The following is a 144,179-nucleotide window of genomic DNA, read 5'->3' on the forward strand; positions in this document are numbered from 1 at the left end:
TGTTTGTTGATCTTGTATCCTGCCACTCTGCCAAACTCCTCTATTGCTTCCAGCAGGCTTATTTTTTCATTGTTTGCCCTCTCCTTATCTCTTTCCTGTTCTCTCACACTCCACTGCTGACCTCCAGACCACTACCCTTAGACTAGGTCAAATACGCCTGTGCCACACCCAGCTAGGTGAACTCCACCCTGTGGACCTAGCCCAAGGCTTGGGTGTGCCCTGCCAACCTCAACCAGGGGATACTCCTTCCAACTTCTTACCAGGGAATTCCTTCCTGGTGCCTAGGGGCCTATGGCAGCTTGGCCAACACTCTTAAATGTTCAAAGCTTCTGCAGGAACCTCTGCCCAACCTCTGCAACACCAAAGCAGGCATCCCACCAGCCTTCAGGGGCACTTGCCTGAGAGGGAACCCACAGGAAGATAAGTTGGTAGGATACTTCCATAGTGAAATTAGCTGTAGGCAGTTCGAAGAAGCATTCCTACAAATATGAACATAATGGAATGCATAGAAGAAGCAGACATTGAGCTGCCACACAAAGAAATTTTCAAAATGCTTCTTAGAGTCATACAGGATATGAAGGAAACAATGCAGAAAAAGGATGAAATGATAGAGGAGATAAAGTCCACACTCCAAAGGGAAACACAAGAGCTTAGGGAGGAGATAACAAAAACCAGCAGAAGACACATGGAACTCGAGAATCGACTGGAGAAAGCAGAGAACCACACCAGTGACTCGGAGGACACCCATGCAGACTAACAAAGGTGAACAAAAAATCTAATAAGATCATTAGAGAAGCTGAAGAAAACCTAAGAGCTATGTTTGAATCTATGAAGTGGCAAATTATTAGGATTATTACGTTACCGGAAGAAGACACAAGAAATTATTCATCTGCAACAATAGTGAGAGAATTCTTGGAGGAAAACTTCCCCAGCTTAATGAATGAAAACCAGGCAAACATTCAGGAGGCTGAAGAACACCAGCTAGACTGATTCCAAGGAAGAAGTCACCAAGGCACTTAATAGTTAAACTATCCAACTTTGAGGAAAAGGGGAAAATCATGAGAGAAGCTAGGGAAAAACAAACAATAACATATAAATGTTCCCAAATAAGAATATGCTCAGACCTATCAGCAGAAACTATGAAGAAGAGGAGAGAGCAGAGTAACATATTCCAAAAATTGAAGGAAAATAACGCAAACCCACTACCCAGCCAAATTATCTATCAAGATAGATGGAGAAGTAAGAGTCTTCCCAGACAAGGAAAAACTCAAAGAATACATTAGAAGAAACCCAGCCCTACAAAATATCCTTGCTGACACAATATGGGCAGAAGAACAACACGGACCAAGCATAAATAAGAGACGTCACATAGAACAACCTCACTCAGAAGGCAACAAAGAGAAAACAGACGCCAAGATAACGTTGGCTTAAGGATGGAAAGAAGTCAAGAATGATACACACACACACGCACACACACACAACACACTAATGAGAAAGGAAGGTAGGAAAATACCCAACACAAAAGGTATAAGATGACATTACAGAGTCTGCAGATGGAGATAATAACCCTGAATATCAATGACCTGAAGGCAGAGATTAAAAGACTGAGACTAGCAGACTGGCTTAGAAAACACAACCAATTTATCTGCTGCCTACAGGAGACACATCTCAGGGCTACAGGCAAAATAGGGCTGAGAATCAAAGGCTGGAGAAAGGCATACCAAACAAACAGCAGTTCAAAACAAGCAGGGATTGCAATTCCAATATCGGATAAAATTGATCTCAAAGTGCAAACCATAAAAAGAGATGAGGGACACTATATAATGCTCAAGGGAATGGTAGACAAAGAACCTGTAAGCATTGTAAGCATATATGTCCCAAATGAGAGACCTGCTGAATCCGTCAACCAAACACTTCAAAAAATGAAAAAAGAAATCACAGCCTCAAAAATTATAGTGGGTGACTTCAAATTTCAATAGCAAGAATAGGGGATGAAAGAGGGGACATTACAGCAGACCTTAATGAAATAAAAAAGAAAATTACACGGTACTATGAAGGATTGTACTTCAAAGAATTCAACAACTTGGAAGACATGGACATTCTTGAAAAAAAGAATCCCTCCCTAGAATATCCTTGATGTATATCAATAATCCCAACAGACCCATAGCATAGCAATAGAAGAAATAAACAAGGTTATTAAGGGATTACCAACAAAAATATCCCTTGGACCAGATAGATTCACTGGAGAATTCTACCAAGCTTTTAGGGAAGAACTAACACCAATCCTACACAAACTCTTCCAGAGCATAGAAAAAGATGGCAAACCCCTGAACTCCTCCTAAGAAGCTAGTATAACTCTGATAACAAAACAAGACAAGGATCTCACAAAACTTGAGAACTACAGAACAATCTCCCTAATGAACATCGATGCAAAAATCCTTAACAAAATACTAGCCAACAGAATACAAAAGTATATAAAATAAATAATTCACCATGACCAAGTGGGATTCATACCAGGGATGCAGGGATGGTTTGACATATGGAAGACCATTAGTATTATCCATCACATTGACATGAAAAACTATAAGAACCACATAATAATATCAATAGATGCCAAAAAAAATTTCAACACCACCCAACACCAATTCCTGTTTAAAACACTTGAGAAGATAGGAATGGAAGGAAAATTCCTCAAGACAATACAAGCTATATACGAAAAACCAACAGCCAACAATGGAGTAAAGACTAACACAATCCCACTGACAAAAGGGACCAGACAAGGATGCTCCTTTTCCCCACTCTTATTTAATATTGTGCTGGAGATTTTAACTAAAAGCATAAGGCAAAGGAAAGACCTCAAAGGTATTCTTCTGGGGAAGGAAGAGGTGAAACTATAATTAATTGTAGATGACATGATTTCATATATGGAAAATCCCAAAAGCTGCACAGGGGGAGTACTGAAAGTAATAGAGGAGTTTGGCAGAGTGGCAGGATACAAGATCAACAAGTATAAGTTCATTGGACTGTTCTCACATCGGATAAGACCACAGAAGAGCTCAAAAAGGTGGTACCCTTCACAATAGCCAAACACAAATAGAAATATCTAGGGATACACCTCGCTAAAAGAACACAAGATCTATATGTGGCAAAGTACAGAACACAACTACAAGAAGCCTAGAGTGACCTCCCATGCTCGTGGATTGGAAGACTCAAAATAGTCAAGATGTCAGTTCTGCCAAAGGCACTATACAAGTTTAATGCAATTCCAATACAATTACCCTCATCTTCCTTCAAAGAAATGGAAAAACTGATTATGGAGAGGGAAGAAGCCCAGAATTAGCAGAGAACTGGTCAAGAAGAAGGACACAGTGGGAGGGCTTGCTTTACCTGACTTTAGCACCTACTATTCAGCCACAGTTGACAAAACCACATGGTATCGGTCCAATGACAATACTTAGACCAATGGAAAAGAACTGAAAACCCAGAAATTAAATCATCAGCATACAGACAACTAACCTTTGATAAGGGCCCAAAATTATCCAATGGGAAGCAGATGCCCTCTTTAACAAGTGGTGCTGGAAAAAATGGATATTTATCTGCAGAAAAATGAATCAAGACCCTTATCTCACTCCACGCACAATAATAACTCAAGGTGGTTCACAGACCTTGACGTTAACCCCAAAATATTAGGGTCATCTATGAGGGGATTGGGACCAACTTGAGAACTCTGGCATAGGGAATACACAGGCTTTCCGAAATAGGGAAGGACACAAACACACAGGAGGCACAAATTGACAAATGGGATATACTGAAGCTAAAAAACCCGTGTATATTGAAAGAATTCACCAAGAGAATAAAAAGTGAGTCCACGGACTGGGAAAACATCTTTAGCAATGACACATCAGACAAGGCCTTATTACTAAAATCGACAATACTCTGCTAGCTTCCAAAAAGAACAAACTAATTGTGCACTGAGGAGGTGGGCAAAAGACTTGAACAGAAGTTTCCCAGGGGCAGGAATCTGAATGGCCAACAAACATAAGAGAAAATGTTCCCAGTCTTTAGCCATAAGAGAAATGCAAATTAAACCAACAATGAGGTAACACCTGACACCCTCAAAGATAGCCCAATTAAAAAAATCAGAAAGCAACAAGTGTTGGAGGGGCTGTGGGGAGATAGCAACTCTCATCCACTGCTGGTGGACCTGTAAGTATGTACAGCCACTATGGAAATCGACCTGGCGATATCTAAAACAGATGGAAATCGAGTTACCACACGACCCAGCAATCCCCTTACTGGGCATATACGCAGAAGAGGCAAGAAACAAACCAAGGCCAGACATCTGTGCTCCAATGTTCATTGTGGCACAGTTCACAATTGCAAGGAGTTGGAAACAACCCAAATTTCTATCAACTGACGATTGGATTAAAAAGCTGTGGTACGTATATACAATGGAGTACTACGCATCTCTAAAAAGCAGTGATGAACGTATGAAGCACATTGCTGCATGGGAAGAACTGGAGGAGATCATGCTAAGCGAAGTAAGTCAGGCACAAAAAGACAAGTACAACATGAGTCTGCTGAGGTAAGCTTAAAAAAATGCAAAAGGGGCACAGGGAAAAAGCTATGATATATAAACATTCCTGAGGTGAGGACCAGTTAGTATGGCAGGGACCAGATCAAATACAGGGATACACATAGTGGCCAACTAAAAAGGAAGTGGGGAAAGGAAAAATACTACTAATAAAAAAGAAATGGGTAGCAGGGGCACTGACCCACCCAAGGGGAGGGTATTGTTTACATCTCCACAGGGATAGAGGAACCAGACTTCAACCCAGTGCTCCAAGATGTGAATGCAACATGCCGGCGTGGAGTAGGGAACCAGTGGGGAGGTCTGGGGGGGGCCAGCCCCAATCCCAACTACAACATGGACACCTGCTCCTCCCCCCAGAAGAATTTATTTCGAAGGAAGGCATTGAATCTGCAGCTTCTGGAGAGGGACATATCTGATCAGAGCACATGGGAACAGATGAAGGGGGAGGAAGACAGAGTGAAGCACATCCTGGCCCACCGGGCCTTGAGGACCATGTTCCCAGTTAGAGCAACCAGTCCACAGAGAGGACCACATGGCTTGTCCCAGTATGAGACATGGCATCCCTCACTGACCCATAGCTCTACAGGGGACAACACTGGAGATACAGTGTACGATTTGTGCCCGATCTGACCCCACCACACTGAGGCAAAACACTAAAGGGGTGCAACAGAACAGCAAGGGAATGAAGTGGCGAGGTCCCCAGGGAATGCTGAAAGGACTTTGGGGCCAGGGCGTGGTGCCCCAAAACACTGGACTGGAAGAGATTCCTGAAGGTCAACCAGGAGTCCTTGAACTAATTACAAGCTTTTTTCCCTTGTTGTGTTTTGTTTTGTCATTGGTTTGTTGTTGTTTTGTTGTATATTGTTGCTTGGTTTTGCTCTGTCTTGTTTTTGTGCATGTTGTCTCCATAGGTCTGTCTGGATAGGATAGACTAGATGAACAATCTGGAGGAGAAAACAATGGGACCGACAGTTCCACAGAGACATGGGAGAAGGGGAGGTGAGGGGAAAGGTAGTGGAGTTAATAAACCCAGAGACAAGGGAACAACAAGTGATCCAAGTCGGTGGTGAGGAGGGTGTAGGAGGCTTGGTAGGGCGTGATCAAGGGTAATGTAACCAGGAGGAATTACTGAAACCCAAATGAAGACTGAGCATGACAGTAAGACAAGAAGAAATCAAAGGAAACAGAGGAAAGAGCTAGGAGGCAAAGGGTATTTATAGAGGTCTTAATAAAGGCATGTACATATGCAAATATACTTATAGATGCATATCTGGAAATAGATCTATGTGCATATATTTATAGGTTTAGTATTAAGGTAACAGAAGGACATTGGGCCTCCACTCAAGTATTCCCTCAATGCAGGAATACTTTCTTCTATTAAATTGGCATTCTATGATGCTCACCTTCCTAACACAACTGCTGAAGACAAAGAGGGTGAATGGGTAAATGTGGTGAAGAAAACTGTTGGTACCCGGGTATCAGAAGATATAGCATCTGGGGTCTTAAAAGCCTGAAGGTAAAAGATCAGGCATCTAGCTCAGAAGCAACAAAGCCCACATGGAAGAAGCATAGCAGCCTGTGTGATCACGAGGTGCTGAAGGGATCAGTGAGCAGGATTCAAAGAACAAACATCATATCATTGTGTGCTCACCTCCCTGATATGATCACTGAAGACAAATACATGCATGAGCAAATGTGGCAAAGAGAGCGGATGGTGCCCGGCTATCAAAAGATATAGTGTCTGTTGCCATAAAGGCTTGAAGGTAAACAAGCGGCCACCTAGCTCAGAAGCAACAAAGTCCACATGGAAGAAGCACACCAGCCTGTGCGATCACAAGTTCTCAAAGGGTTCAGGTATTAGGCATCATCCCCCCAAAAGTCATATCATAGTGAATGAGGTGGGGAGTGTGGACTGGAGACCCAAAGCCCATCTGTAGGCCACTGGACATCCTCTTACAGAAGGGTCTCGGGGAGGAGATGAGCCAGTCAGGGTGGGACATAGCAACAATGAAACATGCAACTTTTCTTTAGTTCCTAAATGCTTCCTCCTCCCCCACTACCATAATCCCAATTCTACCTTTCAAATATGGCTAGACCAGAGGATGTACACTGGTACATGTAGGAACTGGAAACACAGGAAAGCCAGGGCGGATGATCCCCTCGGGACCGGTGGTGTGAGAGGTGATATTGGGAGGGTAGATTGGGGGTAGGCTGGAAAGGGGGAATCGATTACAAGGATCTACATGTGACCTCCTCCCTGAGGTACGGACAACAGAAGAGTGGGTGAGGGGAGACAGGGCAAGATCTGACAACAGAAAAATTCATAAAATATCAAGGGTTCATGAGGGAGGGGCCAGAGGGGAGGGAGGGGAAAATGAGCTAATACCAGGGGCTTAGGTGGAGAGCAGATGTTTTGATAATGATGAGGGCAATTAATATGCAAATGTGCTTTACAGAATTGATGCATGTATGGATTGTGTATGAGCCTCTAATAAATGATTTTTATAAAAAGGAAGACTCAGGAAGGAGCTCCGGCCCATACTAGAATAAAGACTGAGCTGCTGAACACGACACCAGCAGTTCAAACACACCGGCTGCTCTGCTGGACAAAGATGAGGCTGACTACTTCCGTAAACATTTAAAGCTTCAGAAATCCCCAAAGGAAGTTTACCCTGAGTTTAGTTTTTGGTTTTCCAGAACCAGAATGGACTAGGATGAAGGAATAGGCTGTCCACTTCTGAAAGATTAGCCACAGAAAACTTTAGGCATAGCAGGAGAATATTGTCTGATAGAGTGCCAGGATGTAGCTCCGCAGGCTGAAGAACAAAAAGACAAACCCCACTGCCAGTGAGTGATTCTAAGTCATTGTGACCCTAACCGGGGTTTCCCAGGGTGAGGATGCTCCTCCCTTTACAGCCCCTGCTCTGCCTGAGGTGGAGCCATGCCTCAAGGAGTCTGTCAGCCCTAAGTCTGCAAGCTCTACAATTTTCCCTCGTGGGACCAGCAGAACGTATATCCCGTGGCAATAAACAGATGCTCTCCTCCCAGCTGCCTTTGAACCTGAAAGCATCTCTGCTGGGAATAGGTATCCTGACCCCAGCCACCATCTGAGCCAACAGTTCCTACTTCCTGTATAGATACTATACTATTACGGGCAGCATTGTATCTCAAGCTAGATCTTGAAATGTTCTTTTTGACAGTGAATGAAAGGCCATTGCTCTGGAACTTGTTATTCCCAGTGCGGCAGTTACACAGTCTCCTAGCCAGCGTGTCCAGTTACTGATGATGCTTGCAGCTGCTGCATCTCATTTTGAATCATGCCACATGAATGAATTAAAGGAAGGTCTCCAGCCATCCTAGCATTCTTGCTGTGAATCCTGCTTGACTGGGGTATTTGAGGTTTTTTATAGACCACTGAATTCTGTTGGCTGTCATTCACTGAAAATGTTTGTATCTAGATTCATGAGGGATAGTGATCCTTTATTTTCTCTCTTTCTCCAGGATGTTCTCTGTTTCCTTGTTCCTTCAAAGAGTGTCTATCTCTCAGCTATCCTCTTTGTTTCAGGGCAGTTGTGAGAGGTGGTAAAGAGGACCCTTAGTGCTCTAATCACGTCTTCCTCAGGCAGGAGCTTGAACCTGACAGTGTCGCAGCCAGGATGCCCACGTCACTATGATTGACATTCTCTTTGTTTCCCTATGTGTGTGTGAGAGAGATTTCGTTTTTAAATATATATGGTAATTTCCATACTGAGCATTCCTTTTTAATGGAACATTCCTCCAAGACTCCCTGTGTTGATTTGGTCTTCCACAACCTCTCCCCGACCCACACTGATGACTCCCCTTTGCTGGGAGAGGTGGGAGATGCTGGGAGCCACCTTCTGATCCACATTAGACTGTCTTTGTTTGTGTTTTTGTTTCATTTGGGGCCTTCCAATGAAACCGTCAGCAGAGAAGGAATATGTGGGACAGGACATGCTTCATGCGTTCACCTGTGAGATCTGTGTACACGGTGACTGAGCTGCTCTATGGAGTCTTCTGAAGTGACCATGCGTGTCCTCAGCCTGTGTCTTCTCCCCCAGGGACCAGACAGTGATGGAGTGAGTATCTCTTATTTGCTGATCAGGTTGTGAGGGAGTTCAGAGATAAGAGACAGAGCGAGAGGATTCATCAATAAGCTTTCTTTTCTGGCAAGGGAACCTAAAGCTATATTCAAATTAAGGGGAGATCAGAGGAAGTGAGGTGAAAGGGATGAGAGTATTTTCTTCAGGGGGAGCTTAGAGAGCCAGAGGGTAAGAGTCCAACAATTCTGGGGGAGAGCGAGAGAAGGAGCCAGAGAGTGTGCAAGGCGGTGTGGGAACTGGGGAGGTGGTGCTGGTGCAGCAGAGGGAAGAGCCTCCAGGGAGGAAGGGGGAGAAAGCCTGAGGGCGGAAGGGAAGGGGCAAGGGGGCAGGATCAGGAAGTCAGAGGAGGGTCAGGGAAGGGGCTGAAAAAGAAGACAGAGACTAAGCAACCTCCCACCCTTATAAGTCTTCAGGAGAGCAATTCATCATTTAGACAGGAAGGGTCCCGCACATTGTCCTGATAGGATGTTTCAAGTCATGTGAGAAATGCAGTCCTTATTTGGGGCGTCTGAATCCTCTAGCGGACCGGGATGACATAAGCCCTCTGACCCACGGAGGCTAGAGGGGCATTGAGAATTTTGTAAACAGAGAAAGAGGCTTTTAAAAATTATTGTAAATATTCTCAATAACTACTTATTAGAGAGTTCAGTGAATTAATGAATGTCATTATTATGATATAATTTGAAAGTTTCTGTCTCTTATTAATTACTGTTCCATTTTCAACAATATTTGAATCCACCTTGTGTCCATATTACCTCTATCATTTCCCCTCACTGGCATTGATAAAAATTCAAGAACTTTTAAGTATTTTCTCTTTTTCATATATTAAGGTTAGATGATTTTTATTGAAAAAAAGAAGAAGAAGAAAGGAGGCTTTTGAAAGTGGCTGGACATGGGGGTTCCCTCTGCCGGATCCAAGACAGGTGAAGAGATACTCATGAAGAAGACCAGGACAGCAGAGAGAGGATCTCTGCTCTTCAGGAGGCCACAGTTGGGCCAGAGCCAGTGTGGGGCTACCAACGGGAAGTTGATGACACAGAGCAGCGCGGTAAGTTCAACAGTGGCAGAACACCTCAGGTACAGCCATGAGGATCACCCCGTTGTGGAGCCCTAGAGACGGGTCTTCACTACAGCCCAGAGGCAGCTTTATTATCCCTATGCTTCAGATAGAAAAATGGAGGCTCAAAATGTTGAAGCCACTTGGTGGTTGTAGTGTGCGCTGCCCCAGGGCACAGATCCAGGTGTGAACACTAGAGCGGAATTAGGTTGACCAGGTTCATCTGATGTGGGAAAATGAGAAATGAGGGACCAAGTGTCATTCAGACAAGAAGCACAGGAGACAGGAAGAAGAAAGTCCAGGTCGCATTGGGATATTGGGGACACTTTTCTCATAAATAGCAGATGGTCAACATTATTAGGTTTGTACTGTCCACACAGGACTCTGACATGATAACATATCATTGAATAGACATGTTTTCCCATGAAAAATTTTTATTGTTTTTGTTTCTTGACAAAAGTAAGTGGCCACTTCTGGTTTCAAATCATTAGAAAAACCACATGGCCAAGCACACATCTGAGTTTCACATGAGCAATGAAAACACTTGGTAGAGGATGGAATCAGCACTTGGGTGCTGATGCATGTGTTTTCCTCCAACCTGGAGTTACACCTCTAACTGAACCGACGGACGCAGCCTGTCTGCTCCGTGACTCAAACGACACAGGGAGGCATTGCCCTAAAACTAGTTGGCTGAAGCAGGCTCCATTTCTTTTAGGAAAAATCAGGCTGACCATTGACATTCACACACACATAGGAAAGCACGCCGCCACCTCAACCACCTCCCTCTGGTATTCCACGGTGACCATAGATCAGTCAGGAGCACCCTCTATGTAACTGCATGTCTCCTTTTGAGACACCCGTGTGCTTAGGAGCAAAGTATTAGAGAACCCACCTTGCTTGGGGCCCAGCCGTGTTTACCCTCAGGCTGGAGACTACAGACTCAGGAGGGGCAGGATTCAGCTCTGCCCGTGACGGGTGGGAGAAGGGTTGGGGTGAAACAGAAGTGGCCCTCTGGGATCCAATTAAAGAGGAGCCAGGTCACATGGGGGCTTTCCTTGGCTGAATGTTCTCGCTGCAGATATTTGTGGTGAAATCTCTGAGGTTGAACCTGACCCGCCCTTTGTGACTGACGCCCTACAAACCCGGAAACTGTGGCGACATGCTGCCTGTCACCACCCAGTCCACACAGCAGAGATGGGAATCGAAACCAGTCACAGTGCTTTGTCCCGATGCCAGTGATCTGAGGAAGCGGTCGGTGGGGACCCTACTAAGCCGCCTTCGCAAGCCATCAGTGGGTTGTATAGCATCGAGCAGGGGGGGTGCATGACAACGAGAAGGGATTGCGGTCATCTTTTGGAGAGAGGGGAGGTCTAGTTGCCCCAAAAGTTCTTGAAGATTTTAATGTTCCTTCTTGCTTCATGTCACAGCTCGGAGAATTCAGAGATTGTCTTTAGAATCCAGAGAGATGATCGACGATGTCACTCTGTATTTGAGAGAACAACCTGGGGGCTTAAGGGTTCCACTGAGACTATGTGGGGATTCACTTCTCTAGGTTAATTTTAACAACAGGCAAACTGGAGCAGTTAGCACCTGCTGTAGCAGTTAAATCCTCCAGACCTGTATAGCTATTTCTCATTCGACACGATGAAAGAGGGATCTTACGTTTTGAAGATGAAAAAGAGCCAGGAAAAGAGAAGTTTCCCCACAAGACCAAAAGGTCTATTAAAACGAAAGTCTTCAGGCAGAAATCGGGAGGGCCTACGCAATGCTCAACCCCCTCTCCCTAACCGAGGGATCACGGGAGCTTTTCAAGGTTTTGGAAGGAAGGGACAGAATGTTTATTTTTAGGTAAAGACTCAATGGCCATGAGTTTTTTGGCTGGATTCCCAGGAAAATGGCACATGTAAGCCCCAAAGACATTTAATGAAAGCATGTACAGTAGTCCTTTTAAGATAAGTTCTCCACCCACTCCCACTTAATTCATTAAAATGTTTTCCTTTATTTAGGGAAAAAAAGACAGATCTCGTCGCAGGGTTTCTGGTACCCATGGTAAACAATTTTTTCTGAGATGCTGCGCCTGCAGGGCTGGGACTGGTTGTCCCTGAAGGTTTGGCTGATGGATGACACCCTCTGTGCACAGACTGTCACATCGACTTTCTGGGCGTCCCAGTGTCACACGCACACCATGACTGTTACCATGTGTATACGCAGCGGCCAATGTCCTCCAAGCCACTGCCTAGACTGCAGCAAGACCCCAACAGGGTCTGAGCCCTGAGCTGGGCCTTGGGAAAGCTGCAGCCCAGCTGCCTGTTTGCTCAGGTTTGGTAGAGTGCTGGGCACAGAGAGAGGTTCCCACCGGAATTACCAGCTGAGCAAGTGAACTGCCATCCTATCTTGTGTGCACGTTTCTCATTTGCTTTTAAGGGTGGGACTCGTGGTTAATGTCCACAATAATTAAACATGCATTTTAGGGTTCAGTTTCAGAGTAACAGCTGGTGTTGACAATTATAATCCTTACAATGAAATCCTCTTAAGAAAATGTATCTAAAACCTGGAGGTAAAGTACACGTGCACACACACACACACACACACACCCCCCAAAACACTAACCTCCCTGCCTTCAAGTCGATGCCAACTCACTGGGGACCTATAAGACAGAATCCCGGGGGTTTCTCAGACTGGAACTGTTTATAGGAGTTGAAAGCCCCATTTTTCGCCCCCAGAGGAATTCGCCTGTGCTTTGGAACAGGTGACCTTGCAGGCTTGCATCCCAGTGTGCAGCCCTTGCCACCGGGGCTCTTAAAGCACAAAAAGGACCCAGCATTCTTAGATCAGGCTTATCTGACAGGTTTCCAAGGAACCACCTGGATTAAATGAGCCTCCTTCACTATTGACCTTCAATTCACATATCCACAACTCTCTCAGGGGACAGGGTAACTTGCACAGAAACGCTAAGATGGAACTGTCTTGTTCTGTAGTGGCGATAGTCGTATGACAGCCGCTTCGTCCTGTGGCCTTCCTTGCACATGCTCGGTGGAGGAGTCAACATCAAGGTTGCCGTGCCCCTGAGCAGGGGAGCACGAATGCTTTTGCATCCGATTTAGCAGGATCTTCTTCCAGCGCGTCTCCCAGTGTCACTGAGTCTACACACGCGTGTTTCCGGCATTCCTCTGGAACCGACTCTGCCATGCACTGATCAGTCCTCACGAGCCGGTGCTTGTTCTGCAGCTGCACAAGGACAAGGCTGTTAGAAATGTTGGCGCTGGTAGCCTGTGAGCGCTGCTCTGCTGAGGAGGACAAAACACATAACAGAAAGATACCCTGTTCTCTGCTCTAGTGGTTCCAAGTCAGGCTGCGAACTGCAAGGTCAGCAGTTTGAAGCTACCTGCTGCTCCTTGGGAGAAAGAACTTTCCACTCCTTCACTGGGCTACAGTCTCAAAAAAAAGTTACAGTCTCAGACTCAGAGACCCACAGGGACAATTCCGCCCTGTGACAGAGGGTCGCAGTAAGTCAGCATCTCCTCAATGGCAGTGAGCTTGGTTTGCTTTCATAAGGACATGAAAAAGGAACCTCACTTTTTTGTCTCGTTGATTTGGTGGTCGTGGGAATGCGCAGTCAGAGTCTGGGATCCTGGAGACATCCCACTCCTTTTTTCTCTAAGCACTCACGCTGTGTTCCGCACGTGTCTGGGCAGCTGAATTTACTCAGGGCACACTGCAGCAGCGCGGCTCTGCGTGTTGTGGAAATCTGCTGTGACAAGAGGACACCTGCATCTCATACCCAGCAGACTGCCTTTGTAGCCACCAGACCTAACTTCTCAGGAGCCCACCGCTAAGGCCTCAGGCCAGGTCAGGCTCAAGGGCCTTGGATTCATTAGCTCCTGTGGATGCAGCTGAACGGAATATGCAGGCCTGCTGAGAAGGCCTGGTGAGGTTTCCTGGAGCAGCCCCACCTTCAAGACCAACTGCTTGCTGACAGCAGCGGGGTGGTTTGCAGAGCAGCTTGATCTGGAAGGGCACCAGGTCTGCTGGCTGTGAAGCTGGGTCTTTCTCAAAAGTGGCCAAAAGTCAGAGCGTGCACCAGGCACGTCCACTGAGAAAGCCCCTCTGGTAACCATGAGTGGGTCCTTGAGCTCCTCCTTAGAAGGAAAGGGATCACGATCCACACTGCCTTGAATTTCGTCCGCAGAGCCCGACGGAGGGAAAGGGGGCTGTCTAGTGCAGAGTTGAGATGATTTCCGCATGGTTGGTATGGTGGCAGAGGTATTAGACCAGGGACTAAAGAGAAGACCTTTATTGGAAGCAGTGTTCCGCCCACCAGGGGGCAGCAGTGCATTGTCCAACTCACCACCGAGGCGAGTAGGTGGTGAGCCAGGGCCTCAGGCTGACCACGGAAAGGGGTTCCCAAGGATCTGATGGTGACTGCAAGCATGGGCTCCCCATAAGGACAAGTCTGAAGCTGGGGCAAGACCAGGCAGTGTTTCCCTCTTCTATCCATCGGGTCCCCAGGAGTCAAACCCAACAGCACCTCACAGCAAGGCTCTTTTTGGCCCCCCTTCCCAGTTCCCGAGATGCCAGAAAGCCTGTGAGCCCCACCGGAGACCAAGCTGGCTTGAGAGGTGCTCCTCGCTGGGTGGGAGAAGGAACCCTCCAGAGCCGCAGAGTCGGAATTGACTCACGGCGGTGAGGCTGAGGGATTTATAATTCACGTGCTCCAGTCAATGCAGCCTAGCAAAAAAGTCCTACTTGATTGGCTCTCAGAGGAGGTCTTAGGAGAAAAACTCCTCCTGCCATGTACCAATCAGTGTCCTCTTTATTGTGTGCTAAAAATAGCCCACAGGGTGGAAACTATCTGGACCACAGCGGCCTGCTTCCACATGTTTAATGAGTAAATGCCACTGAGCTATTTAAAACCAAAAGTCAGATGATCTATTTCCTGGTGCTCATTGATTCCTTTTCAGAATAGACTGAGCCATTGCCTTGATCAACAGAAGGGGCACAAGAAGTTGTCTTGGAAAACATTATTTTCACGTTTGGCCTGTGATTTGTCAACAATTGTCCAAGAAGTATCTTCCCTTGTGGGAATGGAGTGGACCCCCCGCAGTGCCAGGAGAGCACAGTCAAGGGAGAAAGCATAAAAGATGAACCGAATTTTAGACAGCTCAGCAGCAGTGGCAAGAATCTCGGCTGCCAGGGACTGATGCTTCGTTAAGAGTCCGTGTGGGCCCAGGAAGTAACCGAAATAAGACCTCCTAGGTTAATGTGGAACCAACCATACTCCTTCCAGCAGCTCCTGTCCTGTGTGTCCCCTCCCTGGTCTAGAATCACTTTCCTTCCACTAAAGACTGGTTGGGGACCATGTAGTTCATCCTGCCTCGCTGATACCGAGAAATGAACATTTTAAAATTTACTTAGCCAAGGATGTCATAAACCTCTCTGATTTTTGCCTTCGTGCCAATTATGCCCTATCACCTCGCCTTATAGGGGTCTGTACTCCTCTGGAAGCTCTTTGGAATTATGGCAAGGTCATCAGTTCGAAACTCCTCGGAAGAAAGATGGGGCTTTCTCATTCCTTTAACAGCCACAGTTTCAGAAACTCACAGGGGCAGTTCAGCCCTGTCCTCTCAGGTGACTACAAGTCTGCATCTACTTGATGGCACTTTTTTAAAGGACATGATAAAAAGGAATTTCCGTTTTCAGACATTTCTAATTGGGGCCCTGTGGTCCATGAAAAAAATTATGAGACCGCAACTGAGTTCACAAGTTGCTTTTACTTCCAATTGTGTATCTTTTTCCTTCCCTTTCTCTTATGTCAAAAGCCTATAGCATTGTTTAGATTTGTGTATTAATAAGGAAATACACTGTGATTCTATCCATAGTTATGGCTGTGGGCATTTATATTAATTCCCCCCCCCCCAGGTTAATTTTTGCTTTGTAGCACTGTGAAGTATTTAGTGTGCCTCAATCATCATTTCAGCTGTAGGCTCAACTGCCCCACACTTAGCCAAAGCCCATAGACAAGAGAAGACCCACATGTTTCCAATTGTGTTAGGTCAACCAGTCACAACCAAATCTAGAAGCTTGGGGGAAATGAGTTCATTAAGACCCGAGCTTCACATTCAATGATGCTCACCTTCCCGACATGATCGTTGAAGACAAAGTGGGTGCATAAGCAAATGTGGTGAAGAAAGCTGATGGTGCCCAGCTATCAAAATATATAGCATCTGGGGTCTTAAAGACTTGAAGGCAAACAAGCGACCATCTAGCTCAGAAACAACAAAGCCCACATGTAAGAAGGACACCAGTCCATGTGATCACGAGATTCCAAAGGGATCAGGTATCAGGCATCAAAGAACAAAAAATCATATCATTGTGTGCTCACCTTCCTGATATGATCACTGAAGACAAATGGGTGCATAAGCAAATGTGGTGAAGAAAGCTGATGGTGCCCAGTTATTAAAAGATATAACGTCTGGGGTCTTAAAGGCTTGAGGGTAAACAAACGGCCATCTAGCTCAGAAGCAACAAAGCCCACTTGGAAGAAGCACACCAGCCTGTGTGATCACAAGGTGTCAAATGGATCAGGTATCAGGCATCAAAGAACAAAAAATAAAATCATTTTGAATGAAGGGGAGTGCAGAGTGGGGACCCAAGACCTATCTGTAGGCAACTGGACATCCCCTTATTGAAGGTTCACGGGGAGGAGATGAGTCAGTCAGGGTACAGTGCAGTAACAATGAAACATTAGTTCCTAAATGCTTACTACCCCCCACCAAATCATGATTCCCCTTCTACCTTACAAATATGGCTAGACCAGAGGATGTACACTGGTACAGATAGGAACTGGAAACCCAGGAAACCCAGGGCTGATGATTCCTTCAGGACCAGTGATGAGAGTGGCAATACCGGGAGGGTGCAGGGAGAGTGGGGTAGAAAGGGGGAACAGATTACAAGGTTCTACATATAACATCGTACCTGGAGGATGGACAACAGAAAGGTGGGTGAAGGGAGATGTCAGACAGTGCAAGATATGACAAAATAATAATTTATAAATTATCAAGGGTTCATGAGGGAGGGGGAGAAAATGAGTAGCTGATACCAAGGGCTCAAGTAGAAAGCAAATGTTTTGAGAATTATGCTGGCTACAAATGTACAAATGTGCTTGACACAATGGATGGATGGATTATGATAAGAGTTGTATGAGCCCCCAATAAAATGATTAAAAAATTTTAAAAGACCTGAGCTTGAAAGAGGAGGAATATGTAACCCATGAAAACATTTTCACCAAGCACTAACCTAACTTGCTCTATGTTTTTCATTAACCGAACTCATGCCCTTTCTGCCCTGCTTCTCAGCCCAGCCTCTGTGGACCTTTTATAACTCTCTGTCTTGTTCACACTTCCACAGTGTGTGGCTATCCGAGCAATTCTGCCCAGGGGGTGGGGTATCATGCAGGTGTGGGAGAAGATTGCTTGTGTCCCACAAATGTTTAATCTGAGTGTGATGGTTGACATTTTCATCTTGTGACTTGAGTATCAGTTCCAAGCACCTGGAAAAGTCTGCAACTCCCCTAGAGTATGTGCTTCAATGTAAACACAAGTCAACCCCATGTATTCCGACGGCGACTTGGATTCTGTTTCTCGAGCCGGTGTTGACATTGGAATCGCCTTCCAATAAAGCTTCTCTTTTCTGATCGATTTTGGAATGGGTGAATTTGACCCCACTCTTTCAGGGCACGGACCCTTAGCAAGGGTAACGTTTTGGCTAGACAATAAACCACCACCACCATCCCTGCCCTTGAGTCCATTCCGACTCCCAGAGACCCTCCAGGACACCACAGAACTGCCCTTGTAGATTTCTGAGACTGAATATTAATTAGTGAGAGTAGAAAGGCTTCTCTTTCTACCTTGGAGCCATCGGTGGATTTGAACTGCCAACTTGCAGTTAGCAGCCCAATGCATGACCCACAACGCCACCAGGGCGAGGCTGTTGTTATGGTTCTGACTCATAGCAGCCCTTAACTACCATCAAAGAATGAGTGGGTGCATTGTTGTGAAGGGGAAGAGAAAATTCTTGGTACAATTTTCCTGGTTTTCTCTCCCACCGATACAGCTTCTAACTATGTAATGAGGCCCTGTGATTGTCCCGTGTCCTTTGGGGAAAAAATCAGTAAAAGTTTCCCCTTTGGAGTCTCTAAAACACATTTGCCATAATCTTCTAACCTGACCTTGGATTTAATTGGCCCAGTCGATTTCTTCCGTAGCCACTGTTTAGCTTGGACCTATTTTTGAAGGCATTCTATTGAAACCAAGAGTTACATTATTAATCGAACTTGTCTGCGATGATCCACTGACCTCAGAGACTTGTGTCAACTTGGAATAAACCCACGGGTGCATGAACTGGAATCTGAATTGCAATACTTTTTGACTCACTCTTCTCTGGCTACTGTTTATTCTATGTTTACTTGATTACTGTACTAGTGAAAGCTGGGGACCAAGCCATTGGGAGCAGGGAAAGCATTCCTAAAGGTGGCATGGGAGGAGGGGTGGCTTCTGATCTCCTCAAACTTCATGTGTGGGGAGGAGAATCACCATCACCTTCAGCCCAAGTTGATTCCTAAGCATCAAGAAATGAAGTGTGCCTCCACCCTCCAGCTTTGACTGACACCAACCACCCCTGCCCCTCTCTACTTCTCCGATGGGTTCCATAATCCATTGCCATGGCCACCAAGGATCATAGGCAAAACTCACAGTTATGTGTGGGAAATGGCGGGCCTGCAAGGGAGTGTACATGGAAGACCGGCTCTAGTGAAAGAAGACTTCCACGGTTCTGATGAAGATAAAACCCATTACATATTCTGCTGACTGAATGACGTTCCCAGAGTAGCCCTCCATAAAGGTTGTACCACAACAGCTGTCTCCTGTCTGCACCTGGCTGCTCGCTATGAGGCTGGATACTACCTAACTTTAAAAGCAATCAGTCTTTTGTCTGTCCCACCCAACGAGTGGTAATCTCCTTCTGATACTGTTCACTGATTGACTTTTTCCCAAAAGAGCTGAGTGAGGTAGTTATATAACCTGTTGTCAATTTGAGAGGATTATAAAGTGAAGGGGTTGAGTGTAGCCTGTCCATCAAGTCATAGCCAATGAGGCCTCTGTGTGGGCACGGCCTTCTCCTGAGGATTCTGGGAACTCTGGTATTCTTCCTTGGAGATGGGAGACATACTTTCTCAGCTGACTCCCTGTGAGACATCTCTGTGGAGAAGACACATTCAGAGAAGCTGATGGAGCTAGACCTCTGGAGCCAGAGAAGCCACATGGAGACCCCTGCCAGTGCTGAGATGCCTACAACGCCACTGGATCCACAAGACTTCCCACCCACTGGCCTGTGATCTTCCTGCATTTGGCGTCATTGCATGTGTTTCGGTAGAAGAGGACTGTATAAATTGGTATTAGACATATGGGCTAATATCGAACTTGTGGACTTGGTCTGGACTGGGTGGGGATGTTCTCAATATTCAATTACTCTTGTTTATAAACCTTTCTTAGACACATATGTCTATGAATTTGTTTCTCTAATCAACCCAGACTAACACACCAAGGGACATCCAAGGTTAAGCTGCTGCTCCCTCTACTATGTATGTGCCTGCAGGAGGCTTGCAAGGCTCCTGACCATATAAACTGTTGGAAAATATATTTGCTTTCTTGATTCCAACATTGGGATGAGGCCCTGTGTCTTGCTCTCGGTCATTCCCCATTTCCTTGTCTCTTCCACTCCGTCCTATAAGATCCCTGAGTCTGAATAGTCATCGGCAGTGAGGGTTTTTTATTGTTGTTATTTGGAGTTCTACTCTACCAAACCTGGTGTGCTTTTCCAGGGACTGGCCTCTCCTAATACCATGTCCAAAGTCAGTGAGATTAATCTCACCGTATTTGCTTCTAAGCATTCTGGCTGCAGTTCTTTCGAGACAAATATGTTTGTTCTTTTGGTCGTCCATGGCCCTGTGCATATCCTTCCCCAGCACCATCCCTGAAATGCATCCGTATTCATCCATCTTCTTTATTCCATAGTCAACTCTCATGGGAATATGAGGCCACTTTAAATACCATGGCTTGGGTCAGGGCACCTCAATCCTCACAGTGACATCGTTTTTAAAAAAATAAAAATCCTGGAGATCACATCCTTATATACCCTTGGCCTGTGTGGGATTATAAAGAGACTTCCCCAGCTTTGTCTCCCCAAAGACATGTCAAACATTAGAGGCTGTTTGCCAGCAGGTGGTGGGAGGTCAGATGCTTAGAGACATCTTCCATGAAGGCAGTCAGTTGCCAGACTACTGTCTGGTCCCACCACAGGTAGGGACCACTCCCTGCTGTTAAGGACAATGGGCTACTTCTCCCTAAAGGCTTGCAGCCATTAGCCTGGTCCCTGTAGGTGGGTTTACACCCTACTGATAATGGTTTCTATGGAGCTCCAGAACAGGTCAAACCAGCTCAGTGACATCCAAAGTTAGGCTGCCATCCTGAGTCTAGGGTCTGTCCTTCTTGTCACATGTGTGCCCCCAATCCCTCCTCTTGCTTTGCATGCTTACCCCTAGATTGTCCCCCTCTCATTGCTGTATAACCTATAGTGCAATCCCTTCCATATGTCTTTACCTGTAATTAGGGGGCTTGCATGCCCCCCCCAAAGGTATATATATAAGCCTTGGTTAGCTATAAAGATTCCCCTTGGTCTCATCAGTTCTCCCTCTCCCCTCACTCGCCTGTTCCCTTTCCCCTTGTTCTCTTTCCCCCACTCTCTCCTGCCCTCTGGTCTCCCATCTCCAGGTGGACCACCAAGTGAGGCTGTGGTGAGTTTGCTACCATGGAATGTGTCTGACTCTATTATTTCAGTCTCTCTTCTATCTCTCATGCTCTCTATGACTTTAATATTTATGCATCTCAACCATACAATTGCGCTTACTGAACCTGTGATTAGTTGGGGGGGGGGGAGGTGCTGGCCTTTCCCCAACAGGCCAGTGCCTTGTTTTCTCTCCCAGTTGCCCCATCTGAGAACATGGGCTTTCACTCCCAGTCCCTCGTGGAAAAAGCCAAAGCATTTGGGGGAAATAGTTGGTCAAGTGCTAGTCCAGGCCACACTTTGCAGGGGCTGATTTCCATGCCACACATGACAAGGATTGAGCAGCCGCCCCTGGGGAAGTGGTGCAGGAGCTGAAGAATTGAGCAGCTGAAAGCCCCCTTGTCCCTCCTCGACTTTTCTCCTTAGTGAAAAGGTATTTTGAAGCAAGAAAATAAGGGCGTAGTTTCTACTCCTCTCTGTTATAAAAAGAGGTGGATGGCTGGGGAATTATATTTCATCAAACAAAGGATGAGCTTCAGACTTCTGGTAAATCTACCCCAACTCCAAGGTCCAAGCCAATGAGGAGGAACTAGAGAGTGCACAGCACCAAGCTCAGCCCCTAGGCCAGGACTCGGCGGCAGGGATATACATCAGGAGGGCAGCCACACTCCTGGCTCAGTATGTCCTGTGGTCACACTTGGACCACATGGCCCCAGCTCCATCAGGGAGAGCTGAATAGCCTAATGAAGTCACCTGACCCAAGAGCAACCAATCCCCAGTCGAGGCTAAGATGTGATGAGCTGAACCAATCAGAGTCTTTTGTAGGAACTTGAAAACAGTGCACGGGGGGGGTTTAGGCTGTGGGAAAGCTCAGTTGAACAGGTGGCGAAGATAAGTTATGAGGATAGGGGTGGTGGTGGAGATGAGATGAGGGACTTCAAGGATGGTTGGTAACAGAAGTGGTAAGGGTAGGAAGAAACCACAAGGCAGGGAACAGATGTAGAGAGCCAAGAGAAATTAGCAAGGTTTTGGAAGATGGACAAGAGCATAGACTGAGTTTCCTTCATGACTGGGAATCCTTCTTTAAAATTCCACGGAACAGCTACATCCACATATTCCAGTTGGCGAAGTCCCAGGCACCATGCAGGACTGGGTTCTAGACTCAGGATCCTGGCTGTCTGCGGGTCTCTGTTTTTGGAAACCATCCTGATTTATTCTGCCCCATGTGTGTCCCCCACAAGCTGAAGTGGCCAGGGACTTGAGGTAACCGAAGGTGGAATCTGCTTCCTGAAATACAAATGAGCCCCAAGAACACAGCCTTCACCAAGCAAGGGAGAGACATTCACCCAGGGCCAGGACACAAGCTGGTATTGCCTGAAAAAGAGTCCACACAAGTCCTTTTTGCTGCAAACCCCCCCACCAGAAAAGCCTCCCCCCCCCCCGCTGAGCTTTATTTTGTTCTGTGAAAATAAGCTAATTATAAAACAGAAGGAGAGCTGTAACCAAGCCCCAACTCTCTAGCACAAGGAGTTCCCCTGAATGTAGAAAGGTACTGCTGCATCCCTTCGGATCACTGCTTTTGCCGCTTGCTTCTGCAGAACATGACGCCAATGAGGCCCAAGGCTGCCAAGCCCACTCCCGCGATGCCGACCGCCATGACAGTATCTCTGACCTGCAAAGAAAAGAGAGGGGCTCGTACTGTGTCAGGAATCCAAGCCCAGGCTTCCCACTCAACCCCAACCCACGACTCCTTGCTGGCGAGTCAAGTTCATGTCATAAAGATGCTACAGGACAGCGTAGATCTGCCCCGTATGGTTTCCAAGACTACTCTTGACCGAAGCAGGCTGCCACAGCTTGCTAGTTGCCACAGCAACTAGGAGATTCGGATCTCTGGCCTGTTGGGTTAGCAATTGATCCTTCCTCACTGCACCACCAGGGCTCCCTGTACATTCAACAGAGACGCTAAGTCCAAGTTTCCTCTGGGGTGCTTTGTCCTGCCTAGGCACCCCGGGGAGCCAACACACATTGGCAAGGGAGACTGGAGGAGAGAGCTAGAGGGAGAAGGAACCAGAAGATGGAGCCAGCTGGTCTGGAATTCATGCAAACCAAGATTTAAAAAACTACTGAACCTTGTGGGTATTTCAAGCACTTCATTCCCCATAGAATGGCTGTAGAAGGACAGAGAGGCCGCAGCAGGATGGCCAACCGGGAACCCTTGCACCGAGTGTGAAGAGACATGACAAGAAGGAATCCCCAATGAACGGTAACCTACTGGAGAGCCACGACATTCTCAATATTCCATTTCGATTGGTCATTTGAAGTATTCTCAAGTATATGGCTGGGCTGTGTGTGGCATATAAAAAGTCTTTTCCCCAGTTTGGTCTCCCCCAAAGATATGCCAAACATTAAAGGTTATTTGCCAACACATGGTAGGAGGTCAGATGCATTCAGCCTCCAGACTACTGTCTGGTCCCACCACAAGAGGGGCCCACTCCCTACCATTAAGGACAATGGATTACTTCTCACTGAAGGCCATCAGTCTGGTCCCCATCAGTGGAGTTCACACCCTACTGTTAATGGTTTCAATAGAGAGCCAGAGAACAGGCCAAACATGGCAAATTAAGCTGTACTCCCTGAATCTAGATGTCTGGCCGTCTTGTCACATGTGTACTTTCAATACTCCCCTTCCTATTGCATGTATAACCCTAGATCGTCCCCCTCTCATTAGTAGTACCTATAGCACAACCCCTTCCTGTGACCTATGTCGTTATCTGTAATTAGGGGGCTTGTACACCTCCCACAGATTTATAAGCCTGGGTGAGTAATAAATTGCTCTAGCTCGCTCCTGCAATTCCCACCTTCCACGTCTCCACGTGGACCACCAAGCGGGGCCGAGGCGATCGTGCTGCCATGAAATGTGTCTGACTCCATGACTTCAGTCTCTCTTCTATCTCTCGTGCTCTCTATGATGTCACTATAATCTTTACTTATTGTCGTCGTACAGTTGCGCCTACCGGGCCCGTGATGATGTGTTCGGGGCTGTGAATAACAGAGATGTGCCCCAACTTATTAGGATCACTTCACTGCAATGGCCGTGGTCTTAGAAACAGTGGGGTTTGTAAAGGAAGAGTAAACTTTAAGGGAAAGTATCAAACTTCACTAAGAGAGATTTTTCCAAGACTTGGTCAAAAGTAAACACCTGAACAAAACCCAAGTTTATGCTACCATCAGAAAAATTAGATCAGACTTTTCACAGATGCCTGCCTTTGGATTCATTTGGTTACAAAAACACAAATAACGAAGCAAGTGTTTTCTCTGTAAGTACATCAGGATGTGGAAGGGAGGGGGGTTTGATACATGTATTGGTATAAAATGACCCAGAGGAATATTTATTTCATAATAAAGAAGTAAAAATATTTTAAGAAGAATCCTTTAGCATCCAACTCATGATCTAACTTCTCCAAGAAATCAAGAAGGTTTATCTCGAGCAAGCAGTTTCTTTAAAAACACACACACACAAGAAAAGCTGATACCAAGGGCTCAAGTAGAAAGAAATTACTTAGAAAATGAGGATGGTAACCTATGTAAAAATGTGCTTGTTTTAATTGATGTATGGATTATTATAACAACTGTAAGAGCCCCCGGTAAAATTATTTTAACCACACCCACACACATCTTAAGATTAATTATTATCATGATTTGCAGGCCCGATATGTGAGGGAATCCAGCCCCTAACATATCATCACGGGTCCGGTGGGTGCAATGGTACAGCGATAATAAGTAAAGATTATAGTAAAGTCATAGAGAAACAGAGAGGTAGGAGAGAAGGCAAATTAAAGGAGTCAGACACATTCCATGGTAGCATGCTCACCTCAGCCTAGCTTGGTGGTCCACGTGGAGAGAGAAAGATATTTATTGCTAACCAACACTTTTAAAATTGCGGGGGACGTGCAGGCCCCCTAATTACAGGTGAAGACATATGTCATAGGAAAGGGTTGTTCTATAGGTAATAAGGGTTGTTCTATAGGTAATAAGGTAATGGGAGGGGGGTGATCTATGAGTATACACACAATAGGAAGAGGAGGGATTGGGGGTATCCATGTAACAAGATGGGCAGGTCCTAGATTCAGGATGGTGGACTAACTTTGGATGTCACAGGTTTGTCCCTGGTTTAACTATAGAGACCATTATCAGTGGGGTGAACTCCACCTACAAAACTGCAAGCCTTTAGGGAGAGGTAGCCCATTGTCCTTAGCAGCAGGGAGCTGGCCTATCCATGGTGGGACCAGACAGTAGTCCTGCAGCTGACTGCCTTCAGGGAAGTAACTGACAATTATTTACCATTAGTTGCAAGTAAGTCTGACATCTATTTGGAGGAGATGATTTGAGAAACATTTTTCTGTTTGCCACACCGATACATGTTTTACATCAAGCTAGACTTCTGTGGACAGTGACCACGGGAGAAACTCAATATCATAGGTCCAAACAAAGACAGGAATCAACTATATAATAGACCATTGGTTTCTCATCTTCAAGTTCACGTAGATGCTGAAGAGAAGTAAAACAAGCTCAACAAGAGCCAAATTATAACTTGAGGAGTTCTCACTAGAATTTAGAGGCCAAAAAAAGAAAGAAAGAAAAAAGAATTTAGAGGCCATCTCAAGGATAGATTTGACACATTGAAGCCTGATGACCAAAAGCCAGATAAGTTGTGGGATGGCCTGAAGGATATTATACATTACAAAGACATGAAAGGAAGAAAGAAAAGACCAAAATGTGATGAAGACAACGAGTGTGGAAATGTGCTTTACACAGTTGATGTAGGTATGGATTGTGATAGGAGTTGTATGATCCCCCAATAAAATGATTTTTAAAAAGAGGGGGGCTGATACCAAGGGCTCAAGCAGAAAGCAAATGTTTTGAGAATGATGATGGCAACAAATGTGCTAATGTGCTTGATACATGGATGTATATATAGATTGTGATAAGAGTTGTACGAGCCCCCAATAAAATGATTGGGGAAAAAAGAGTTAAAAATAGTCATTAAAAAAAAAACCAAAAACGAAAAGACTGAAATGGATGCCAGAAGAGACCCGGGAGCTTGCTCTTAAACACAGAGTGACTAAGTCGAATGGAGGAAATGATGACGTAAAACCGCTAAACAGATTTCAAAAAGCTGCTTGAGAGGATCAAGTATTATAATGAAATGTGCCAAGATATTTGGTTTGGGTTAGAAAACAAAAGGGAAGAACAGATTCAGGATTTCTCAAGCTGAAAGAACTGGAAGAGAAACTCGATCTCAGGTTGCAACACCGAGGAATTCTGCGGGCAAAATATTGAACAACAAAGAAGCAGCGAAAGAAAACGTAATATATATATATATATATATATATATATATATACATTATACATAAGATGCTATAATATATTATATAATACATATAGTCACTGTGGCAACACAACAAAAGTTGCTGGACATTTAACCACTTCAGGAGGTAGCATATGAGCAAGAACCAATGGTATTGATGGAAGAAATGCAACGCACACCAAAAGTACTGCCAAAACAACAACAACAACCAAAGTAAATAACAAAACAAAAGCAGAGCTCCAGGAATTGATGGAGACGTAATTGAGATGTTTCAACAAGCAGATGCAATGCTGGAAGTTTGGAAGTTTAGGCACCTGGCCAGCCACCTGGAAGAGGCTCATATTTGTGCCCATTCCAAAGAAAGATGACCATAAAAGATGACCATAAGAATGAGGAAACCGCCAAACCACATCAGTGACATCACACCCGAGTCAAAAGTTGCTGAAGATCATTTTAAAATGTCTATCGCACTACATAGGCAGGGAAATACAAGAATTCCAAGTCGGATTCAGGGGAAGACATGGAGCCAGGGATATCATTGCTGATGTCAAGTTGATCTTGAGTGGAATCAGAGAAGGCCAGAAAGAGGTTTATGTGTGTTGTATGCACTACATAAAGGCATCCTACACGTGTGGATCATACAACTCTGGATAACCTTGCGAAGAATAGGAGCTCCAGAACATTTCACAGTGCTCATGTAGAAACTCTCCACAGAGCAAGGCAACACTTGAAAATCAAGAAAGGCGTGTGTCATCTTTTCACGATCTTCATTCAATCTGTGTGGTCAGCAAATAATCTGAGAAACTGGATTATAGACAGAAAAGTACAGCATCCGGTTAGGGAAAGACTCATTCAAGAGCCTGCAATGTGCAGATGACACAGCCTTGCTCGCTGGAAGCAAAGAGGGCTGGAAGCGCGTACTAATAGAAATGACGGAGTGAGGTCTGCAGCACGGGTTAAACCTCCACAGAAAGAGTTTGAAAAGGCATCTTGATAAGCAGAGACAATAATGAAGTTACGTAGGATTTCATTTTACTGGATGCACCGCCGGCTGTGGAAGCAGGGGTCAAGGAATCAGAGTGCACATTGCATCGGGCAACTCTACTGCCAACATGCCTTTGAAGGGCAAAGATGTCACTTTGAAAATGGGGGAGGACCTTCCCCCGACATGGTCTCTTCAATCCCCCTGCATGTGGGTGAAAGCTGGACAAGGAATAAGGAGGACTAAAGAAGAACTTGCACATTTGAATTGTGGTGTCAGCAGCCAAGACTATCCAAGAGACCATTGACTGCCGGAAGAAGGGACCTATGTTTTCGAAGAATCACAACCAGAATGGGCCTTAAAGAAGTGAGGAGGACATGCTCTCGGAAGGACCACTTGCTGGAGAAGGGCATCATGCTTGAGAAGGTTCAAGGTCAGTGAAAAAACTGAGGAATCCCTTCAACAAGATGGATAGATCCAGGGGCTGCAGCATGGGCTCAAACACAGCAATGGTCCTGAGGCTGGCCCCTGGGCAGGCAGACAGTATCTCATGGTTTTGTATGTTTCATTATTTTGACCTATTTCTTTTTTTAAAAAATCATTTTATTGGGGGCTCATACAATTCTTAGCACGATCCATACATCCATCCCTTGGGTTAAGCACCTTTGCACATTTGTTGCCATCATCATTCTCAAAACATTTGCTTTCTTCTTGAGCCCTTAATATCAGCTCCTCATTTTCCCCTTCCCTCCCCCTCCCTCATGAACCCTTGATAATTTTTAAATTATTATTATTTTTGTCATATCTTACATGGTCTGACGTCTCCCTTCACCCACTTTCCTGTTGTCCACCCCCCAGGGAAGAGGTTATATGTAGATCCTTGTAATTGGTTCCCCCTTTCCACCCAAACTTCCCTCCACCCTCCCGGTATCGCCACTCACCACTGCTTCTAAAGAGATCATCTGTCCTGGATTCCCTGTGCTTCCAGTTCCTATCTGTACCGGTGTACATCCTCTGGTCTAGCCAGATTTGTAAGGTAGAATTGGGATCATGATAGTGGGGGGAGGAAGCATTTAAGAACTAGAGGAAAGTTGTATGTTTCATCGTTGATACCCTCACCCTGACTGGCTTGTCTCCTGCATGCGGCCCTTCTGTAAGGGGGTGTTCAGTTGCCTACAGTTGGGTTTTGGGTCTCCACTCTGCACTCACCGTCATTCACAATGATATGATTTTTTTTTAATTTTTGACCTATTTCAGAGGTTCATTATGAATTGGAATCAGCCTGACATCACCTGAAAACAAGAAGACATTCTTGTTTTTTCAGGAACAAATATTCTATTCATAGATTTACGCTTAAAAACAAACAAAACACATCAACCAATGTGATCCAAGAATTATTAACAGTAAAACACAAGATCAGAGGGGGAAGGTTGTATCGGAGCTTAAATCCTGAGCACCCAGTTTGTAGAAGGCTGTGGATGAGAGGGAACGTCCACAATCCATTTACAGAGACCCCACGTGGATGAAGTCTACATGGAACATCCAAGGCCATTAACCAAGGATGTAAAGAGCCTTGCCCTCAGATAGAGTTCACTGAAATGTAAATTGCTACAGGTATAGTTGAGGTAAATCTTAACATCTTACCATTTGTTTATCCTTTTTACCCATTTTCAATTTCTACTTTTTATTACCTCCTACTAGCTATTGGCTTAAGGGTCAGGAAGACATTCTTTAACCTGTACTAGAAAGTACTCCTTGCAAGCACATTTCAGCTCTGTCTGTCATCTTTGTACCAAGTCGAAGCATTTGTAAGCATTTCTATCCAATGGCAACCTTCCTTGGCTACTTTAACCCTCTCTTTTATGACCTCAATCAAAGGCGACCCACTCAAGGATTATACTGTGATTTCTTTGTTTCTTACCCTAGATCCATCCCTGCTTGGAACGCTCTCCTTGGAATCGCCATGTTTCCACTTGAGAGCTGGTGATTTCACGTTCAAATGCCTCTCTAAGCTGAACGACTCCTGAATTCTCCCTGGAGACCCGAGGGATGGTATTCCTACAGTAATGTCCCTTGGAACCCGATAACTGAAGGAAGGCGTTTGTCCGCGACATAATGACACAACAGAAGAAGACACGTTGGCAGCAAAATGTGGACGCAGTGAAATAAGAGAGAAAATAAAAACTGACTTAGCGCACACAAGGAACACTGATATAAAGGCAGCAATGGGAAAAATTCGAGCGTCCACCCTGGCCACACCACAGAACCTGTTTGCTGAACCACTGCTCTGAGAAGGGGGAATCACAGGAAGAAACGCACTGCGTCAGGACTGGAGGAAAAGTCTTTGAAACCCGGGATCTGAATCTTCCAGAAGGATCACCTACACCCGGTGAACCTCTGGGAATGGGGTGGGGGTGGGCAGGGGGTACAGTGAGAGCATTTGAGTTAGGTCTGTGAACTTTCTTCCTCAACACAACAAACATCTGAAAGCTTACTTTCAGGATTTCGGGAGAGGGTAAAACAGAGGAATTGGGGGAGAGGGGGACAAGGAGGTGGTTCTTGAAACGTAGAATTTCATGTCATGATGTGTTTATTCTATCACAAGCAAAGATCCCCTACTCCTCTCCACTCCCGGAACCGAGCCCTCCCTACAGCGGTGCCAGAAGACACTGCTGGGAATCTGAGTAGCCTCAGTGGATACCGCAAAAGACACCAATTCTGGGGCATTCCCAAACAGACAGACCACCAGACAGCTTGCAATGCAAATGCAGAATCAAGAAGTCACTGGCTCCTGCCCGCCCTGTGCCCCCACCCCCCTCACAATTGACTTAATTGAATCCAGAGCACCCGCCCCAGGATACCAGCTACCTGAAGACCTCTGAAATAGAAGACAAAAGCAGCAGGGATGTGGGGAGCTCAGGGAAATCTAGAGAAACATTCAGAACCCAGATGACAACATTTAGATGAAGCGACTGACCGCAGGCTCAACTCCCAGCCAGTCTCTAGCCCTTCCTGTCAAAGGAGGATGCAAAAATACAAGGACAGCCCACTGCCATTGAGCAGCTGGTGGTTTTGAATAAATGACCTTTCGGTTAGCACCCCAATGTGGACCCCCCTAAGTCACTTCACAGAATGTGTGGTTTAGTAAAGAAATAAAACACAATAGATCAAGAAAACAAAACAATCTAATTAAAAAGGAAATAGGCACTGTTTCTAGTGGTGGAGGTTTGGGGGGTTAACTTGCTAGGGTAATTGCATAACATCCGTCGTTACATCATCTGGTGTCAACTTGTGGGGGTGGAGTCTAGCCTGTCAATCAGGTCACAGCTTGATGACCTCAACTGGAGGCACCACGAAGATAAATAGCTCACTGGAGGCCAGGTACACTCACTTAAGGTGAGACACTACTGACCACTCTGAGCCTGATGGAGCAGCGACGCGGATGCAGCCTGAGCCCTGGAGCTGGAGGAGCCACGTGCAGACCCACACCAGCCCTGAGATGCTTCCACTACCACTGGATCTGTGAGGGAGCTAGAGGCAGAAACCAGGGGTTGTCGCTCTACATGCCAAAGTCTCCCTCCCCCATCACAGGAAGTTGGAAGCTGATCAAGACTAGAGGACATGCACAAACTCAGGCCCGTGAGAGAGGAAGCCATTACACTTGGGAGGGCCCCACTCTAGGCCAGGCGAGCTTAATTCAGCCAATGGGGTCAACCAGTACCATAGACCACGCCTCCCCGCAGAGGGCCCTGAAAAAGTCAGAACCCAGAGCCCACCCTCTCTTCCAGCTGCTCTTCAGCCTGGGCTGCGGGTCTCCCTGGCCTCCTGTTTCCACCTGTGGGTGTGCAGGGCCCTGAGAGCACCTATGTAAAACCTGGAACTTCTATCCTTTATACAAACCCACTTGCATCACAAACCACGCTTTGGTGTGAATTCTTACATGTGCGAGGGGAAGCCAAACAAGGAGGTATTTGCATCGAGGAATCTGACATACTCACAAGACTTTCCACCCACTGGCCTGCGATCTTTCTTCCTGCACTCAGCAGCACCGCACGTGCTGCGTGCATCTGAAGAAGAATTTATAGGCTGGTATCGGACATACGGGCTAATGTAGGACTTAGGAACTTGATCTGGACTGGGCTGGGATGTTTTCTCAATATTAAATTGCTCTTGTATATAAAGTTCTTTCTTACACACGAGTCTCCCTGGCTCTGTTTCTCTAGTCCACCCAGACTCACACAATGCTCCTCTTCAGCATGTTCCTTGCTCAGTTATGTCACAGGGTGGGAGGAAGGGTCCGACGATCATGGAGGAGGAACAATCCACCCCTCATTCTTCACAAACGTTCATAGTGGGCAACAGATGCTGATGCAACTGGTCCCTACAACAGTGACTTTGTCACGGCAAAGAACAAAGGCCCGTTTTCTGCGGTCAGCCGTTTGCACAGAGTCAGAGAACATGATCACATTTTTTAAAAGGTGGCCTCCACTAAATCCTTAGGATGTCACTTTGATGGGGGAAATGATCTGACCAACCGGCGGAAGGAAGTCAGTGCTACCTTCAGACAACATTGATCATTTTTAGGCTGCTGGCTCCCAGCCCAGTCACTGTGTGGTATGACTGAAGATGGGCATCACAGAGCTCAATTTAAAGTATTGAAAAAGAGGACAAATGTCCCTCATTTGAAATGCTGAGATATATATGTTTTAAGTGGGCACGTTGTTATTTTATCAGACAGTGTGCATTTAGCGATGTCTGCTACACAGGTCCTCTGAGTTAAGCTCCAGTGTACTGAAGTCTGATTTGGTTCTGGGAAAAGGGAAATTCTTCCTTCACTACGAGCAGTGTTCCAAGTGGATAAAACAGGGCGTTGGGAAGAACTGTGTTGTTCTGGAAGCCACTGAACGAGAATGGTTGTGCAGGAGAGAAGATGGACAGGACCGATATGCATCCAAATGTGGTTTCACTATCAGCCACTTAAAGAGAACCCCCACGATTTTCCCAGATTAATGCCCTGTATGATGTAATGTAGGCAATGTCCACACTGTCATTAGCCCCAGCTCCGGTCTCTACAGTTCTTAATAGAGAATCTAACACAGCCTAGACTTTGTTGAGATAATAGCTTCCAGTTCCTGCCCCCCTCCCTCTCTCTTTCTTTCTTACTTTTTCTTAAAATGTAGCTTCCTAGAAGCACTTCTCTACAAAAGTTTGCTAACTATAGTTTTAGGTTGATCCAAAGTAGAAGATGTTCAGAATCTCGCAGGCTGGTGGACCACAAACTACATCTCATTGCCAACCATTGCTTCCTTTTCTTACTGGAGGGTTAGCGGAGTCAGAGCCGTCTATTGAAGGAATATCTGATCTGTTCTTTCAAAGAACAGAACACCAGTAAAACGAAAGACTGACAATATCCCTTAGCACGAGCTGCATGTCCATTTGAGTTACAAGAAAAGAAGACTGGTTCCTTCGGTGGTTCTTCTAGAGGAAAATCCGGGACATTCACTAATTCCTACTACAGCCACCACTTCAAGATGGGACACCTGCTGAAGTTACATTTCACTTTGATTCCTAGCGTGTGTTGATCATGACATCTAGGTCAAGTGGTTCTCAGCCAGGGATGTGCTTTCCTCTAGGGGGAAATTTGGCCATCTTAGGTCCCTCCTGTGTAGCAGGAAGGGTTAAGCACTAGACGATGAGTCCAAAAGGTGGTAGTTGGAACCCACCCAGAGGGGTCCCAGAAGACAGGCCTCGGGATCCGTTTCTGAGAGGTCACAGCTTTGAAAGGACTGCTAGGCGATGTTACACAAATGGAAGATGCCACTGGGCCAACCGACGGGAAGAGATCCATATCTGTACCCATTGACTCAACAGAGTGCTCAAATTGTGAAACAACATCATTAATATCTCAGGCAAGTAAAATTTTGATGAAGATCAGCCAACAACACTTGTAACAGTACATTGACAGGGAGCTGCCAGAGGGTCAGGCCAGATTCAGAAGACTCTGAACAAGGCATATATATATCATTGCTGATGTCAAATGGATCTTGGCTCAAAGCAGAGGATAGCAGATAGAAGTTGAGTTGTCTTTTATTGACTGTAAAGGCATTTCACTGTGTGGGTCGCCACAAACTGTGGGTAGCTTTGAGAAGAATGGGCATTTCAGAACACTTCATTGTGCTCCTGCAGAACTTGTACGTGGATCAAGAGGCCCTTGCTCATGCTGGAGAGGTCGTGGAGAGAATGGAACTCGTATGCGCCGCTGGCGGACTTATAAATACATAAAACACGATAAACACTAAAACACGATAAACACTGAAAACAAATACATAAAACACTAAAACGATACGGTGATGCCTAAAGCAACTGGAAATTGAAATCCCATCTGATCCAGCAATTCCACTCTTAGGCACAAACCTCAAAGAACAACGAGACACAAGACGAGTGGAGTGGATGTCTGCTCTCCCGTGTGCAGTGCAGCACAGTTCACAATAGCAAGAAACGGGAAGCAGCCCAAACGCTCCACAGTGGAAAAAGAAACTATGGTACCTACACACAACGGAGTTACTATGCACCCCTGAAAAACCTTAGAAGGACCTGGAAAACATTATGCTGAGTGAAGTTGGTCAATGACAAAAGGATAAATATCGTATGAGTCCACCACACTAAGGAGAAACACCAATTAAATATTAGTGGCCAATCCCAATCAAAGGGGTAGAAAGTCTGCCTGTGAGGCATTAACTAACTGCACATTCCCCCCTTTACATGCACTTCATAAGAATCCCCTCTAAAGAGGGCACCTCACATCGACTGAGGTCACTCCTTCAGGAGGGTAAGGGAAAGGGAGGAGACCCTCCACAGGAAGGAGAGGAGAACTTTACTGGAAAATCAAGGCAAGACCCCGGGGGGGGGCATGTACATTTCAGTGGAGGCACTGGGAAGGGGTGCTCAGCCATAATTGTAGGGAACCTTAGGGGAGAATAAACCCAGTTCTATGGTCGTGCGTAAACACGTTGAATACATTTTTCCCCCAACCCTCTGTGAGCCATGCCATGGATTAAGCACTATGATGACCTTCGACCCTGTCCTTATAGGGAATGTGGCATCCCCCAAGGGCCCCACCAGGACTCAATGTGGAAGCCCTCTGAATGAACTGGAACTGACCTTAACATTACCCATAGCCCTTGGATTTAGGACTGAAATTCCCTGGTGGGAGGGAAAACCAAGGATGGCTACTTGAAGAAAGTGGAAATGTCAGTTGTTGGACTTTGGGTGAGAGCCCTGGCTTAGTGGGCATCCAATGAAATTGTCACATTTTTAGTACCTCAATGCTCACCTTGCATTAATAGGACAGTTATTAACCTGGATCGGAAGGATCTACCCTTGAAAGGAATGCTGCAGGAAATTTCCCTCTAGCATCAAGCCCCATGCTCAGTGTAAACAGAGCTCAATCCATTAAGAAGTCAACATACCGCGATGATGATGTTCCTGAGTAGAGCAGCCAGTCCACAGAGAGAACAACATGCTGGCCCTACTATGAGACATTATGCCCCTCAGTGACTAAGGGCGATACAGGGGACAGCACCGGAGACACAGTGTGGGAATTGCACCTGACCTGATCCCACCACACTGAGGCAAATCACTGGTGGAGTGCAGCGGAACAGCAAGGGAATGGAGTGGCAAGGTCCCCAGGGAATGCTGAAAGTGGACTTCAGGGCCAGGGCGTGGTGCCCCAACAGACTGGACTGGAAAACGCTCCTAAGGGCCAGCAAACGATCCCTGAACTAACTACAAGGTTTTCTCTTGTGAAAAAAAAAAAAAAAGTCAACATGGAAAAATAACAAAGCAGCAACTCACGGATCGCAGTTTGAAGTTGGGCTGTACCCACATACACTCCTCAGACCCACAGTACCTTAGTCTATGTCATCAGATAAATGATTGACGCTATCAGTGCAATTTCTGTACCCCAGGGGGTGATTGACAATGTTTGGGCGGGGGGTGGGGATCTTTTTGTCTGTTTGTTGTTGTTCTTGTTGTTTTGTTTTGTCATGATATGACGGCAAAAGTAAACCTGAGCCATTCATAACCCATGGACAAGCAGATGGATTCTGGGTCCCCACTTAATTCTAGGCCCAGTCAATGAACGTTTAGTTCTGACAACGTGGCCCGGCTCATGACTCATCTTCATGATGAGCGAGATGTGTGACAGCAAAGTGTGGTGACGGAAGCAGATGGTGTCCGGCTATCAATTGGAATAGTGTCTGAGGTCTTCAAGGCTTGCATTTAAAAAAGCAGTCATCTAAGTGAGGCGTCAGCTAAGTCCACATGGAAGAAGCGCACCAGCCTGTGTGATCCAAAGACGACAGTAACAGAATCACGTGCTTGCTTCCGCAGCACATACACTAAAATGAGAGCCAAATCCAAATGTGACAAAGGGAAAAGTATCAGAGCTGACATTGTGAACACCCAATTTGTAGAAGACTATGGAGGACAGTGGGAGCCCCAAACCCACCTGCAGAGTATTTAGTCAGATGAAGCCTCAGGCAACAGGTAAGGGGCTTGAACACCTTTCCTATCAGACAGAGATTGCTGTCCACTTGGTGATGTTGGATCACACTATGATGTGATATGACACTTGGTCAGTTGACTTCTCTCTTGCACTAACCTGAGTTTATTCTAGGCTGAAATAGTTCTCACTTTTTCCATGACAGAAATTTCTTCTCTGGCTTTAAAAGAGCATTGCAGGTGGTCTTTTCTTTTTCACTCGTAATTTTAATGTTATTACTATGACTTTTCCCCTCCTGTTTCATTTTGTTTTGTTTTTCCTTGAGTCTGCTAGGTTTCCCAGAAGGAGTGGCTGCATAGAGACAGTCGCTGCTGCAGTGGTTACTGGGGACAGGTGTGGGTGTGGAAGGTGAGGGGGATTAGGGAGCAAGCAAGGAATACAGGAGGGGGAAGGAGCACTGAATGGATTGTGATGATGTATATGCAATTCTTTTTAAAAACAACTGAACTATGGAAGTGTATGCTATGTGAATTTTATATCATAAAACTGTTGTAAAAATACTTTTAGTGGGGGCTCTTACCTCTCTTACCACAATCCATACATTCATCCAGTGTGTCAAGTACATTTGCACATATGCTGCCATCATCATTTTCAAAGCATTCTCTTTACTTGAGCCCCTGATATCCGCTCCCTATTTCTTCCCCCTCCCTCCCCCGCCCATCCTCCCTCACGAACACTAGATAAGTTATAGATGATTATTTTCATATCTTACATTGTCCTCTGTTGCCCCTCACCCACTTTTCAGTTATTTGTCCCCCTGGGAGGGGGTTATAGGTTGATCCCATACAACTGTGTTTTGAAAGAGAAGGAAAAAGAGGCAGCTATGTGTGAACAGAACAGGGGCACGCTGCACGGTTTGCAATGAAGAAAGGTGTGCTTCGGGGCTGTAGCCTCTCTCCACACTCATTCAACCTGGATACCGAGCAAGTCGTCAGAGCAGCTGGGTTGCCTGAAGAGGGATGTGGCCTCGAGATTGAAGGAAGGCTTACTCACAGCCTGCTCGCTGAAGGTACAGAGGTCTTGAAGCCTTTGCTGTTGAAGATCCAGGACTGCAGCCTTCAGTATGGATTAGAAGTCAATGTAAAGAAGACCAGAATGCTCACAACTGGACCAGGAGGTAACATCAGGAGAAATGGTGGATAGGGTGACAGCATCAAGGGTTCAAAGGATCCATTGCATTGGGTAAACCTGGGGCACAAGCCCTCATAAGTGTTGCAGAGCAGGAGTGTACCCAGGCTCACCTGACCCCAGCCATTGCATTTTCAGTTGTGAAAGTTGGACAGTGAAGCGGGAGCAATGCATTTGAATGGTGGTGCTGGCAAAGGACATGGAAAGTCCAATGGACTGCCCAAGGGACAAACGAATCTCTCTTGGAAGCAGCGCAGCCTGAATGTGCCTCAGAGGCAATGGCAACGAGACTTGTCTCATGTTCTTTGGGCATATTGTCCAGAGACACCAATCCCCGGAGAGGCACATGATGCTTGGTAAAGTGGAAGGGAAGCGAAAAAGAGGAAGGCCCTCAAGGGGATGGATGGACACAACGGCTACATCAGAGGGCTCAAGTCTTGGACCAATGGTGAGGATGGTGCAGGACAGGGCAGTGTTCCATTCTGTTGTGCAGAGGGGCACAATGGGCGGGAACAGACTCAACAGAACCTAATAACAATGACAATGATGTGAAATCTTCATCCAGTACTGGCCATGTTGCCCTTTCTTGACCTTTCCCCAGATGTACAGGTGTAATAGGTACTCAGGTTTTCTACTCAGGAGTTTGACACTGATATATAGGTAAAGAGTTGTTGAGTAAGAATAACGCATTTGATGGAAAGAAACAATGCAAGGATATGAATGGAAAGCTAGAGAATATTTCGTGCTAGAGGGGAGTAGGAATGAGTTAACCAACATGCGGCATGTGTGAAAACACAGTTGAGTATCAGCAGCATGCCGGGAACAAGAACGTGATCCTGGTAGGTCGGTGGTGGGGTTGGAGATCACTGCCTCGTCCTCTAACTGGCGCCCAAACAGGCCAGTGGGAGAAGCGACGGGTGAACCAAGACAAAATAATAAGTGAAGACGGGGACAAGTGTCATGGCTTCCAACACTACAATGGAGCACGTGCATTTCTGAGCTGGCCCCGTGCGAACCCTCCAAGATCAGTAATATCACTGGTCCTTTACCAAAGTTTGCATGTTGGAATAACAGTGGCCAAGTCATCCAGATAGCAAGAGACAGAGCCCAGCGTAGGCCCCTCACTGATTGCAGGTGCTCTTGACCATTGCCCAAGAGAGAAAAAACAGTTCTCACACATAGAAATCAATGGCATGGCAGGTTAAACCTCAACCATTCATTGAAAAACAAAGTCACACTGTTTTGCGTGAATAAACATGCTTAAGATCACGTTCAAACGGCGCCTTCACCCTGCCTGTCCTCTTGCCCCAAAGGGGTGAAAGTAAGAGCAAAAGTTACAGAAACGAGTTACTAAGGAGATAAATTCAAAGGAGAGAGGGATAAATAAAATGCTAAATAAAAGCACAAAAATCAAACTAAAGAAAAGGCACAAAGCTATACCCACTGGGTGGACCCTTCATTTCAGCAGGATAAGGACAGGGTTTTATAGAAATATTACAAGGCAGCCTCCACCCACCCTCAGACTGACACCCCAACCCTACCCACAGGAGGCAACACACTGATCTGTGATGACTCACTGTTGGGCACCCCGGATCTACATGTATACCTGCGTCAACAGCTGGTCTAACTCAGCATAGTCACCACCCAAGTCCAAGAGCATCACTTTGTTTTCAGAGTAACAAGCTTAAAGAAGCAACAAGCTTCCCTGTCTCTGTTGATATCACGGCCCTTGTTCTCCAACTCAGGGCTGCAGATGGTCCCCACAAGGAAAGGGAGAGGAGAAAAGGGCTCAGGATGAAGGGAGAAGCCCAGGAGCGGTCGCCATTCATGGAGACATGAGACCAGGGACATTCCACCCCTGCTATTCAGGCCTTGTCCATTCCACTCTCTCTACCTCGGCCCAGCCCATAGCAGAGGCCCAGGCACTGAGAGCTGGGGGAAGGTCTGGTTCCTGTAGATGGGGACACAGGCTGAGGACCCACCTGGTCACTGCGGGCGATTCCGTAGCGCAGCTCATTCACAAAGTGCTCGCAGTTCTCACTGGTCAGTTTGTAGAGCACCTCCTGCCCCACCCGCTCCTCGGCCAGCTGGATGATCTTGTTGGGAGGTAGTGGTGGGTACTTGTCATCGTGCTTGTTATTGACCCGGTACCTGTCCCGCCCGGCCACATCGTACAGCAGTTCCTTCTTCACGATGGCCTTATCCGCCAGGGCAGACATGATACTGGCGGCACCAGCTCCAGCGATTTCACCTGTGGACCCACAAAGAGGAAACAGAGCGATTGGTCCCGGGCTGCGGGGCTGAGCTGACCCAGCACCATCCACAGAGGGAGGAGCAGGATGTGGAAGGGCCCAGGGAAATGGATGAGACCCATGGCTGTGTGTCTTTAGAGACGGAGCAGTGGTCTCTGGGCCCGGGTTTCCTAATTTGAAGGGAGCAGGGTGAAGTCCCGTGATGTGTAGCAATTTTTGTTTTCCATAACCCAGGGGAGCTGGCCTTCGACATCTGTGACATCTGAGTGGTTCTCTTAATTCTGCACGCACAGGCCGAGTGCACATTCATTCAGTTTCTGAGTTGGGAATTGCACTGCACATAAACACGTGACCTTCACTGGTTCCCCCGACCCTACCCAAACCAAACTCACTGCCATCGAGTCAATGCTGACTCATAGCAACCCCTGTGGGCTTATGAGACTGTCACTGTTCAGGGGGGTAGTAAGCCCCGTCTTTCTTCCTCAGAGCTGCAGGTGGTTTAGAACTGCCAACCATGCAGAGCTTCAACCCTACAGTCCCTGGACTGGAAAGACACACAGCTGATTCCTGCAGAGAAGGTGGACAGGAAGGCACAAAGGACTCCCCTGTCCTCCTGGAAGCAAAGGGACCAAGCTCCCCACAGACGCTGGCTGAGCTGTGACATGAGTGAGCGCCAGTGGGGACGAGGGCACAGCCCCACCCGGAAGGAGCGACACAACTCCAGACAGGGGATCTGGGCTCTAACAGCGACAGGACAGCTGAGAGGCCAACACGGCAAGTGTCAACGTCATGGGGACCCTGGTTTGGAAGCTTAGCTGCCTGAGCTGTGACAGAACCGATCCCCGATCTTACAGCCAGCCTGCTGTGGCATCAATGCTACCTTCGTGCCAGGGAACAAAAACAACCAGGATGTGAGAAACCGGAGATGAGGTTTGCTTTCATTGGGGTTAGCAGGAGGTGTGTGTGTGTGTGTGTGTGTGTGTGTGTGTGTGTGTATTTTCTAGCTACAGGAGACACTGTAGATGTTCAACAGGACTGACCCAGTGGAGAGTGAAAGCCAGCAATATCAAATAGCATATTTGAGGAGCAAAAATACTTAGGTTATCCATCCACTTACATGAAACATTTCAGAAAATTCTCCTCCAAGTTAAGGATTTGGGGCCTCATTTTACAGGCAAGGAAATCGCGGCTGGAGGCTAGAACCGGATTCCCAGTCAAGCCTGTCTGCCCAGACACCTGTGTCCTTCCCAACGGCTTCATGTCTAAGAGCTGAACGGGGCGGATACAGAGTCAAAATCCAGCCACCACAGGAGAGCACAGCTTCCCGCCAGCTGCCCAGCCCAGCTCCTCTCCAGAAGCACTCAGGCGCCAGGGGTTCATTGGAAAACCATCGCCACACCATACAGTGGACACTCAAGAACGAGCTGCCAACTGGGGAGCAGAGCAAACCATGAGGGGCACCTGCTACCCACAGGCCTCCCCCACCTCCGTCCAGCACAGCCGGCCTTACTTGGGGGGGCCAGGTGGATCACATATCCATCGCCCACGTAGATGGCCCAGTGTCTGTAGAAAGGGCGGCATATCTCCACCAGGTCTCCAGGCTTGGGCTCTGGCTGCAAAAGCAAGGACAGGGCTGTTAGAGGCGTTTTGGTGACTTTACCCATGTGGTCATCTGGTCACATGCTCTTGAGCCCCAATGTCAGCCTCACCTCTGGAGCAGTAAATCTGTAGCATAGCCCCGCCCACCTGTCGTTGTCAAGGATACATGGCAAGCTAAGCGGTTTCTTCCTTAGCGGGAACACCTGCCTGATGGTTGCTGTTTCTTGTGATCTCATTTCGTGTCCTCTAGCTCCGATCCCAGTGTTCTGTGACGCGTTTGACAGGCATTAGCTCCCTAAATCCACACCACCATCCTGAGGTGGGCTCTGGTAGGCACCCAGTTTGTGGATGGGGACATCAAGGCTCATAGATGAGAAGGAAGTGGCTCAGGAGTGACATGGCCCAGATTGTACTCTAGGCTGGCTGCCCCCCTGCATCTTGACCATCACCCTGACCTTCACATGGATAGCACTGGTTCTTTGACCAGGGCTGCAACCTGAGACCCCCAGCAGGGGCTGCCAGAACCTGGCTCAAGGCCTGGTTGGTAAACGCCATTCGTCTCCGTCAGCGCTGCCCTCCCGGCTACTCGGTCTGATAAGAAGAGGCAGTGAGCAGACATGGGTGAGCATGTGTCTGGGGAACAGGGTGTGTGATGCCAGACTGTGCGTGCATAACAGAGTGGGTGTGTGAGGGTGTGTTGGGAGAGCGCCCGTGTGGAAACGTGTGTGTGAGTAAGCATGTGAAAGGGTAAACACCATGGGCGTGTGTGGGAGGACCTGGGCGTGAGTGCATACGTGAAGTGTGGGCGTGTGGGCTAGCGTGCAGGGCAGCTGAGAGTCCCCACATGTCAGTGGGCATGTGAGAACGTGTGTGTGGGAGCATGCGTACGTGCAAGTATGTGAGTGTGTGTGACAAGGTACATGTGTGAGGACATGAGTGTGCTTGAGAGAGAGGATGTGCATGTGAGTAGGGAAAGTGGATCTGAGGGAAGGAGGCTAACGATCAGTAAAGCCCTGTTAGAGGATCATGGGACCGAGTATGAGGACACGTCCCAGGTCCAAGGTCATTTCCATGCAGCTTCATCAAGGCCCTCATATCAGACATAGTGGGAAATGCCGAGGGGCGGGCCGGGTGTGCAGACTCGGACCTGGCTCATGGATGACGACCTTCTTGGATCCAAGTCATGCTTAGATTGCTTCAGTGAGCACGGAAAACAACCCTTTCCTCCACCAGGAGACACGGCCCACCAGAGGTGTGTGGCCCTGGCCCCTGGGTCCTCTCCCAGGTGCAGGACTCCAGAGTAACAGCCCACACTGCCCTCTGGTTCAGGGAACAGGTGAGGTGCGGCTCTGGACCACTCAGTCTATGCGGGCAGATCCAGGGAGTTTGCCCACATCCCATGGCCAAGTTCTGTGAGCCCAGGGGAGAGACTGAGTGTTCAAGGACAAGGAAGACAGAGGACCGTCCGTCATGCTGCCTCCACATGGGGTCCTCATGAGTCAAAATCGACAGCACGGCTAGGGACCCGTGTGGGATTTCTTTCTTTGTTTGTTTACTTTGGATGTGGAGGTGGGAGGGAGCTAGGCGGTTGGAAAAGACTATTACCACATAACAACACCCTTGAGGCCAGGTCCCTGGCAGTTCCCCTCTATTCCACAGAAGCATTTAAACTGCAAACAAACATCACAGATGACAAGGAGGGAGTGGGGTTGGCGGAGAACTTCTCACAGGGATTTTACAGACAAGCCAGGTTTTCTTGTTGTAGCGAGGTTAGCTTGTCTTCTCAGGGGCCACCCAGATCGGACTGAGACCCTACCGAGCAGCAGACAATGCCCTCAGATGGCAAAGCCCACCTGCTTCCTAGAAGGAAGGGGATGGCGTTCACCAGCTGTGTGCTGCGAGCCAGGAAATCTTCAAGTGTCCCCAGTGGGAAATCTCATCAGTGATCTCGCAAAGAGTCAAGAACCTAAGACAAGCAGGGCGCCACAGAGAAGTGGCAGGCTGGAAAAGAGATCATGTGATTATCATCCTATGTCACTGATAGCAGCCAGTGGGCACCCAGCCCCAAGGAGCTGACGGAGTCCCAGACAGATATTAAGCATAACAAAATCAAAAAATATATATTCTTAACTCACCGCCATCAAGTCAATGCCAATACACAGTGACCCCAGGACACGGTAGCCCCTTTGGATTTCCAACACTGTGAGTCTTTATCAGGGTAGAAAACCCCATCTTTTTCCCAAGGAGCGGCTGGTGGTTTTGAACTGCTAAACTTGAGGATCGCAGCCCAACTTGTAACCGCTACATCAGCAGAGCTCTTAGAAACACAGTAAAAGACTAAGGGGGACCCTTATAACTATCACCCAAACATTAAAAATACAATAATGGTTTAGGTAGACAAAAAATAATCATTTGGGTAATGACAAGACTATGATTTTATAACAGTGAACCACAAAAGCCAAGGGAGCAGCAAATGCATGATGCTAAGTTAAAAACAAACAAACAAACTTGGAAGGCTATTCCATTTATTGGACATTCCAGAATAGGCAAACCCCAGAACAGACCATGGATGTGGCGATTGCCGAAAGGGAGGGCTGAGTTAAAACACTTGGTTATAAACAAAAAGGTCAGAGGTTCCAACTGACCGGCAGCTCCTGGGGAGAAAGAGGAAGCAGTCTGCTTCTGTCCAGACTTACAAATGCCCTGGAAGCCCTGCGGGGCATTCTACTCACTGCTATGGGCCACTAGGATTGGCTGGGCCCAGAAGAGGGGTGGACTATGCAGGGGCATTTAGGATGTTTGGGGGATGGGCATTTGAACTTCTGAGCCAGTTTTATTTCTTAACTGTGGGCCTCACCCACTATGCCGCAACTCTGTGTTTACCAAAACTCGACAGAATTGAACGTGAAAAGGCGTGTCAGCCCTTCCCCTAAAAAGGAAAAGCATTTTGAAGTATAATGGTGACCTCGAGAGCTGAGAAAGAAAAGGTTTTCGTGGTTGCTGCTGTTTGTCAATATTCAGTCACGGTGACCTCCCCGGTCAGAGAAAACAGATGCAGATTTCCAGACACGCCAAAGCTCAAAACACACGATCCCTCAAGAAAGCTTCTTTCTGAAACCGAGGTCAAATGGAATAGGCTCACCTGTGGAGGCCTGTGCCCTGGTTCTAGAAGCAAGGAGCCAGGTGTCTGCCTAGCAGTGTGGGTGGGTCTCTAGATCCTGTTGTGAAAATCCGTTCTGCAACATCAGGCCACTTCCAGCTTCCAGAATACAAAAGAGCCTCGGATGGACCAGCGGTATTCGTCAGCCCCCACCCAAAGATATGTTCATTAAAAGCAACAGCAATAAAAGGCATCACACCAATCAGGTTAAACCCTTGCGGTGGGAGAGGGGAGTAAGGAAAGACAGCCAAGGGCACCATAAAGAGGGTCACGCAGAGGTCAACAAGGCATGGGGGACCAGCGGCAAGGGTCTGAGTGATTCATCCCACGGCGGCACCTCTAGGAAAAGCACTGCTTCATGACACCATGAGCCGGTTCCACGGACTCAAACTCGGGAATCCAAGACATCAAGTTATAAAAATAGAAGGTTAAAAACTATCTCCCAGGGCCAAAATAGGGCCTTTCTTTCTTTTTGCCCCGTCCTGAGGGCAAGACTGGGGACTTTGCACTTTGAAATGGTTTCAAAATAATCAAAAGAAGAACACTTCTTTTGTGACTCATAAAAATGAGACAAAATTCAGATTTCGGGGTCAGTGAAGTTTCGCGGGAACATATCAACCATGCCCGGTTATTTACATGTTGTTTACGGCCGCCTCTGCTGTGTGGTCATGTGTCCCCCAAAGCTGAGAACAGTGACTGTCCCAGTCCCCACCACCCCCTCGGGGTACAAAAGGATGGGGCCCTGGTGGCGCAGTGGCTACAGTTGAGCTGGCAACTGTAAGACCGGCAGTTCGAAACCACCAGCGTCTCCTCCGGAGACAGACGGAGCTTTCTGCTCCCGGACAGACCGAAGAAGGATCAATGCACTGAATGGTGGTGCTGGAGAAGACTGTTGAAAGTACCGTGGACCGCCGAGAGGACGACCCGCCTGTGTCGGACAAAGGACGGCCAGAGTACTCCTTAGAGGCACGATGGCAAGACTTGTCTTGTACACTTTGGACGTGTTGTCAGGAGAGAGCAGTCCCTGGAGAAGCACGTCATGTCTGCTAAGGTGGAAGGGCAGCAGGAAAGGGGAAGGCCCAGCTTGTCACGATAATCTCAGGCACAGGAACAATTGTGAAGATGGCGCAGGACTGGGCAGTGTCTCGTTCTGTTTATAGGGTTGCTATGGGTCAGAACCAACTCTATGGCACCTAACAACAACAACAACAACAAAGAGTTACAGCCTTGGAAACCCACAGGGGCAGCTCTGCTCTGTACTACAGGGTCCCTCTGAGCTGGCATTGACTCTATGCTAGTGAGCTTGGCTTTGACATAAAAGGACCCTTGTGGGAGAAGGAGCCAGCCCCCCACCACTAATCACGAGTTCAATAGACACAATTGTACAGTTGATATATATATATGTATATATATAATATATATATGCAAATTATATATCACCGCATCCCATGGCGAAAATTGTTAAAAAAAAGAGGGATGTCTGGTCACCTTAATATACACACACACACACACGCACACACATATACACACATATATATAATAAAGTCATTGAGAGCATGAGAGATAGAAGAGAGATTGAAATAGTGGAGTCAGACACATTTCATAGTAGCAAGGCTCACCTCAGCCCCGCTTGGTGGTCCACGTGGAGAGAGGGGGAAGGGAAGGAGGACCAGGGGAAAGGGAACAGGGGAGCGAGGACTGGAGAGGAGGGAAGCAGCCAGAGGCCAAGAGAGGCTCCCGAGAGAGAGCTCTTTATTGCTAACCTAGGCCTATATATCTTTGGGGGGTGTGCAAGCCCACTAATTACAGGTAAAGACATACGTCACAGGAAGGGGTCACACTACAGGTTATACAGCAATGAGAGGACAATCTAGGGGTGTACACGCAATAGGAAGAGGAGGGATTGGGGGTGTCCATGTAGCAAGATGGACAGATCCTAGATTCAGGATGGCAGCCTAACTTTGGATGTCACTGAGCCGTTTGGCCTGTTCCCTGGCTCAACTATAGAGCCCATTATCAGTAGGGTGTGAACTCCACCTACAGGGACCAAATGATGACTGCACGCCTTTAGGGAGAAGTAGCCCATTGTCCTCAGCAGCAGGGAGCAGGCCTACCCATGGTGGGAAGTCTGCTGAGGGCCTTCAGGGAAGTAATGACAATTATTTACCATTAGCTGCAAGCAGTGTCCTATTTGGGGGAGAGGACTTGGAAAAATCTTTCTGTTTCCCACAGGCCCTGCTTGAAGGATTCGATGTGGAGACCCCACTAAATGAACTGGGCTTTACCTTAAACTCACCTGTAGCTGAAACCCCCGAATGTGAGAAGCAGATGACTGCTGTCCCATGCTCCGAGGGTACCAGGACTACCAGACATTTACTATGTTCATGCTCTCCTTGCTTGTTGATGACATGTGTTAGCTGGTCGGCATCTTTCTACTTTCATTGAGTGAGAGCTATTGAATGTTTTGCCTTGTCATCCTCCCCCACTGTGCATGTAAATAGTGTCCAGTCACTTAACTGTTTCATCTGTACAAGGCAACAATTCATGCATTTCAATCTGCAAAGCTGGCTTACACAGGCTTAGTATTTTTTCCCTCAACAGCGGTTTACATTCTATACCACTGGTTAAATTAACAATACGATCAATGGAATGACCTTATGCCCCACTGGGATGATTCATAATGTTATCTATCACCAGATGATAATGATATCTAAAGTCAACCAGAGACATATATATATATATATATGTGACCTGTAGGTATATGAATGGATTTGGGGCTCACACTTCATTCTAGCCCTCATCTAAGAACAGTTCATTCTTACATCATGGCGGCGCTTGATGCCCGCCCTCACAAAGAGATCATCGACGATATGGGTGCTGTAGCAAAGCATGGTGAAGAAACCAGATGGCGCCTCGTTATCCAAAAGAGTCCAGGGTTGCCTTAAAACAAGCAGCCATCTAAGTGAAGTGTCGACCAAATCCACATGGAGAAAGCACACAGCCTGTGTGAAGATGCAAGGATCGCAAGTAATAAAATCTAAATCTGAAGTAGGGAAGGGTGTCAGAGCTTAGATTCTGAACACGGGTTTGCAGAAAGCTTGGATGACAGTAGAAGCCCACCGTTCATTTTCAGGGTCTTCACATGCTTTGACCCTGGGTGAATCCCCTCGGACCAGCCTTCCTGTCAGGCAGGGAGCCTGGTAAAGTGGATGAAGGCAGGTGTAGTTAGGTTAAAATGTCACACCGAATCCTTTGAGCTTCTTTTTGACCCATTGTAAAACAGTTTCAGTTTTTTAGTATTTTCACTTTCTTTTCTATTGAGGTTTTCCTTTGGTTTTTTGGGGTTTTTTTGTCACTGCTGTATTTTGTGTGCTTCTTATCTGTGTTTTGGATGACTTTCTGCATATCAAATCTAGGATAGCTAAATCTATAGAGAAAATAGCTGAATCGATCATTAGCCAGATGGCAGGGGAGGCTGAGGGGAATGAGGAACTAACAACAACAAGTATGAGAAAAAAGAAAGGTTCTATAATCGATTGCCGTGATGACTGCGGAATGTTTCTGAACATGATGAAATGACTAAATTGTAGGCCATGTGAAATATATGCCAGCAACACTATTTTCTAAAGGACACGGCCTGATCTAAAAGTAGATGTGTGTGCTGCCAGGGTGTGGAAGGGAAGGTGGGAGTTTCCCACAGTGGCAGTTTGCATGTGTCCTCACCTAGGCTGCAAACATATCCATGAGTGTGGCAGAGGATAAAGCGAGCAAGATGATGAGCACTTCTTAGACATTCCCAAACACCTTGAGAGAACCAGTTGCTGGACCCAGGGGACCAGGACTGTAGCCTCTGGGGCACCAAGGTCAGTGGGCATAAGAGTTCACGGAGAAGGTCTTCCACATCCTACTTGGGTGACCAGCAATTGGCGTCTTCAAAGCTTGTGAGCAGCCATATGAGATGCAGCCATTGGCCTTTCTCCAGCCAAGGAAAGAATGCTGATGGAAGTCTACAGACACATGGAAACAAGAGTCCAATGGGCCAATGGACCTTGAACACATCAGACCCTACAACCCTGAGATGGGAAGAGCTAAATGGTGCCCGGCTCCCACCACCAACTGCTCTGAAAAGGATCACATTAGAAGGTCCTACGCAGGTGGGAGAAAAATGTGGGGGGAAAAAACCCTTAAAATCATAAAAGAGATCAGGCTTATGGGGGAATTTCCAAGCATTGCCCTTAGTCATCACAACACCACCACCAACACCTCAATCCCCCACCCTGGTGTTGGAATATTCCATTGGCCATTTATGATCAAAAGAGTAGCATTTATTGAAGGGTAAATTTGACAGAATTAGGAAAGGGAGCCGGGAACCAAAAGGGCGGGTGTGCAATAGTGTGAATGGTCCCTTGAGGGGATTACAGCAGATACATGGAGACAAAATGCGTATGGACTGTTGAATGTCAGACTATGATCTGCTTGTAAACCTTCACCTGATTCACAATGGAAAAAAGTATAAATAAATAAATAAATAAATAAAAATAATCAAGGAGCAAACAAGTAAGTAAATAAGCGCTCATTGCCATCGAGTCGATGCCGACTCTCAGCGACCCGATAAGACAGGGTGGAGCTGCCCCTGTGGGTTCCTGAGACTGCAACTCTATGGGAGTAGAAAGCCTCATCTTTCTCCCGAGGAGCAGTGGGTGGTTTCAAACTGCTGGCCTTATGGTGAACAGCCCAATCAATACGTTAGCCCAAGAGCAGCTCTCTTCTGTCCTGTAGGGCCACTCTGTGTCAGAATAGTGGCAGTTATAAAGATTCCATCCTAGCTTCACTCAGCCTTGGTTGTATGTAAGGTTAGATGCCACACGGGGCTGCGCTGCCCTTCAGACCTGGTCACGAAGTGCCAGGAAAGCCCGCCTCTGAGCAGGGCTCAGGTGGGACCTCCGGGCAGCAGAGTGTCCATGGCTCTCCTAGGCACCCCGTGCCAATGAGAATGGCAAAGCCGAGACTCTGAGCCACGGGACTTCACAACAAAGAGCCTTTATCCCTCCACAAAAGCAGGGTCACAAAGAGCTGTGTTCCTGGCATTTCCCTTAGCAAGCAAATCGGAGTGCCGTCCTGGCCTCCGAAACTCATCCAGCACAAACAAGCAGCCCAGCCCGTCACCCATCAGGACCCTGACACCACCCAAGGACCCAGGGCCCCCCGGCCGTAACACGGGAACCTCCGGGTGGTGAGCATTCAGATGTCCAATACGCAAGTCGTTCCGCTTGGAATAGTTGAGAAGTCAAACTACACTTGAAAAATGTCCAAACGACAATGCTGGGAAGAAGGCCAGAAGCTTAGGCTTGCTCACTAACCTCTCGGGGAGCCATGGTGGCGAACAGGGTATTTATCAAACCTGTAACGGACTGTGAATCAATGAATGAATGAGCCTGCATCCACACAGCCAGCCAGCAGAGAGGACCAGGTGGGTTTGTATCCACAGATGCGGAAATGATAGCATTTTATTTACATTTAAGATACCTCTTTTATAAATATGTAAGTAACATAGCTGACACACTGTGCAGGATGTGAGGACAACACGTGTGTACAGTAAATGCAGTGGGGATGAGACCCCAGGGACTTGCATTATCTGGGTGTTTGACTTTCGTATAGGTCTGGATTATTTTTATCGTAAAAAACAATTGTTTTAATTTTTAAAACTGCTCATGTCAATCGTCATACAGTTTGTTTCATTGGAAAAGGTGGCTCTTGTCAGTCTCTGGAAAGCCCCTCCTACCTGGACCTTGTACACAGGCCCCCGCGGATGGTGCAGAAGCATCCTTGAACCTGACATGTCACATACAAACCACAGGCGGGGAGGGACACAGCAGCCTCGTTCTCAGAGTGTAGATCAGAGAAAGACAGTGTGCATCTGCTGGCTTTTCTGCAACCGTCGCGTGCTAGCGTGCATGGCTGAACGTCTTTTCGAACAGTTTGCCTTCGCAAACGTTCTTCGTCAGAAGGTTTGCTCCCTGAGCACCTGCAGGCCCACCATCTAGCCCTTCCCATGAGCAGGTCACTGCTGTGGCCCTCGGCCACTGGGCAGTGCAGTGGGTTGTGCTTGTCTCCCCACAAACTAAACTCATTGCCACTGAGTTGATTCTGACTCATGGTGACCCTGTAGGACAGGGTAGACCTTCTTCTGAAGCTGCGATTCTTTATGGGGCAGAAAGCCTCGTCTTTCTCCCTCGGAGCCGCTGTTGGTTTCAAACTGCTGACGTCATGCTTCACCACCCGACCTATCACCAGTACACCACCGACTAACCTAAAAAAGGCGCCCTGGCGGCACCCGAGCTGCAGCACTGCTGCCGCAGGCTCTTGGGGATAATAGAAAGGTCTGAGACCCAGCAGTCCGCTCCCATAAAGATTTCAGCGCTGGACACCCCATGGGGCAGTTCTACTCTGTTCTGCAGGGTCGCTGGGTGATGGCAGCCATTGTGACGACACACAGCCAGCACCACTCACCGGAGGGACAGCAGCTTGAGCCCACTCGGCAGTGCATCTGTGAGACTGACAGCCAGCAAGCCCTTGGGAGCTGCAGTCTGTAACACAGGGGGCTGTGCGGAGGGCGATCCAGCCCCACACTGGGTGTGGATTGGTGTTTGTGCTTACTTTATCACCAGCCTCCAGCGGGTCTTTGCAAACTTATTTATTCACTTAATTTTACAATTCAGTGCTCAGTGAGTTGTAAGTAGCAGACAATACCAAGCCCTGTTCCCACCTGGAAGGTTGAGCTGCTGCCAGACCCTGAGGGCCGGACCATGGGCAGAACCAGGGAGGAAAATGAGAGCCAGTTGCCAGCCGCTTTTCAGTCTCAAGGTTTCAATGAAGCAAAAGGAACGTTCAAGGGCATCCCAGAAGCATCCCATCCACCCACGCCTGGCCCCGTGGCTCTCCTCAGATGCTTTGAGTTACAATAAAATATTGTAGGTATCAAGAAGGACAGAAAGTGGCCGGGTGAGTGTGAACAGCTGTTTTCAAAGCAGAATGAGTTTCAGATTTTTGGAGTAACAGATTGCTTACGCTCCAGAGTCAGAAAACAGCAATAAAACTCACTGCCATCCAGTCGATGCCAACTCACAACCACCTCACAGGACCGGGTGGAACTGCTCCCGTGGGTGTCCGAGACCATCCCTCTTTTCGGGAATAGAAAGCATCCTCTTTCCCCCAGCACCAGGCCAGTGAGGTTCAAGCACTGGTTCTGCTACCTACTAATTACATCACCTTGGCCCAGGTATCCCGCTTCTCCAGGCCTCGGCTCCCTCATCTGTGAAATGGGCATGTTTTAGCACCTGACTCACGGGGTCACCCGGGGCTGCAAAGAGTTCCTAACACATATAAAGCCTTCAGGAAACAGGGCCGGGCAGGTAGGCAGCATTCCGGAAATGGCCATCATTGGTCCTGGGAGGGTTGCTGCTAGTTTCTACTCAGAAAGGCTGCAGATAGTCTGGAACCAGGTGAGAACCTGGACCAGGTTGTGAAACAAAGGAGAAGCCAGCTCTCCTCCCTGTCTCCCCCACTTTGACCACAGCCCGCTCCCCCTCCCCCAAGATCACCCCATGCCATGTGGAAATTCCTAAGATTCCCCAGGCCTGAGTCAGCCTCTGGGGAGGCTGTCCAGAGTTTCTTCCAGCAGACAAGACTGAAGGGCAGGGTTTCCTGGCAGGAGATTACCACGCTCCTGTGCCAAGGTTTGAATAAGAGAAGTGCGACCCGCGTCAACCCCATTTGTCTAAGGCTTCGTGCCCAGACGTGGAGCCTGCCCCCACCCGCCCTGCAGGGTCCCAGCTGACCTCTCTCATACACTCGATGCCCAGGGCGTTTGGGGGCAGTCTCTCTGTGCTCTATGGCTGTGTGACCTTCTGAAATCACTGCACGGCTCTGAGCTGGTCCAGACGACGAGGACCATTCAGATCCACTGCACAGAATTTGGGTGTGTGTGGGAAACAGAAAGATTCTCCCAAGTTCTCTCCCCCAAATATATCCCCAACTTAGCCGCTTGTGAATGACTATGCACAGAGGTATTCTCCCTAAGTAGATCAGGGGTTATTCTCCCTAAGGGTTACCAGCCATGCAGAGCCAGCAGTCACCACACCGTATCCCACAAGTAGGGCCCACTCCCTTCTGATAAGGATAGTAGTTGTCTGTTTGCTTGTAGGAGATGCCAGAGAAGTCAAGCCCGCCCAAGGGTGGCCAAGATGAGGCCGCCATCATGAATCTTGAGTCTGCCCCTCTTGTCACATGTGTACCTCTAGTTCCACCCCTTCCTATCATGTCTACACCCCTAGTTCATCCCCTTCCTGTGATGTGTGTGCCTATTGTACTGCCCCTTCCTGTGATGTGTGGTTACCTGCAATCATGCCCCCCGAAGTACATATCACCCTTGGTTAGCAAAAAACGGGGTGCTTGAGCATCCTGCCGGGTCCCTGCCCCACCTCACCTCGGTAAGATCATGGCCATCCAGGAGGTGAGCATGCTACCATGATATGTGTCTGACTCCACTAATTCAATCTCTCTTCGATCTCTCATGCTCTCTATGACTGTAATGGAATCTTTATGTATCTCAACCGTACAATTGTGCCTACTGAACCCGTGATTGGGGGGGGGGGCACCCCTTCCAACCACAGGTGAGGAATGAATAGCCTAACAAGAGCAGAAGGGAATAAAAGGACGTGTCTTGTGAGGGGTTGAGACGTCCCTGCTGAGGCCAGGGGGTTGGTGTCTGGGAGGACAAGGAGAGGGCCTGGTGGCTCTAGTCCAGAGAGAAGGTCGGCTGACCCATCATTCCTTGGCCTGCTGGGATCCTGGAGCTGACCACAGCCCTTGGGAAACAGATGGCCTCGCCTCTGCAGTCCAAAGGACACAGGACGAACATCCACTCTGCAGGAGTCTCTGCTGACCCTCAGGCCCCTGGCCTCTTCTTTGCTGGAGCTCTCAGCTCCCATGAATCAAATCTCTCCCCTGACACCTCCCCCCCGCCCCCCCCCCCCGGGAATAACAAGTATGATTCCACTTTGTAGTCTCACAGTGGCCCCATGACAGGCAGGAGTCTTGGATGGCCTGAGCTCTCAGCGCTCCTGAGAAGCGGCGCCCAGATTCTAGCACAGTGGGCCCCCATCGAAAGGCCAAGTTCGTTCCACTCTATCAAGAGAGTCACAACAAAGCCCCCACCCTGAGAACGACCCATTCCCTCGGCTGTCTCTGTGTCACTGAGCTCAGGACGCAGAATGCCTGTTGCTGGAGGCTCTCTGCCTCCGGTCTTCAGCCCCATGGCCGGGACTGTTGAGCTAACTCCACCCGAAGGCCTGCTCAGGGTTCATATGAAGCTCACCGATGAGATTTGAGCAGAATGTGAAGGGCCAGGACTGGCCTCGCTCACCATCATGCAACCTTCTGACACAGGTAACGTCCTGAGAAGAGATCTGTGACCCAAAGGGACAGGATACTTCCTCCTGTAGGCCACCCAGTCCCCTGCCCCTCTCAAGTGTAGAGCCCTAGGGACCTGTAGTTCAGATTGCCTTGTGAGCTGAGCAGAGACCCACCCAGCCTGCCAATCAAAGCAGGGGATCATAAAGAAGTCAGTAGGAGGAGTCTAGGGCCAGAGGGCAGGGGAAGGCCCCGAGATTTCCTCTTATTAGTGCTGAAAAACGAGGAGGTTACTCTGAGGACTAAGGTGCACCTGAGCCAAGCCATAGCATTTTCAATTACTTCATATGCGTGTGAAAGTTGAACAGTGATTAAGGAAGACTAAAGAAATATGAATGCCTTTGAACCACGGTGCTGCCGAATGAACAAACAATTCTGTCTTGAAAGAAACAGAGGCAGAATGCTTCTTAGAAGCAAAGATGGAGAGACTTGTCTCGTGTAATTTGGACATGGTATCAGGAGAAACCCGTCCCTGGAAAGAGCATTGTGCTCAGTAGAGGGGCAGTGAAAGAGAGGGTGGGCTTTTATTTCCTCCTCTTTAATACACAGGTTAGAGGCCCTGGTGGCAGGGTGGTTCTGCGTTGGGCTGCAATCCACAAGATCGGCTGTTCAAAACCACCAGCAGCTCCTCAGGAAAAAAGAGGCAGCTTTATAGCCCCAGAAACAGACTCAGAAACTCACAAGGACAGTTCAACTCTGTCCTGTAGGGTGGTTATGAGTCAGAATCGACTCATGGCAGTGAGGTTTTGTTTGTTTGCTTGTGTTTGTTTAGCCTGCCCCATGAAGTTGATTCAGACAACGCCTGGTGAGTTCTACAGTCGGCTTCTAACTCACACAGACTCAAAGTCAGTTCCTCCTGGCCCCAGCGGGTGGTGCGTAGTGTTTCACCTGGGGTACGACCACATGTTCTGTGTTTAAACAGGACTTGGGGCTCCAGGGAAAAACGAAAAGAGCGAGGTTTAAAGACCGGGGTCATTTTCACCAAGGACTTGACCTTCATTTCAAAGCAACAGATGAAATGGAAGTTGGTATTCGCTGTCACCCAGCCACGTGCACTGGCGTTTGCAGGAGGAGACAAACTGGGAGCTCCGCCAAAGAAGACGGAAATGTGTGATTGTCTGGTGAACAGATCTGAGTGGAAGTGCTTCAGATGGAGAGCTGTTCAAAGTCACTACCCACCCACTAAGGTGGCATAGTGATGACACATTCAAAACCACCAGGTGCCAGCAGGAGAGAGCCATGGCTTGCTGCTCCCCCATAAAGGGTCAGTCACAGAAACCCACAAGGCAGCTCTAGTCTGTCCTATGGGTCACTGGGAGTCAGCATCGCCTCGGGGCAGTGAGTGAGGCCCACTAAGGAGTCCTGGGGGTGCAGTGTATTAAGTACTGGTCTGCTCCACTAAAGGGTGGCTCTGATCTTTCTTTCTTTCAATACTTTTATTGGGGCTCTTACATCTCTTATCACAATCCATGCATACGTTCATCCAGCGTGTCAAGCACATCGGCACAAGGGCCGCCATCATCATTTTCAAAGCATTCTCTTCCCACTTGGACCCCTGATATCAGCTCCCCATTTCTTCCCCTTCCCTTCCCCACCCACCCTCTCTCACGAACCCTGGGTAAGTTATAGATTAATATTCCCATATCTTACATCATCCTCCGTCACCCTCACCCACTTTTCCATTATTCGACCCCCTGGAAGGGGGTTATAGATTGATCCTTGTGATCAAGACCCCCTTATTCCCCCCACCATCCCTTAATCCTACTGGTATCTCTCTTTGTTGGCCCTGAGGGGTTTATCTATCCTGGATTCCTTGTGTTGCAGGCTCTTATCTGTAGCAGTGTGCACACTCTGGTCTAATCCGATTTGTAAGGTAGAATTGAGGTCATGATAGTGGGGGTAATGAAGCACCAAAGAACTAGAGGAAAGTTGTGTTTCATTGGTGCTATACTGCACCCTGACTGGCTCACCTCTTCCCTGTGACCCCTCTGTGAGGAGATGTCCAATTGTCTACAGATAGGCATTGGGACACCACTCCATTGCCCCTCCTCCCCCTTCACCTTGGGCATGGTTTTGTTCTGGGTCTTAGATCCCTGATACCTGATCCCATTGATACCTCATAATCACACAGGCTGGTGTGCTTCTTCCATGTGGGCTTTGTTGCTTCTCAGCTAGATGGCCACTTGTTTATCTTCAAGCCTTTAAGACCCCAGACACTATATCTTTTGATAGCTGGGCACCATCAGCTTTCTTCACCACATTTGCTTAGGCACCCATTTGTCTTCAGTGACATGTCAGGAAGGTGAGCATCACAGAATGCCGGATTGTTAGAACGAAGTGTGCTTGTGTTGAGGGAGTAATTGAGTCGAGGCCCAATGTCCATCTCAACCTTAATTCTTAACATATAGATATGAGTACATAGTTCTATTCTCTGCTCATTATTTATGTATTTGCACATGTACCTGCCTGTATTTAGACCTCTACAAATATCCCTTGCTCCTGGTTCTTTCCTCTGTTTCCTTTTTACTTCCCTCTTTTCCCACCATCATGTTAGGCCTTCATTCGGGTTTAGTAATTCCTCCCTGCTACATTGCCCTTAATTAAGCCCCTCTAGGCATCCTAAGACCTTCCTTCCATTGCTTATAGTTCACTTGTTGTCCCCTTGTCCCTGGGTTGGTTAACCCCATTTCCTTTCTCCTACCCCCACTTCTTGCTTATAGTTCACTTGTTGTCCCCTTGTCCCTGGGTTGGTTAACCCCATTTCCTTTCTCCTACCCCCACTTCTTGCTTATAGTTCACTTGTTGTCCCCTTGTCCCTGGGTTGGTTAACCCCATTTCCTTTCTCCTACCCCCACTTCTTGCTTATAGTTCACTTGTTGTCCCCTTGTCCCTGGGTTGGTTAACCCCATTTCCTTTCTCCTACCCCCACTTCTTGCTTATAGTTCACTTGTTGTCCCCTTGTCCCTGGGTTGGTTAACCCCATTTCCTTTCTCCTACCCCCACTTCTTGCTTATAGTTCACTTGTTGTCCCCTTGTCCCTGGGTTGGTTAACCCCATTTCCTTTCTCCTACCCCCACTTCTCCCCTATCCCCCTGGAACCATTGGTCCTGTTCATCTCTGAATCACCATATTTATCTTCTCTAGAGAGCCATGCAGATATATTAATAAGTGCAAAAACCAGACGAAGCCAAATAAAACAAAAAATGAAGTCAAAACCAACAAAGCAATAACAGCAACAGCAAAACGCAAGAACAAAATAACAAAAAGCCACCGACAAAAACGGAAAAGCCTATAAGTAGTTCAAGGTCTGTTTGTTGGCCTCCACGAATGTGTTCCGCCTTTGATCTTTTACCTAACTAATGTGACAAGTTGGTTTCAATGCACAGTGACCGTGTAGGACAGAGCAGCACTTGCCCTGAGTGTTTCCCGGTTGTACATTCTTAAGAAAGCTAAATGCTGCATCTGTTGTCTCCAGCAGAGCTCCTGGTGGGTTCAAACCACCAACCTTCCATTTTTGCCGCCAAGCACTTTAACCACTGCACCACCAGGGCTCCTTTCAAAGGCACTTGAAGTGATCTTCTTGGAACTATACACTGGCAATTTCTGGAATTTAGCATGAAATCATTTTTTTAAATACATCTCTGCCAGCCCTGTAATAAAGCCTCAGGCTTTCCCAACGATTAATGTAGCTGTTACTTTATGTGGAAGAATCTTTCCAAAGCCACACTGATGACAAATATCCCTCTCTCGTGGGTGAGAGACTGACAAATATAGCTCGATCGATGCCTGAACACGGACAAACAAACAAGATCCACTTTGATAAAGACGTGGACAATTTTTCAGACGGAAACAGAAACGATTGTGTTTGTCTTCTTTGCTGAAATCAACCTGTACGTAGACGCCTACCCTTCCCCAAAAATACGCGAATCCAATGTAAAACTATCCATCCATTGCTGTCTGTGTAGCAAAATTTAGTTTCAGTCTACTCTTTTACTGGCATGATTACATGCATGCCATGCAGTGAGGTGAAAGGCCAGCATTTCCTTTGGGGACTTTCGTAGTCTTTCCACGATTGTTACCAAAAATAAAGTTGCTGGCCAGAGCAGAGGGGTGCTTTTAAACGACCAAAGCCTCCCAGTGTCAAATACACCTTAGGCTGTCACTCGAAGCTCGGTGTTCAGCACTTTGCTGAAACAGACTAACAGTCGTGAATTGGGTCCGAGCACCGAGGTGTGCGCCCGGTGCTGTTTCCAAGCACTTTCCAAGTATTCCGTCCTAGAGCCCAGGGCAAGACGCGGTCTAGGGGTGTCAACCTCAGAAGTCCCTGCCCTGAGAGCTGGTTCAACCGAGCGCTGGGAACTTGCAGGCTGGCCCCTGGTCACGCGCGGTGTCCCTTGAGGCTGGAAACAGTCCCTACAAAGCTGAGAAAGCCGCAGGGAGCCTGCTGGGGTCAGGGACAGGGATCCGGACAGTCCAGGGGAGGCGGGGTTCGCTTCTGCTGGCTCAGCCCGGGAGGCCGGGGAGGGAGCTAGGCCGGCGCGCGCAGGCGCACTGAAGCAACTATGCTCGCAGGTGGAGTTGACTCCCACGGGACACCTGTTGTCTGGCAGTGGGTGGCGGTGTGGTCCCACGTCCTCCAGGACCCTCTCTTAGAGATGAACTCAAACTCCGCCCCCCAGCCACCCCGAAAACCGCCCCCCCCGCCCCACTTACAATGGGTGCGCGCATCTTGTCCCCAAAGCTGGGCGGCTGGTCGGAGTCGCTGGGTCAGCTGCTGAAGTGCCTGGGGCAGAGAGACAGGGATTCAGGCTGCTGCCAGCAGTAAACATCGTCTCCTGACCCCAGGGGACGATGGCTGCCGGCGGGGAGGCCCCGGCCCTGCCACCCTGCCGACACCCCCAGGAGCGGGCCGGGATCGCCCCAGACCTGCGGGGCGCCTGTGTCGGCTTCCCAGGTCCACGACTAAGCCCGGCCCCAGGGCGGGACCGCCTCCGCGCGCCTCACCTTCTCTAAGTCACCTGGGAACCGCTCGCGCACTTCGAGGTCTGGGGAGGCTGAGCCGCGCCACCGCACAGGGACTGGCTTTAATGGCCGCAGGCCCGGCCCTGGCCAGCGTGAGGTCACCCGGCCCCTCCCCACAGAGCGCCCTGCCAGGCCAACCGACAGCCTGCTCCTGCCGCTGGGCAGGGACCTGCCAGCCTGCCTGCCACGCGGCGCCCCCTGAGCAAGAAGGAGCTTCGTAAGCCATCCTTTTAAAGGCCACTCTCCCACGAAGTTGTTTTATTTTTCTTTTTACACTTTTTATTGCGAAATGGATACGGATTTGCAAAGCAGATCATCCGTTTCACTTTCCATGCACACGCAGTTTGTTTGCTCGCATTCATCCTAAGATTTTCCGAAGCCCCACTTGGGAGTTGACTCTCAGGGCAGAAGACTGGGGTCTCAGTCATGGGCTAGCCCCCCCCTGAATCCTGCACAAACCCTGGCACATTGAAGCTCTTGCATGGCTGGATGATCCAGGGAGTGAATGAGTGAACGACCAAACACAAGCTCCCCCCCCACCCCCCCCCCCACCCCCACCCCCGCAACTGCAATCCAGTGGATTCTGACTCACAGCGACCCTATAGAACAGGGCAGAACTGCCCGTGGGTTTCAGAGACAGTAGCTCTCTCCGGGGGTAGAAAGCCCTGACCTTGGTGTCTGTTCACCATGATAATGCAGTTAGTGAGCACAGGGGGGGTACAAGGTGGAGTGGTAGCAGGCGAGGAAAGCCCTTCATGCCTGACCGTTTTCCAATTGCTTATTTCTTGTATTCTGGGGGGGCTGGCGTCAGTACAGAGAAGCCATCACCTCGGATGGCAGCTTTTAAAAGTCGCCCCCCCCCCAGCAAACCCTCCCCCCCGCCCGACATTGTAATTCCTTTAACTTGTTTCCAGCATTCCCAGGTAGGCCAAGGTGTCCGACAGAAAAGCCTTGGGTTCGCCCTCCAGGGGCTCTGGCTGGTGTTCACAGAAGGGAGGGCAGAGCCGGGGCAGCTGGCTGTGGTGAGGCTGACCTGGCTGGGGTGGGACGGAGAAGTCAGCTTGTTCACACGCTCACTCCGACTGCTTGCCCTAAGCACACCCTGCCTCTCAGGATCTCTTTCTGGAGGCTTATTGATGCATGTCTGGCTCTCAATTCCAACAGTTCAATGAAGATTTAATAAAATGGTAGGTTCTACTTAAAAAAAAAAAGAGTAGGAGGCCTCATCTATCTCAAGGAACAGCTGGTGGCTTTGAACTGCTGACCTTGCACCTAGCAGCCCCAAACTTGTAACCATTACACCACCAGGGTTCCTCCTGGGAGTGCTTACTAATCTGTATATCCACGTCACTCCAGGGCCAGCTCTGTGCTTTGGAGCCAGGCTGCTTGGTCAGATGCTGGCCCAGCCCTGTACTTACTAGCTGTGTGGCCCAGAGGACACTCCCCCTTTGAGCATCTGTAAAATGGGGTGATGCTGATAGTCATAAGAATGCCACCCTCAAAGGAAGAGCAGTTAATTAGATGATGCCTACAGAGGGACGAACCCGAGACCTGGCACGTGGGAACTCCAGAGGACACACGTGGGTCAGGGAATTACTTGGCCTGGCCCTTCTAGTCACCGTTTTTTGTAACTCACCAAATGCCTGGCCAGAACCATGCAAATACGAGGCGCTTGTGGCCCACCAAGCGGATTGGATATCTTGTTAATGGTATGCATACGGTGCTTGACAGCTGGAGTCATGCAAGCATGGTGTAGGGAACCCTAACATGCAGATTGGTCAGCCTTGCCATCTCACTGGGCTTAACCTGAGCCATCGCAGAGACAAGAAGTGGGGGGAACTCTCAGGACCACCATGAAAGAAGAGCCAGAAGTGAACCCAGGGTCCCTGCACTGAGAGCCTCCTTGACCCAGGAGATGGAGAGTGGTGGCCCTGGATCAGGTCACAGGTGGTGAGAAACAACGAGACGCGGTGGCAGCAGAGCTGAGGCTGGCATGAGACAGAACAGTGAGCTTCCAGTCCACAGAGTGAGAAAGCCAAGCACCTTTGGGAAGAAGGCTTGCTGGTGGGGTGGGAGGCCTCTGAGCGCTTGGTGGGTCTGAGTTTGCCGATCTACAGAGCTAGAGCTGAGAGCTTTGGGGTCAAGGCTTCCTGGTGAAGTGGGGTGGGTGCCTCTGAGCACTTGCTGGCAGAGCTAAGAGAACATTGCCACATTTGCCCAAGCAGGGCAGAGGCCAAGGGGCCGAATGAAACCAAAGACCAGAGAGAGACATGCACTGCTTGAGTGGAAGCTTCCTGATGGAAGAACTGTAACCTGAGTGGTTTCTGATCCAAAATTGTAACCTTGAACATCCCCTAAGACCCCCATAATGATAAATCTCTTCCAGGAGTACGCTGTGCCCATTGCCCAGCGCACCAGAGAAGCCAAACGCGGTGGGAGGGATGGTGTCAAAATCAGTCCAAAGGCCAGAAAGTAGAGGAGAGGCATGCCTGACCTCTGCCTCCTGGGAACCGGCCTGGGGCTGTTTACATTGAGTCTTCCCCCTCTCCCCCAGAGGTCAGACACCTCCTCCGTGCCATTTTTTTTTACACATCAGCTGTTATTAATATGAGGAACGGCACGTGCTCATAAACATCAGGTGATATTCACCAGCTCCCCCCGCAGAGAGGCAGAAGCAATATAATCATGGAGCTTGCGTGCATGATGATGGGCCCGCTTGAGCGTGCTAAGCCATCTGTGAATTCAGACTAAGATGAAGTAGAGGGAAACAGACTGATGCCTGCCCCTCCCTCCCTCCCTCCCTCCCTCCCTCCCTCCCTCCCTTGGTTTCAGAATCGCTTGGCTCTTGGCAAATTTTTTTCCTTTTTCCTGTTGCTCATCTGGGCAGGGAGTGTGTGGGGATTGTGTTGGAGGGGAGAGGGGGAATCTTCACTAAATAAGAATATCCAAATGTGGCATAGCCTCCGTCGGGGTGTACCACTGCTGACAGTGGGTCCCATTTCCCCAACCCTCCTCCCCTTGCTCCTCGGACGTGGCCCTTCCTCTCATGTGCTTTGGACATGCTGTCGTCAGCAGAGAGCAGGCCCTGGAGAGGGACTCGAGGGTCAGTGGGAAAGAGGCAGCCCCTCAGTGAGCTAGATTGACACAGTGGCTGCAACAAGCGGCTCTGATATTGGGACGATTGTGGGCCACACAGCGTTTTGCTCGGTTGAACCCAAGGTCACATCGCTGTGAGTTGGAACTGCCTGGATTGCACGTAAGAACAACTCTTGCCCTGAGACTTTGTTAGCTAGCTAGATTTAAGGGGGGGAGGGGGCTGTCCCTCCCATGCCTGCAAAGGCCCCCAGAGAGCAGGTTGGAAAGAAATCAGGCAACCATTAGACATCTATGAAGCCCCCAAACTGAGCATGATCATATTCAAGCCCCTGGAGCCAGATGGGAGGTACACCTGGGCACCCAAACTAGGCCCAGGCTCATGATATCACCCAGGTGGGCTTAACCTAGCCAATCAGGTCAACCAATACCTTCAACCACGCCTCCCCCAGCCAGGAGTGGGCGAGAACTAAGGCAGGGGGCACGCTCTTATACGCCCTCACCCCCTGCTCTCTCAACCTCTGCGTCCCTGGGATTTCCCAGGAATTCCACACGTGTGGGTGCTCTTTTCCACGGGGTCTGGAGCACCCGAAATTTGTCCGTTCCTTCTTAAAACTCACTTGGATGACAATCGGACTTCGATGCAAAGAACCGCGTGCGGTGTGACCCACTCCAGAATCCTAACACATTCTGGACTCTTCAATTGACGCCAAGTCAAAAATGGCAGCCGTGGCATCGTCATGGGGCCAGACGCATGTTCTCTTTCAATGTTTGAGTTTAGGGAACGGAAGACGTCTAAGGGGGCATCATCGGGGCTGTCGCGTGTGAACAGGGTAAGGCTTGCCTAGGAAATGGTCATCAGAGAGCCTCAGAATGGGCGGGTGAATTGTCATCATGGGAAAAACACAGTTCTTGGTGCAACGTCCCTGACGTTTTCCTCCCGAATGTAGTTTCAGATTTCCTTGAAAACTTCCTTGTAACCCGCTGCGATCGTCTGCATCTCTCAGAAAATCGGTCACAAGATGATCCCTAAAGCAGCCCCCCCAAAACAGTTGTCCTAACCTTTGAGCTGGTTTCTCTGCCTTCAATTTGACAGGCCCCTCAGAGGCCCTTGGGGATCACTGTTTTTATTGGACATTTCGTTTGTTTTGTGGGACTAGAGTGAGAGGAAGATGGGTATGTTACTGAGAGCACTTCCCACAGGCTTTGAAGACCCTCGGCGTCAGCGCCTAAAACCAGAGGCACTGCAGCGAGAACCCTGGTTTTGTCCTAAGCCTGGAACTCATCCGTTTGTCATCTTGAGTCCCCACATTCAGTTTCTGACCCCCAATACAGCCAGGGGAAGTCTCCCGGAGCCTAGCCCTGCTGGTTCTGGAAGCCAGGGAGGAGAGGCTGCCCATGAGACAGGCAGGCAGATGCAGCCAGGAGCACACCAATGCAGAAGGAAGGCAGGCTCGGGAGGGCTCCCCTCAAGACCAGGACAGGGAAACCAAGAGCTAGCGCCGCAGTCCTCCCCAACTCTGGCCTGACGGACCAGCAAGAGAGGCCACCACTCCTCTGGAGAAAGCCCAGGCTTTCTACTCCTGTAATGTTACAGTCTCAGAAACCCACGGGGGCAGTTCTACCCTGTCCTGTAGGGTCACCACGAGGTGAAATAGACTCCCAAGGCAGTGAGCTTTTAACATTGATCATTGCAGATGTTACTGTCGATGTTTAGCTCATCTGCTGAACGGATCAAACGGACACTAACTCTGATGGCGAGTCAGCCCGTTCCCCACTTCTCTTTTATCTTTGCCACATTAAAAACCAGCAACCCCACCTCTGCCCCTGTACTGCCTTCGAGCCCCTTTCGACTCATAGTCATCCTGTAAGACAGCATAAAACGTCCCCTGTGGATTTTTGAGAGGGTAACTCCTTACGGGAGTAGAAAGCCCGGTCTTTCTCCCACAGAGCATCTAGTGGTTTCGAACTGCTGACCTGGCAGCCCAAAGCATAACCATTACACCACCAGGGCTCCTCCTTTACCTCACAGGCTGAATAAAACGCTGTTTCCCTCACGGTTAGAACTTCATGGTGATGTCTCCATAAGTCGGACCGTCAAGAACCATCAGGCATTTGAAGTGTGACCACGCTCCTTGGATGACGCTTCGTGAATAGGCCAGTTCTGACAAATAGTTCTAACCAGCAAAGCCAGGCTTTTGTGAGCAAAAGGTCAAGTGTAGCCTCCAAACATCTCCTTGGGTCGGAGTGCCCAGGTTCTGACGCAGTTAGCCTGTGGAAGGGCTCGGGCAGCAGGGAGGGGGCTGACTGCAGCGGAACCTTGCCATAAATTCAGACTGTGGGAATCACCTCATCTGGTGTCAATTGAAGGATTAAGAGTGTGGGGGCGGAGTCTAGGCTGTCAATCTCGAGAGAGCCAATGAGACTGCTGTGTGGGCCTGGCCTTCTCCTCTGAGAATTCTGGGAGATCTGGTACTTCCTCCTTGCAGGCAGAAGACACTTCTCTCTCTCTCTCTGCTACTCCCTGGGAGACACGGCAGAAGACAAGCCACATGGACGCAACCATACCTCAGAAGTCGGAGAAGCCACAGAGAGACCCCTGCCAGCACTGAGATGTTTCCAATGACACTGGATTCAAAGGCTTTCTACCCACCGGCCTGTGATCTTCTGCATTCGGCATCATTGCATATGTTTCCTGAGTGTGAAAAGGATTTTATAGCTTGATACCAGAAATAGGGGCTAATATCGGATTTATGGATTTGATCTGGGCTGGGATGTTGTCTCAATGTTCCATTGCTCCTGTATATAAACCCCTTTCTTATATGTGTGTCCATGGATTTGTTTCTCTAGTCCACCCAGACTAACACAGAGACCCTATTTCAAGTCCTTCCAATTAAGCCCCTGATGTTTGCTAAAATCAGGCGTGTGGGCGAACGATGGGGCTTTCTACTCCCGTAAAGCGTCTCAGCCTCGGGAACACACCAGGGCAGTGCTACCCTGTCCTACAGGGTCAGCTGCGTCGGCATCAACTGGATGGCAGAGTGTGTTTGTTTGTTTGAAGGCTTGCTAATCATTCCACAAGCTTAATTACACAACCAAGCAACACGTTTTTCATTGCCATCGCAGAGGTGGCAAGAGTGTCTCCCTAAAGAGGGTCTTGACACCAGACCCTCAGCAGAAATTCCCCATGTAAGCAGATGTCAGGAAAAGGTCTGCCCCAGGGCCACCGGGACATCTTGTGAGCTGGGAAAATCCTGTGTGACAACCCAGTGACCACCCTGGAATCCCCTGAAGTATGTGTACTTTTGCATTTGTGTGCTGCTCCTGGTCCCTGTCGCCCTCTATAAGCCAATCCTAGCGAAAGCCCTCTCTTGGTGATGACCTACTGCTCCGATTGTTATGACTCCAAGCAGAACATCGCCACTGGAAGTTCCCTGGAAACCCTGTAAAACCCGAGTCGCGCTGCCTCGGGGACCTTCCCTCGGTGTGTCCCTCACAGCTTCCTGGTTCACGTGACATCGAGCCTTCGTAAACCTCTTTTGCTTTCAATCATGCACGTTTCCCACCCCTAGCCCTCGGGAAAAATCCCCATTGAGAGGTCCTGCAGAGTGTCTGCTACACATGTATCTGCAAGGAAGCCATCTCCACTTCCTCTTGCAGAACACTCCACTGCCTAAGCTATCTCAGTCCACGCCTCAGGTTGGCTAACTGGCCCGATCGGGGGACAGTGCAGAGGAACGTGTCGTGGTTGGTCTGTGCTACGTCTGGTGAAAATGCCCATCACAGAACCCCATCCCCCTGGCATGTGGGGGGCACGTGGCCAAGATGTGGTTCCCTGTGGCACTGGACCAGAAGGGGCAGTTATTGAATGTGGCTGTTCTAGCCAAAGTCTCTGATGTCTTCCAAAGGGCCCTTTCCTGCTTGGGTCTGGTAAGATGGTGGGACGGGCACTGAGGGGGTACACCTGTGAGCAAATGGGATGGCGTCCCTGGAGTCGTCCCGCTGTGTATAAATGGAAGCCTTCTGCTTAGAAAGACTGCCTTTTTGTAATTTTTAAAAGTCATTTTATTGGGGTTCATATAACTCTTATCACAATCCACACATACATCAATTGTGTAAAGCACACTTATACATTCGTTGCCCTCATCATTCCCAACATTCGCTTTCTGCTTGGGTTCCTGGAATCAGCTCCTCATTTCCCTTTTTCTCTTCCCCCTCCCTCCCCGCTCCCCACTCCCTCGTGAACCCTTAACAATTTATAAGTTAGTATTTTATCTTACTTATACTGCCCAGCATCTCCCTTCACCCACTTTTCTGTTGCCCATCCCCCAGAGAGGAGGTTATAGGTAGATCCTTGGGATCGGTTCCCCCTTTCTATCCCCCCTTCCCTCCTGGTACTGCCACTCTCCCCGCTGCTCCTGAGGGGTTCATCTGTCCTGGATTAACCTGTGTTTCCAGTTCCCATCTGTACCGCTGTGCATCCTCTGGTCTAACCAGGTTTGCAAGGTAGAATTGGGATCATGATAGTTGGGGGGAGGAAGCATTTAAGAACTAGAGGAAGGTTGTGAGTTTCCTTGTTGCTACACTGCACCCTGAGTGACTCATCTCCTCCCCACTACCCCTCTGCAAGGGATGTCCAGCTGTCTACAGCTGGGCATTAGGTCCCCATCACGCGCCTCTCTCATTGACCATGATATGATTCCCCCCTCACCTTTGTTGCTTAAAACCTGGTCCCCTAGGCCCTTCATGATCACACATGTTGGTGTGCTGCTTCCATATGGGCTTTGTTGCTTCTGGGCTACATGGTCGCTTGTTTACTTTCAAGCCTTTAAGATGCCAGGTGCTATATCTCTCGATAGCCAGGCACCATCAGCCTTCTTCACCACACTTACTTATGCACACATAAATGCTCTTCAGCATTTATGTGGGGAAGGTGATCACACAATGATGGTTTTTGTTTGGGCTAGCAGGGCGTGCTGATGGGGTACGGAGGGGAGACAGATTTGAAGTCAAAGTCCACTCACATTTTTTTCCCCTGGGATGCCTGCAATCTACAAAGCAGGAAGGGTCCAAACTGTTTGGGGTCAGTCCTAAAGAGAAGGAGAGAAGCAGCAGGAAGCTGCCTCTGTGTGGGAGCCAGCCCACATCCAGATGGGTCCTAAAGGACAGTAGTATGCTTGAAGGGCATAATTAGACAGACATCAGACAAAGCATGCAATGGCTCACCTCTTCTGTGGCAGAAGGCAGTAGAGAGAGCACTAATATACTCTTTCATGGGCTTACATATTCTCAGACATGCAGACCTCATTAATTACATCATTACATCTTAACTCCCGAGGTCCCTGAGCTCATTGGGGAGAAACCTAATGCTAGCATTGGGGGCAGGCAGAGGGGAGTCGTCTGCCCCTGGAGCAGGGAGAACACAGGACACCTGTCTGCTCCTAGAGATCAAGGCCTCAGCCGCATGGTGATCGGCCGTGTGCTTGTGAGAGGAACATTAAGATAACACTATTGTGGGAGGATACTGTGGGGATAACTTTTAATTAGGATGATGTGACTGGGACTCTGCTCCAGCTCATGCATGTGAAGGCCTCCCTACACTCAGGCCTCTCAGACTTCCTCAATCATGAGCATAGGTAATTTGTCGGCATGCATGCTCTTTCCGGTCACTAGTTTCCCACACCTCAGCACCTGTCCTGGGAATGTTTAGGAGTAGGGGTGATCTGAAACGTGAAGGTCAGGGTTTAGGGAACCTCCCAAGATCCTCCACTTTCCTTCAGGCCACCTTCCCTGTGAGTCACAGTTGGCTCAGGCTTCTGCCCTCTTCCCCAGCCAGGTCCCTTTTCTGTGACAGCTAGTCAGCCACCTCATCAGCAAGGCCAACTCCTGAGACTGCTGCAGCCCCAACTCATCCCCTCTGCTCCCTCGGGGACCCAGGAACGAGGCATCAGGGAAGTTGGCTCTAGTGGACCAACTAGTTTCACTTCCAACACTCTTTGGGTTCCACATTAATGTCCAGCTGGCTGCTGGCCAGTCCTCTCCTCCTTGCTGCTGGAGGAACGGGTCCGGCCCTCTAGGTTTGCCCCACTTTCCCCCTCTCCGTCCATCACCAAGGAAACGGGTGTCTTGTTTCAGTCCCTGATTCCGATTCTTAGCTCCTCGTTCAGCTAATTGTTGACCTGTGCTTGGACCCAAACCTCCGGATCACTCTGCTCTTATAGGCACCAACACGTTTTTACCTAGTGGGAGCGTGGGAGCTAAGCAACCACCCTTGTTCTGACTAACTCAGCAGCCTTTCTTTGTGGTTCTCTGTGGCCTAGGCTTGGCTGGGATGCAGATGCCATTCTGGAACTCAGTAAACACATTGCCTAGTCCAGCGGTTCTCAACCTGGGGGTCGAGACCTTTTGGAGGCCAAACGACCCTTTCACAGGGGTTGCCTAAGACCATCGGTAAACACCTATTTTTAGTGAGCTTGTTTTAATTAAAAGATCATTTTATTGGGGACTCTTAGAACTCCTGTTACAATCCACACATCGATTGCATCAGGCATGTTTGTACATATATTGCCTTTATTCTTTTTAAGACATTTACTTACTTTTTTATAAAATCATTTTATTAGGGGCTCATACAACTCCTATCATAATCCATACATACATCAATTGTGTAAAGCACATTTGTACATTCATTGCCCTCATCCTTCTCAAAACATTTGCTCTTCACTTAAGCCCCTGGCATCAGTTCCTCATTTTCCCCCTCCCTCCCCACCCCCCTCCCTCCCCACCCCCTTCCCTCAAGAACCCTTGATAATTTATAAATGATTATTTTTTCATATCTTGCCCTGTCTGACATCTCCCTTCACCCATTTTTCTGTTGTCCGTCCCCCAGGGAGGTTATATGTAGATCCTTGTAATCAGTTCCCCCTTTAAAACTCACTCTCCTTCCACCCTCCCAGTATCGCCACTCACACCACTGGCCCTGGAGGGATCATCCTCCCTGGATTCCCTTCCGAGACACCACTTCTTTCTCCATCTCCAGGCATGTCCACCCACTTGCAGATACGCCCACATATGAGTACCTGGTATGAAGACTGTTACCCATGCTACACCATGCTTCGAAACAACTTTTCATTGATTTGCCATTTGAAATATTTCACAATATAGAATGATATATTGTTTTTTGTGATGATTACTATGCTTTAATGATGTTCCACTAAACCATGTAACCCTGTAACCATGAAAATACATCTTGCCTACCAGATATTTCCATGACAATGCATAACAGTAGCAAAATGACAGTGATGAAGTAGCAACAAAAATTAATTATGGTTGGGGGGTGGTCACCACCACATGAAAAACTGTATGAAAGGGTCACAAGCATTAGGAAGGTTGAGAACCACTGGCCTGGTTGGGTGTGGGGGCTGGGACAGTTAACAAGTGAGAAAGGAATCACCTGGCAACTTTGGGAAAGGTTTTTTTCCAGCCTAGAAATCACTCATCCCAGAGAATCCTGGACAGAGAAGGCGGGCCAGGCGCTGGGCTCCGGGTGGGAGGGATCCCGGAAGGTTCCTGCTTGGTCCCGGCAGAGGGGTGCCATGTAGGCACCCCTTAGACGGTCCCTCTTGGAAAGCAGCATTTGCTGTGTTGTTTCATTTCGCTAGGAGGCGTGCAGAGGCTGGTTGGGGCACCCTAGGATGCAGACCTTTTGCCTGCACTGGAGGGGTAGCCTGGGACACAGAGACATGAGACGTCCCTAAGTGGCAGGGACAGGAGACCGGTGGAACAGTCCGGACACCAGGCAACCCGTGGGGGCCCTGGGCTCAGTGGACTCAGTGGGGAAAGGCCCTGGGTTTATCCCACTGGGCCCTCTGCCATTCAGCCCATTTTATCTTCCAGCCACTCTGCCATGGACCCTTCTGTCCAGACTCTTTGTAACTCGCTTGACCCTGTATACAATAGAAGCACTGCCGGGTCCTGCCCTGTCCTCACAATGCTTACATTGGAAACCCCTGGAGAGGCCACTCTGTCAGTCCATCTTACTATATTCTTTTGCATGATAAATCTTTCCCCAGGGACTGGTCTTTCTTGAACACATGTCCAAAGCCCATGAGACCAGTTCTCTGCACCCTCCCTTCTAAGGACCGTTCTGGCTGTACTTCCTCCAGGGCAGGGCTGTTTGTCCTTCTGGCAGTACACGGCACTTTTGATCTTCTGGGCCATCACCGTCATTCAAGTGCATCAGTTCTTCAACGGGCTTTGTTGTCCCGTCCCTCGGGACATCAACAACGATACCTGAAAGAGGGACTGGGAATGAAGATGGGCAAGGGCGCGAGAAATGGAGGCAAGACAGGAATCTGATCAAGCCTCATTTATTGAGTTGAGAGCAGAGGTTTAAATAGCCAGCAAGGGGCGGGCACCATTACGTCACATGTAAAATAAGGTACAGTTGAATAGTCGTGCATCTCTAAATAAGGAAGAAATGGCAGGCAACTGATCAAACAGGTAAGTATGCTAAAGAAGCATTCTTGGTGAGCCTGGGGGGAGATGCCACCAGTCATGAATTGACCAATGAGCATAGCAGCTGCTAGTGAAAGAGCACCAATCCTAGCAAGGGTCAAGGCAGCCGCCCTCTGACGGGAAATGAAACAAAGGGCAGTAAAACCTCAGGGCAGTTTGAATGGCAGGAAACCGAGAGACAATCCATGGCTTAAATCCAGGGTGGGGAGACACGCAGTTCCCTACACTTTGTTATTCATTGACCAGCTGTCATGTGCTTGATAGATGATCGAAAATGCCACGGCTTGGGTCAGGTGCATCTGAGTCATCAAAGTGACAGACATCCGTGCTTTTTAGCAAACATCCCTGGTGCAGCAGATTTACGTCATATCTTATGTGGTTTGATTTTTCTTTTCTTTTTAATCATTTTATCAGGGACTCATACAACTCCTGTTACAATCCACACATCGATTGCATCAGGCATGTTTGTACATATATTGCCTTTATTCTTTTTAAGACATTTACTTACTTTCTTTTTTATAAAATCATTTTATTAGGGGCTCATACAACTCCTATCATAATCCATGCATACATTCATTGTGTAAAGCACATCTGTACATTCATTGCCCTCATCCTTCTCAAAACATTTGCTCTCCACCTAAGCCCCTGACATCAGCCCCTCGTTTTCCTCCCTCCCCGTTCCCCCCTCCCTCATAGGTGGTTTGATTTCTTGACCGCAGTTTCCATGAGCATTGATTAGGGACCCAAGTGTGATGAGGCCCTAGACAACTTCAGCTTTTCTCCATTTCCCATGATGCTGTGTGTTGTTCCAGTCGTGAGGACTTTGGTTTTCTTTACACTGAACTGCGATCCGTACGGAAGACTTTGACCTTCAGCGCTTCAAGTCCTCCTCACGTTCAGCCAGCAAGGTTGTGTTATTGGCACACCACAGGTTTTGAATAAGGCTTCCTTCCAGTCGGATGCTGCGTGCTTCTTCACAATGTCCAGCTTCTTGAATTCCTTGCTCAGCAGACAGTGTGGAAGTGGGGTGAGAGGACTCAACCCCGATTTTAAACCACGCACCATCCCCTTGTTCTGTTTGCACAGCCACCTGTTGGTGTGTGTACAGGTTCGGCATGAGCACCTCGAAGTGCTCAGGGAGTCTCACTCGTCACAACGTTATCCCTAGTTCCGCACGAGCCACACAATCCAACGACTTCGCATCATCAATAAGACACAGACAAGCCATCTTTATGGCCTTCTGTACTTTCAGCCACAATAACCCTGACACCAGCAGCAAGACCCCTGGTTTCATGACTCTTCCGATGTCAGCTGCTATGACTGGCAGCTCCTTGTCAGTGTACTGCCATAATGGTTTTGAGTTAACTTCAGCAATATTTCGCTGGACTGGGTGGGACCCAGATGAGGTGCTTTTGCCCTATCAAGGTGACTGGATCGTTTTCTAATCATGGAACTAAGGTCCCTGCTGCCTTTAGGGGAGTGGAAAACTCCAGATCGGATGTATGAAACCCCAATGTAGGGACTGGTCAGTTTTGCTAATTCCATTAGGCGTCCAATGAGCCATCTCAGTGGTGGGGGAGGAGGGTCTCGCTACCATAAAGTACGAAGAACCAAGAGAGGAACAAGGTCTGAGATCTCTGCACGGAGTTTCCTCAGTTCAGGTGACAGACGGCTGTGACCCCAGGGACAGTGAGAGATGCTGAGAAGTAGTGGCCGCAGAGACAACAGAGCTGGCATGAGACAGATCCGTGGCCTTCCCTGCCCACAGAGTGAAAAAGCTACAGCTGGGCACCTTCTGGCCGAGGCTCACTGGCAGGGTGGGCATTTACTGGCAGAGCTAGGAGAGCTCTGTAACCCTTGCCCAAGCATTTCTGATCCTGAATTCTAACCAGTTACTTTCCTAATAACCCCCCTAACTGTGGGATCTAGCGCCCACAGTCAAACGGGTCCTTAGGGGTGGTTTGTGTAATTAAGGAAAATCAGGACAACAGACAGTGAGGCACAAGGGCACATTCTGATGTTGGAATCAAGAGAGCGAATGTATTTTCTGTCAGGGGAAGCCAGCCCCTAACACATCATTATGGGTCCGGTAAGCGCAATTGTACAGCGATAATAAGTAAAGATCATAGTAAAGTTATAGAGAACATGAGAGATAGAAGTGAAGTACTGAAATAAATGGAGTCATATACAATTCATGGTAGCATGCTCACCTCAGCTCCACTCGATGGTCCATGTGGAGGGAGACAGAGACATTTAATGCTAGCCCAGGCTTTTTATCTTCTCTGGGGACATGCAAGCCCCCTAATTACAGGTGAGGACATACGTCACTGGAAGGGGCTGTACTGTAGGTAATACAGTAATGGGAGGCGTGATCTAGGGGTATCCAGGCAATAGGAAGAGGAGGGATTGGGGCACACATGTGGCAAGATGGGCGGATCCTAGGTACAGGATGGCAGCCTGACTTTGGATGTCACAGAGCAGGTTTGACTGGTTCCCTGGCTCAACTGATAGAGACCATTATCAGTGGGATGTGAACTCCACCTACAGGAACCAAGTTAATGGTCGCAGACCCCCACCCTTGTGGTGTGGGGAGACAGCAGTCTGGCAGGGACTGCCTTCAGGGAAGATGCCTGTGAGCATCTGACCTCGCCCCACAATTCTCCAAGGGGTTTATATGGTCAGGAGGCTTGCAAGCCTCCAGCAGGCACACGCATAATAGAGGGGGCAGCGGCTTAACCTTGGATGTCCCAGAACTTATTGGGGGAACAATCAATGATCGGTATCAGAAGGAAGCATTAGAGGGGGACTACTGCTCCTTGGGTGGGACAGACAAAAGACTGATTGCTTTTACAGTCAGGTAGTCTCCAGCCTCATAGCGAGTAGCCAGGTGCATGCAGGAGACATGTGTTATGGCAGCACCTGTAGGGAGGCCCATTGTGGGGCCGTCTTTCAGTCTGGAGAATGTGTATAAGGTTTTAGCTCTGTCTTGGAACTGTGGGAGTCTTCTTTCACTAGGGCCGGTCTTCCAAGTGCGGTGGTTAGGAGAGTAGAGATTAGGCCGTGGACACTCCCTTCCAGGTTCTCTGTTTCCCACACCTAACTGTGAGTTTTGCCTGTGATTCTTGGTGGCCATGGCAATGGAGCTACAGTCTCGAAAACCCACAGGGCCTCTTCCACCCTGTCCTGAATAAACTCGTTGGTAGTGAGTATGAGTTTTTTTGTTTATTGGAGTTCTGATTTACCAAACATGATGTGATTTTCCAGGAAATGGTTGCTCCTAATAACATGTCCAAGGTAGTGAGATGAATCTTGCCATATTTGCTTCTAAGGAATATTCTGGCTGCACTTCTTTCAAGACAAATAGGTTTGTTCTTTTGCCCGTCTGGTTCTTCTGTGAATATTCCTTCCCAGCACCATCATGAAATGCACCAGTTATTCACCCACCTTCCTTATCCAGTGTCCAACTTTCAGGTGCATATGAGGTCACTGAAAAACCATGGCTTGGGTCATGTGCACCCTAATCCTCAAAGTGACATCGTATTTTAAATTAAAAAGCAGGTTTAACAAAAATACATTTATTGACGAATACTTCATATATCATACAATGTGTTCATTCAGTCATAATAAGAAGAGTTATGTAATCCTCACCACAATCAATTTCAGAACATTTCCTTCACATATTTCCTGTGGCCCGTGGCCCATTTCTCTCAATCCTCCCTGCCATACCCCTATCCAGTTACTGTTTGTACAGATCTACCTACCCTGGATTTCATACACAGAAAATCATACAAAACAATAATACAAAATCATAAAAAGCAAACAAAACCCCAACATCAATGACTAGACAAAACAGGAAATTCTCAAAGAGAAAGCAGAAAGTATTAAAACCTGAAACAACCTTGAAGTTAGTCAAAGGGGAACATTTCAGACCAACAACACCTGCCATAATCGACTTTACAATGCTCTCTGTCTGGTAACAAGGCCAGTCCCACCCTCCGCTGTGCTCAGAGGGCATTTATCGGACACGTCATCCACGTGGAGGCTCTGAAAATGGAGTTTGGGCTTCCACCGTCATCCATGTCTTCAGAACACCAGGTGTTCACAGTTGACACTGGCTGGTGTGCTTGTGCCATGTGGGCTTAGATGACACCTCACTTAGGTGGCTGTTTGTTTGAAGACAAACCTTTAAGACCCTGGATAGCCAGGCACCATCGTCCAGTGACATCCTTGCTCTTCAACACGTTAAAGAGGTAGGTATAAACATACTGGCATGTAGCAGGGAACCAAGAAAGAGGTCTGCGGGGCTGGCCGCAATCCCAACTATGTGGGACACCCTCCCCCCCACCCACACACACAGAGAAGAATGCACTTCAGAGGACAGTACTGAAGCTACAGCTTGGGGAGAAGGGCATGTCTGATCAGAGCACACAGGGGAAATGAAGAGGGAAGGAGAGTAAGTGGAATACATCTTGATCCACCCATCCCTGAGGATAATATTCCTGCTCAGAGCAGCCAATGCACCAAAAGGACCATAGGACCGGCCCCACCACAAGACACGACATCCTGGACTGACCCATAGTGCTTTGGAGGACAACACTGGAGACACAGTGTGAGAATTGTGCCCAATCTGACCCCATCACACTGAGGCAAAACACTAAGGGCAGGCAACAGAGCAGCAAGGGGAGCAAAGCAATGAAGTCCCTGGGGAATACAAAAATTAGACTTTGGAAACAGAGTGTGGCATCCCATCTGACTCGACTGGAACACACTCCTAAAGGTAAAAAAAGAAAGCTGGAAGTATTTGTAGGCTTTTCCTTTTTTGTCATTCTTTTTGTTGTTATTTTTTGTTTATTTGTTTTTGTTGGTTTTGTCTTCCTTTGTCGTTTTATTTGGATTTGCCTGTTTTTTGCACTTATTAATGTCTGTTTGTCCATATAAATAAGATAGGTGAGATAAGCAATTCAGAGAAGAAAAGAATGGGACTGATGGTTCCCAGGGGACCTGGGAGAAGGGGAGTTTGGAGGAAGGAGGTGTGTCAACCAACCCAGGGACAAGGGAACAACAAGTGAACTAAACGATGGAGAGAAGGGCATACGATGTCTAGTGGGGCTTAATCAAGGGCAATGTAGCAGCAAGGAATTACTGAAACCCAAATGATGGCTGAACATGATAGTGAGACTAGAGGAAATAGAGGAAAGAACTAGGAGGCAAAGGACATTTATAGAGGTCTAAATACAGGCATGTACATATGTAAATATATTTATATCTAGTAATAAGGAAATAGAATTATGTACTTATATTTATATGCTAAATATAAATATTTAGCAGATGGTTATTGGGCCTCTGCTTAAGTACTCCCTCAATGCAAGAACATTTTGTTCTAATAACCTGGCATTCTGTGATGCTCAACTTCCTGACACAGTCGCTGAAGACAAAATGGGTGCATAAGCAAATGTGGTGAAGAAAGCTGATGGCGTCCATCTATCAAAAGATATAGTATCTGGGGTCTTAAAGGCTTGAAGATTAACAAGTGGCCTTCTAGCTGAGAAGCAACAAAGCCCACATGGAAGAAGCACACCAGCCTGTGTGATCATGAGGTGTTGATGGGATCAGGTATCATTCATCTAAGACCCAGAACAAAATCATACCAATGTGAATGGGGTTGTGTGTGTGTGTGTGTGTGTGTGTGTGTGTAGTGGAGACCCAAAGTCCATCTGTAGACAATTGGACCTCCCTTTACAGAAGGGTTACAAGGAAGAGACAAGCCGTTCAGGGTGCAGTATAGCACCAATGAAACATACACCTTTCCTTGCACCCCCACCCCAACTATCATGACCTCCATTCTACCTTACAAATCTGACTAGACCAGAACATGTCCACTGCTACAGATAAAAGCCTGAAACATGGGAAATCCAGGACAGACAAACCCCTCGGGACCAAGAATGAGAATAGAGATACCAGGAGGGTAAGGGGGAATCAATCACAATGATCAACATATAACCTCCTCCCAGGGGGACAAACAACAGATAAGTGGGTGAAGGGAGACAGCAGATGATGTAAGATATGAAAATCATAAGTTATAATTTATAATTATCAAAGGTTCATGATGGAAGGAGGGGAGGGGAGGGAGAGAAAATGAGGAGCTGATATCAAGGGCTCAAGTAGAAAGAAAATGCTTTGAAAATGATGATGGCAACATATGTACAAATGTGCTTGACACAATGGATGAATGTATGGATTGTGATAAGATCTGTAAGAGCCCCCAATAAAAGTATTTAATAATTAAGAAAAGAGGTAGGTATAACTGAAAATAAGAGCTCTGTAAAGAGTTCATGGCCAACTGCCCAATAGAACAATGTGCTCCATCTCCCAGAGAATTTGGAAGGGGTATGGTAATGTTTCACAGTGTTACATAGTAAACATCAACCTAGTGGGGAGCTTAATGTGAATACCAGCATATCTGACTATTGATAGAATCACAGTGTATTTGCATATTAACACTCAAATGTAGGCAATATGATAGGCATTTGAGAAAAGAGATAAGAGAAGCAATAAGAGAAAACATATACAATTCTAGGTATTAGTAACTTGTGATTCCTGAAATCAGTAGAGGTCTCATAATTTTTTTAACATGGACCACAGGGCCCGAATGATAAATGTCTGAATATTGAAATTCCTTTTTTCACGTCCTTAAAACAACCAGACCAAGCCAAACACACTGCCAGCTTATAGGGCGGGATAGAATTGCCCCTGTGAGGCTCTAAGACTGTAACTCTCAGCAGGAGAAGAAACCCATCTTTTTTCTGAGAAGTGACTATTGGTGTCAAATTGATGGCCTTGCCATAATTCCAAACAGCTTCAAGAGGGGTACAGACCCCTAAGAGGGGAGATTATAGGGCAGAATTTATATGAAAGTTACCTTATAAGCAAAAATATATGTTGAGGACATCCCAGACTAAGTATATCTTAAAATGTTCGTTTCTCAATATCAGCAAGGCGGGATGGACAACACTGTCCCAACTAGTATATGGTGCAGTGGGTGTAAAACATGAAGAAGAAAAAAAGATAAATTATCAAGCGTTCATGAGAGAGGGTGGAGAAGGGGAAAAGGATGGGCTCAAAGAAAAAAAACTATTTTGAAAAAGATGGCGGCAACCAATGTACAAATGTGCTTGAAACAATGGATGAATGAATGCATTGTGATAAGAGCTATAAGAGCCCCCAATAAAATGATTTTTTTTTTAAAGAAAGTGATTCTAAACCAGGGAGGGGGCACATAGGACAGGAACTGGAAGGAGTGTGGTTAGTTCCACATTAACCTAGGAGGTCTTATTGCGGTTACTTCCTGGGCCCACACGGACCCTTAACGAAGCATCGGTCCCTGGCAGCCGAGATTCTTGTCACTGCTGCTGAGCTGTCTAAGGTTCGGATCATCTTTATGCTTTCTTCCTTGTCTGCAGTCTCCTGGCACCGCAGGGGGTCCACTCCATTCCCACAAAGAAAGATACTTATTGGAAAATTGCTGAGAAAATCACAGGCCAAACTTGAAAATAATGTTTTCCAAGACAACTTCTTGTGCCCCTTCTGTTGATCAAGGCAATGGCTCAGTCTATTCTGAAAAAGAATCAATGAGTACCAGGAAATATGTCATCTGACTTTTGGTTTTAAATAGCTCAGTGGCATTTACTCGTTAGACATGTGGAAGCAGGCCACTGTGGTCCAGATAGTTTCACCCTGTGCACTGTGGGCTATTTTAGCACACAACTAAGAGGACACCACCTGCTCTGAGAGCCAATCAAATAGGACGTTTTGGGGTTTTTTTTTGCCAGACTGCATTGACTGGAGCACGTGAATTACAAATCCCTCAGCCTCACCGCCATGAGTCAATTCCGACTCTGAGGCTCTGGAGGGTTCCTTCTCCCACCCAGCGAGGAGCACCTCTCAAGCCAGCTTGGTCTCCGGTGGGGCTCACAGGCTTTCTGGCATCTCGGGAACTGGTAAGGGGGGCCAGAAAGAGCCTTGCTGTGAGGTGCTGTCGGGTTTGACTCCTGGGGACCCGCTGGATAAAAGAGGGAAACACTGCCTGGTCTTGCCCCAGCTTCAGACTTGTCCTTATGGGGAGCCCATGCTTGCAGTCACCATCAGATCCTTGGGAACCCCTTTCCGTGGTCAGCCTGAGGCCCTGGCTCACCACCTGCTCCCCTCGGTGGTGAGTTGGACAATGCACTGCTGCCCCCTGGTGGGCAGAACACTGCTTCCAATAAAGGTCTTCTCTTTAGTCCCTGGTCTAATACCTCTGCCACCATACCAACCATGCGAAATCATCTCAACTCTGCACTAGACAGCCCCCTTTCCCTCCGTCGGGCTCTGCGGACGAAATTCAAGGCAGTGTAGATCGTGATCCCTTTCCTTCTAAGGAGGAGCTCAAGGACCCACTCATGGTTACCAGAGGGGCTTTCTCAGTGGACGTGCCTGGTGCACGCTCTGACTTTTGGCCACTTTTGAGAAAGACCCAGCTTCACAGCCAGCAGACCTGGTGCCCTTCCAGATCAAGCTGCTCTGCAAACCACCCCGCTGCTGTCAGCAAGCAGTTGGTCTTGAAGGTGGGGCTGCTCCAGGAAACCTCACCAGGCCTTCTCAGCAGGCCTGCATATTCCGTTCAGCTGCATCCACAGGAGCTAATGAATCCAAGGCCCTTGAGCCTGACCTGGCCTGAGGCCTTAGCGGTGGGCTCCTGAGAAGTTAGGTCTGGTGGCTACAAAGGCAGTCTGCTGGGTATGAGACGCAAGTGTCCTCTTGTCACAGCAGATTTCCACAGCACGCAGAGCCGCGCTGCTGCAGTGTGCCCTGAGTAAATTCAGCTGCCCAGACATGTGCGGAACACAGCATGAGTGCTTAGAGAAAAAAGGAGTGGGATGTCTCCAGGATCCCAGACTCTGAGTGCGCATTCCCACGAGCACCAAATCAAGGAGACAAAAAAGTGAAGTTCCTTTTTCATGTCCTTATGAAAGCAAACCAAGCTCACTGCCATTGAGGAGATGCTGACTTACTGCGACCCTCTGTCACAGGGCGGAATTGCCCCTGTGGGTCTGTGAGTCTGAGACTGTAACTTTTTTTTTTGAGACTGTAGCCCATTGAAGGAGTGGAAAGTTCTTTCTCCCAAGGAGCAGCAAGTGGCTTCAAACTGCTGACCTTGCAGTTCGCAGCCCGACTTGGAACCACTAGGGTAGAGAACAGGGTATCTTTCTGTTATGTGTTTTGTCCTCCTCAGCAGAGCAGCGTTCACAGGCTACCAGCGCCAACATTTCTAACAGCCTTGTCCTTGTGCAGCTGCAGAACAAGCACCGGCTCGTGAGGACTGATCAGTGCATGGCAGAGGCGGTTCCAGGGGAATGGCGGAAGCACGCGTGTGTAGACTCAGTGACACTGGGATACGCGCTGGAAGAAGATCCTGCTAAATCGGATGCAAAAGCATTCGTGCTCCCCTGCTCAGGGGCACGGCAACCTTGATGTTGACTCCTCCACTGAGCATGTGCAAGGAAGGCCACAGGACGAAGCGGCTGTCATACGACTATCACCACTACAGAACTAGACAGTTCCATCTTAGCGTTTCTGTGCAAGTTACCCTGTCCCCTGAGAGAGTTGTGCGGATATGTGAACTGAAGGTCAATAGTGAGGGAGGCTCATTTCCAAGGTGGTTCCTTGGAAATCTGTCAGATAAGCCTGATCTAAGAATGCTGGGTCCTTTTTGTGCTTTAAGAGCCCCGGTGGCCGAGGGACTACACATTGGGATGCGAGCCTGCAAGGTCACTTGTTCAAAACCACAGGCGAGCTCCTCTGGGGGCAAAAAGGGGGCTTTCTAATCCTATAAACAGTTCCAGTCTGAGAAACCCCCGGGATCCTGTCTTACAGGTCCCCAGTGAGTTGGCATCGACTTGAAGGCAGGGAGGTTAGTGTTTTGGGGTGTGTGTGTGTGTGTGTGTGTGTGTGTGTGTGTGTGTGTGCACGTGTACTTTACCTCCAGGTTTTAGATACATTTTTCTTAAGAGGATTTCATTGTAAGGATTCCAATTGTCAACACCAGCTGTTACTCTGAAACTGAACCCTAAAATGCATGTTTAATTATTGTGGACATTAACCACGAGTCCCACCCTTAAAAGCAAATGAGAAACGTGCACACAAGATAGGATGGCAGTTCACTTGCTCAGCTGGTAGTTCCGGTGGGAACCTCTCTCTGTGCCCAGCACTCTGCCAGACCTGAGCAAACAGGCAGCTGGGCTGCAGCTTTCCCAAGGCCCAGCTCAGGGCTCAGACCTTGTTGGGGTCTTGCTGCAGTCTAGGCAGTGGCTTGGAGGACATTGGCCACTGTGTATACACATGGTAACAGCCGTGGTGTGCGTGTGACACTGGACGCCCAGAAAGTCGATGTGACAGTCTGTGCACAGAGGGTGCCGTCCATCAGCCCAACCTTCAGGGACAACCAGTCCCAGCCCCGCAGGCGCAGCATCTCAGAAGACATTGTTTACCATGGGTACCAGAAACCCTACGATGAGATCTGTCTTTTTTTTCCCTAAATAAAGGAAAATATTTTAATGAATTAAGTGGGAGTGGGTGGAGAACTTATCTTAAAAGGACTACTGTACATGCTTTCATTAAATGTCTTTGGGGCTTACATGTGCCATTTTCCTGGGAATCCAGCCAAAAAACTCATGGCCATTGAGTCTTTACCTAAAAATAAACATTCTGTCCCTTCCTTCCAAAACCTTGAAAAGCCCCCGTGATCCCTCGGTTGGGGAGAGGGGGTTGAGCATTGCGTAGGGCCTCCCGATTTCTGCCTGAAGACTTTCGTTTTAATAGACCTTTTGGTCTTGTGGGGAAACTTCTCTTTTCCTGGCTCTTTTTCATCTTCAAAACGTAAGATCCCTCTTTCATCGTGTCGAATGAGAAATAGCTATACAGGTCTGGAGGATTTAACTGCTACAGCAGGTGCTAACTGCTCCAGTTTGCCTGTTGTTAAAATTAACCTAGAGAAGTGAATCCCCACATAGTCTCAATGGAACCCTAAAGCCCCCAGGTTGTTCTCTCAAATACAGAGCGACATCGTCGATCATCTCTCTGGATTCTAAAGACAACCTCTGAATTCTCCGAGCTGTGACATGAAGCAAGAAGGAATATTAAAATCTTCAAGAACTTTTGGGGCAACTAGACCTCCCCTCTCTCCAAAAGATGACCGCAATCCCTTCTCGTTGTCATGCACCCCCCCGGCTCAATGCTATACAACCCACTGATGGCTTGCGAAGGCGGCTTAGTAGGGTCCCCACCGACCGCTTCCTCAGATCACTGGCATCTGGACTAAGCACTGTGACTGGTTTCGATTCCCATCTCCGCTGTGTGGACTGGGTCGTGACAGGCAGCATGTCGCCACAGTTTCCGGGTTTGTAGGGCGTCAGTCACAAAGGGCGGGTCAGGTTCAACCTCAGAGATTTCACCACAAATATCTGCAGCGAGAACATTCAGCCCAGGAAAGCCCCCATGTGACCTGGCTCCTCTTTAATTGGATCCCAGAGGGCCACTTCTGTTTCACCCCAACCCTTCTCCCACCCGTCACGGGCAGAGCTGAATCCTGCCCCTCCTGAGTCTGTAGTCTCCAGCCTGAGGGTAAACACGGCTGGGCCCCAAGCAAGGTGGGTTCTCTAATACTTTGCTCCTAAGCACACGGGTGTCTCAAAAGGAGACATGCAGTTACATAGAGGGTGCTCCTGACTGATCTATGGTCACCGTGGAATACCACAGGGAGGTGGTTGACGTGGCGGCGTGCTTTCCTATGTGTGTGTGAATGTCAATGGTCAGCCTGATTTTTCCTAAAAGAAATGGAGCCTGCTTCAGCCGACTGGTTTTAGGGCAATGCCTCCTTGTGTTGTTTGAGTTACGGAGCAGACAGGCTGCGTCCGTTGGTTGAGTTAGAGGTGTAACTCCAGGTTGGAGGAAAACACATGCATCAGCACCCAAGTGCTGATTCCATCCTCTGCCAAGTGTTTTCATTGCTCATGTGAAACTCAGTCTGGGGCCACCTCGGATGTGTGGTTGGCCATTTGGTTTTTCTAATGATTTGAAACCAGAAGTGGCCACTTACTTTTGTCAAGAAACAAAAACAATAAAAATTTTTCATGGGAACACGTGTCCATTCATTGACATGTTATCATTTCAGAGTCCTGTGTCGACATTACAAACCTAATAATGTTGACCATCTGCTATTTACGGGATAAGTGTCCCCAATATCCCAATGCGACATGGACTTTCTTCTTCCTGTCTCCTGTGCTTCCTGTCTGAATGACCCTTGGTCCCTCATTTCTCATTTTCCCACATCAGATGAACCTGTTCAACCTAATTCCGCTCTAGTGTTCACACCTGGATCTGTGCCCTGGGGCAGCGCACACTACAACACCAAGTGGCTTCAACATTTTGAGCCTCCATTTTTCTATCTGAAGTATTGGGATCATAAACCTGCCTCTGGGCTGTAGTGAAGACCCGTCTCTAGGGCTCCACAACGGGGTGATCCTCATGGCTGTACCTGAGGTGTTCTGCCATTGTTGAACTTACTGCTCTGCTCTGTGTCATCAACTTCCCGTTGGTAGCCCCACTCTGGCTCTGGCCCAACTGTGGCCTCCTGAAGAGCAGAGATCCTCTCTCTGCTGTCCTGGTCTTCTTCATGAGTATCTCTTCACCTGTCTTGGATCCGGCAGAGGGAACCCCCGTGTCCAGCCACTTTCAAAAGCCTCCTTTCTTCTTCTTCTTTGTTTCAATAAAAATCATCTAACCTTAATATATGAAAAAGAGAAAATAGTTAAAAGTTCTTGAATTTTTATCAATGCCAGTGAGGGGAAATGATAGAGGTAATATGGAGACAAGGTGGATTCAAATCTTGTTGGAAATGGAACAGTAATTAATAGGAGACAGAAGCTTTCAAATTATATCATAATAATGACATTCATTAATTCACTGAACTCTCTAATAAGTAGTTATTGAGAATATTTACAATAATTTTTAAAAGCCTCTTTCTCTGTTTACAAAATTCTCAATGCCCCTCTAGCCTCCGTGGGTCAGAGGGCTTATGTCATCCCGGTCCGCTAGAGGATTCAGACACCCCAAATAAGGACTGCATTTCTCACATGACTTGAAACATCCTATCAGGACAATGTGCGGGCCCCTTCCTGTCTAAATGATGAATTTCTCTCCTGAAGACTTATAAGGGTGGGAGGTTGCTTAGTCTCTGTCTTCTTTTTCAGCCCCTTCCCTGACCCTCCTCTGACTTCCTGATCCTGCCCCCTTACCCCTTCCCTTCGCAAGCCATCAGTGGGTTGTAGCTTTAGGTTCCCTTCCCAGAAAATAAAGCTTATTGATGAATCCTCTCGCTCTGTCTCTTATCTCTGAACTCCCTCACAACCTGATCAGCAAATAAGAGATACTCACTCCATCACTGTCTGGTTCCTGGGGGAGAAGACACAGGCTGAGGACACGCATGGTCACTTCAGAAGACTCCATAGAGCAGCTCAGTCACCGTGTACACAGTTCTCACAGGCGAACGCATGAAGCATGTCCTGTCCCACATATTCCTTCTCTGCTGACGGTTTCATTGGAAGGCCCCAAATGAAACAAAAGCACAAACAAAGACAGTCTAATGTGGATCAGAAGGTGGCTCCCAGCATCTCCCACCTCTCCCAGCAAAGGGGAGTCATCAGTGTGGGTCGGGGAGAGGTTGTGGAAGACCAAATCAACACAGGGAGTCTTGGAGGAATGTTCCATTAAAAAGGAATGCTCAGTATGGAAATTACCATATATATTTAAAAACTAAATCTCTCTCTCACACACAGATAGGGAAACAAAGAGAATGTCACTCATAGTGACGTCGGCATCCTGGCTGCGACACTGTCAGGTTCAAGCTCTTGCCTGACGAAGACGTGATTAGAGCACTAAGGGTCCTCTTTACCACCTCTCACAACTGCCCTGGAACAAAGAGGATAACCGAAAGATAGACACTCTTTGAAGGAACAAGGAAACAGAGGACATCACGGAGAAAGAGAAAATAAAGGATCACTATCCCTCATGAATCTAGATACAGACATTTTCAGTGAACTGACAGCCAACAGAATTCAGTGGTCTATAAAAAACCTCAAATACCCCAGTCAAGCAGGATTCACAGCAAGAATGCTAGGATGGCTGGAGACCTTCCTTTAATTCATTCATGTGGCATGATTCAAAATGAGACACAGCAGCTGCAAGCATCATCAGTAACTGGACACGCTGGCTAGGAGACTGTGTAACTGCCACACCAGGAATGACAAATTCCAGAGCAATGGCCTTTCATTCACTGTCAAAAAGAACATTTCAAGACCCAGCTTGAGATCCAATGTTGCCCGTAATAGTACAGTATCGATACAGGAAGTGGGAACTGTCGACTCAGATGGTGGCTGGGGTCAGGATGCCTATTCCCAGCAGAGATGCTTTCAGGTTCAAAGGCAGCTGGGAGGAGAGCATCTGTTTATTGCCACAGGATATGGGTTCTGCTGGTCCCATGAGGGAATATTGGAGAGCTTGCAGACTTAGGGCTGACAGACTCCGTGAGGCATGGCTCCACTTCAGGCAGAGCAGGGGCTGTAAAGGGAGGAGCATCCTCACCCTGGGAAACCCTGGTTAGGGTCACAATGGCTTAGAATCACTCACTGGCATTGGGGTTTGTCTTTTTGTTCTTCTTCCTGTGGAGCTACATCCTGGCACTCTATCAGACAATATTCTCCTGCTATGCCTAAAGTTTTCTGTGGCTAATCTTTCAGAAGTAGACAGCCTATTCCTTCATCCTAGTCCATTCTGGTTCTGGAAAACCAAAAACTAAACTCAGGGTAAACTTCCTTTGGGGATTTCTGAAGCTTTAAATGTATACGGAAGTAGTCAGCCTCATCTTTGTCCAGCAGAGCAGCCGGTGTGTTTGAACTGCTGGTGTCGTGTTCAGCAGCTCAGTCTTTATTCTAGTATGGGCCGGAGCTCCTTCCTGAGTCTTCCTTTTTATAAAAATCATTTTATTAGAGGCTCGTATACAATCCATACATGCATCAATTCTGTAAAGCACATTTGTATATTAATTGCCCTCATCATTATCAAAACATCTGCTCTCCACCTAAGCCCCTGGTATTAGCTCATTTTTCCCCTCCCTCCCCTCTGACCCCTCCCTCATGAACCCTTGATATTTTATGAATTTTTCTGTTATCAGATCCTGCCCTGTCCGACGTCTCCCCTCACCCACTCTTCTGTTGTCCGTATCCCAGGGAGGAGGTAACATGTAGATCCTTGTAATTGATTCCCCCTTTCCAGCCTACCCTCCATCTACCCTCCCAATATCACCTCTCACACCGCAAGTCCTGAGGGGATCATGCGCCCTGGCTTTCCTGTGTTTCCAGTTCCTACATGTACCAGTGTACATCCTCTGGTCTAGCCATATTTGAAAGGTAGAATTGGGATTATGGTAGTGGGGGAGGAGGAAGCATTTAGGAACTAAACAAAAGTTGCTATGTTTCATTGTTGCTATGTCCCACCCTGACTGGCTCATCTCCTCCCCGAGACCCTTCTGTAAGAGGATGTTCAGTGGCCTACAGATGGGCTTTGGGTCTCCAGTCCACACTCCCCGCCTCATTCACTATGATATGACTTTTGGGGGGATGATGCCTAATACCTGATCCCTTTGACACTTGTGATCGCACAGGCTGGTGTGCTTCTTCCATGTGGGCTTTGTTGCTTTTGAGCTAGGTGGCCGCTTGTTTACCTTCAAGCCTTTATAGCAACAGACACTATATCTTTTGATAGCCGGGCACCATCCGCTCTCTTTGCCACATTTGCTCATGCATGTATTTGTCTTCAGTGATCATATCAGGGAGGTGAGCACACAATGATATGATTTTTGTTCTTTGAATCCTGATCACTGATCTCTTCAACACCTCGTGATCTCACAGGCTGCTATGCTTCTTCCATGTGGGCTTTGTTGCTTCTGAGCTAGATGGCCGCTCTTTTACCTTCAGGCTTTTAAGACCCCAGATGCTATATCTTTTGATAGCCGGGTACCAACAGTTTTCTTCACCACATTTACCCATTCACCCTCTTTGTCTTCAGCAGTTGTGTTAGGAAGGTGAGCATCATAGAATGCCAATTTAATAGAAGAAAGTATTCCTGCATTGAGGGAATACTTGAGTGGAGGCCCAATGTCCTTCTGTTACCTTAATACTAAACCTATAAATATATGCACATACATCTATTTCCCGATATGCATCTATAAGTATATTTGCATATGTACATGCCTTTATTTAGACCTCTATAAATACCCTTTGCCTCCTAGCTCTTTCCTCTGTTTCCATTGATTTCTTCTTGTCCTACTATCATGCTCAGTCTTCATTTGGGTTTCAGTAATTCCTCCTGGTTACATTACCCTTGATCATGCCCTACCAAGCCTCCTACACCCTCCTCACCACGGATTTGGATCACTTGTTGTTCCCTTGTCTCTGGGTTTATTAACTCCACTACCTTTCCCCTCACCTCCCCTTCTCCCATGTCTCCGTGGAACTGTCGGTCCCATTGTTTTCTCCTCCAAATTGTTCATCTAGTCTATCCTATCCAGACAGACCTGTGGAGAATACATGCACAAAAACAAGACAGAGCAAAACCAAGCAACAATGTACAACAAAACAACAACAATCCAATGACAAAACAAACAAACAAAACAAAACACAACAAGGGAAAAAAACTTGTAATTAGTTCAAGGACTCCTGGTTGACCTTCAGGAATCTCTTCCAGTCCAGTGTTTTGGGGCACCACGCCCTGGCCCCAAAGTCCACTTTCAGCATTCCCTGGGGACCTCGCCACTTCATTCCCTTGCTGTTCTGTTGCACCCCTTTAGTGTTTTGACTCAGTGTGGTGGGGTCAGATCGGGCCAAATCGTACACTGTATCTCCAGTGTTGTCCCCTGTAGAGCTATGGGTCAGTGAGGGATGCCATGTCTCATACTGGGGCAAGCCATGTGGTCCTCTCTGTGGACTGGTTGCTCTAATTGGGAACATGGTCCTCAAGGCCCGGTGGGCCAGGATGTGCTTCACTCTGTCCTCCTCCCCCTTCATCTGTTCCCATGTGCTCTGATCAGATATGTCCCTCTCCAGAGGCTGCAGATTCAATGCCTTCCTTCCAAATAAATTCTTCTGGGGGGAGGAGCAGGTGTCCATGTTGTAGTTGGGATTGGGGCTGGCCCCCCCAGACCTCCCCACTGGTTCCCTACTCCACGCCGGCATGTTGCATTCACATCTTGGAGCACTGGGTTGAAGTCTGGTTCCTCTATCCCTGTGGAGATGTAAACAATACCCTCCCCTTGGGTGGGTCAGTGCCCCTGCTACCCATTTCTTTTTTATTAGTAGTATTTTTCCTTTCCCCACCTCCTTTTTAGTTGGCCACTATGTGTATCCCTGTATTTGATCTGGTCCCTGCCATACTAACTGGTCCTCACCTCAGGAATGTTTGTATATAGTAGCTTTTTCCCTGTGTCTCTTTTGCATTTTTTTAAGCTTACCTCAGCAGACTCATGTTGTACTTGTCTTTTTGTGCCTGACTTACTTCGCTTAGCATGATCTCCTCCAGTTCTTCCCATGCAGCAATGTGCTTCATAGGTTCATCACTGCTTTTTAGAGATGCGTAGTACTCCATTGTATATACGTACCACAGCTTTTTAATCCAATCGTCAGTTGATAGAAATTTGGGTTGTTTCCAACTCCTTGCAATTGTGAACTGTGCCGCAATGAACATTGGAGCACAGATGTCTGGCCTTGGTTTGTTTCTTGCCTCTTCTGCGTATATGCCCAGTAAGCGGATTGCTGGGTCGTGTGGTAACTCGATTTCCATCTGTTTTAGATATTGCCAGGTCGATTTCCATAGTGGCTGTACATACTTACAGGTCCACCAGCAGTGGATGAGAGTTGCTATCTCTCCACAGCCCCTCCAACACTTGTTGCTTTCTGATTTTTTTATTGGGCTATCTTTGAGGGTGTCAGGTGTTACCTCATTGTTGGTTTAATTTGCATTTCTCTTATGGCTAAAGACTGGGAACATTTTCTCTTATGTTTGTTGGCCATTCAGATTCCTGCCCCTGGGAAACTTCTGTTCAAGTCTTTTGCCCACCTCCTCAGTGCGCAATTAGTTTGTTGTTTTTGGAAGCTAGCAGAGTATTATCGATTTTAGTAATAAGGCCTTTGTCTGATGTGTCATTGCTAAAGATATTTTCCCAGTCCCTGGACTCACTTTTTATTCTCTTGGTGAATTCTTTCAATATACACGGGTTTTTTAGCTTCAGTATATCCCATTTGTCAATTTGTGCCTCCTGTGTGTTTGTGTCCTTTCCTATTTCGGAAAGCCTGTGTATTCCCTATGCCAGAGTTCTCAAGTTGGTCCCAATCCCCTCATAGATGACCCTAATATTTTGGGGTTAACGTCAAGGTCTGTGATCCACCTTGAGCTTATTATTGTGCGTGGAGTGAGATAAGGGTCTCGATTCATTTTTCTGCAGATAAATATCCATTTTTTCCAGCACCACTTGTTAAAGAGGGCATCTGCTTCCCATTGGAAAATTTTGGGCCCTTATCAAAGGTTAGTTGTCTGTATGCTGATGATTTAATTTCTGGGTTTTCAGTTCTTTTCCATTGGTCTAAGTATTGTCATTGGACAGGTACCATGTGGTTTTGTCAACTGTGGCTGAATAGTAGGTGCTAAAGTCAGGTAAAGCAAGCCCTCCCACTGTGTCCTTCTTCTTGACCAGTTCTCTGCTAATTCTGGGCTTCTTCCCTCTCCATAATCAGTTTTTCCATTTCTTTGAAGGAAGATGAGGGTAATTGTATTGGGATTGCATTAAACTTGTATAGTGCCTTTGGCAGAACTGACATCTTGATTATTTTGAGTCTTCCAATCCACGAGCATGGGAGGTCACTCTAGGCTTCTTGGAGTTGTGTTCTGTACTTTGCCACATATAGATCTTGTGTTCTTTTAGCGAGGTGTATCCCTAGATATTTCTATTTTGTTTGGCTTTTGTGAAGGGTACCACCTTTTTGAGCTCTTCTGTGGTCTTATCGGGGCAGAACGCCTGCTGTGGGTTTCTCAGACGAGAACACTTTATGGGGGTAGAAAGGCTGCTTTTTCTTCCACGGAGTAACTGGTACTTCAGTGTGCTGACCTTGTAGTTAGCAGCCCCACCTGTAGCCCAGTAGGCCATCAGGGCTCCCCAAAAGAGCCTGGTTTCTGGAATTAAAAAAAAAAAAATCCGTTTCAAATCCTGATTCCGTGACTTACTGTAGTGGATTCCGACACTCCATCTCCCTAGGTCCAGTATCGTCACTGCAAAGTGAAGGTGTTAATGCTCACATTCAGGCACAGAATGAGGATGACATTCGGTAATCTATGAAAGACAGAGACAGTGCCTCAATGCTTCATGTCCTCCTCGCATTCGGCAAGCAGGTGGTGACTATAAGACAGCATGAACAAGCGGTCAGTGTTGGCCAGCACTCCCTCTACACCAGATGCCAAAGTAACCATTGTACCACGCACATCCTCCAAGCAACCCTGAAAGGAATGCCTCCATCCTCCACAATTTATAGACCAAGGAACAGGGGGGGTATGGTTGTTGCCCCACAGTCTCAGCCAATAAGTGGAAGAGCAGAATTCAAGCCCCGCTTTCCTTTCCCTTTCAGGAGTCTCTGCCCTTAACCCAGCACCGATCACAATGATCAACCTATTACACCCACCCCCACGGGGGGGATGAACAACAGAAACATGGGTGGAGAGAGACTGCAGGTGGTGTAAGATATGATAATGATAATAATGTATAATTTATCAAGGGTTCACAAGGGTGGGAGGGTGGAGGAGAGAGAGAAAAAAGAGGAGCTCAAGTAGAAAGAAATAGTTTCAAAATGATGATGGCAACATCTGTACAAATGTGTTTGATACAATTGATGTATCAATTGTTACATAACCTGTAAGAGGCCCCAGTAAAATGATTTATAGAACAAGAAAAAAATCAAGCCTTAAATTTAATAGTGAAGCCGTACTTCCTGAAGCTCCACCTACTGAGTGATGGCCACTGACACTGCTGAACCACATGAGCATCAACAGACAGCAGCCAATACCTGTGCAATCGGCCTTCATCCGTGCTACACACACTGCCCAAGCCCTCACAGTCTCTGCCACACCACCCAGGAGACAGGGGATGAGTCCCTAAGAACACACCAACACACAACCATCGGTTGAGCACAAAGATAACACCACCATGATGTTCCTGACGCAACAGTTTCACTTCACACGAAGAACTGAGGCAGGGACTCGACCAAACGGTGAAAACTCAGAGTCACAAGACCTTTCTAAGGGAGACACGGCACTGGAACTACTTGTAAGGAATTCAAAGGAGCGATACTTAGGATTTTTCTATGGATGACAAGGAAGATGTACTATGGATGCAAGCAAGGAAAATACAACACAATTTCAGAAATATTCAGGAAAACACTCCAAGAAAACACCGACTAAATAAAAATTGGAGACATACAAAAAACAGCAAATTGCAACCCAAACGATTAATACTAAGATTTGAGAAACAGATGACACATTTAAATTAGCCAATCCCCAAAAGGTAAAAAATTATATGACCCCACTGTTAAAAGGGGGGTGGGTCTAAAAGACATTTATACAAAAGAGAATAGACTTAGGTGACTGCTAAGGGAGGGAAGACAAAGCAATGGACTTGACTGTTGATGGATGTTAACTTGGGTGAAATGGAAGATAGTTGTCCACAAAAAGAAGAAGAAAAAACCAAGAACTGGGTGAAGTATAAAAAAAGGAGTGGGTGAAGTATTTGGGTTTCAATTAGTAGTTCAAACTGTTGAATATGAAATTGATGATCTGAAATGTAACCCCCACCTAATTTACAATGAAATATTCAACAATGAAAATGTTATTAAACAATGGAAATGTCAGGCACCAGGACAGGAAGTGGAGTCATATTGGATGGTCTGGTGGAGTGTCTTGGTGTCTTGGTGAACCTGGAGCTCTGAAGGAGCTCTGAAGCTGTCACCCCGCCCCAGAGTGGGAGGAACACTTGGTATTATCAGCACTGCCATCACCCATTGCACACACTTGTTCCCCTCACCTTGAGAAGCACAGTGCGCAAGGTCTCTCCCAAGAACTGTGGTCCATGTGAGGCCCCACCAGCAAGCATCTTCATAGAAACTTAGAGACTCGAGCAGCCAAATACCTTCCCTTCAATGTGCTGATGGTTTCCAGCCTGTTCCATGTGATATGCTCCCAGACTGTGAAGTTCACCTCTCAGGCTGTCCCCCAGAGGGGATAGCGAGCTCTAAACCCTTGTGGTTTGTTAGGATCTAGAAATAATACACACACACACACATACACACACACACATCAGCATTGAGTTAAGGCACAGTTTTAACAAATCATAGTCAAGCCTGTCCCTCTCTCCAGTTAAGAACACCTTAAGCATAGATAAGATACAAGGGGGGGGGGTGCCCTCCAATGGATTCCCCCGGCCCCCAAAGCTATGTATTTAATTCTTTTCTCCCAAACAACCGTATAACCTGCAAAGGACTCTCCATTACACTTAATACATTTGTCAAATCTGCGATTTCCTTCTTGGAAACACTTTTCAAACTCATCTGTTTGGATGGCTAAAAGCACCTCCCTCATTTTTTCTTCACCTTCTACATTGTCAGAGCTCTGTCCTTCCAGGTCCCTCTTCATTCACAAAACAAAAAGAAGTTGCATGGATTAAAAGCAGGTCAGTAAGGTGTGTGGGACAAGAAAGGCATGCTGGGGTTGTTTTGCCAAAAACTGGCACACTGAGATGACTGCCTGAGCAGGTACATTGTTGTAGGGGTAAAACAAGTCCCCCATCTGCCACAATTAAGACATTTATTTTTGGTTCTATACTGTTAAATAATCTTTTCAGAGCATCTAAATAGAAAGCTTGATTAACAGTCTGACCTGGTGGAATGAACTCAAATGCACTAGCAGTTGACATGTTCATCTATTAGGGAAGTTGACGATGTCCAGAACGAGGTTTGCCATCAATCAACACTTCACCTTTGTTGAAAAGAGAAAACCACTCATACGCTTGAGTTTTCCCCATAGCGTCGTCCTGGTAAGCTGTGTTCAACATCACAGTCGTTTGAGGCATTTTTCCAGAACTGTTACCCGAGAGAACCTTCCTGGACGACACCGCTGGGCGCACTCACAGCGAGTTGCTCAATGCTCACCTACAAGGAAAATTGTACTATGAATGGTCCACTCTGCTCTGCTCAGTCCAGGGTAATTCTGTTTTTGTTTTGGAAGGGGTCCCCTCTTGTACTCTTCACTCCATGAGCTAAGTGGGTCCCCCCTCTGAAGTCGAGAAGGGACGTTGTTAGAGGAACACTTCTGGTTTTTATATGATACCTTCAAATGGGACCGGGCTGCCGCCCTGCAGACGGTCCAGCGGCGTTGTGATCAGGTGCTCCATCAGTCCTTTTGGGTCTCATACATCGTTTCTTTGCCATTTATCTAGGATGTGGCTGTGGCGGGTCCTCTCAGAATGTCTCAGGATTCTCTCTGCGTAATGCCTGTCTCCGGATTTCCACAAGGGCTTGGCTGGCTTGCAGGCAAAGTGCTTACCCAGTCAGTTCCTCCAGAGTCCTTTGTGCATGACTTGTTCCACAGGGTCCTTTTTCATTCACTTAGCAGGCAGGGCAGCAGCCCCCGTTCTGTCCCTGCCACGGCTTTATTTTTGATGTTGGATGCCACTGAGTCTAGCCCAATTCCTGGAGACCCCATGGAAAAGGACCACAGCGCTACCCTGGTGCTGTCCCGGCCCCATCACCACTGAGAGTCCAGACCCACGGTCCCCCGGGGTTTTGTGGACTGATTTTCTGAAAGCATCTACCAAGCTTTCCTCCTCGGCCATCGTAGTCTGGAAGCCCCCCCCCCCCCCCCACACACACACACAACCCGCCGAGCATCCTGGCAACACAAAAGCCTTTGGTGACAGTTGGGTGGTGGCAGCATTTGAGGTGCCCCGCCTGAGAATGGAACAAAGGTCTTTCCCATGGAAGATAACAATTCACTTTTTAAAAACTCCAGTGGGGAGAACCAGGCAACTATCAAAGCGCATTTAGCCAAGGTGGGGATGGCTGGTGGCCATACAAAGCTTCTCAGAAAGAACTAAGAGGTTTGACTCAAAACTTAGGCGTCTGGGCCAATTGGGCTTGCAGGGAAGCCCTGAGTGTCTGCGCACAGGCCGCGTGTCCTTCGCTAAGTGGGTCGGCTTCTCTGGGCCCAGTCTCCCTTTAGCGAGCACCTGAGATGGGGTTGAAGCCAGTTTACACTTGTGCCCTGAGCAGATGTGGTGGGGGGAGGGGGGGTAAGCAGTGGAGGGGGTGGCTGCGGACTGCTGCTGGCCAGGTGAGGGGTATGGATGAATGTGTCACTACTCATGCTTTCCAAGAAAAAGGGCATTTCAGATGTGGAGGGAAAAGGGGTTGGGTGTAAATATTTCACCTTGCACACAGTAATGGTAGATTGGGAAGTAAGACTTAGGGGAGCTATGAAAGCCTGCTTTTAATTTAGGTTAATAATCTCACCTGGGAGACTCAAATAGTGCTGCAAGATCCAGTGTGTGTGTGTGTGTGTGTGTGTGTGTGTGTGTGTGTGTGTGTGTGTGTGTGTGTGTGGCGGCTCGCGGACGTCCGCCCCCTCACGTGGGCACAGGTACAAGGGTGTCTGCACCGCATCTACAGCCATGTTGGGATCATGTGAGCCAGCTCCGTCAGGCAGCGCTGATTGGCCTTATTGAGAGGCCACGTGACCCACGGGAAGCCAATCAACAGACGGAACCCCGTGGTGGAGAACTGAGCCAATCAGAGCCCCTCCGGAACTTCATCAGGAGCACCGGAAGTGGCAGGATTCGGGCAGTGGGAGTCGGGGCAGGTGAGCGGAGCTGAGGTCACAAGGGAATCCTTGTGGCACCAGACGAGGGGGCTTGTGGGAAGCAGGGAGGTGAGCGAGCAGGTGCGCTGAGGAGGTGGAAGCTGCAAGGCCGACCAAGGCGTTGAGAGCCCATCAAGGGTCCTCTGGCAGAGTGCCCGCCGCCCTGCTGGACGCCTGCATCTGGTTGAGGCCAACGCACTGCAAGCGAAGCCACCACCACCCTATCTCCCACCTGTAAGCGGACGCTTGCTTGTCGCTGCGATGTGGGGCAGGTTTCAGCAGAGCTTCCAGACTAAGAAGAGGCGGAAAGGCCTGGCAAGTTACTTCCAATACCAGCCAATGACAACTGTGCGGGTCCCGGTGGTGCAGTTGGTGGCGGAGCGAGCAGCATGTCATCCTGCTGTGTGGGGTCGCTGTGAGTGCGGCCCCAACAGCTGAATCAGCCATCATCCTCAGTGCAGAGCCTCAGGGAGCATCAAGAGGGAGGGGAGCCGGCAGTCCTGGAGCTGAGTCCCATTCACTACGGAGAACCTCCATCTGCGCCCAGCGGCTCATGCCCTCAGTGGTCAGGTGGAAGGCTCTTAGCGTGTCCAGCACTCAAACCTGTCTCCTTGCCTGCCATGCCTTATCCTCACTCCACTAAGAGCACAGCTCTCAGAGAGGGAACAGGAGAACTAGAATGGCCAGAGCGACCTCTCTGTCAGCAAGCCAGAGTGTCCTGTCCCCTGCCCTCCCCCACATGACTTCACACTGGGCTGCGTTTCCCCCAAAACTTGCTGTTCTTAAGGAAACACAAGGATGTGACTTGGAAGTCAGGTGTGCCTGACCCTTGGCACCGTGTTCTTTTCAATCGCCTTATCTGCTTGTGAAAGCTGGACCTTGGGTAAGGAAGACCGAAGGAGGGTCAATGGGTTTGAATGGTAGAGCGAGAGAAAACTATTTGAAGCACAACGGGTTGCAAAGAGGACAAGTCTGTCCTGGAAGCATGGCCAGCATGCTCCTTAGAGGCAAGGATGGTGACACGTCATCTCACATGTCAGGAGAGACCAGTCCCTGGAGATAGACATCATGCTTGGAAAGTCCAGCGGCAGCGGCGAAAAAAAGAGAGAGATTGACGCAGTGGCTACAATAATGGGCTGAGGCATGACGCGTGTGAGGATGGTGCAGGACCAGACGAGGTTGTGTTGTGTTGTACATAGAGTTGTGTTGAGTAGGGACAGACTCAGGGGCACCTTATAACAGCAAGAATAACAAGAACATCAACAGCAGTTCTTTTATTGAGCTCTGATACATTAAGGTGCAGTGAGTAGAAACCAGTAAAATCAGTAAAGCAGGCCCGGAATGTTCCTGGTTAGGCTAGAGGCCCCTAAGCTGTTGAAGTTACTCTTCTGGACACTAGGTTTTGGACAGCAAGCTGCCAATGACGCCTATGGCTCCCACGACTAAGGCCCCAACGCCTAAAATCATGACTGCATCATCGACCTGCAACAGAGGAGAGGGTGGGACAGATTTACCTGCAGGTTATCAAAACACATTGCCACACAAAAGTCTTCAGCTCAGAAAGGCCCATTGGGCTTTTGTTCTTGTGACCCAAGTCCCAGACAGCTGCCCCCACTTCATCTTTGACCTCCCTCCTTATGAGACAAGCCCTGAATCCTGCTCCCTCTAAATCTGGGGTGCACAGCCTGATGACCCCAAGGAGGTTGACTCTCCAGTGCCCTGCTCCTAAACAGAGGGCGTTTCCATAAGAAACTTGCAGCCCATGTTGGGAAGGCCCCTGCCTTGTTTGGGGGCAACTTTAGGATTAACATTCTAGAGTGGGGAGGTTTACATGGAAATTAACTTCACGTGTGTAGTTGAATTTAAATATGAAGGCAGGATATTTTGTTTGTTTTCTAAAAGAAATGAACACTCAGGCTGATTGCATCGATGATAACGCCTGCCTTTGTCCTCGGCAGGATGAGGCAGACAGGGTCCCCTCATGGAATGCGCTCACTCTGCAGCTCTCAGGTTGGAGGTACACATGGACGTACAGGCAAGACACATGGTGTCAGAAATTCTAGCTTTTGCCAATGGTTCACATTTACTATTTGGAAACATGCGGTCTCAGCTAAAATGAATGAGGGGGTGCTCAGTCTGTCTACTTCCTTGAGAGCAGGAGTGGCCCCTATTTTTGTACAGAACAACGACCCAAACCCTTTTATTGTCACAGAAGGCCAACCTGTATCTACTGCCTGGGGCTGCTTTGGGGGCTGAGCAGAGCAGGGCCACAGGACTAGCTGCTGGGCAGACCTCCAGCATGTACTGGCTGGTCCTTTAGAGGGAATACCAACCCCCCCCCCACACACACCACCCCGTGATGTGGCGTTGGCTCCTGCAGACCCGCGCTGGCCCCCCTGCCTGCACTCATCCCCATGCCACTCTCCCTCTTCACCTCTGCCTCAGCCCCAGCTTCAGCTTAACTGAAAGGCTTAAGTCAGACTCAGCTCAGGGGATACCTCTTCTAGGAAGTCTTCCTTGACCACAGGCTTGGAGCAGAACGCTTGTGGGTTCAAATCCCACTCCCCCCGCCCCGCAATCATGGCTCATGCCTATGAGAGCCTCAGTTGCTAATGTTCTAATTCCTTAAGTCGGGCACTACAACCTGCTTAGCTGTTGGGAGGACTTGTCTCAGGGAAGGTTCCACAACAGGGGGATTCCTGTGGCTGTGGTCCTTCACCACACTGCCCTGCGTGGCCGAATTGCCTGTCTCCTCATGCTCACGGCTCCCCTGACTGTGACAGTGGCTGTGACATCCTCAAGGGCAGGGCTTCCATCTCTGCTGTTCTGGCCTTGTGCCTACCTCTCTCTCCACCCTGGCCAAGCCCCCAGCGGACACCCAGCCTCTGAGAGTTGAAGGGAAGTTTTGGTTCCTATAAACAGGGACACAGGGCGAGCATACCTGCTCACTTTGGGGGATTCTGTAGCGAAGATTCTTCACAAAGTGTTCACAGTTATGGCTGAACAGGTCATACGCCAGCTCCCGCCCTACCATCTCTTTTGCCTGGCGAATGATCATGTTGGGAGGCAGTGGTGTGTACTTGGCATCATCTTTGTTATTGATCTGATACTTGTGTTCCCCAGCCACCACGGACAGCAATTCCATCTTCACCTTGGCCTTGCTTGTTTTGCTTGACCCAATGCTGGCTGAGTTCACTCCAGAATGTCCACCTATAGATCCCAAGAAAAAAGACCTTGTTCATGGGCATGGCCAAGGAAATGGGCTACAATCCTCATGGTTGGCAGTTCAAAACCACCAGTAACTCCATGGAGAAAGACTGGCCTTTCTATTCTTGTAAGTGGCTACAGTCTTGGAAGCCCACAGGGGGTGGCTGTGAATCAGCAAGGACTCAACAGCAGTGAGTGAGAGGGAAGGCTTGATGGCTTAGTGGTGACAAGTAGGGTTACTAACTGCAAGGTTAACAGTTCAAAACACAGGTGCTAATCAGAAGAAGGACAGGGCTCTCTACTCCTATAAAGAGTGAGTCTCAGAAAACCACAGGGGACACTTCTTCCCTGTCCTTTTGTCATTACAGATTCAATTGTGGTGAGATTTTTAGGGAAGGTTTAGGTGCCCTGGTGGCTTAGTGCTTATGTGTTGGGCTGTGCACTGCAAGGTCAGCAGCTCAAAGCCCCCAGGCTCTCCATAGGGGAAAGACGAGGCTTTCAACTCCCATAAAGAATTACTGTCTTGGAAACCCACATGGGCAGTTCTATGTTGCCCTATGGAGTCACCAAGAGTCAGAAATGACTGGATGGCAGTGGGTTTTTGAGGACCGCTTGGTTACCCTACCTTGTCTCAAGTTCAAGGAGAACAGATGAGACACTTGACTGTGTGATGGGAGGGCCCACTGGAATTCTCTGGACTCAGGTTCCTCCCTTCCTAAAGTGGAGGATGTGGGTTCTCCCAGAGGATTGTGGGAGTCCATTGTCTCGGAAAATATCAGAAGGGAGGGCAGAGAGGGGCAGCAGAGAAGAGGCAGGGTAATTCCAGGTGCTAGGCCCAGTTTCCCCCTCACTAGCTGTGACCTCAAAACTTGCTTAATCTCCCTGAGCCAGGCCAGAGGAGCCACACAGGCTAAAGTGACGTCTTGAGACAGTTGGGGACAAACGACAGCTGTGTGCAACCGAGGGGCAGGTTCTAGCTCAGGCTCATGCAAGTCTGTCCTCTCCGAGCCCCAGTTCTAACATTGACATGTTGAGGGGGATGCTCCAGATGAAATCCATGCTCTCTTCAGCTCAAAACTCTCTGGATCTCCTCTAAGTGGGTGCTAGATCTACCTAGGCCTGCTAGGAAGCCCTTGGGAGTGCCAGGAAGCACCAGGGAGGGACTGATGGCATCAGGTCTCAGAAGGACAGGCTGAAAACAAGCCAATTCACACGCTGGGGATTTTTGGGTTTGTTACAGTATAGTTGACACCTTTCTGTTTCCCTTTCAAAGTGCATGTCAAAGGATGCTGACTGTGTCCCTGCTCTGATCCCTCCAGCTGTGGGGACAGGGCAGGGGCAGAGAGGGGAGATGCTGCTAAGAACAAAGGAGAGAGGGGGTCTCTCCACACCCCTCACCCCTCCTGCTGGACTGCAGATTCCAGAGAAGGAGAAACTGGGGAAGCAAGCTGACTATAGATATAAGGTACCACCAAGCATTTACTTCTGCATCTTTGCCCTTCAGTCTCCCCATTCCTGAGTCAGGCTTCTCTGTTTCTCACTGCCTCTCCCATGTCTCTCAGTCCCTAGATTCTCTCCTCCCCCTCACTCTCTAGTTACATCCCATATGCTCCCCACACCCCAGCCTCCTCTGCTCCACCTTGTCCTCCTCTCCCCTCCCCCTCCCTGCTCTCCTGAGGCCTCTCATCACAGAGGCAGTGCTTTCTCTCCACCCACAGAGAGGGAACTCACATAGCAGGTGGGGGCGGGGGTTGGGCATACTGTGCTGTGGGGCTCCAGAAAGAGTTTTCCAACAACAAAAGCACTCACTGCCACGGAGATGATTCCGACTCAGTGCCCCTATAAGACAGAGTAGAACCCAATGTTTCCATCCTTTGGAGCAGCTGGTGGGATTGAACCATCAACCTTGCAGTTAGCAGTCCATCATGAAGCCCTGAACAACACCAGAAATCCTTGGTGTGAACACCACTTGTGATGTATTTAAAGGAAACTCCTTTCTTACACATCCTGAACAAGGACTGAATGCTCAGGTGAGGAGACATGTGGAGGGAAGCTTACAGAACACAGCGAAAGGGCTGGAACCTCTCATGGAATGAAAGTCAACAGTCCATAGACTTATGGTCGAGAGGACAGCCGCTGATGATCTCAGCACGGAAAAGCCTGACTCAGCCTGCAAATGTTCCTGAGGGCCTACCGTGTGCCAGGCAGTGAGGGGAACACAAGCACGAGGTCACTGTGCATCTGTCCACAATTCTAAACTCAGTCCCTACTTGGATCAATTTCAACAGAGGCTCTGTCCTTACTTGGATTAGACAGGTGGACGACATAACCACCTCCCACATAGATGGCCCAGTGGTCATAGAGAGGACGAGAAATCTGGATCAGGTCTCCAGGTCTTGGTTTGTCCTGTAACAGAAACACCAGGGTCAGGAGGAGCTGAGCCCTCCCAGGGAGCAGCCAAGAGCTCCCTCAGCCTGGGATTCACAGCAGAAACAGGGAGGGAGCTCTCTTCACACAGGTGGGGGCCCCTCCATTCACTAGCGTTGCTGGTGCTTGAAATGTGTCTACATAGCAGAAGGGGCAGGAAATGGAGAGGAGATTTGGGGCCCATGAAATCAGTGTGCATCGTGAGATATGAGGTTGTTGTTTTACAGAACATGTTTGTGCCGGTGAGAAAATGTGTTATTCCCAAGCACAGCTTAAATGCCCCACAATGGACACTAGTCATGTAATGGGTGTGGTGGTTAGGTTGTCTGCCAACCTGATGTACCTGGGTGAAGGTAAGGGTCGAGTCTCACCTGTCAATCAGGTCATAGGATGTGGGTGTGTTCTCTTAATAAGAGAGACACCCAGGAGGACGGATCTCTCTCTTCACCTCTTTGTCTTCCTGCTTGCTTGGATTCTGCATCTGATTTTAGGGGGAAAAGATGTGACTTGCTGTTCCGGGGAGCTGTTGGCTCTGTGTCATGTCTCTGTGGACCTTGGAGCCATGTGACCCTGCACCAACTGGGCTGTGACCTCTTGACATCCTGCTGACCTTCCTGCTTCACCTTCCAACAGCTGCATGAGTCTGAAGGGGACTCCAGCTAGCAGCAGACTCATGGACTTGAGCTGGGCAGGGATGGGCTGCGTTCTTGACATACAATTCTTCCTAGACATACAGGTCTGTCTTATACATATGAGAGCCATTGGTTTGCTTCCCTGGAAACCTCAGCTGTGGTCATGCAGCCTGAGTGAGGCTGGAGCTTCACTGTCCTGGTGTGCAAAGCACAACCAGCCCAAAGGATGCCGAGCACTTGACCCACATCACGCAACACCCCTTTGACCATGAGGGGTCTCAGGAGGGTGAAGTCCCTGGCCAGTGATCCTTATCTAGAGAGTAGGAGAGCTGGTTTGAAATCTAAGTCTGACAGTTTCTAACATTTGGGCCCTAAATGATCGCAGGCAGGGCTGGGTCAGCTGCATGTCTAGCTTTAGGCAAGCCACCTCAGGGTGGAGTTAGGAGTTGGGGGTGGGGCTGTGCCTTCCTGGAATTCACATGAGTGGGGGGCACATTGGCCAGCCCCAGCTGGATGGTACATGCTCTAAGCACACGGATTTCACCAGCAAGGCTCTGAGGCCAACCACGAGCCATGCTCCTCCTGACTGAGATGGGCTGGGTCGGATGAAGCAGGGTGGCCTGACCAGGGCAGTTGAGCTATGGCGGGAGTGGTTGACATCGTCAGTAGCTTTGGAAACCTGCTAGGGAGACATGGTTAGCAGCCAAATCTGGCTGGAACTTTGGAGTCCATTCAACCAAAGAAGGGATGATTTGGGGTCATAAAAATAATACCTTTAAAACTGAATGAGAATCCTCCAAAGCGGTAAGTTCCAACCTCTTTCTGCTCGATCAACTTTGAAATGACCCAGTAAAGTGAACCAGCATCCACCATCTCTGAGCCCTCCCTGACCTGCCAGTGTCTGCCCACTGTAGCACCCCACAGCCTGTCCCTGCTGCTTCTGCCTCCAGATTGTGCTTCAAGCTGCCACATAAAGAAACCAGCCCTGAGCAAAGCCTGAGCTGCACATGGTGGTGCTCTGTGTTTGCACCAAATGCCGCCCGCTCTTCCCCTTCGAGGCTCTATCTCAGGAGCAGCTGCTGTGCAGGGGATGGCGGATTGCCCATCCTATTGAACCTACTGCAGTGGGGAGGACCAGGAGGAAAGTAAAACTGATGCAGTGTGCCAGAAATGTGCTGAGATCGTGCCAGCCTTGTCAGCATTGCCACCTCATTGCTGCATTCATTGGCAATAAATGTCAGTGCCGTCCAACTTCAGAGACAACGTATGGACTTCCCTGCTCTCGGGAACTGTGCAGGCAGGAAAGATGATGGAAAGAAGGCCGATGGGAAACGGCTGTGTTTTCCCTGCGCTGTCTACAAAGGACTCCTTCCAAAGGCCAAAGAGCAGAAGAAGGCCCTGAACAGCTCCTCCCGTGACGGCCACCAGGAGAAGGAGCAGTGTCGTGGACTGAGTGGTGGGAGACATTCCACCAGCCAGAAAACACTTTCTACATCTTCAATACAAAATTAAATCCCAAAGAACAAAGCCAAGTTTGACCCAGTCACAACCAATGGAGAGGGGGCTTTTCCCCAGACCTGGCTCTGGGTTCACTGGGCCCTGTCCACTCTGTCATCACTGCCCGACTCAAGGAAGAAGTGGCCACTCTGGAGAAGAGGCTGCATCCAGAGGATCCAATGCTTTTAGAGAAAGAGAAGATTGCTGAGTGGAAGGCGGATTGCCAGTAACCAGGACTCAGATTACAGCCCAAATGAGTCAGAGGGCGCAAAACACAGAAGTTACAGAACAACTGCAGGCCCCAAACCGAGAACCTGTGAAGCAGACTGCTGCCTGTCCAAGATCAGGAAGTCCGAGAAATTGGGAGCCACAACTTCTCCCTGAGAGCCCACCAGGAGGCCACCCAGCAGCAGCACATGGGGTTCTTGGTTTCCTGTGGGAGAGCCCTCTGGTGTCTGGGAATTGTAAGCTTTCTTAAGCAATCTCAATTTTTTTACTTTGTTTTCTTTGTGCAGTGCAGTGATGGACTGAGTGGAAACACTTGGTTTATGCTCTGTATGGGCTGCAAGCCTGAGTGTTCGGGGTTTGAATCTCTCCTTTCCCGCTCTCCCCCCTCTCGGGGGCACTACTCACTGCTTTGTGTGTTTGTTTGTTCTTGGTTTGGGTTTTTGTGGCGATCCCTGCTCAGTGTTATGTGCAGAATAATGTCCCCCATCGTCCTATCCTGCCATCCCCAGGAGCAAACAGTGAGGCATCAATTACCTGGCCCTGCGACCCTCTGAACTTCTGAAACTGCCCGTGGAAGACTTGTGAAGTGGAAGAGGCCTGGCCTCTCCAAGCAACCTTTGACCTCAGGGTACACTCTTGGTTTTATTCCCCAGGTATATTATGTGTGGACTCTGTCCTCTGTATAGCAGACGTTTTCATTTTTAAAAAACGAAACTTCTTCCTGATAAAGGAACATGGTGGCCTGGCCAGTTCTTCTCGTGAAAGCCATGCCCCTTGAAGCAGCAGCCTGCTCTCCCGCTTTTCCTCAGAACCCCGTCTCTTTCTTGTCACCGTGGAGTCAGAAAACCTGACTGCTCAGGTGGAACCATTCGGTCCTTAAGTATGAAGTCAATGGCCTCTAGGGGGGTCTCGTGGAAGAGGATTGAAGGGGATATTTCAGGGAGAGAGCAAAGATCCGAACAGTCTGTCTTTTTAAATAAGGACAGAATGGAAGGCTGTCCAGGTTGACCTGGACATTCCCCCAACCCCTTTCCTGACCACTTCATGTGGCTGATGTTAAATTCTCACACGACGGCTTCCTTAGAACAAAAGACTTGCTTATGTCGCTCGTCTCACTGGGCAATTGACAGAGTATCTATTTATTTATCATCTGAGCAGGTTGAAAATGGAATCGTGTTTGAACTATTGAGCAGTTCTGGGGTGCAGAGGAGCTGCTCAGTATGGACTCTTGAGTAAATCTGGCAGAAATGAAATGCTTACACTAACCTTCTCCCCATGTCCCCCGCACCCTGGGCTCCACACTCCCTGCTCTTCATGGAAATATACTGCAAGCAGGTGCATCTCAGGCACAGGTTGATCTCTGTCAGAAGTGCCATTAGAACCCATGGTTCTTGACCCCATCAGGACTCGACAAAACCAGATTTCAAAGCGAAATGTCGAGAACATTTTGCATCTGAACTCGAACAAAACATCAGAATCCAAGCCGATGTACATGATTTTTGTAAACAAAACCAGTTCATGTTTCGGTCACTGGGCGTTAGTTGTCAGTATGTGTTGTGTAAACCTTCTATAGCTGGGTTCCAAACGTTTGCTGTAATTTTCTTAGTTCTTGTGGCTTTTTGTAATGTTTTTAGATAAAAAAAATGGGTCCAAAAAACAGATTTTTGAAAAGAATCATCATGTTAAGGAAGTGGTTAATCTTGTTATCCATATTGTTGATGATAATTTAAGAAACCCTTTTCGAAAACAGTTAATAAAATGCCAACAGCAGAACCAATTAGACAGATTTAAATTTTTTGGAGAAAACCAGCCAGGTCTTTGTGAAAAGAAAAACCCTGAAGAGCAGCTGGCAGTTGATTATCTGGAAGGGGCTTCTTCTTCCAACAGTGACTCTCTCCGTCCCTCCTCTCCACATCCGTGCCCACAGATCCAGGTCCTCCTCAGTCTCCAGGCATGGGCCATACTGTAGTTATTAAAAACGTTTCCAATGGTGTGTTTCTTATTTAAATTATATTATTTAACTCTGAACTTATTTACTTTGAAATATCTGTGTCACATATTGTATAAAAGGCGAGGTTAGGGTAAAAATTTGGTGGTCGAGTACGGATTAATCCATTTTCAAGTTTTTCTTATGGGAAATATTACCTCAGAACTCGACTGCATCCCATCTCGATGCTTGTTCTAGAACGGATTAGCGTTGAAGTCTGGGATTCTACTGTCTGTGTGTCCCGGTCTTCCCTCCTTGACCTTTGCCAACTAGACCCGGGAACCTGCTCGTCCAGAAAAGAGGACAGATGTGCGTTTCCAGACAAGCGCTCAGGGTCTCTATGCGACTGTTGCTGAAAGAATTGGCCCAACACGCCTGCAAACCCCACTGCCCTGGAGTCATTAACCGAGGAGGTGACTAGAGCGAGCAGTAATGCTGCAGTCAGGTGACTTGGGCCTCAGCCTCCAGATTGTAGCAGTGAGTGTTACTTGCTCCGCATTTCCTAGAACCAAACTGCCCCGTCCTTTCAGAAGGCTACCTCACGCGTGGAACCCTGGGCTGCGGTGTGTGCAGAAGTGGACGGCTGCAGTTGAGAAGAGAAAAAATGGACCATGATGCTCTTATGTCTCCCCAGTAGGGAATGTACATTTCCCTTTGAAGCTAGGGAGACAGCAACATTCAATCCTTTTGTAACTTTTTGACTGAGAAACTGTTAAGTCACGATCAGCTGTGGGATAATATTTTTCAGATTGCTTTTGAGTCAGGTGTGTGTGTATGTGTGTGTGTATGTGTGTGTGTGTGTGTGTTATGGAAAATGATAGTCATGTTTTGTTCTTTAGTTTCAAAACCTGAAAAAATCACTTTACATGAAATATGACAATATGAACATACTCTTAGTTATCTAATGTTTTTCTAACTTATCGGCATTCCATATAAAGCAAATTCACACATTTTATTACCTTCCCAAATCCCCAAAATGGAAAGAAGGGGACTCAGTCATGAATCTTTCTTCCGAAAAGTTATGACACATTTTACTATGAAATTAGGTATGTAACTTTTGGTAACACCTTTGGTTTCTTGGTATGTTTGTAATAATGAACATTTTTAAACACAGGCATGTTTTGCTTTGTAAAGACTTTGACAAAGAAATGTGTGTGAATAAAAATTTTATTGACTTGGCAAAAATGATCTAACATTTGAAATACATCAAATGTGTTGGGCGCTAATCCATCAAACATGTGAGCACCCATGAATATTGCTCATTTTAAAAATTCCTGGATGATGTCAAGGATGTGTCATTTTCTACTAAAAGCTGGTTAATCAAGGAAAAGGCTTAAGTATTTCCTAAATAAACTACCCTTGGAGAATTCAATTAAGGACAACCAACCCAAACCCAAATACAATGGGGCTGAGGTAGTTAGTTTCTTGTGCCAACCTGGCCAATAAACACATGTGGAATTAATTGAAGGGCAGAAAGATAAATGGCTCAGTGAGCCTCGCCTATTCTGTCTCTTGCTCTTTTATCATCGGACCAGTGTGCGGCTGCCTTGCTTGTCCTTTGCCTCACTTTGCAAGCTAACTGCCTGTGGGATACCTAACCCATGGACTGTGTTGCTGTAATTTGAGGTTCCTTCAAGATCTGCTTCACCACACCATTGGAATTTACATCTCTTGAGCTGGGGACTGTCAGACCCTGTCATCTGGCTGACTGTTGGTGACCTGCCTTGCTGTTTGCTGCCTGTGCCTGGATAGCCTGAATTGCTCTACGGAGGACTACCTGGCGGCCCTCAAAACTTTAAGGACTGCCAATGTCTCACAGCTCTCTCATGGGAGTGAGTTTCTCTGAGCCATTTGTACTGTTTTATTATTTAATTAACTGTTTATTTCTTATGTTATGTATCTCCATGTATAAATATATATAAAATTATTCATATTCTAGTTTTGTTTCTCTAGAGAACCCGGTCTAACACAGGGGGTGAGCTGTGTAAGCACTGCCCACGTGGTTGAGAGTGGGGACACCCAGAAATGCTGAGCCCCCCACAGGCTGGTTGTGGGAAAGTGCACACCTTCACATGTGTGGGGAAGATGCCAGGTGAGGGCCTATCCTGTGCGTAGGACGTTGGCCACGGATTCCCAATTAGCTTGTGTACATTTACTAATCTGTAGTAACCAATTCCACATATGCCTGGACCTCCCTCTCTCCCTCATCAGCAGGATCCAGGGAAGACCCGGCGTGCCATGGAGCAAGGGAAAGCTGCATAGGTATACGGGAGGGTCAGTGGTGCCAGGACCCCTCCCAGTTCTTGCTCTAGCTGCCCCAGGCCAATGGACTTGGCAGGAAAAATGATGCCTTGACTTTGCAGGAGGGGAGAATTTTGGACTCTGTTCACACATTCTAAGTCAGACAGCGATCAGCGAGGCATCAGCACCTCAGCTTGTTCCCCTGCTTTGACCAGGGAATGGGCACTGAGCCAGGAAGCACCATGGTGGGCTCATGTCCTTCCAGAACCTTCCCACCTGCCCTTCCTTTCCCTGAAATAGGAATACGACTCCTTGTAAGTGTTTTAATCCCCACAATTGCAAGGGTAGCAAATCTAGTAGACAGGGCTGGCTTAGTGTAATGTTTGTCTCACTTCCTAGATTATTCGTTTGAGCAACTTCACTTTCTTTTTTTCCACATTAAAGATTCTGCTCTTGAGTGTGGCTCACACCTTTGTCCCAAGTGACCATCACCTTCCTGCAGAATCAAAGCCTCCTTTCAAAGTGAATGTCCCTGACAGCGAGCATTTACCCAGAGAACAAGGTATGCTCCGGCTTGCTTGTGCTAACCTAGTGAGTTTGCCAGGATTCTCTAGAGAAACAAAACTCGGATGCTTATAATTAAATACATATAAAAGAGGATAAATTTATACAGAGAAAAGGAATATCACAGCTAATGAGTCCACAGCAGCACAGAGGGCTCAGTTCAACTCACTTTCGTGGAACAGTTAATATACTGGAAGTCCTGGGCTGCTGGGTCCAAGATCAAGGAAGCAGGCAGTGGAGTCTTCCCTCAGGCAAGGCAGGCAGGCAGGCAGAGTCTACCCACAGCGATAGACAGCAGGGTGGGTCAACAGCAGTCAGAAGCTCCGGAGCTTAGTGGAGCAGGTCCCATGGGATCTGGAGCTCAAGTGAGGCAACAGGACCCACCAGCATCGAGTGCAAGCAATGCAAGCACCAGCCGCTTGGCGAAGCAGGTCTTAAAGCAGCCTCCAGCTCTAGCAACATGATGCACCTGTTGGCTTGGCGCACGAGTAGTACAGCATACAGGTCGAGGAAGAGAACTAGCTAAAGCAGCAGCACAATGGTCTGATCACCAGAGAGCAAGAGGGAGATGGGATGCCGGCTGTCTTTACTTTTGGTCATCCTCCAATCAAGCTGCAATCTGATTAGACTCTGCTGATATGTTCCTATTGGGCTAGTTGGCACAATAAACCTAGCGACACATTTAGTGATCTATAGAGAGCCATTTCACACCTGCTCACACCGATTGTTCACTACTGATTCTTGAGAAGGTACACGTGGACACATGCACAGGAGCCTCATGTGACATTATTCTCGACAGATTGGCAAGTAAAGAAAAGAAAAAGCCAGTGTGTGTCTTGCGTACCGGGGACTCCATGCCTGCACAGTTGTTTGAGCCAGGCTTGCTCTTTTCCAGTCAGCCACCCCTAAGCCGGGTCTACCTTTTCCTGGACAATTTCTGGTCCATGAAATTAGGACAACTGAGAGGGGACACTTAAGAGATCAGAGGCTGAAATGAAAATGGACTTTCAAAGGACAAGTATCTAGGAGACAGAGGAGTGCGGAGAGCTGTTTGACCAGCGAAGGGAATAAACTCCGACCAATTCCAAAGGCAGACAAGGTGGGAATATCCTCCCTGCCCAGGGACCTGGACTCCTCCAGACTGGCCTGTACCTGGACGTACACCTGGACTCCCCAGGAGTCCAGCCCAGGCAGACAGTGCCCTTTCCTGGGGCTCTCTGTGCTAGCCCGTCTGACACTGACCAGAGGGACAGAGATGTCGACTCCAAGAAGAGGAAAACACTGTCCTTGAGAATTTTCAATGGACAAGTCCTGCTGTTGGCTGTACCCAAGAGCTGCTACCAGACTGAAGTCTTTCCAGGAGTGGAACCTCCTGCTCAGAACCATCGAGAGAAATCTTCCATTGACTTACCGCAGCCATTTCAGGACAGAGGTGGTGTTTTCTTGGACTGACTGTGCCTGCCGTCTGCTCTCTGGCGCTGGGCTGCTTTGGGACTAACTTTTACACCTGTGCTGAGCATGTCACTTTCAGTTTCCTGCTGACTGTACAATGTCATGTAGAGTTCACTAGGTCAACATATAATTCCATTTATATTTCCATCATCTCAAAAAGTTTGCCGTTTTAAGTGAAAGACGGTCTCCTTTTGTTTATTGTTCTTGTTAGGAGCCATGTGTTAGTCTAGGTACTTTAGAGAAACAAATCCACAGAAACTCATATGTGTAAGAGAGGATTTTTTTTAATGTAAAGGTTAAGTGCATATCAAGAAAACATCCCAACTCAGTGCTGCCCAAGCCCACCAGACCAACATTAACCCACATGTCTGACACCAATCCACAAAGTCCTCCTCCATTTTACAAAAAACACATGCAATGATGCCGACTGCAGGAGGAAAACCGAGTCAGTGAGTGTGTAAGCATCTCAGCACTGGCAGGGGTCTGTCTCCACATGACTGCTCCAGCACCCAGGGCTGCATCAGGGTAGGTCCATGTGGCTTCTCCTTGAGGATGTCTTACAGGAAGTGAGCCTTGCCAGCTGAAGCAGGGAACTGGTTAAGGCAGCTGCATCCTGGTCCGACCATCAGAAAGCAAGAGACATGGGAGGGATTTTTATTGTTAAAAGGCAAACAGGCTGGAAGTGGCTGTCACCTAAAAGGGGTAGATGACTTCTACTTACTTCTTAGTGATTAAACAGCTAGGCCCAGCTATCTCGACATGCGGAGACTTCACATTCTGGGACTTGGCATTCCCAAGACTGGCCTCAGAGTACCTATTGTTCCATTTGCTTGCTCATGGTCAACAATGGTTTCCTGTGGTTACCATGAAAACTGAATTGATGTAAAACATCCATATGTGTCTCCCGAAGGTGTAAATGCCAAGGGCAAAGCTATCTAGATCTTCATAATGAATTCTGATCTCAAACAGGACGCCACCAAGACAGCCCGCTTGCTGTCAGTCTCCTCGCGGGTGTGCCTTCTAGTAAATTTCCATTTCTTCCTCTCACTTGGAGGAAGTCGATTGGGTTCCTCATTCCAGGCTATTCACCTGCACTTGAGGTTACAAGGCGGCAGGTTTCTGTCTTGTCTATCAGTCTGGCCTGTCCCTCTGTCTGCCCCTCTGTATCCTCACATCTCCTAGAGAACATTAGCCTCGGGAAGGACACTGGAGAAGGGCACAGAAAGACTAGGATATATCTCACTGCTAACAAGATGGAGGATCCTGCCCCTGCACAACAGACCCGGCTGGTCTGCAGTTCCCCAAATAAATATTGACAGGCTTCGATTTGGCTCGTAACGAGCTGAAATGAGCATGAAACAGCGAAGCCAATAAATGAAGCCAACACTGTTGGCTAATGCCTCTGAGTCCTTGGAATTATTGCTTTTCCCACTTGCTTCTGGCCAGCGGGCACCCAGAGCCCCTCAACTGCCAGGACCGCTGCTCCAATGCCTATTATCATGGCAGTGTTGGTGACCTGGAACAGAGGACACGCTGGGCCAGACCACCGACACACAGGGATCTAACCACAGATGCGCACACCAAGGGTCTTCAGCTCAGAAAAACCCCATCCAGCCTTAGTTCTTTCCACCCAAATCCCAGACTGCCCCCTCCCCCTAACCCTATCCCACCACTTCACCACAGGCCTTCTCCCACTTTATTAGCAAAGAGCTGAATCCCGCTCCCTCGGAATCTGGGGCGCACAGCCAGAGGACCCCAAGTAGGTTGGTTCTCTAGTGCCCTGCTCCTTAACAGAATGTTTTAACAGAAAAGTATGCAGCTCATGGAGGGAAGGTCTCTGTCTCATCCTTGGTCCATCTCAGGATTAGGATTTTACAGGGGGGGGCTGACATGGAACTATCCCTTCACATGTGTATTTAGGTTTAAATATGAAGCCAGTTTTTGCCCCTAAAAGAAATGAACGCTTAGGCTGATTGCATCGTGATTGGTATTAATCTGGTATTTGTCTCCCACAGTCAACACGGCAACTCCTTCCTCACTGTGGCCTTCTCCGCTTCAAGGGACATCATGCTAGCTCAGGGTTCTCAACCTGTGGGTCGTACATCTTTGAGGGTCAAACAACCCTTTCACAGGGTCGCCAGATTCATCACAGTTGCAAAATGACAGTGATGAAGTAGCAACGAAAATAATGTTATGGTTGGAGGTCACCACGACACGAGGAACTGTCTGAAAGGGTTGAGGCATTAGGAAGGCTGAGAACCACTGAGCTAGATGAACTAGCCCCAACAACTGTATCTGTGGATCCACAAAGAGGAACCAGACAGATTAGCCCTGGGCAAGGTCACAGGGGCTGAGCTGGCCCCAAGGTGGACAGCCTCATTGTCCTTGGCACCAGGAATAAGGGTGAGCTAGGATATGACTGGCCTTCCTACCTTCCTTTAAGCTCGAAGAAAACAGGTGAGACCCTGACCATGTGACAGGATAGGTCATGGGCATTCCCTGGGCCCTGGCTCCCTTAGCCTTAAAGCAAAGGTGTGAATTCTTTCAAAGGATTGCGGGAGTTCCTTGTCTCTTAAAGTGTTGGCAATCAGGGCAGAAAGGGACAGGACAGAGAGGAGATGGGGCAAGCTCAGGTCCTGGCCCCAGCTTCCCCTTCACTGGCTCTGGTATCAAAAATTGCTTAACCTTCCTCAGCCAGAGCCGAGGAGCACCATCTGGCTGGGGTATTGTCTTGAGATGTTAGGGGGAAAAAAACAGTTGAGGGAGATCAAGGCCCTGCTCCTAGCCCAGGTTCCCTCGCTGTGTGTGGTTCATCAAGTCTGTTCTGTCTGAGCCCCAGCCTTATCATTTATAAATAGAGGGGTGGGCTGGATGAAGTCCAGGCTCTTCCAGCTCTAAATGATCTGACTCTCCTCTCCGTGGACACATGATCCACCCAGGCCTGCTGGGAAGCCGGAAAGAATGGCCAGGAATCATCCAAGAGAGACCGCTCCGAAGGACCGGGTGAAGCTGCCTATCCACACAGAGCCTATTGGGGCCACGTCGGTCTCTGAAAGCAAATTCACTGAGTGACTGGTTCCTACATTTCTTCATGCCTTTTCGTTTTGTCACACTCAGTTGACCAGTTTTTACTTTCCTTTAAAAAATATGTGTGTGATAGATATATATAACACAATCAGAGTCAGTTATTGCAATGTACACTCACATAATCATTGCAGAGGAAAATTTATATTTTTTCAAACTCTTGCTCCAGAAAGGTGTCTTCCACCCCTGGAAACATTAAAAGTATATTCTAAAGAATGTTAGAACATATAATAACTGGCTGCAGCTGTGGCAGCAGGGACAAGGCAGAGAGGAGAGACCTCTGCTGAGAACAAGGCAGAGACAAGGGTCCGCACCATCCTTGCAGGACTGCGGACCCAGAGGCACGGAGGCTGGGGAGCAAGGTGACTATCAAATGTTCCCTTCTAACTGCCTCTCTCTCTCTCTCTCTCTCTCAGCCTTCCGATCGCTTCTCCTAGGCCATTCACCTCTCTCTCTCTCTCTCTCTCTCTCTCTCTCTCTCTCTCTCTCTCTCTCTCTCTCTCCTGCTCCTCACCCCCCAGCTGCACCGGCTTCACCTTGCCTCCTTTCCCACTCTCCCATCCTCACCCTGGAAGCACACATCCCATCTGGGATGCATGGCTTTTTCCCCACAACAGGGGCTCCTCAAACAGGGCATGTTGCTCCTCAGCCTCAGTGAGCCAAACACCTCCCAGCCATGGAGGCACAGAAGCCACCAGGCTCCAAGCCGAGGCCTGTGGCTCCTTTCACCCACTGTGAGAACCAGACCTCAGACCTCCTCAGCTTGCATCCCGTGTCCCCTCTCTGCCAGCAATGCCGATCTATGCAGGAAAGAAGAGTTTTAAAAATCTATTTTGAGGCACTTACTGAAGCCATTCTTCAGTAATGTGGGAAACAGAGGAACGGAAAGAGAGTGTATGTGGACAAATTCTTTCTTCTCATATTTTAAGAAGCCGGGCAGGCCAGGATTCTGGGTGCAGGGAGGCCTTTGCACTTGTGGGATTAGAGATGAGTCCCAATCACATTCTCATAATTAAAATGAATCTATATTATATCCTCCCATAATAGCAATGCCTTAAAGTTACCTCTTACAAACACATGGCTGATTGCTATCTAACCAGAAACTTTAGCTAAATTCCTCTCACTGCTCAGGGGAGAGTTCCCCCCACCCCCACCCCCTGCCCTCTGACCTGCCCCCAGCACTGGTGTTAGGTTACTCCTCCAGTGAACTCAGGAACCTTTAGGGTTAGGGTACAACTCACTTTATACTGCATGTGGTTACCTGTAATTAGGGGGGCTTGCATGCCTCAAGAGTGTATAAGCTGGTGATGAGAATGCATTCTCTCTCTCTCTCTCTCTCTCTCTCACTCTGTGAGAACCTGGCTTCTGAAGTCATGGCGAGGTGAACACCCCAAAACTTTTTTTCTGTCTCTTAATTTCTTCCCTTCAATTGCACAACCCCCTAGGACCCATCCAGATGTGATGCTGGATCTCCCACAGTCTGATGGTACCTTGTGCATTGGCCCAGCCTCCTTTCTATAGGTTTCGGTTTCCCTCTGGCCCTACCCAGGAATTCTTAGGAATCTGGATCAAGGTTTCATGAACACCGCCCTATCTGGAAACATGCCTAAGGCACACCTGCAGATAGCAAGTAACCTTTGAACTCAGCATGAATGAAGAGAAGCCAGCGTTGGCGATGTAGATTGAGATGGAAAGCCTAGTCTCACTGCTTTCTGGGTGTGTGGCGTGGGCTGCTCTGTAGAGACCAGCGTGCGAGCCCTTCCCAAACCCCAGACAAGTATCTCCCTGCTGGCATCCACTCAGAGACTTCAGCATCCTTGGAAAATAGGTCCAGGCAGGGGTTGGTGTTGGGGAGGGGGCTTGGCCTCCTCACCTTGGGGCGCGTGCATGTGCTGCCTATAAGGGCTAGAGATTCACCTTCCACGGGTGCTTCGAACAGAAGAGCTTGATATGAGAAACCAAGTGGACCAGAACTGGAACATTCTCCAGGACTCTGAGCATCGCAGCAGAACCAGCTACTTGCAGGACCTATGTGCTCTTGCTCCCAGGAGGAGGCAGCCTCTCTCAACATACCTACTCCACTCTTCAGTGGGATGATCCTGATGGAATTCCCACCCCTTTGTTCTGGAAGGAGAGAGTGGGGTTGTCTTAGGTAACTGCTTCCTGGAGCTGCTGGTCAGATTATCTTCATGCTGATAAAATACAAAAACTATGAGTGGGGGGCTGTAGTGAACAGAAAGTTATTCTCTCACAGGTGAGGGGGCTCGAAGTCCCAAGTGAGGGACTGAGTTCCTGGGGAAGACATTCTCTGTCTGCTCCGAGGGTCCGCATCTCTTTTCTGCTCCTGTCCCTCAATTCTGACAGCATCTTGATGCGCCATGCCATCTTCACATCTGTGTTAGTCCGGGTAAACTAGAGAAACAAATCCAGGGAGACTTAAATGTGTATACAAAGGACGTTTATAGACAAGAGCAATTGAAGATTGAGAAAACATCCCAGCCCAGTCCAGATCAAGTCCATTAATTCTTTTTTAGCCCATATGTCCAATACCAATCTATGAAGTCCTCTTGAGACTCATGAAACACATGCAATGACACTGAATGCAGGAAGATCACAGACCAGTGGGTGGGAAGTCTTGTGAATCCAGTAGTGTTGTATGCATCTCAGAACTGGCAGGGGTCTCCATGTAATTCCATGAGCTCTGAAACTCTGACTGCCTCAGGTAGTTTCATGTGACTTCTCCTCAGAAATGTCTCAAAGGGAGTGATCCTTGGCAGTAGAGAGTCTCCAAGGGGGTGAGTAGAGAGAGAATGTCTCCCACCTCCAAAGAGGAAAATCCTGGAGTTCCCAGAATCCTCAGGAGAAGACCATGCTCACACAGAGGCCTCATTGGATAGACTAGACTCCATCCCTTCACTCTGAATCCTCTCAAGTCCCAATTTGACACCAGATTATGCAACTATCACACCATCCATTTGAGCCTGCTTCTTAGTGCTTCACCTGCTCTTTGTGTATCTGACAGGTGACTGGCTTTAAAGCCCTCCTTCAGTGACATGGCCTTGCTAACAAGACAAAGAAGGCACTCGTCCCCGGTGGGATTGCAGCCACAGTGTAGGGGTTAGGTTTCAGGAGACATGATTTTTTAGGGCACACAATTTAATCCAGAACGGTAACTAAGATTGATTTTGAACAGCTGGCAAAGAGGGAAGTTTATTCTTCTAGCACCAATGAGTTCAACGTCAGCACACTGTTTTACACTAGTCTCGTGTCCTGTTCTCATGGGCAGCCATGAGGATGGTGAGTTTTAGGTAACAACCTGGCTGGCTATGACTCTATAGACAACTCAGTGTCACAGAGTCATTCTGACTAATAACGACCCTATTGGACAGGACAGAACTGCTGCTTTTGGGTTTTGAGGTTACAAGCGTAGAAAGCCTCGTCTTTCTCCCGTTGACCGGCTTGGCTGGTGGTTTGGAATTGCTGTCCTTGCAACTGGTAGCCCAACTTGTAACCACTACACCACCAGGCAATGCCAGGAGGCCACAGAGAAAGGTTGCTGAGTTAGGTGGCACAAGGATCACTGCTTAGATGCCAATCTCATCACCAGGTAAAATCGTATTGGTGTCTAATAAGTTCTAACTAATATTGACCTTGTTAGGTAAGAGCAGTGATTAGGCAGCTTGGTCCTGAACTCAGGTCAAGGGTCATTAGGTAGATGGGAACCATCGAGGTTGAATTCCTCAAGGAATGGAAGAAAGGAAGATTCCAGGATGACCTAAAACTCCAAGGTTCACCTTAGCGGAGCCAGGTATCAGAATCTGGGGATGAATTAAGGAAGTAGTTTCCATAGAGATCCACTGATAAAGGAGGAGTGGCCCAGGTCGAGAGGTTGGGACACAGTCTTCCAATGGCAGGGAGGAGAAGGGTGACCAGTGACCAGCGGGACATTAATGGGAGAACCAGACAGTACTGGAGTCAACTGGTGAGGCAGAGGTCTGCCAGCTCAATGGTACCAACTTCCCGGAAGTTTCACTCCTGGCTCCCTCTAGGGAGGAATGCCCATGCAGAGGGAGAAGCCTCCAAAGGGAGCTTGGCTGACCAGGTTGCTTGTCTGTTCAGATTTCCAGGGAAAGGGAGCTGACTGGCTGTAGAAGGTGAGCCAAACGCACACTCAGCTGGAGCTTACAGGAAATTGGGGGTGGGGGTGGGGGCGGGGAGGGAATGTCTAAGAATAGCTTCCCCAAACCTTGATCTTCACTCTCGAGGTCACCTGACTCCCAAACAATCTCACTCTGAGGGGTCTTCTGCCTTCTGCCTTCACTTAAGACCTCTCAGCACGAGGCGGGAGCCCTCCAACCGTGCCTATGGAAAGAATCCCCAGGAAAATTGTCCGTCGACTGTTTTCAAGTCTTCCTTCTCCCACTGCCCCCATCTGCATCTAGGGTTCTGTTGGCCAGACAAACACAAAACCCTGATATGATCACCGAAGACAAATGGGTGAATAACCAAATGTGGTGAAGAAAGCTGATGGTGCCTGGCTATCAAAAGATATAGCATCTGGGGTCTTAAAGACTTGAAGGCAAACAAGCAGCCATCTCCCTCAGAAGCAACAAAGCCCACATAGAAGAAGCTCACCAGCCTGTGTGATCATGAAGTGTCAAAGGGATCAGGTATCAGGCATCAAAGAACAAAATATCATATCACTGTGAATGAGAGGGAGTGCGGGGTGGGAATCCACAGCCCATCTGTAGGCAACTGGACATCCCCTTATGGAAGGGCTGCAGGGAGGAGAAGAGCAAGTCAGGATGCCGTGTAGCAATGATGAAACATACAACTTTCCTCTAGTTCCTAAATGCTTCCTCCCCACCCACTATCATGATCCCAATTCTACCTTACAAATCTGGTTAGACCAGAGGATGTGCACTGGTACAGATAGGAACTGGAAACACAGGGAATTCAGGATGCACGATCCCTTCAGGACCAGTGGTGAGAGTGGCGATACCGGGAGGGTAGAGGGAGGGTAGGGTAGAGAGTGGGAACCAATTATAAGGATGTACATATAACCCCCCTCCCTGGGGGACAGACAGCAGAAAAGTGGGTGAAGGGAGGCGCCAGATGGTGCAAGATATGACAAAATAATAATTTATAAATTACCAAGGGTTCATGAGGGAGTGGGGAGTGGGGAGGGAGGGGAAAATGTGGAGCTGATGCCAGGGGCTTACATGGAGAGCAAATGTTTTGAGAATGATGAGGGTAACGAATGTACAAATGTGCTTGATACAATGGATGTATGTATGGATTGTAATAAGAGCTGTATGAGCCCCCAATAAAATTATTTAAAAAAAAACCCAAAACCAAACTTACTGCCATTGAGTCAGCGCTGACCCATACGGACTCTGCAGGCCCCCCAGGAGTCTCTGAGACTGTGACTCTTTGCGGGAGAAGAAGGCCTCTCTCTCTCCCACAGAGCAGCCAGTGGTTTCAAACTTCTGACCTAGCAGACACCAGCAAACGCGTCATCACTGCACTGCCAGACGTCCTTTGTCCACCCGGTCTCTGTGTAAATTAAAAAAATAGCAGTTCATCTTCAGGTTTGGCCAAGTGATGGGGGTTCTTCCTATAAACACTCTATGCATCGCAGCCCGTTCCCGAACCCTGGGCTTGGGATGCAGACCGAGCAGAATTTCAGGCCCTTTGTCTTTGTGCAGGAAGCAGCACGAGCCACCCCGTGAGAGGCCCTTTCCGTGTGGTCCTCACCGCTCCGGAACCCCTGCCTCCCACGCCGCCTCCACGTGCGCCTCTGCAGCCTGAACTTTGGCTCCAGGTCTGCGCACGCGCCAACACGCACACCCGTTTACCTGAGTGTCTAGTTCTCACTTTTTACACCGCCTGACTGTGTGTCATCTGACAGTTTGGACGAACAGGCATCCGTCAGGTGCCGTCAAGTCGGCTCTGACTCCGAGGGCCTCTCTACGCAGGACAACGTGAAGCACTGAGGCGCCTGCGCCGGCCTCACAGCGGTTCTCCTGCTGCAAGCAACTGCTGCAGCCACCGTGTCCATCCGTCCTGTCGACGGTCTTCCTGCTTTCGCCGGCAGTAAGAGCCTACATCTACAGGACGCTTGGGAGACACCGTAAGGGATTCCAGGGAAATGCCTGCCATGGTTGTGAAGGGGTGAGCAGAATGGCTGATGGCCCCTGCAGAGTGCGGGGCTGGGAACATGGAACGATTCCTCGTGCTCACCAGGTGGTAGGACTCACGTGCGCCTTGAAGTTGCAGTTTGGCTGTATGCTTTTCCCACGCCTGCGACGGGAAGCCAAGTACAGGCCTTTGTGGGCCCTTTGGACTAGTGAAGGGTGTGTAGACTCCATAAACTGGTGTTTTTTTTAAATTAAAAAAAGAATGCCTCTTGAGACTGGGGCAAAAAACAGCGGCACACTTTTGAGAAAGCAAAGGTGTTGGTTGTACGAGGGTGAGACATGGGGACACGGACATCTGAGGCCTGGTTGCCTCTAGATTCGATGTCAACGGCACCAAGAGTTGCTTTTACTGGAGTCTGTGGCAAGAACAGGATGGAACTGTAACCCCCCTACAGTTCATTTATTTATTTGTTCCAAGTGTGGAGGGAGGCGGAGAATCCGTACAGTCCCACAGAGAAACAATGGTTGTGGCCTAGAATGCTCTTCACCATGTGGGGAGGGAGCAACAGTGCTTCGTCCATCACTAGATGGACCAATGGGCTGTTTCTGGAGCCATCAGCAGGTCTCACTCAGACAACTGTGTTGGCCAAATGGCATCCATCCCTGTAGCACACCATTGTCCTGACAGCGGTTCCTTGTCCCAATGATCCCAGGTTGGTCTTGGTCCGGCGACATATCAAGAGGGCAAACTCCCAACAAGTGCACTGTGAGTGTCAATCTTTCGCTCAATAAGTACAGGGGAGGCCCAGGATCAGCAAAATCTCACACCCAGATGGCTCTGTCCAAGGCCTGTCACCACCTGTGGTTAGTAATGCCGTCTGGTCTGAAACTGGCTCAAAGGAAAACCGTCCATGGGCCAAACTGAGGGCTGGACAGACGGTCATCACCCTCAAGCGCTGGCCCTTAATCCTTTGTACAGACACTTGGTGGCATTTTGTGGGCTAATTAGGAGGATTGACCATTAGCATAAGGAGGAGTGGACGGCAATGGGAGTCCTGAGACCAGACTCTGGGATCACCTCCAAACCTTGGACAATGATCTGTTTTCCGTCTAGCAATCCACTTCTTTCCGCACAGGAAACCAAGGATCAAACACCGTACACGTTAGAATGGTGCAGCCAGAAGGAGAAACGCACACACCAGAGTGGCCATGTTGGTTGAAAAATAGCTGCAGAGACATGTATGGCACTAATCTGTACCAAACTGCACTAGGTGCTCACACCAACGCCCATGGCACCTGCCCCCGATTATGAACACAAACGGAAGGGAGCATAATCAGGAATGGACTGGCAGGTGGATTATATAGGCCCCGTTCCCTCCTGCCTCCACAGAGATTAGAGTATGCCCTTATGGGTATGAATGTAGTTACTAGCTTAACCCAAATAGCCCCATGTACATGAGCACGTCAGGCTGTTACAACAAAGGCATTACACAGGATTGAGTGTTATGGATGGGCTACGCTGCGGGATCGATAGTAACTCAGGTCGCAGTCACTTGGTGTATAACTAGGCAGCTGAGAATGAGGCACAATGGCACCACCACGACTGTGGGCTTGGTGGAAAGAAGGAACAATGGCCTGAAACAATGGATACGCACCTTACAGCCAAGGCCATCTCGGGAGGGCACCATAAGGTGCTGTCTGAGGCTTTGAGGGTGATAAATTTTACTACAAGTGTTTTAGGGCAGGAGAAAGATGGGACTTCCTGTTCCAGTAAAGAGCTAGTTTCAGAAACTCACCGGGGGCAGCTCGATCCTTTCAAATAGTGTTGCTATGAGTTGGCATCAGCCTGATGGCTGTGAGTTTGGTTTTGGGTTTTGAGGAGACCTGCTTGATTCTATAACTACCATCCAAGTGACATCACAGACCTGGAAGTGTATCCAGCCAGGCTGTTGCCAGGAGAACAGCAGCAACATCTTCTGAACCTGGTGCCAGGAAGTGAAACCATCTTGTGGTGCATGGTGTGGGTCACCCCCCCGGCGTGGAATGGATACTTGGTCTCTCTGGAAGTGGCTGAACTAACTGGCCTAACATGGGAACCCACCACCCATTACATGGTGGGTCTTCGCAGTCTTGTTTAACCTGGACTACATGCAAGACGGCCATCACATGCGGGATGCGGGAGCATATCCTTTTCTAGCCTTCAGAAGGATGGGTGACTTTCTTCACAATGTCTCGAATGACTTTCCCGGGGTAGCACATATGGTGTGCATGGCAGCTGCTGTCTTCATCACTGGAAGGAGAGCCAGGAGCTTGATCATAACGGAATGAGGAGAGTTATTCCTGGTGGTACCCACTAAACATCTGTCTTTCCAAGTATGGGCGTGTCCTACTCTACTTTCTTCCCTTCGGAGCTGCCAAGGTCTTCCTCATGTGGGTTCATAGCCGCACCACAGCGCACACCAAAAGCAGCGTCAGGGTCTATGGACAGCTCTTCCGCCCAAGTGCTGAGGCATACATTGGAACCTCTAGCCGGAACCAAATGACTAGCCGAGAGAAACACATGGGGGCGTATTCAAATCTCTGTGACTAAATGGGGGACAGTAGAAAAGGGGGACATAAGCTTACCCTTTCCAGGATGCAGAGTGTTGTAGAAACCTGGGTCTTGGTCACTACCGACTGATGTGGCCATGAGAAGATATGTATTACCCCTGGGATGGTTTAGGCTGGTAGGACCCTGACCAGGCTGTGCTGGGGAAACCCTTCTCTGTCTGCTTTGAGTTGAGCAAAACTCTGAGAGTTCCCTGGTCTCTCTGAAAGTGGGCCGGACCCCTGTATGCCACTGCCAACAGGGGGGAGTGCCAGGAACCACTGGTTGGTTATAATACAAAAACCTGCACATGACTGTGCTAGCGTACCTTGCTCCGAAAGGGACCCTGTGATGTCTGACTGCTGCTTATGGCTTTGGTGACTGCACAATGGAATGGGGAGTTGCACCTGGTGGTTGTCCCATGCTGCAGGGACCATCAGGGAATCTATACCAGAACCCTGGAATTACCGCCTTGGTAAAAGCCAGGTGATGCAAGCACAGTGTTCTCCACTGGTATGATTGCCTTTCTGATGGTTTTTGCTCTTCCCCTTGTTGTTTGTGATGATGCCATGGAGTCAGTTGTGACCCACAGTGACCCCATGCCCAACAAAGAAAAACACTCCCGGTCCCGTGCCATTCCACAGTTGTCCTGACTCTTGAGCCCATTGTCACGGCCACTGTGAGGTCAGAAGCCCCGGTGGGGAGCCATTTTTGCTCATCGGGAACCTCAAAGTCTCTGCCTCCCCCGGGAGGGCACTGAGTCTTAAGTCAGCCCTGTTGCCACTCAGGGATCACTGTGTAAGTAAGCTTCTTACTAAACCCTTTTACTGTCATCCAGAAGGTGCCAGCTTTGTTCTTTGGCCTCTTGCATGCCCCCATCCCCGCCCTTTTGGGGATGCAAATTTAGAGTAACTGATTCATGTCTACACAGGACCATGGCCATGGAGGCAGAGATGACCACTGGTCAACACAAGCCAAGGAAGCTTGGAAGCCACCTGAAATGAGGTGTCTCTGCTCTCTCCTCATTTGGGAATGATTCAGTTAAATGTATTCAATTCTTTCTAAAAAAAAAAAAACTATAATGAACATATCTTGCAATTCAATAGTTCAATCATATCAGGAGGGTTGTATAATAATTGCCACAATCGATTTGGAACCTTTTCTTCCTTCTTGTACTTATTGATGATGCTGACTCCCATTTACTATGTTCCCCCTTTCTGTGCCCCCAGGCAATCATCAATCCTGCTACTATCTTCATAATTCCATCCATTCCAGTTTTCTCATGTAGATAAATACTCAAAGCAAGCACAAATAACGAACAAGGACCCACAACAGTGACCATACACCACAGGCAAAGACCTCAGAAAACAGAGAATATTAAAATTTTAGAATAAGTTTACATTGGGGCCAGAGGGAGTTCTAATTACATGGTGTCACAATCCAGTCTAAGCACAGCTGCTAAAATCCACTTTCCAGTGTTTTCGTCTGGTATGTGTATTGGGGATTCACCTGGGACTCCATCCATGCAGGGACCCTGCAAATGTATTTTGGGCGACCACTATCATCTATATCTTGATACAACATTTCTAACTAAATTCTCAGTGGCTTTGAACTTAGCTACTAGTTGCATTTTCTTCTCCAAGTTTGGATCTTATTTGCAGTCTTTGGCTCACACGGGCAGCTGTGCTTCTTCCTTGTGAACTCAGCTGACTCCTCCCTTGGAGGGTTGCTTGTTTTGCGAAAACCTTTTTAGACCCCAGAAGCTATTTTCCATCATAGTCAGGCACCAAATAGCAGAGGGTTTTGTTTATTTATTAACTCCATTGAACAATGCATCGACGGGCTCTAAGCTGCTGAGGTCCCAGGAGCCATGTTGGGTCTAGCTCTGCACTGAGGGCCTGGCTAGCTGAGGCGCATTGTTTCTTCTCTCTTACTTTTGAACCTTTATTTTTTATTGATTTAATTATTAATTGATTGATTGATTAATTAATTAATTATCTTTTAAGCTTTTAATTCTAAATTAGGTGAAGGTGTCATACTCATTTTGTTTCGTGCCCTGGATTGTAGTCCCACTCACCCCACGTTCGCCCCGTGTTTCCTGTTGCCATTCCCCATTTCACGCATTTCTAACGCTTCGGAACTTTGTGTATGAAGGCCGCCCTCTTGGCCTCAAATGTTTGATTATTTGAAGGGGTGCAGACCATCCCAGGGTTATTGTTCTTTTAAGATCTGTCTACAACTTGGCTGAAATGTGAGCCGTGGGGTGAGTCAAATCCAGGTCAGAAGACTATCGAGGGTCCCTGTCCTTGTACATCCATCTGACTTATCCTGCTCCACGTGGATCCCCCACAACGAGATAAGTGAAGTGACCCCGATTTCCTTTGGTTCCCATAATTAGTTCAACTAACTCTGGTTCTTCTCAGTATAAGAGTGCCAAGAACACAGCCCTCAAAGAGCAAGTGAGACAAAATCACACTGGACCAGGTGTGAGCAGAAACAGAATTCACATCAGGCCATTCTTACCACCATTCCCTGATAAAATCTCCCCTTATCGTGCTTTATTTTATTTTGTGAAAATTAGTCTAACTCTAGCACAGAGTGAAAACCATAGGCTACACCTATGAAGCCAATCCCTTTGCCAAAAGAAGATCCCCATCCCTTAGAAAGGCACTGCTGCTTCTCTTCGGATTATTGCTTTTGCCTCTTGTTTCTGGAGAACAACATGACTACAATGTGGTATATGATGAACGAGCTCACTCCCGCGAGGACATATACACAGACTATCAAGGCTGCATCTCTGACCTGCAAGAAAAAGAGAGGGGCTCAGACTCCATGTCTGGAAATGAGCACAGTTTGTACATATCGCCAAAACCTATTACTCCAGGCTAGGGACTTGATTCCAACTCATAATGGCTCTGCAGGACAGAGTAGGACTGCCCCATATGGTTTTCCAAGTCTGTACTCTTGACCGAAGCAGGCTGCCACATCTTTCTTCTGCACAACCAGTATGGGTTCAAACCTCTGGCCTTTTGGGTTGGTAGCTGAGCCCTTAACCACGGTACCACCAGGGATCCTTGCACACTCAGCAGAGACATCAGGTTTAGGCCATCTCCCATGTCCCTTAGCTTGCCAAGGTACACTGGTGAGGCAACCAAGATTGTCAGAGTGGATGGGGCAAAGGTCAGCGGGTGGAGGCAGCTGGCATGAAATTCTTATGAACCGAAGTGGGTGATACTTTACTGTCCCTGGGGGTATTTGAAGCCCATGAATCCCCCCACAGAATGGCCATATAAAAGCAAGGGAGGCAGTCTAGGATGGCCGATTGAGAACTCTTGAAGTCAGTGTGAAGTAGAGGGCAATTGTAGACATGAAGACACAATGAATTGTGACCTCCAGGAGAGCAGTGGGCCTCATTTGTCTTGACTGTGACCATGCTTAGTCCTTCCAGGCACAGAGGTGCACTTGACATCTTCTCAGGAAATCGACTCAGCAAGGAACAGTGGTGAAGCACTTAAGGCTATTAGGAGTCCTGGTGGTGTAGTGGCTAGGCATTGGGCTGCTAACTGTTTGAAGTCATCACAGAAGAAAGACCAGGATTTCCACTTCCATAAAGTCAGTCTCAGAAACTCACTGGCAGAGTTCTGTTCTATAGAGTCACTATGAGCCATAATCAACTCAATGGCAGTGAGTTTAAAAGGAATTTTTGTTTTTGTATTTTGGCATAGGACAGTGGCTTGATTCACACTCTTAAAAAAGTAAAACAAAATGTTTATGTTGCATCGCAGAGCATATCATTAATTTTACATTTAACAACATAGAACCAGACAGTGTTTTTTTGTTCTGTTGTAAGTCAGATCTCAATGAACAGGGGCCAACGTGACATACTTAACAACAATGAGTAAGAAGACATCTCTGCAGAGGTGTACTAGGTAGATTTTAGGTAGATCTAAAGTAGAAGTTTGAAAAAGAATACTGAGAATCTGAAATGCAAGTCACATTTTAAATTAAATCTGCTTCCTTTTCATACTAGGAAGTTAGATGATTCACACGGATCCCAGTGAAGAGAGACGTACGCTATTGTTTTAAAGAAGCTAGCCAAAATAAAAACGAAGAGTGACAAGGCTCTTTCAAATGAGCTAAATGTCCTCACGAGTTAAACGGCAAAGAGAACTGCTGCTTTGAACGTTCTTGCAGAGAACACCTTCAGTGAACACATGCTAAGTTCTACTAACGTCACCACCTTGAATGAGCTGGGACACACGGAGAAGTTCTATTTCAATTAGGCTCACAGTGTGTGGTGTGATCATAACCTAGGCCATGGTTTTCAACCATGTAGGGTTTTTCCCTTTTGGGGTAAATTTGTCAATGCCTAGAGACATCTTCTCAAGTCTAGAGACATCTAGACTGTATACATGGACCTCGCCATTTGAAATACAGAGAAATCGAATATGCAGGATGAGGCCACGAGGAAGTATATTAGCAGCCAAAATGAGTCCAAGGGCTGACTGTGGAACAGCCCATCGATTGCTCATCTGTAAGTTCTGGTACAAGTTGAAGAAGATTCAAACAAGTCCATGAGAACCAAAATAAGACCTTGAGTGTATCCCATCTGAAGGTTGAGATCATCTCAAGAGCCGATTGAGCACACAGAGCACTAATGACAACGAGCCCTGGGATACCATCAGGAACATCCCACACGAAGAAAGCAAATGGTCATGGAAAAGACCACGAAGAAAGAAGAGAGCAAAGTGGATGTCAGAAGAGACTCTGAAACCTGCTCTGAAATGTGGAGTCGCTCAAGCAAAGGGAAGAAAGGAGGAAGTAAAAGAGCTGAACAGAAAATTTCAAAAGGAAATTTCACGATGGCAAAGTATTCTGATGAAATGTGTGAAGACCTGGCGGTACCAGCCAAAGAGGAAGAATATGCTCAGTATACATAGAGCTGAAGGAACTGAAGAAAAAAACCCAAGCCTCCAGTTGGTATATTGAAAGATTCTGTGGGCAAATTACAGATTGTGCAGTGCAGGAATCACTGAAAGAGGATGAAAGAAACACACACAGTCACTGTGTCACAAAGAACTAGCTAACCTTCAACCATTTCAAGAGAGAGTATAAGACCAAGTATCAATAGTATTGAAAGAAAAAGTCCAAGCTGCACTGAAGGCATTAGCAAAAACAAGACTCCAAGAACTGATGGGATGCCAACTGAACTGTTTCAATAAGCTAATGAAGTACTGGAAGCACTCACCGACCTATGCCAAGCAATTTGGAAGATGGCTCCCTGGCTAACTGATTGGAAGAGATCCGTATTTGTGCCTATTCCAAAGACAAGTGAGCCAAGAGAATGAGGAAGAAGTAACAAGCTTACCTGCCTCTGTTGATATCATGGCCCTTTCCCCCCACCCACTCAGGGCTGCAGATGGTCCCCACAAGGAAAGGGAGAGGAGAAAAGGGCTCAGGATGAAGGGAGAAGCCCAGGAGAGGTCGCCATTCATGGAGACATGAGACCAGGGACATTCCACCCCTGCTATTCAGGCCTTGTCCATTCCGCTCTCTCTACCTTGTCCCAGCCCATAGCAGAGGCCCAGGCACTGAGAGCTGGGGGAAGGTCTGGTTCCTGTAGATGGGGACACAGGCTGAGGACCCACCTGGTCACTGCGGGCGATTCCATAGCGCAGCTCATTCACAAAGTGCTCGCAGTTATTGCTGGTCAGATTGTAGAGCACCTCCTGCCCCACCCGCTCCTCGGCACGCTGGATGATCTTGCTGGGAGGTAGTGGTGGGTACTTGTCATCATGCTTGTTATTGACCCGGTACCTGTCCCGCCCGACCACATCGTACAGCAGTTCCTTCTTCACGATGGCCTTATCCGCCAGGGCAGACATGATACTGGCGGCACCAGCTCCAGCGAATTCACCTGTGGACGCACAAAGAGGAAACAGAGCGATTGGTCCCGGGCTGCAGGGCTGAGCTGACCCAGCACCATCCACAAGGAGGTAAAGGGAAAGGGATAGGACCCATGGCTGGGCGGTTTCAAGCAAGGTGTCTGTAATCTCTGGGCCCTGGTTTCCTAATCGGAAATGCGCTGTGTGAGCTCCACGACGGATGTTGTGATTACGTTCATCACCCAGAGAAGCTGGCCTTCGACCACCTGTGACGCTTGAGGAGCCCTCTGGATCGATGCCACGTGCATATCCAAAATTCCGAGGGAACAGATCTGACCCTCTCCTGATTCTGCCAAGGCTGCAGCTCATTGACCGACACACAACGATTCCTGCAGAGAGGGCGGATGGGAGCACACAAGGATTCTCCACCCTTCTGGAAGCAAAGGGATCCAACCTCACAGCTGCTGGCTGAGATGTGACATGTGTGAGCCCAGCAGGGATGAGGGCACAGCCCCAGCTGGGAGAGCAACAGAGCTCCCGAAGTGAAACCACCTTGACCTAAGGGAGCCGGGGTTCTAAGGAGGACAGGATGGCTGTGAGGGGGAGCGGATGCACCCTCCTGACCCAGCCAACCTGGTACAGTGAGAGGAGGGAACCATGCTTTCAACTGAGAAGTTGGCTGTGAATTCAAGAGGTGCAGCCCTGGAGCCCTGGCTTACATATCAGGAGAGAAGCTCAGTTTTATCCAATGAGCAGCAGTAAGTGTACCTGTTGACTTGGGCAGAACCAAGCTTCAGCTGTGGCACCACGTGGCAGCAACAAGCAGTGGCAGGAGGGATGGAGCAGACTCTAGGGCCTGCTGTGTTTGGCCTTCCAAAGAGGGTGGACCGCTTTGCTCTGGATAGAACTCTTTTTTTACCACTTCTTTCTTTCTTTTTTAAATTGTTTTATTAGGGCCTCATACAACTTTTATCACAATCCATACATACATCAATTGTGTAAAGCACATTTGTACATTCATTGCCCTCATCATTCTCAAAACATTTGCTCTCCACTTAAGCCCCTAGCATCAGCTCCTCATTTCCCCCCTCCCTTCCTGCTTCCCCCTCCCTCGTGTTCCCTTGATAATTTATAAATTATTATTTTGTCATTTCTTGCCCTGTCCGACATCTACTTTCACCCACTTTTCTGTTGTCTGTCCCCCAGGGAGGAGGTCATATGTAGATCCTTGTCATCGGTTCTCCCTTTCTAACCCACCCTCCTTCTACTGGGAGCAGTATCGCCACTCACACCACTGGTCCTGAAGGGATCACCTGCCCTGGATTCCCTGTTTTTCCAGTTCTTATCTGTACCAGTGTCCATCCTCTGGTCTAGCCAGACTTACAGGGTAGAATTTGGATTATGATAGTGGGCGTTGTGGGGGAGGAAGCATTTAGGAACTAGAGGAAAGTTGTATTTTTCATCATTGCTACATCGCACCCCGACTAACTCATCTCCTCCCCAAGACACTTCTATAAGGGGATGTCCAGTGGCCTACAAATGGGCTTTGGGTCTCCACTCTGCAACTACCCCCATCATTCACTATGGTAAGATTTTTTTGTTCTGATGATGCCTGACACCTGATCTCTTAGACACCTCATCATCGCACAGGCTGGTGTGCTTCTTCCATGTGGGCCTTGTTGCTTCTGAGCTAGATGGCCGCTTGTTTAGCTTCAAGCCTTTAAGACCCCAGACGCTATATCTTTTGATAGCCAGACACCATCATCTTTCGTCACCACATTTGCTTATGCACCCATTTGTCTTCAGTGATCATATCAATGATATGATATTTTGTTGTTTGCTGCCTGATAACTGATCCCTTCAGCACCTCGTGATCACACAGGCTGGTGTGCTTCTTCCACGTGGGCTTTGTTGCTTCTGAGCTAGATGGCCGCTTGTTTACCTTCAAGCCGTTAAGACCCCAGATGCTATATCTTTTGATAGCCGGGCACCATCAGCTTTCTTCACCACATTTGCTTATTCTCCCACTTTGTCTTCAGCAGTTGTCTTGGGAAGGTGAGCATAATAGAATGCCAATTTAATAGAAGAAAGTATTCCTTGCATTGAGGGAGTACTTAAGTGGAGGCCCAGTGACCTTCTGCTGCCTTAATACTAAACCTATAAATATATGCACATAGCTCTATTTCCCCATCCTGATATATAAATATATTTACATATGTACATATCTTTATCTAGACCTCTATAAATGCCCTTTGCCTCCCAGCTCTTTCCTCTATTTCCTTTTACTTTCCTACTGTCCTACTATCATGCTCAGTCCCCACCAGGGTTTCAGCAATTCCTCTTGGTTACATTACCTGTGATCATGCCTTACCAGGCCTCCCTCACCCTCCTCTCCACCGATTTGGATCACTTGTTGTTCTCTTGTCCCCGGGTTTGTTAACACCACTACCTTTCCCCTCACCTCCCCCTCTCCCATGTCCCCCGAACTGTCGGTCCCATTGTTTTCTCCTCCAGATTGTTCATCCAGCTTACCTTATTTAGACAGACCTGCGGAGATAATAACATGCACAAAAACAAGGCAGAGCAAAAACAAGCAATAGTATGCAACAAAACAACAACAACAAACCAATGACAAAAACAAAACAAAATACAGCAAGAAAGAAAAGCTTGTAGTTAGTTCAAGGATGCTTGGTTAGCCTTTAGGAGTGTTTTCCAGTCCAGTCTGTTGAGGCACCATGCCCTGGCCCCAAAGTCCACCTTCAACATTCTCTGGGGACCTTGCCACTCCATTCCCTTGCTGTTCTGTTGCACCCCCTTAGTGTTTTGCCTCAGAATGGTGGGATCAGATCGGGTGCAATTCCCACACTGTCTCTGGTGTTGTTCTCTCTAGGGGTATGGGTCAGTGAAGGGCGTCATGTCTCATAGCGGAGCCGGCCATGTGGCCCTCTCTGTGGACTGGCTGCTCTAATTGGGAACATCGTCCTCACGGCCCGGTAGGCCAGGATGTGCTCCACTCTCTTCTCCTCCCCCTTCATCTGCTCCCGTGTGCTCCAATCAGATATGTCCCTCTCCCGGAGCTGGAGATTCAATGCCGTCCTTTGAAATAAAATCTTCTGGGGGGGGAGGGGCAGGTGTCCACTTAGTAGTTGGGATTGGGGCCGGCCCCCTAGACCTCTCCACTATTCCACGCCGGCATGTTGCATTCACATCTTAGAGCACTGGGTTGAAGTCTGGTCCCTCTTTCTCTGTGGAGAATTCTAAAACTCTGGAAAATCTAGCAGACTCAGACTTGTTACAAAGAGGCCTGGCAGTGCATGAGAAATTAATTGAGAAAAATAAGAGATGGTGTGGCAGTGATTGAGCTCTGGGCTCGTGGATGAAGTCAGTGTGATTATCCAAAGAATGGGACCACGTGGGCTCTGCAAGGGAGGCCCCATGAGGTTCAACCTCCATGTAGGCCCAGGTGGCAGAGCCTGGACAAGGAAGGACCCACACCTGAGAAGGAGGGTCTTCTTAAATCGTCTACCTCGTGTGCTATCCTAGTGAGTGGTACAGGGGTACACAGGCAAAAGATCAGAAACTCCTGGTTCTGATTCTGCCCAAAGGCTCTTGACCTGTTAATTAACCTTGGTACACCAATGCTGTGGAAGGATCCAAGCACACACTCAGATTGATTACATTGACGCACATCAGTGTAATCCTTTAAAAAATAATTATCTAGTAAAAAAGTTATCCCATCGAAGAAATTGCTAAGCAAACAGTGATAGAAATGGCATGTGGATATGCATCCTCCCCCCCAAAAAAATCAGAATCGTGTGATGCTACTAAAGTAACCACCAAACCCAACTCACTGCTGTGGAGTCCATTCTGACTCATAAGGACCCTACAGGACAGGGTAGAACTGCCCCTGGGGTGTCTAAGTTCGAACTCTTCACAGTAGTAGAGCGTCTCTGGGAGATGCTACTCAAGCAACAACTGAATGTTGGGAACAGTCCATGTGGACACCAGAGCATCCTGGTCCAAGGCACAGAGTCAAGAGTGGCGCAGCCAGCACTTGAGTAGCACCATCCTCATATACGAGTGGTGTGTCTTTGGGAAAGTTACAGTGGTCACAAAAGCGATCATTGTTTTTGGCAAGGTGTGAAAGGTAAGGGGCTGAGCTTACTAAGAGCGACCCGGTGCAAAGCAACTAAAAGCCTGGGTGCATGGAGAGAACAGCGTTTCTCACAATTGAATTGTGTCTTCCCAAAGAATGTGTTGAATTCCCGGTCCTGATAACCGTGGATCAGATCCTGTTGGGATTATGTCCTTTGGTTATGCTTGTGACCCACAGAGACCAGAATGGACACGGAGACACATTTGGAGGCAGACATGTGGGAAACAGAAAGATTTCTCCCAAGTTGTCTCCCCCAAATATATGCCTAACTTAATTGCTTGCTACAAGTGATTAATGACTGCACTTGGAGGTCAACAGAAGTAGGTCAGGGGTTATTCTCCCTAAGGGTTATCAGTCATCCAGAGCAAGAAGTCACCACTGTTTATCCCACAACAAGTACGGCCCACTCCCTTCTGATAAGGATAGTAGATTGTTTCCCTGAAGGAGAGCCCAGGGATGTCAAGCCCACTCAAGGGAGACCAAGTTTAGGCCGCCATATTGAGTCTAGGGTCTGCCCTTCTTGTCACATGTATTCCCCCAGTGCCTCCCCTTCCTATGTGCACACCCCTAGCTCTTCCCCTTCCTGTCACACTTATGCCTATCGTACAACTCCTTCCTATGATGCGTATGCCTATTGTACTGCCCCTTCCTGTGACGTGTGGTTACCTGTAATCACGCCCCCCTAAGTAGTTAAAAACCTTGGTTAGCAAGAAACGTGGCTCTCTCTCACTCACTCTCCTTCCCTCTCTGCCTGTGCCATGCGCAGACCTGGCTGTTGAGATCATGGCCATCCAGGAGGCAAGCATGCTACCATGAAACGTGTCTGACTTCTTTATTTTACTCTCTGTCCTATCTCTCTCACACTGTATAACTTTATTGTAATCTTTATGTATCTCAGCTGTATAATTGCACTTACTGAGTCCGTGATTACTTGTGGGGACTGGCCTTTTCCCCCCACACAGACACATACCACGTGAGGGCCATCATCAACTCAAGGCACACCAAGGAACCAAAGAAGCACTGGGCTACCACCAGGGTAATGCCAACGTGGTTGAGATTCTGATTTGGACTTTTAGCCTCTTGAACTGTGGCAGTGGTTGCACATGGGACTGCCAACAGCAAGGTCAGCAGTTCAGAACTACCAGCCATTCTGTGGGAGAAAGCCAGGAGACTCAGGAGCCGTTCTCGTCTGTCCTCTAGGATCATGATGAGTTGGACCCAACTGGATGGCCGTGAGTGAGTTCTTGAAAGACATCAAGCTGTGGTCTTTATACTTATGCAGCCTCAGGGAATGAAGAGGGTACTGAAGGCTGTGATGAGCTTTGCTCGAGAAAGGTGTGAGGTCCGGAGGTGTGAGCTTAATTTCTCTTCCCGAGATGTTAGAGGTGTTAGGGTTGTTATTAGGTGCTGTGAAGTTCATGCCTACTCTTAGTGACCCTCCGGACAGCCAAAGGACCCTTCCTGGTTCTGTGTGAGTTTCATAATCATCGTTATGTTTGCATCCATTGTTGCAGGTGCTGTGTCAGTCCAGCCTCCTCCTTTTCATCGATCCTCTACAAGGTCAAAGATCCGTGGGAAGGGGAAGACAGTCAAGGCGCTGGATCGGCACAATGACTGCATCAATGGACTCAAACATAACAATTGTGAGGATGGTGTGGGACCGACCGGGGAGTGTTTCCTTCTGTCATACAGAGCTGCTATGAGTCAGAACTGACCGGAAGGTCTAATGGCTAGTTTGCCTACCATGATATCATTTTTCCAGGGACTGGTCTCTCCTGCTAACATGCCCCAAGTCCATGAGATGATGTGGTAGTTACATAATCTGGTGTCAATTTGAGGATTAAGAGTGTAGGGGTGGAGTCCAGCCTGTCAATTGGGAGATAGCCAATGAGACCTCTGTGTGGGCATGGCCTTCTCCTGAGAATTCTGGGAACTTCACTGTTTCCTCCCTGGAGGCAGGAGTCACACACTCTGTCTCGGTTCACTCCCTTAGAGACTCTCTACTGACCAGATACTTGGCACTATGCTGAGAGACCCCGCGCCCTGGGAACTGAAGAAGCCATGTGGAGACCCCTGCCAGAGCTGAGATGCTTGCAATGCCACTGTATCCACAAGACTTTCTACCCACTGGCTTGTGATCATCCTGCATTCAACATCATTACATCATTGCATGTGTTTCCCGAGTCTGAAGAGGACTTTACAGATTGGTAATGGACATATGGGTTAATATCAGACTTATGAGCTTGGACTGCACTGGCTTTCTTAATGTACAATTACCCTTTATATAAAACTCTCTTTTAAACCCATGTGAGTATTTATGAATTTGTTTCTCTAGTTTCTGAAGTCCTGCCCTCCTAACTTCTAAGAAACATACTGGCTGTACTTGTCCTCAGACAGGCTTGTTTGTCCCCCTGGAGGTCAATTGTCCTTTCAACATTCCTCACCAGCAGCACAAGCAATTGCATTAATTTTTTTGTTTGGTCTTCCTTATTCATTCTCCAGTTTGCACATCCCTATGAGGCAATTCAAAAGACCATGGCTCAGGTCAGACACACGTTAGTCCTCAAAGTGAAATCTCCAGCCTTTAACAGCTGGGAGAGGTCTTGTGCAGAAGAATTTTGCAATGGAATGCGTCATTTGATTTCGTGACCCCTTCCTTGAGTACTGACTGTGACCCAAAGTCCAACTGAATTCTTGACAATTTCAATCTTCTTTCCATTCATGTTATCTGTTGGTTCAGTTGTGAGAATTTTCAATTTCCTCACATTGAGTTGTAATCTACCCTGAAGGTTGAAGTCCTTGATCTTCATCAGCAAGTGCCTAGTCTTCTTTGCTTTTAGCAAGCTTGATTGTGTCACCTGCCTGTCATAGGTTGTTAATGTCTTCCTCCAATCCCAAGGCCACATTCTTCTTCATATAATCTGCTTCATAGATTATTTGATCAGAGTAGAAATTGAATATGTATGGTCTAAGGATGCATCCTGGATTCATGCTTCTCCCGATTAAAAAAAAAATGTAGCATTCATTTACCCTTTTGGAATAATTGTCTCTTGGTGTATGCACAGGTTTTGCATGTGCACCATGAAGTGTCTTAGAATCCCCAGGCTTCTCAAGGTTGCCCACAGTTTGTAAGAATCCACACAGTTGAAAGTATGGATTTTCATAGTCATTAAAACACAAGTAAACACCTTTCTGGTTTACTTTTCTGTCTTTACCAAGAGCTTCCTGATGTCAGAAATGAAACCCTTGTTCCATGTCCTCCTATGAACCCAGTTTGAGCTTCAAGAAACTCCCTATTGATGTGTTGATGCAACCCCTTCATGAATGTTAATTGATCATTTCCATATTCTATTCCATGACCACTCTTTGGGATGGGCACAGATACTGTGAGTTGGCCAAATGGCTTTCCCCAAAATATCTTGGCATAGACTAGTGAGTGCTTCCAGTGCTGGATTGGCTCACTGAAACATTTCCATTGGTATTCTGCCAGTTTCACCGCCAGTCTGCTAGCTTTGTCCTACTTTGTAGGCATGCATGTTGCCGTGCTGCCGGAAGAGTCCTCAGTAGTTAAAATACCATCAGGGTCACTTGTTGTGACCACGTTTCCGAGGAGCTTCCAGAAGAACAACAGACTAGGAAGAAGAAACAGGCTCTCTGCTTCTGAAGAAGGAGCTGCCGTCAGCCTTCTGAAGAGTATTAAAGATGGTCTTATGCAAAGAAGAACCATCCAATAGAGAGGAAGCAGAGGACAATATAAAAAACATGGAGTATCCAAAAAGCACAGTGTCTGTGAAAGTGGAAGGAACAAGTCCAGGGCCCACTGCCCAGGGCTGGCTTTTTGGAGAAAGGCAGGGGCACTTTTTCCACTTTAAGGATAAAAGGCAGATTCTGTGGTTAACTGGGGCTGCGTCCATCTGGTTACTCTAGTCGTGGATGAGGCTCAAAGTACAAGGTGGGCGAAAGACCTTTTCAGGAATGTGTGTCATGACTATTCAAAGTAAGCCCTAATTGGAAGGAATCTGATGTCCATCAGCAGAAGTATGGTGACAAACAGGGTTAGACATTTAAAGGGCTAAAGTATTAAAACCACTGCAATGGAAAAGAACTACTGGCAGGTCCAATATGGAGGCGTCCGGTGGCAGTGGGAGTGGTGAAGAGTTCGCCAAGCTCCAGGAATAAATCAAGGTGATGAGGGTGATGGATAACAGAACAGCACGTGAATAAAAACTACAGTTCCAACCGCTTTTTCGAAGGGAAAATGCACGTCAAACCTGTAAACAACTCTATGAGTCTTTGATGGCAGCTCATCCCAGTAGGATAGAATCATTAAAAAAAAAAGTATAGCTCAGACCTCCGCCATACTAATAAATCTTCAAGATGATAGAGAAAAGAATCAGGATGATTTAATGTTATTAAGACCACTTGGGGAAAAAAAGAGACAAGGTCGAAATGGATGCAGTCAGAACTGAATGTTGAAGAAGTAGTCAGTGACAGAAGCCGGATGGTGCTTAATGAATGCTGCCGAATTCACTTCAAGCCTCAAAAGAATGAAGCAAGAAAGAGAGAGACTTTTCTTTACAGGACCAGGTCATCTCATAAGAGCTAATTGTGGCAGACATCAGTGGGGGGTGGGGGTGGGGAGCGGGTGCTTCCTAGAATGCTTTCTGCACCAATAGTCCAAGACCTTTTGTTGATTTCAGACCCACAGAGCCAAGACCTCAAACTTAAATAATTCTGAAAATTATGGAGATCTCAACTATTATTTTATACCGATTCTGTAAAAAAATGTTTTCTAATGTAATTTGTCTGGGGAGTGGGGTGGGATAAGAGCTAATGTTAGATGCAATGATACAGACGATTCGCAGGGATGATGTCAAGTGAGAGACACAGAAAAAATTATCAGGCTGTGTGAGTCCTCTGATATTGAGTTGTAGAAAAGGCAAACGTAATCTACAGTGCGAGAAACCAGCATTCTGGCGGCCTTTGGGGGCAGAATGGACCATTGAAGATGAAGGCATGAGGGATCCTTTTTGGGGGGTTGGTACCTAATTCTGGATACTCCTATGAATGCATGCATTTTTAGACATGTACTGGCTGCACAAGTTATTATAGCTCTTCGCTTTACGATGTTTATGTGAAGAAAAAAATCTCCAAGTATTTTCAGCCTTCTTTTACAGGTAAAAGCTATATTCAGAACCACATCTGTCTGCCCAAATACCTGTGTCCTTTCCTGGAGTTGAACCTGTGTTTCAAAGAGTCATAATTTGAAAAGAATGGAAAAGCAGAGAGACTCTACTGGCCACACATCTCAAGTCCTCCATAGAATCCTGGAAGTCCCAAGAGATCCTTTTGAAAAGTAGTGCCAGACAATTGGTGAAATTTCGTTTTGTTTTAGCACTCCGGAATCAGCCATCAGTTAAGGAGCAGAAAGGATGTTAGACTCACGTGCTACCCACAAGCCTCCCCATCTTCACCCAGCACACACAGCAGCCCTTACTTGGGGGGACCAGGTGGATCACATATCCATCGCCAACGTAGATGGCCCAGTGTCTGTAGGCAGGGCGGAAAATCTCCACTAGGTCTCCAGGCTTGAGCTGTAAAATCAAGGACGGGGTTGTTAATGGTGGTTTGTTGATTTTGGAAGTAGGAGTGGGGCTCAGTTAAGAAGGTGTAACAGCTTAGCGGCTGCTCAACTATCTGGTCATTTGGACGTAGGTCCCAACACTACCATTCTGATACTGGTCCAACTCCATGAACCTGGGCCACAGACCTGCAAACACCATGGCCCTGCCCACCTGTTATTTCTTGTTCTTTCTTTTATAAAGATCATTTTATTGGGGGCTTATACAACTCTTACCAAAATCCATATATCCATCCATTGTATCAAGCATGTTTGTACATATGTTGCTATCATCATTCTCAGAACACTTGCTTTCTACTTGAGCCCTTGGTGTCAGCTCCTAACTTTCCCCCTCCTTCCCTCATGAACCCTTTATAATTTATAAATTATTTTTTTCAAGTCTTGCACTGTCCAATGTCTCCCTTTACCCGCTTGTCTGTTGTCAAACCCCTGGGAGGGGGTGATAGATAGGTTCTAATAATCTGGCACTCTGAGACGCTCACCTTCCCAACAGGATCAATGAAGACAATGTGGGTGCATAAGCAAATGTGGTGAAGAAAGCTGATGGTGCTTGGCTATCAAAAGATATAGCATCTGGGGTCTTAAAGGTTTGAAGATAAATCAGTGGCCATCTAGATGAGAAGCAACAAAGCCCACATGGAAGAAGCACACGAGCCTGTGTGATCATGCATTGTCAGGTATCAGGCATCAGGCATCAAAGACCCAGAGCGAAAAAATCATAATGGGAATGAGGTGAGGAGTGTGGAGCGGAGGCCCAAAGCCGATCTGTAAGCAATTGGACATCCCCCTTAGAGAAGGGTTGTGGGGAGAAGAGGGGCCAGTCAGGGTGCAATATAGCATCGATGAAACATACAGCTTTCCGCTGGTTCTTTAATGCTTCCTCCTCCCATAGTATCATGATCCTAATTCTACCTTACAAATCTGGCTAGACCAGAGCATGTACATGGATACAGATAAGAGCTGGTAACACAGGGATTACAGGACAGATAAACTCCTCAGGACCAATATTGAGAGTAGCCATACCAGGAGGGGAAGGTGAAGGTGAGGGGAGATAGAGGGAACTGATCACAATGACCCACGTGTTCTTTCTATTTTAAAAATCATTTTATTGGGGGCTCGTACAACTCTTATCACAATCCATATATCCATCCATTGTGTCAAGCACATTTATTTGTACATGTTGCCATCATCATTCTTAAAACATTTGCTTTCTACCTGAGCCCTTGGTATCAGTTCCTCATTTTCCCCTCCCTCCCTGCTCCCCCTCACCCCATGAACCCTTGATAATTTATAAATTATTATTATTTTGTCATATCTTGCACCATCCGACGTCTCCCTTCACCCACTTCTCCGCTGTCCGTCCCCCAGGGAGGAGGTTTTATGTAGGTCCTTGTAATCTGTTCTCCCTTTCTCCCTCACCTTCCCTCCACCCTCCTGGTGTCGCCACTCTCACCACTGGTCCTGAGGGGTTCATTAATCCTGGATTCCCTGTGTTTCCAGTTCCTATCTGTGCCAGTGTACGTCTGTGGGTCCAGCCAGATTTGTAAGGTAGAATTGGGATCATGATAGTAGATGGGAGGAAGCACTCAAGAGCTAGAGGAAGATTGTATATTTCATCGTTGCTATACTGCACCCTGACTGACTCGTCTCCTCCCCACAACTCTTCTACAAGGGGATGCCCAATTTCCCACAGATGAGCCCTGGGTCCCCACTCCGCACTCCCCTTCATTCACACTGCTATATGTTATTTCTAGTGGCAAGTTAAGAGGTTTTCCCATTAGCTGGAACTTCTGTCTTACTCTTACTGTTATTTGTAATATCACATATTGCCTTCTTACTCTGACTCATAGAAGTCCTGGTGACATAAAGGTTATGAGTTGGGCTGCTAACCCAAAGGTCAAGAGTTTGAAACTACCAGATGCTCAAAGGGAGAAGGTGGGGCTTTCTACTCCTGTAAAGAGTTACAGTCTTGGAAACTCACAGAGGCAGTTCTATCTTGTTTGATAGGGTTTCTATGAGTCATCATCGACTCAATGACAGTGAGTTTGTTTGTTCAGTTTTTGAATATTCTGATCCAAGCACTTAGTGAAACGTTTGACAAGCATTGGCTCCATAAATCCACACACCCATCCCTTGAGGTGAGCACTGGTAGGCACCTGTTTTGTAGATGGAAAAATCAAGGCTCAGAGATGAGAAGGAAGTGCCTCATGAGTGCTATGGCCAAGATTTCACTCTAGGCTTGCTGACCCCCTACCATCTTGACCATCACCCTGACCTTCACATAAATAGCAGTTTTTTTGACTAGGGTTGCAACTTGAGATCCCAAGTAGGGGCTGCCAAATTGGGAGGGTGTCCCCATAGAAACCCCAGAACCTGGCTCAGGGCCTGGTTGGTAAACACCATTCGTCTCCATCAGCACTGCCCTCCTGGCTGCTCGGCCTGATAAGAGGCTGTGAGCGGACATGGGTGAGAATGTGTCTGTGGAACTACGTGTATCTAAGAGTGAATGCATGAGGGTGTGTTGTGTCAAAGCATGTGTGTAAGTGAGTATGTGATAAGATGTGTATGAGAAAACATGTATGTGAGAGTGTATAAATGTACATGTGAATACACGTCTGAAAGAGTATGTGTGAGTGAGTATGATGGATTTTGTGTCAACTTGGCTGGGCCAAGATTCTCAGTCTGACAGTTGAAGCTTCCTCCATGATGCGAGCTAACATAATGTAATCAATTCCCTGATGGGCTCTGCGTGAGCAGCCAAGCAGTTGTGGGATGATTAGGATGGAACGCTAGCTCTTGGTCCACTTGGAAGGAAGTTGCCCTGCGGATGTGAACGACTCTGGTAATAAGTTAATGTTGTGCTGAAGGCAGCTCCTTCTGGCTGGTCCAGATCTCACATCTGGCTCATCAAACTGGACCGCCATACTGCCTGCTGACCCTGGGAGCTACCAAGGGCCCGCCACATTGCTTGTCAACCTTGGATTCATTTGACTCTGCAGCCATGAGGTTGACTTGCCAGCCATGGATTCATATGCCGCTGCCCTCACCAGCCTGTGAAGCAGACACCTTCCTGTTTGTTCCTGTGTCTTCTTGCCTTTTGGCTCATCAGCCCCAGCTGCTACTCCAGTCAGGAAAGGCTCTGGTTTAGCATTCGACCGAGAGACTTGAACTGAGTGTAATTTCTTTTACGACCGTGTGAGCTACTATTACTGTTAGGTGTCATTGAGTCAGTTCCGATCCATAGTGAATGACCTTATGCATAATGGAAGGAAACACTGCCCCATCCTGTGCCATCCTCACAATTGTTCTGTTAGACAGATAGGCAGGAATGGGTTGTCCATTAATGCCCACCCATGCCCATTGTGGGAAAACCTCCATTGACGCATGCCCAAGACAGCCAAGCATGAGAACAAAGGGCGGCGCACTGCACATGCTCAGAGGCCTAGGTTTTCCCACCCCTGCCTATCTGCCTAGCAGTTCCTCTGCTTGAGCCCCTTGTTGCAGCCACTGTGTCTCTCCATCTCCTCGAGGGCCTTCTTTTTCACCGCCCCCTACTTTACCACGCACAATGCCCTTCTCCAAGGACCTGTCCAAAGTACAAGAGATGAGGCCTCGCTCTCCTTGCCTCTAAGGAGCACGGTGGTCACGCTTCGTGACATAAAGTTATATATCTCACAGGTTTGTAAGAGTGCACATGTGAAAGCAGATGTTAATGAGCATGTGAGAGTGTATGTGAGAGCGGATGTGTGTGAGTGCCTGTGTGAAATCACATGTGTCACTGACAGTCTATTTTAGAGATGTGTGCGAGAGAGTGCACACGTGTATAGGAGAGTATGTGAGAGCGAACGCTTTCAATACATCTCCAGCTAGTTGAAACATTTCAATTGGTATTCCATCCATTCCCGGAGCCTTGGTCTAGGCTAACTTTCAGTGTGTTTGAAGTTCTTCCTGCAGCACCACTGATTCTTGCCCATATACTACCTCCTGACATGGTGAAGTACCAACTACATCTTTTTGTTTGTTTGTTTGCCTCATACATAGTCTTTGAAACTTAAATTTTAAAAAAAGATTTAAGTTCAGTCAAATTAAAGTGCTCAGTGTCCTGAAGCACAGGGAAAATACGCTTGCGAGTCACAGGCAGGACGGAGACCTTTCCCCGCTGTCAGACCCTGAGCACTGGGCCCTGGGGAGAACCCAAGGAAAGCCAAAGTGATTTGAGAACCATGCTCAATTTAAGGGTTACACTGAAGCAAAAAGAATGCTCAAGGCCATTCCAGAAACATCCCACCCCACCCATGCCCGGCCCTGGATGTCTCATCGGATGTCTTCTATGTCCACAAAGTAATTTAGGCATGAAGACAGAAAGTGGGGCGGTGAGTGTGAACAGCTCTTTGAAAACCAGAACGGGTTTCATAGTTCTGAAGCCACATGCTACTTATGCTCTTGATGCTCCTGAGCCGGGAAAAACCCAGACTCACTGCCCTGGGGTCGATGGCGACTCAGAGGGACCCTACAGGACAGGGTGGAATTGTCCCTGCGGATTTCTGAGGCTGTAACTTTTTTTTTTTTTTTAAACAAAGCCTCCCCTTTCTTCCAGATCCAGGCAAGCTAGGTTCCAATTCTATTTACTAATGATGGCACCTTGGCCAGGTTACTCGGCTTCGCCCAGCCTCCTTTCCATCATCTGTAAAATGAGCATGTTTTAGCACCTGACTCATGGGGTCTTCCCCAGAGAGAGCTTCAGGAAATAGGGCCTGGCGGGCAAGCAGCGTTCCAGAACCGGCCACCCCTCTTCCTGGGAGGGTGGCTGTTAGTTCCCAGTTCCAAAGGCAGCAGGTAGTTGAGACTCCAGCTGGAAACCCGGAGATGGTTGTGAAGCAAAACCAGAAACCAGCTCTCCCCTCTCTCTCCCTCAGCCCCGACACCCCTCCCCCCTTTTCCTCCTCAATCTCATGCTGTGGTGAGTGTGGGAATCCCTAAGTTTTTCCCCTAGGCTCGAGCAGCCTCTGGGTAGGATGTCTGGAGGCTTTTTAGAAAGCACAAGGCTGAAGGGCAGGACTTGCTAGCAGGGAATTACCAGGAGTTTCTATGCCAAGGCTTTAAGAAGACAAATGTGACCAGTGTCAACCCCATTTATCTAAGGCGATGTCCCCGGAAGTGGAGCCTGCCCCTGAGCTCCCTGCAGGGTCACAGGGGTCCTCTCTCACCTTCCCAGGGTGTTTGGGGGGCAGCCTCTCTGTGTTCTACAGCTGCGCGACCTTCGGGAATCCCTGCACGTCTCTGAGTTTGTCTAGAAAAGGAGGACTCTTCAGACCCACTGCACAGAGCTTGCTTGAGGAATAGACAAGATAGCAGGGTGGAAGAGAAGACAAGTTGTAAATTACTTATATGCCCTTGAGAGGGAGAAAAGCAAGGTTCGCTACTGCCGCAAAGACTTACAGTCTCAGAAGCCCACTAGCAGAGCTTTGTATGAGGGGATCTGTCAGGGTACTCCAGCCCCTAACACATCATCACGGGTCTGGTAGGCGCAATTGTACAGCAATAATAAGTAAAAATTAGAGTAAAGTCATAGGGAGCATGGGTGATAGAAGAGAGATTGAAATAATGGAGTCGGACACATTTCATAGTAGCATACTCACCTCAGCCTCACTTGGTGGTCCACGTGGAGAGAGAAAGAGAGAGATTTATTGCTAACCAAGGCTTTTATATTCTCAGGGGACATGCAAGCCCCTAATTACAGGTGAAGACATACGTCACAGGAAGGGGTTGTGCTATAGGTAATACAGTAATGGGAGGTGGGTGATCTAGGGGTATCCATGTAATAGGAAGGGGAGGTGATGGGGTACACATGTGACAATATGGGCGGATCCTAGATTCAGGATGGCAGCCTAACTTTGGATGTCACTGAGCCGGTTTGACCTGTTCTCTGGTGCCCTATAGAAACCATTAGCAGGAGGGTGTAAACCCCACCTACAGGGACCAGACTAATGGTCCACAAACCTTTGGGGAGAAGTAACACATTGTCCTTAACACAGGGAGTGGGCCCTACCTGTGGTGGGCACTGAGAGTAGTCTGGCAACTGACTGCCTTCAGGGAGGTAACTTGACAATCATTTACCATGAGCTGCAAGCAGTGTCGTAAGTCTAACATATATTTGGGGGAGACAACTTGGGAGAAACCTTTCTGCTTCCCACAGGGATTAAAACCCTGTGCCAAGGCTAGGTGGGTGCCAGGCAAGAAGAACAGGAAGAGGGCTGTGTGCGGTGTAGGTAACTATTTAATATGGTCCTCTAGCCATGTAATTTGTCACTTTCACCAAATGGTGGGTGGAGCTATGCAAACAACCAAGAACAGCCAAGCAAGGGTATTGAATAGCTTGCTAATCATGTAAATCAGGTACTTGGCATCCTTGGGAGGAGTACCAGAAATCACACTGACTGCCACAGAGCTGATGCTGAGTCATTCGGACAGGGAAGAACTACCCCTGTGGGTTTCGGAGACGGTAACACCTTATGGGAACAGAAAGACTTGCCTTTCTCCTGAGGAGGCGCTGGTGGTTTCGAACAGCTGACCTTGTGGTTAGCAACCCAATGCATTGCCACTCTGCCACCAGGGCTCCATTTGGAAGGAGTGGGACCCAACAAATGAGGTGCATGCAATAGTGGGTTAAAATAACTTAACTGTTTCAATACCCTAATAACTTCTATAAGTTTCATAAAATGATACATGAAAGGCAGCTTATTATTTCATGCAGTTAATACTTAAAATAAGAACAATAAAAGAAGTACACAAAACTAGATTATGTTCTGTGGAGTATTTAGTCAGATTAAGCCTCTGCCAGATCCCCTCTGGCCACAGGTGAAGGACTCAAACGGCTTTACTATCAGACAGAGATTATTGAAAACTTGATTACAGTGGATTGAACTATGGTATAATATGATACTTGGTCAGTTGCCTCCCTCTTGACCCAATCTGAATTTGCTCTAGGATTAAATGTTTCCCACTTGTTCCATGACAGAAACTTCTTCTCTGGTGTTTTAAATATTGCTGGTGGTCTTTTATTTCTCTTTCATTTTTATGTTTACATTATGACTATTTTTCTTCCTTCTGTTTCATTTCATTTTGTTTTGGTTTTTATTGTTTCTGTTTCTTTCCCCAGTTTATGAAGCATAGAAAGAGTGGATGCATAGAGACGATAAACAGTGCAATAGTTTATGGGAGGGAGGGGGAATGAGGAGAGGGAGGGGAACTGGGGAGCAAAAATGAATGCAGGAGGGGGGAGGGAGCACTAAAACTGATTGTGATGATGTATATAGAACTCTTTAAAAGCGATTTAACTACGGAAGTATGATATGGGAATAGTATGTTAAGAAAACTACTAAAAAGAGAGAGAAACCAATGGTGCCCACGGGTAAAGGAGAAGTGTCTTTGCTTAGGGGAGGAGAAATTTGGAGAAGGTTATCAATAATGGTTGCACAACATGAAGAGTATCATCAATGGCACTGGATGATACATGTAGAGGTTGTTGAATTAGAGAACGTTTCATTGTTAATATTTTGCCACAATTTTTAAAATTACCAATAATAATGAGTACAAGGAAGAAGAAAATGTTCTAAAATTGATTGTGGTAATTATTGTCCAACTCCTCCAGATATAATTAAACTATTAAATTGTATGATACATGGATGAAGTGCCAATAAAATTGTTTTGTTTTTTGGGAAAAAAATGCAAAAACTAGAGTATAAAATTTAAAAAAACAAATAAAATATTAACTAATACCTGACAAAAAACAATGAAACTAAAAAAGAACAACCAAGAAACCTGTTAAGATATTTCCATATTGCTCCTTGATTGGTATCCTCACTTGGGGTATTCTTCACATTTAGCAGAGTATCCTTGGCTGTGTGATTTATCCTTACCCATCTTTTCACTGTAGGAGTAGGGTCCCATTCCTTTAGAGGTAGGGCCAGTTAGACAATCATCACTATGTTTTATATGTTAGAAGCAGGCAGGAGACTTCCCAGAACCACTTTGTTCGTCTTTGAAAAACCACTTCCAGCTTCTGATGAACCTACATGCCATTTTCACAGCGGGTGTCAGAGATGGCGTTTGCTGCAATGGCTCTAGACTCATGAAAGCATTGGACTCTGTAAAACAAATCGTGATGGGATGTGGGGAGTAGAACTTTTGAATCGTGCATGCTATTTTTGTTGTTGTTTCTGTAAGATTTGAAAAAGAAAATAAGAAATGCAACGCAGGAAAAGCAGGTAAGTAAGAAGAGGGAGGCCAACAGAATCTTCAAGCCAATTGTCCTATGCATAGACCACTGGGGGCTTTGGATGAAAACCCGAGACCCACCCAGGACATTTGACTTTGGACACAGTACTTTGGGTGTGTTGTCAGAAGAGACCAGTCCCAGGAAGAGGACACCACCATGAAGACTTTACACCACAGTAAAGCATGGGGGCGGCAAAAAGAAGAGGCCCCTGTGGTAGTTACATAATCTGGTGTCAATTTGAGGATTAAGAGTGAGGGGGTGGAGTCTATGCTGTCAATTGGATCATAGCCAATGAGGTCTCTGTGTGAGCATGGCCTTCTCCTGAGGATTCTGGGAACTCCTGTATTTCTTTCTTGCAGGTGGGAGACACT

General features: G+C 47.9%; 2 protein-coding genes and 1 pseudogene across 3 annotated transcripts; 1 reads left to right on the forward strand and 2 right to left on the reverse strand.

Moving 5' to 3' along the window:
- Nucleotides 1-21,800: 21,800 nt before the first annotated feature.
- Nucleotides 21,801-58,291, reverse strand: LOC142444548 (phospholipase A and acyltransferase 3). 2 transcript variants are annotated; one of them, XM_075545568.1, is made up of 5 exons: nt 58,139-58,291; nt 57,848-57,917; nt 40,415-40,517; nt 38,635-38,903; nt 21,801-22,283 (listed from the first exon to the last, which is right to left on the reverse strand). In XM_075545568.1, exons 2-5 carry the CDS (start codon nt 57,860-57,862, stop codon nt 22,182-22,184), a joined length of 489 nt encoding a protein of 162 aa, XP_075401683.1. In that variant the 5' UTR covers nt 57,863-57,917; nt 58,139-58,291; the 3' UTR covers nt 21,801-22,181. The 2 variants fall into 2 exon arrangements, with proteins under 2 accessions (XP_075401683.1, XP_075401684.1); XM_075545569.1 differs by lacking the exon at nt 58,139-58,291 and adding an exon at nt 58,061-58,084.
- Nucleotides 58,292-101,075: 42,784 nt separating this feature from the next.
- Nucleotides 101,076-101,949, forward strand: LOC142445585 (protein FAM76A-like; annotated as a pseudogene).
- Nucleotides 101,950-122,536: 20,587 nt separating this feature from the next.
- LOC142445586 (phospholipase A and acyltransferase 3-like) lies at nt 122,537-135,672 on the reverse strand. Its single transcript, XM_075547544.1, has 4 exons — nt 135,629-135,672; nt 135,387-135,544; nt 125,497-125,765; nt 122,537-122,650 (listed from the first exon to the last, which is right to left on the reverse strand). Exons 1-4 carry the CDS (start codon nt 135,670-135,672, stop codon nt 122,537-122,539), a joined length of 585 nt encoding a protein of 194 aa, XP_075403659.1.
- Nucleotides 135,673-144,179: the final 8,507 nt, after the last annotated feature.

The sequence above is a fragment of the Tenrec ecaudatus genome, chromosome 4, assembly GCF_050624435.1.
Source record: "Tenrec ecaudatus isolate mTenEca1 chromosome 4, mTenEca1.hap1, whole genome shotgun sequence".
Taxonomy (NCBI): Eukaryota; Metazoa; Chordata; class Mammalia; order Afrosoricida; family Tenrecidae; genus Tenrec; species Tenrec ecaudatus.

Bases quoted from the DNA above. Each gene is read 5' to 3' on its own strand.
- LOC142444548 (XM_075545568.1), bottom strand. The intron at 38,904-40,414 runs GTAAGGCCGGCT...GTGGGTCCACAG, and splicing joins GATCCACCTGGCCCCCCCAA to GTGAAATCGCTGGAGCTGGT. The intron at 22,284-38,634 runs GTGGGTCCTCAG...TTTTCTTTGCAG, and splicing joins GAATCGCCCGCAGTGACCAG to GTCAGAGATACTGTCATGGC.
- LOC142445586 (XM_075547544.1), bottom strand. From the start codon at position 135,672: ATGGTGTTTGCAGGTCTGTGGCCCAGGTTCATGGAGTTGGACCA. The intron at 125,766-135,386 runs GTAAGGGCTGCT...GTGCGTCCACAG, and splicing joins GATCCACCTGGTCCCCCCAA to GTGAATTCGCTGGAGCTGGT. The intron at 122,651-125,496 runs GTGGGTCCTCAG...TTTTTCTTGCAG, and splicing joins GAATCGCCCGCAGTGACCAG to GTCAGAGATGCAGCCTTGAT.